Source organism: Rhinoderma darwinii, chromosome 6 (assembly GCF_050947455.1).
Source record: "Rhinoderma darwinii isolate aRhiDar2 chromosome 6, aRhiDar2.hap1, whole genome shotgun sequence".
Taxonomy (NCBI): domain Eukaryota; kingdom Metazoa; phylum Chordata; class Amphibia; order Anura; family Rhinodermatidae; genus Rhinoderma; species Rhinoderma darwinii.
The window spans coordinates 48,435,789-48,579,967 of record NC_134692.1 but is presented as its reverse complement, the minus strand read 5'-3'; the positions used below and the strand labels follow the sequence as shown (position 1 = coordinate 48,579,967).

Here is a 144,179-nt window from a genome sequence, read left to right as displayed (position 1 = left end):
GGCTTGTCAACGCCCGTCACTGTCCAAGGTGCTGAAAGAGCTAAATCTTTCAGCACCCTCGACAGTGAATGCCGAACACAACAGCGAAAAACCTGTAAAAAAAAAAGATAAAGTTCCTACTTACCGAGAACTTCCCGGCCGTTGCCTTGGTGACGCGTCCTTGGTGACGCGTCCTTGGTGACGCGCCTCTCTTGACATCGGGCCCCACCTCCCTGGATGACGCAGCAGTCCAAGTGACCGCTGCAGCCTGTGATTGGCTGCAGCCTGTGCTTGGCTGGAGCTGTCACTTGAACTGAAGTGTCATCCCGGGAGGTCGGACTGCAGGAAGGAGACAGGAGTAATCGGTAAGTTAGAACTTCGTTTTTTTTTTACAGGTTAATGTATTTTGGGATCGCAAGTCACTGTCCATGGTGCTGAAACAGTTTAACTCTTTCAGCACCATGGACAGTGACTATCTCCTGACGTCGCGTACCGATAATTTTTTTGCCGGGATCGGCCAAAACGAGTTTGGCCGAACCCGGTGAAGTTCGGTACGCTTGTCCGGCTTCGCTCATCGCAAAGACACTCCGTTTGGATGTTCGGAAACAGAAAAGCACTTGGTGCTTTTCGGTTTTCATTCATCCTTTTCACTGCTGTTGCGCGAATCACGCTCGTCCCACGGAAGTGCTTCCGTGTGGTGCGCGTGATTTTCACGCACCCATTGACTTCAATGGGTGCGTGATGCGCGAAATACGCAGAGTTATTGAACCTGTCGCGCATTTTGCGCAGCAGACAAACGCTGCGCAAAAAGCACGGACTGTCTGTACTGCCCCATAGACTTGTATTGGTCCATGCGTGCCGCGTGAAAACCACGCGGCCCGCACGGACCGAATACACGCTCGTGTGAATCCCCCCTAAGGCCGGATTCACACGAGCGTGTGCGTTTTTGCGCGCGCAAAAGGCACTAAACAGCTCCGTGAGTCATCCCCGTATGATGCGTGGCTGCGTGAGTTTTGCGCAGCCGCCATCATTATGACACTGTATGTTTGTAAGTAGAAAAGCACCTGGTGCTTTTCGGTTTTCATTCATACTTTGTACTGCTGTTGCGCGAATCACGCCCGTCCCACGGAAGTGCTTCAGTGTGGTGCGCGTGATTTTCACGCACCCATTGACTTCAATGGGTGCGTGATGCGCGAAAAACGCACAAATATAGGACATGTCGTGAGTTTTACGCAGCGGACTCACGCTGCACAAAAATCACTGACTGTCTTCACGGCCCCATAGACTAACATAGGTCCGCGCGAGGCGCGTGAAAATCACGCCCGTTGCATGGACGTATTTTACGTTCGTCTGAATAAGCCCTAAGGACTATCTCAGAATCCCATAATATGCTGAAACTGGTTGAAAAGCAGTTGGCACCATCACTCTTTCTTTGCACATTGTCAAAGGGGGAAGCCCAATTTATTCATTTTAAGGGTATGTTCACACAGCTTATTTTCGGTAATTTTTTGGGCCGTAAACGGCCAAAAAAGTCGGCGGCAGAATGTCTCCAAACATCTGCCCATTGATTTCAATGGGAAAAATGTCTTTCTGTTCCGAAGGGGCGTTGTTTTTTCCGCGGCTGTTTTGAAAAAGTGCATGTCACTTTTTGAGCCTATTTTGGAACCGTTTTTCATTGACTCTAGAAAAACAGCTCCAAAAACAGCAGTAAAAAAATGCAGCAAAAACGCAAGTTTGCTTAAAAAACTTCTGAAAATGCCCCCATCCATGGGGACTGTTGAGCAAGGTGGCTGGGCATAGGAGCAAGCAGGGGTCTGGTGGTGATGGGGAGGGGAAGGGGGGCCCAAGCTGAATTCTTGCACCAGGGCCCATGAGCCTTTAGCTACGCCCCTGCTGCTATTTATTGTGGATTTTACCTCCCATTGAATTTAATGGGGAAAACCCGCAACAAATTAGCAGCGTTTACGCAAATACAATTGACATGCTGCAGAATAAAATTCTGCCCCGCAGGTCAATTTCTGAGCGTTTTTTCCGCTCAGTATTTACGCAGTGTGTGGATGAGACTTGTTTTACTGTATTATATATAATACAGGTATTATAATACAGGTATACGCCGTATTTACACAATGTGTGAACTGACTCTAAGGCCTTATTCACACAAACGTGTCAGTTTTGCGCGCGCAAAAAACGCTGCGTTTTGCATGTGCAAAAGTTCAGTGTGGCATCTGTATATGGTGCGTGGCTGCGTGATTTTCGCACAGTCGGTATCATTATGACACTCTGTTTTTATGTTTACGAAACAGTAAAGAAGGAGGGGCTTTTGTGTTTCCCTTCACTTCTTTAACAACTGGAGCGCGAATCACGTGCGTCACCCGGAAGTGCTTCCGTGTGCCGTGCGCGATTTGCACGCACCCATTGACTTCAATGGGTGCGTGCTGGGCGAAACTTGGGCAAGTATAGGACATGTCGTGAGCTTTACGCAGCGGACATACGCTGCATGAAAATCACGATTTGTCAGAACGGCCCCTTTGACTTACATAAGTCCGTGCGACGCGCGTGATTTCCACGCGCGTAGCACGGACGTAATACACGTTCATGTGAATAAGGCCTAAAGGTGTAGTTTGCCAAATGGAGTCACTTTTTGGTAGTTTCCACTGTACTGGTACCTTAGGGGCTTTGCAAGAGCGACATGGTGCAGAAAAACGAATTCAGCAAAATTTGTGGTCCAAAAGACAAATGGCGCTCCTTCCCTTCTGAGCCCTTATGTGTATTCATACAGTAGTTTATTACCACATATGAGGTATTTCCGTACTCTGGAGAAGTTGCTTTATAAATGTTGGGGTGCTTTTTCTCCTTTATTTGATGAGAAAATTAAACATTTTAAGCTAAAGCTACGTCTTAGTGGGAAAAAAATTAACTTTTTCATTTTCTCTGACCAATTCTAATAAAATTTGTGGAACAACTATGGGGTCAAAATGCTCACTATACCCCTAGAGTAATTTTTTGTGGGGTGTAGTTTCCAAAATGGGGTATTTTTTTGAGGCATTTCCTTTGTTTTGGCATCACAAGACCACTTCTAACCTGACATGGTGCCTAAAATATAATCTAATAAAACGAAGGCCCCAAAATCCAGTAGGTGCTCCTTTGATTCTGAGGCCTGTGTTTCAGTCCATTAGCAAACTAGGGCAACATCTAGGATATCTCTAAAAACGTCAGAATCTGGGCAATAAATATTGAGTTGCGTTTCTCTGGTAAATTTCACCTCCACTTTGCTTCAATTCCTGTGAAGAAACTTTCTAAATGCTGTTTTGAATACTATGAGGGGTGCAGTTTTTAAAATGGGGGGATTTATGGGGGTTTCCCAAAATATAGACTCCGAGCTACTTCAGAACTGAACCGGAAACTATAAATATAGCCTTTTGAAATTTTTCTTGATAATGTGAGAAATTGCCGCGGGGCGGCCGTTGAAACAGCGGCCGTCCCTTGGACCTATGTAATTCAATGCGGCCGTTCACACAGCCGTTGTTTCAACAGACCGTGTGAAGGGTCCGTGGGAAAATAGGACATGTCCTATCTTTTCATGCATCATGCATCCCTCCATAGACTCTCAACTACGGTGGATGCGTGACATCGCGTCCCGCAGCGCTGAGCACGGATGCACCTCGGACGTGAAAAACTGCAGTTTTTCACGTCCGAGATGCGCAGCGTTCATGTGAATCAGGCCGTAGCCTTGTAACGTCCTAGAAAAATAACATGATGTTCAAAAAATGATGCCAACATAAAGTAGACATGGGAAATGTTAACTAGTAACTATTTTGTGTGGTATTACTAATCTGTCTGACAAGCAGATGCATTCAAATTTCTCTCAAAATGTTGGTGTTTTTCAAAAATAACCAATGAATTTAGCGACAAAAATTTAGCCCTATCATAAAGTACAATTTGTTACGGGAAAACAATCGCAGAATCGCTTGGCTAGGTGAAAGCATACCAAAATTACTACCACATAAAGGGACACATCAGATTTTAAAAATGGGGCTCTGTCATTTAGTCCAAAAGTGGCTGCGATGGGAAGGGGTTAAAGGAATCCAGGGAATTTGGAGGCAAGATTGAAGACAGAGCTTGGGGGGAGGGGGTCGCAACAGCAGCATGTGTAGCATAGTGTGCAAAAATATATGCCTGCATCCCTCACTCCTTTATATAGGCCGCAACTTAAACATCTTCAACCTAATGTACTTGAATCTCATGTCACTAGCAGATCCGAGATAGAAACCCACAGCCATCTCAGAGACAACAATGATCTCAAACCCACAATGATATAATAAAGGCCCATTTACACAGGCCAATAGTCGGAAATGGGGGCGTTCTTAATAACGTTCGTTCGGACAATTATCGGCCGGCGTAAACAGGGCAGCGATCATCCAACAAACGAGCAAAGGCTCTTTTGTTAACAGATCACATTGTTTATGCAGCCTATAAAATCATCGACAATGATGATACGGACTGAACTGATAGGGACTGAACGGTAGCATTAACGGTTGTTTGTCCCCTATGCAGTCTAGCATCGGTTCGTGTAAAAGGGCATGTTAACGAGCGCCGATCGACTTGTTATATTGTTAAACAGCGCTGGTTTTGGGTAGAAATCTGCCCATATAAACCTACTTTTAGAGTAGAGACACACAGGGCTGATACACTGCGTAAAAGTTCACAGCGTATTGGTCCTGGAGACTGCAGGGAACTTCGCCCAAAAAAAACGCACCGAATTGTGGTGCAGTTTTTCATATAAAATGTCCGCGGTGGAAAGACTGCAGGAAAAAAAAAGTTTATACTTATCACCCGGATGTTGTCATGGTGATGCATCCATCTGTTCTGAGCGCAGCCCGGCCTCCTGGGATGACGCTGTAGTCTATGTGACGGCTTCAGCATTTGATTGGCTGCAGGAGTCACATGGGAAGAAATGTCATCCCAGGAGGTCGAACTGCGCTCAGAACAGAGGATCAAGTTGCTATGACTACGGCCAGGGATAAGTATACGTTTTTTTCTGTTTTGTTTTTTATTTGGAATTTGCGACGGAATAGTTGTGTTTCCACCACAAAAGTCGCAACACATGGCTCTTTGTTGCGGGTTTCATATTGAATTAAATTGGGAAAACCTGCAACAGAAGAGCAGCAAATCCGCAGCATAAATTTACATGCTGCAAAATAAGAAACCGCACGACAATTTATGAATCCTTTTCTGTTGCGTGTGGATGAGATTAATTCATAGTATGTTTAAAATAGTATGACTGCTTACTGAATAATTCCCTATGCATTGCAAATGTTTTGATCATGAATTTCGTCGTATGTTACAGATTTATCTCACGTGTAACAATTTCAGAAGACCTTGTGACGAGAAGAATCAATGTCAGGAATCAAGAACATGGTGGATTTATTATCAATGCCAGAATTTAAAGAGGCATGTTGGCCAATAATGATGATATGGGAGCGGATTAACCATGCATATACATCAGATTCTCCCCCAATGAATTGGGGGCTTCAGAAAGGGGACTCTGGCTTTCATTACTGGATTTTTAGTTCCCATATTGAAAGTTATTGTGTGGTCTGGGACACTGATCGTTCTTACTGGAAGGTGAAAACTCCATTTGGACCATGTTTATTTTTTATTGGACCTCTGTTTATTGAAACATCTGGGGAAGGACTACAAGTATCACCGACACTTTCAGTCGCTGTATCAGATACAGATGCATTAATGCCTGCTTCACCTGTAAAGGTGAAGGAAAAAATGCACAAGATTGCTCATTTTGTTGCAGGATAATAATATAGCAATAAAAAATGTTACAGTGGTTTTTACAGAGTTTTAAGTGGTGGTTTTCATTGGAACAGTCCAACAATCAAGATTTGTAGCAGGATATTTACAATGACATGTTACTTGGGCTTAGAAGTAATGAAAAGACGTACTGACAACTGCAAGTCGCTTTAATAGGACAAATTCCATTAGTAAAGGGGCGTGGTCTCCCGAAACGTTGTGGCAAGGTGAGGAGGCAAAAGAAGAAGAGTTCTCGGCTTTGAACATTGAAATAAGAAAAAGGAAAAATAAAAAAGGAATTTGTCTGATTGAAGCGACTTGCTGTTGTGAGTACGTCTTTTCATTACTTCTAAGCCCAAGTAAGGTGTCATTGTTGTGCATATCCTGCTACAAATCTGATTGTTGGACTGTGTATATGATAGGAGCGCAGTGAGGCTCCTGGTTGCAGGTATACGTGTAAAAATTATCCACAGCTACTTCCACAAATCCTTTTACATGGTCGTCATTTACAGTCATTTTGTACATGCTTTTTTGAAGCCCTACAGAGAAATCTATGGGAAAAAACCCAGAAAAAATACCACACCCAGAGCATGCTGCATTTGGAAAACATGTCATTAACCACAAAAATGCAACAAAAACGCCACAAGCAGTTTGCGTAGTGCTTTTAATATTTTCCTATAGACTTTAATATGCCTATTTACATCGGGAAAGAGTTTTTAAAAATGGCGCCCGCTCAGAAGCCTATTGGGCGCCCTAGCAGCTGGGTCTCTGCTGTGTTGCACAGCAGGGACCCAGCGGCAATGCTTGCCATCAGAATAATTTCTGATCGCAAGCATTTAACCCCTCAGAAGCCGATGTCAGATGTGACCACCGGCATCTGAGGGGTTTTTACTGCCCCATTCACTTCGGGGCCAGTCACCGGTGCGGTTAGCGTATGTGCACACGACCTATTTTCAGACGTAATGGAGGCATTTTACGCCTTGAATTACGCCTGAAAAGACGGTTCCATTACACCTGCAAACATCTGCCTATTGCCTGCAATGGGTTTTACGATGTTCTGTTCCCACTAGCCTTTATTTTACGCGTCGCTGTCAAAATACGGCGCGTAAAATGACGGCTCGTCAAAAGAAGGGCAGGACACTTCTTGGGACGTTTTTGGAGCCGTTTTTTCATAGACTCTATTGAAAACAGCTCCAAAAACGGCAGCGAAAAACGCGAGTTGCTCAAAAAAGTCTGAAAATCAGGAGCTGTTTTCCCATGAAAACAGCTCCGCATTTTCAGACGTATTTTGTTAATAGTGTGAACATACCCTTAGATTGCGGGAGCCGCCAGTGTATTCCTACAGCAGCTGGGAGCCTTGTGAACGCTCCCCGGCCTGCTATAGGAAGATTGCTATTGAAACCTGCCTGTGGCACCTGCCTTAATAGCAATGCACTGACTTTGCCATAGACTGCAATATTGTGATATTGCAGTCTATGGCATAAGCGATCTAATGATCGCAGGTTCAAGCCCCCTAGGGAGGTTAAAAAACAGTAATATAAAAAGTTTTTAAAAATATATAAAAAATTAAATCAGCCCTAGATCACATATAAAAATAAACATACTAGGTATTTCCGCATATGAAAATGCCCGAACTATAAAAATCTAAAAATATTTTTCCAATACGGTGAATGCCGTACCAGGAAATAGTTCAAAATGTCCGAATCGCAGGTTTTTTTGCCACTTCAACCCCCCCAAAAAATTTCATAAAAAGTGATTGAAATGCCAGAGATTCTCGAAAATGGTATTAATAAAAACTACATCTTTCCACATACAAAAAGACGCCTTGCATAGCTCTGTACACAGAAATATCAAAAAGTTTGTTTCTTTCAAACGTTTTCATTTTTTTTTTATAGGTACTAAAACATAACAAAAACTATATAAATTTGGTATCACCGTGATCGTACTGACCTGCAGAATAAAGATAATGTGTCATTTTCACAGTACAATGAACACCGTAAGGGTATGTGCACACACACTAATTACGTCCGTAATTGACGGACGTATTTCGGCCGCAAGTCCCGGACCGAACACAGTGCAGGGAGCCGGGCTCCTAGCATCATACTTATGTACGATGCTAGGAGTCCCTGCCTCTCCATGGAACTACTGTCCCGTACTGAAAACATGATTACAGTACGGGACAGTTGTCCTGCAGCGAGGCAAGGACTCCTAGCATCGTACATAACTATGATGCTAGGAGTCCGGCTTCCTGCAGTGTGTTCGGTCCGGTACTTGCGGCCGAAACACGTCCGTCAATTACGGACGTAATTAGTGTGTGTGCACATACCCTAAAAACGAAACCCATAAGAAAATGGTGGAACTGCTGTTTTTTTCCAATTCCACCCCATTCTGAATTTTTTTCCAGCTTCCCAGTACATCACACATAATATTAATCAGTGTCTTATAGTCTAGAGGGATATGTATAGGACTGTATTCTTTTGGATAAATGTAATGTCAACATTCATACAGTGTACCTAATGTGGCTTGCCCTGGGGGGACTTTACCCATGATGATGTTTTCCGCATGTGAGATGAATATGCATGTACAGCAAGTATTGGGTTTACATCAGTTTCAGTTCTCCCTGGGGTGTATGTACGCTTTAGTACCGTTTGCACCATCGTTCTGAAGTTCGTTTTTTAACGAGCACTGTAAATTCCATCTAACTAGTGAGCTATTATCTTCCTTTAATTTAATCTGATTTACAACAGAGGCGATGGGGTGTTGGGATCTTTTTTGTTGAGATACACTTGCACCATGGTATTAGATCTCTGCAATAAGTAAACATCCGCTTTGAGGTCTCCAAGGTAACCGGGGACGCTGTAGCGTCCAAGCTAAATCTGATTGGCAGGTAGAAAGGAGGCTCGGCGCTAATCCTGCAATGTCATGATTGACGTGCCTACTGTGGGTTGGCGCCGGGCCGATGCTACGCCATCAGAGTGGGTGGGCTTTGGCCTGTCAAAAGACCGGAACTTCGCCGGCGCGTGTGCGGCCAATGCATTAGAGTCGTACACGCGCCGGGAGGTTGAACCAGCACACAATTGTGCTAACCGGCAGAAACAGCAAAAAATAAATGTATTTAAAGATACGATAATCCCTGATGACGTGTCACTTTCACCTGTGGCACTGAAACACTTTGGATTGTCTTAGTCAGCGAGGGGTGTCAGTACAATATATCATAAGGGGAGAGGTTTGTTTGGTGGTGGAACAATATCACCACACCATTATACCTCTCTCCATTACTGACCGCTTGTCTGAGCCTGTTGTACTGTATTTAGGGCTAGGAGAGCTCATTTTAATGAATTACCCATTAAACAATTATTTTAATCGTTCTAATCCAAGCAATTTTGAAAATTAACAGAACGTAAGATTTATATCTTTGCGCTCAGTTTATAATATTAATCAGTACCATCAGAAAGTATAATTTGTCCCGTATAAATCAAGCTCTAGTTATGACTTTTTGAGGACAGGGAGGAAAAAACAAAAGCATAAAAACGAAAAAAGCGTCTGGTCCTGAAAGGGTTAATGTAACATCTGTCTTCACAAAAAAATGCACTGCTAAAACGCCATTAAAAACACAATGACCCGCTGTGTGTGAAAACCAGCCTAAGGTCGGGTTCCCACGGGTCGGAAACGCTGTGTAAGAACTGTGCAGCGCATCCAACCTGGAACCCGCAGCACCTTCTGTCCAAAAAAACGCACCACATTGTGGTGCGTTTTTTCAAAGAGAATTTCCGCTGCGTAAAAAAGTGCTCATACTTACCCCCTCCCTCATGTCTGTGAGTAGTCCGGCCTCCTGGGATGACATTGCAGGCCATGTGATGTTGCAGCCTGTGATTGGCTGCAGCAGTCACATGGGATGCAACGTCATCCCAGGAGGCCGGACTACTGGAAGAAGAGAGACTTCTGGGTATGTTTTTTTTCCCCCGGAGTTGCGATTTTTGCGGCATAATCGCTGCAAATCCGCTGCAAGGTCGCAACACTTGTCTTTCTGTTGCGGGTTTTGCATCCACATTGAATTCAATGGGGAAAACTCACATTAGAAAATCAACGAAAACACCCTGTGGCACCTTTGACACCCTTTTCCCCATAGGTGGTGGTCACAGTGCCTCCATAATACAGAACAGTAGAAACTCTGAGTGTCGTCATAGAGACTCAATGCACATAGTTTTGCTGTGTGCATGAGGCCTACAACACACAGAAAATTTGTAGTTGCAATGCGGCTTCTATTATTCCTTATGAGAAAAAGTTGCAGGCGACCAAGCAACTATCACAGAATTTCCAATGTGTGAGGTTGCATGCAGTTGAGTCATGTAGTCGGAATCTCAGGCCTAGATGTCAATATGGGACAATGTGGCCTGCATCTCCAAACAGGGCCAGCCTTACATTAGATGTTGCCCTGTGAGGTTGCGTCTATTGGTGCCCCCTCCCCATATGGCTTTTTATCATACAGTGTACAAATAACCATACCAAACAGTGCCTAATTATAAGTACCAAACTGGCAGTGCAGCGACCACCACCAAACTCTGCAAAAATAATAAACTGTACAGTGCCTGAGTAGCATTGACACACAATGCCTAAGTAAAAACTACTATACAGTTCTCAAATAATCCCAACATACAGTCACCAAATAGAAGCTCCATGTGTAATTTAATAACCGTGCTATACAATTATTACGATTTCTGATAATCATTAATGCCCATTAGGTGCCCCCTTCAGCAGGGATCACTGATAGGCCCTGTGCGCATCCCTAAGGCCGGCCATTCCTTCATATACATTAATAACGTAGGCTCACTGACTGAATACACAATTACAGATGCAATGTAGGGTAAACAAGTGTGCTCAATCGTATTCAGTATGGTATTTATTTTGAGGATCCTGAGTTGGGTACTCCACCTACCAGGGGTCTAAGGACAGGTATGTTTGTTGCGCAGAGGACGCTGCTGCAATATTTTTTTATGAGCCATTTTTAGGTGTCCAAGTGCTTCAATGATCGTGATAGTACCCTCAGTTAGTTACTTATTACACCTGCTCCACAACCATAACTTTTTTTCACATGGGAGCCATGCAGCTTCTGAAAAGCATGTTCTGCCATGATCTTCCTATAAATAAGAACGCTAGGGATTAGTGGGGAAAGGTACAGGGGACAATTTAATAATGGGTTGTCCATTTGACAACTATTGTATGGTGAGGGCCAGGGATGGTGTACAGCCCTTGTAGGTGTCATAGAAGAGATGGAATGGAGACCAGGAACTCGGGGCAACAAACAGTTTACTAAGCCAGTGTTAACAAAACACCTGGCACAGCAGGCAAATGAACACTTCTCAATATGAGAGGCACAGTATTTTATAAGTAGGCTAGCGGCTCACACTTTCGTTGGAGAGAGTCAAGGACACTCCTCCCTGTTACAGAGAATGTCTGGTAAATTCAGGCACACTAGGCTGCAACTGAATGTACTTGCTGCACTGCTCCACTGTCTCACGTGGGGAGGCTTCTGCCCGCCACCCGCCGACTACAGCTCACAAGACACCACGCACAGGGAGGCTCCTGCCCATCACCTGCAATCAGCACCGGGACCCACAGATTACAGTTCACAGCAGCTCCACCATTCGCACTGCGCACTCCTCGCAGCAGCTCTCTCTAGTCAAGTTCCTCCTGCTCCATCTGAAAACTAAACACTATGGAACAACAGCAGTTTTTATACAAGAGGTGCAGCTCCATGGCTTAAAGGGAACCTGTCACCAGCATTTTAGCTATAAAGCCAGCAATACCTGGTGAAAGTTGGTGAAAAATCATTGTCATCTAAGCTATAAATATGTTCTAAGTAAGCTCTGTAGCTTTAGTATTCCGTTTTTCAGTGGTCCCACGCCGTATGCAAATGAGCAGAAAAGAGTCAAATCTTCATCTGAAAAGAGTCAGATTTTCATTCCTCCAGCGTCTCAGAGTGGACTCCACCTCCTTCTTTTTGATGGACAGCTCCTTAGCTAGTTAGGGCCGGACAGGTTGCAACGGTGGGCGGGGTTAAGAAGCTGCATCCCAGAGGGAAAAATAATTACCATAAAAGGCGGGAAAAGTTTAAACGACGATATTTACCGACAGAGGAGGACTTCAGGAAAGAAGAGAACAGGAACGAACTCTGGACAGCTGCGGCCATTGAGGGGTCAGGCGAGTTTAACAGGTAAGATGTTGATGACAGGATCCCTTTAAGGACGCGGCGTAACAACACTGCAGCATCCTGGTGCAGCATAATTTAACAAAGATGGCGTCCTGGCAATGTATTCTGGCACCAAAGAATTTAGGCCCTTTTCACACGGCAGGGATGGTCGTCGCATGACAGACTTATTTTCACGGCTGCAGTAAAAATAAATCACCCCAAATAGGGCTATTCAAACAGCCGTTTATTCGACGGCCCGTTTTACCGGACCTTCAAAACATGGAACAAGCCCATTTGTGGGCCGTTCTCATGACCACATGGCTCAAAAACAACTCTATGGGTCCGAGTAAAACACGACCGTCACTTGGATGTGATTTGAGTGATGGCCGTGTTTTCTGCTGCTCACTCTCTCCTCCTCCTCACATGTGCATGTGAAGAGAAGGAGATTTTTTGCCAGTAGCGTTGGACATTGAAGAATTGCAGGGATTGGTAAGGGGGGCTTTGTGGCACTATATACACACATGCTCCTAGAGGGAGTCCCTATCTAGAAGCGGAATCCCCCCAGAGTGTTGCCGACACTCTGGCCAAGGATTCCGCTCTAGGATAAGCACCTGACGTCACTATCCAGATATGGACAGTGACATCAGGTGCTCCTCTTGAAGTTGAATCCCCGGCCAGAGCGTTGCTGACCGGGAGTTCCTACAGGGGGCTGTGTAACACTATATACAGGGGTCACTGTGGCACTATCTACAGAGAGAATCAACATCTGCGATTACTGCCTGAATTGCAGAGAAATCAGCCAAAGCTTCAGTACATGGTTCAATGGTTGGGACTCTTGGGAGGACATGATAGCAAGTAAAAAATAGCAGAGAAAAAGCCAGAAACCAATGCAAAGTACCTGAGGGATTAGACAAAGCTCTCTATGCTCTGAAAGCAAGAAAAAATGGTGATTGGGTGATCATGTGACCTTCCTGTGTGTGTTTTTAGTGGGTTGGAACAAAAAAAATTGACAAATGAAATTCATACGTTTTTAAAACAGACTGACTCGTTTTGCATCCGTTTTCACTATCGGCTGTTACATACGGAAAAACGGCCCGGAACAGAAATTAAATGGACGAAAAATGGGCAAGAAAAACGGACTAAAATGACCAATACCAGGACCCTGTCGTGGGAATAGAGCCTTAGACAATTATCCGCTGCTCCCACTATAAATGAAGGCAACATTGCGGTGCATTACACATAGCACAAAATAAGTAAAACAAGCCAGACAGGCCACTTTTTCCTGTAAAACCGCCAACTAGGGGATGAAAAGATGGAAACAGCTCAAAAATCACAGAACTTAAAGGCACAGGGCATAAATAAACTAACCATATTCTGGCATATAAACAAATATATACAATAGCATTAAAGTCCCCTTTTGGAGTTGGGAATTCTCTCTAAGAGTATGTTCACACGTTGTATTTTCAGGCGTATTTCAGAAATACGCCTGAAAAAATGGTAGCTGAATGCCTACAAACATTTGCCCATTGAATTCAATGGGAAAAACATTTTGCTCAGACAGGGCGTTTTTTTACGCCAACGTTTTAAAAAACAGCACGTAAAAAAACGCCCCATAATAAGGAAATAGCGTGTCACTTCTTGAGCCGTTTTTCAATAGAGAAACAGCTCCAAAAACAACTTAAAAAAACGCCTGGAAAAACGTTTTCAGCTTCAAAAATGGCAGAAAATCCGAGATTGGTTTCTCTGAAAACAGCTCCATAATTTTCAGCCGTTTTTTGACTTGGCGTGTGAACATACCCTAAGGCCCCATGCTCAGGACCTTGCAGTATTTATGTTCAGTAAATACTGCACGGACGGTCCGCGTAGCATCATCCGCATTTGCTCACTGTGCTCACAGTAAGGGCAGATTCAGACGAATGTTGCGTTTTTGCGCGCGCAAACAACGCAGCGTTTTGCGCGCGCAAAAAACATTTGATAGCTGCGTGTGTCATCCGTGTATGATGCGCGGCTGCGTGATTTTCGCGCAGCCGCCATCATAGAGATGAGGCTAGTCGACGCCCGTCACTGTCCAAGGTGCTGAAAGAGCTAACTGATCGGCAGTAACTCTTTCAGCACCCTCGACAGTGAATGCCGAACACAATATACAGCAACCTGTTAAAAAAAAAAGAAAAAGTTCGTACTTACCGAGAACTTCCCGGCCGTTGCCTTGGTGACGCGTCCTTGGTGACGCGCCTCTCTTGACATCGGGCCCCACCTCCCTGGATGACGCGGCAGTCCATGTGACCGCTGCAGCCTGTGCTTGGCCTGTGATTGGCTGGAGCTGTCACTTGGACTGAATTGTCATCCCGGGAGGTCAGACTGGAGGAAGAAGCCGGGAGTTATCGGTAAGTCAGAACTTCGTTTTTTTTTTACAGGTTCATGTTTATTGGGATCGGTAGTCACTGTCCATGGTGCTGAAACAGTTTAACTCTTTCAGCACCCTGGACAGTGACTATCTCCTGACGTCGAGTACCGGAATTTTTTTTGCTAGTTCGGCCGAACCCGGTGAAGTTCGGTTCGATTGTCCGGGTTCGCTCATCTCAAAGACACTCCATTTGGATGTTTGGAAACAGAAAAGCACGTGGTGCTTTTCTGGTTACATTCATCCTTTTGACAGCTGGTGCGCTGTTTCAGTCGGTTCGCACGGAAGTGCTTCCGTGCGACCTGCGTGGTTTTCACGCACCCATTGACTTCAATGGGTGCGTGATGCGCGAAATACGCGGAGATATTGAACATGTCGCGCTTTTTGCGCAGCTGACAAACGCTGCGGCAAAAGCACGGACTGTCTGTACTGCCCCATAGACTTGTATTGGTCTGTGCGTGGCGCGTGAAAACCACGCGGCCCGCACGGACCGAATACACGAATCCCCCCTAAGGGCACGTCCAGACGTGGCGGAATTGCTGTGGAATTCCGCTGCGGACAGTCCGCAGTGGAATTCTCCAGCGGACGTTTTTTACAGTTGTTTCAATACATTTTTAGGCAAGTTAGTTCAGACGTTGCGGAAAACTCCGCTGCGGACCATAGACTGCGGTGCTGAATCTTCCCTCCACAGCATGCACTGTCTGTTGCGGAGAAGAAGCGGAATTTCACTGCGGATTTCAGCCTTTGCAATGCAAAAACTGAAATCTGTGGCAAGTCCGCTGTATTTTCTGCAACGTCTGAATTACCTGTCAAATATTGGTGCAGATTTGTTGCGTAATTGCCCCAAATCTGCACCAACATTTGCAGCGGAAAAACTCTGCCACGTCTGAACGTGCCCTAATAAGTATAGGAGCACGGTCGGTAAATGTGAAAAATAAGACTTGTCCTATTTCTTGTGGCTCATTTCTACAGCCTGGACACACACCCGTAAATACGGGAAAGTGTCTGTGGCCGATAGAAATGAATGTGTCAGTATTTTATCCGCAATTATGGATCCGTAATTGTGGATAAAAACTACGGTCGTGTGCATGGGGCCTAAGGCCTTGTTCACATAATGTAGATTTGCTGCAGATTATGCATGCATTTTTCAAGCCAAAACCAGAATTTAATCCAGGAGAGGAGACTTTTTGAGGCCTTCCTTTATCTATTTCTTCTGTTTAGGTTCTGTTCCTGGTTTTGTCTTAAAAAAATACGTGCAAAATCTGCAGCAAATCTGTACTGTGTGACTTGTTCAACCTAAGGGCGGATTCAGATGAACGTGTTTTGCGTCTGTGCTGGCCGTGTGGTTTTCACGCAGCTCGCGCGGACCTAGAGAAGTCTATGGGGCAGTGCAGACAATCCGTGAGTCTTGCGCAGCTTTAGTCTGCTGCGTAAAACTCGCGACATGTTCTATGTGTTGGCGTTTTTCGCGCATCACGCACCCATTTAAGTCAATGGGTGCGTGAAAATCACGAATGCCCCACGGAAGCACTTCCGTGTGACATGCGTGATTCACGCAACAACATTAAAAGAATGAATGTAAACAGAAAAGCACCACGTGCTTTTCTGTTTACAAACATCCAAACGGAGTGTCATAAAGATGGCGGCTGCGCGAAAAGTACGCAGTCGCGCATACATATGAACAGGGCACACGGAGCTGTCAAGTGCCTTTTGCGCACGCAAAACGCTGCGGTTTTTGCGTGCGCAAAAACGTCACGTTTGTCTGAATCAGCCCTAAGGCTGGGTTCACACACACTATTTACGGACGTAATTCGGGCGTTTTAACCCCGAATTACGTCAGAAAATGCGGCTCAAAAGCGTCGGCAAACATCTGCTCACTCATTAGAATGGGTCTTACGATGTTCTGTGCCGACGGTTATTTTTTTTACGCGCCGCTGTCAAAAGGCGGCGCGTAAAAAATGCCCGCGTCAAAGAAGTGCATGTCACTTCTTCAGACGTAAATGGAGCCGTTTTCCATGGACTACATGGAAAAACAGCTACAATTACGTCCGTAATGGACGCAACGAAAAGCGCCTGCACATGCCATTACGGCTGAAATTACGGAGCTGTTTTCTCCTGAAAACAGCCCCGCAATTTCAGTCGTAACGGAGGCTGCCATGTGAACATACCCTAAGGGTATGTTCACACGGACTATTTTCAGCCGCAGAACGTCTCCAAACATCTGCCCATTGATTGCAAAAATTGAAAAACGCTAGTTAATTAAAAAACGGCTGAAAATCAGGAGTCGTTCTCAAAACGGCCACGTAAAAAAACGCCCCGTCGGAACAGAACGCCGTTTTTCCCATTGAAATCAATGGGCAGATGTTTAGAGGCGTTCTGCCTCTGATTTCTCGGCCGTTTTTCGTTTAAGCAGTGTGAGCATACCCTAACAGCTCTTGCACGCGACCACGTTCGGGCTATGAAAAGGGGTCCGCGTGTAAATTCAGGATGCTGTAAATGCAGTAATTTCAGGATGCACTCCATCACCTTCACAGCTGTTGTACACGACCGCGATCAGGCTGTGATTTCACGAGTGTCGGCTGGATTTCCCGGCCCCACCACAGTACAGGTGAACGGGACTCCTGGCATCATAGACATTTATGATGTTAGGAGTCCTTGCCTCCCCACAAACAGCTGTTCTGTACTGAACAAAATGATACAGTACAGCAGTTCCGTGGGGATATATTGCATGTGATGTAGTATGGAATTTTTGCTTTAATTGCAATCACATGCAATTTTCCCCTATCAGATCCTCTTGAAATTGAAATGTAACCATGATTTTTTTTATGCGATATTACATTTCAATCATGATACATAAAAAAAATTTAACCTCCAAAGTAAATGCTCCCCTAAATCCCCCAAAATGTCAACCTTATGTTATTTTACAGTGCGTTCTATCCAAACTTTGCAAGGACTTTATTGCGCATTTGATTATCATGGAGCACTGGCCATATTAAGAGCAGACTTTTCTATATATTTACCCTATTCTTGACGAAGGTGACTGCCTTTAATCATTGGCCCAGCAACTCCCATTTATAATGGGTGGTTCCAATTAAATAGGTTTCTCCAAGCATTTATTTCAGTGTGAAGGCTGAGGTCATAGATAGAGGTAAGTGTCCATTTGTGCAATAGATTAGTGTATTGAACAAAGTATTGGTGATGTGCTACATTGGTACACAACGTTTTATAAAAATGTGCAGAGGAGTTCACAATGCAAGTATTAGCAGTACTGCAATGTATTTATTTTAGTGTGTATTTATTGGTGCTTGTAGTAAGTGTCTCCATTGTATCTGGCTTTGTGGATAGGGGATATTAATATTGTCATACAGCAGCATCACATCCAATGCCTTGCAGAATCAATATGGCTGCGATTAATGAGGGGGTGAATTTACAAGGCAAAATGTGCCAGAATTCTCTTTCAAATGGCACCAAAGAGTAGAGTTCATAGTATGCGCAAAAGGTATTTTGTGTGTTAGACCCCCCCCCCCCCTTTCTTCTTCTTTTTTTCTTAAATGCTAACACCATAGAAGCTTGTTACATATGGCTTTGTTTTAAAGGCACGTGCAAAGTATTGAAATTTTTTGTCAACCGTGTGGTGAAAAAGGGAAAGGTTAGGCTGGTTCAATACTGCATTTAGCAATGTTTTATTTTGGTGTTGAACTTGTACGCATGTACAAAAAAACTCAACTTGAAAAAAAGACTGCTAAAAACCCGTTAAAAAAAGGCTGGGTTCACACGACTTATTTTCAGACGTAAACGAGGCGTATTATGCCTAGTTTTACGTCTGAAAATAGGGCTACAATACGTCGGCAAACATCTGCCCATTCATTTGAATGGGTTTGCCGACGACCTGTCATTTACGCGTCGTCGTTTGACAGCTGTCAAACGACAACGCGTAAAAATACAGCCTCGTCAAAAGAAGTGCAGGACACTTCTTTCAGACGTAATTTGAGCCGTTCTTCATTGAAGAGCAGCTCAAAATTTACGGCTGTCAGAGAAGCCTCGCAAAATGCGAGGAGGAGCATTTACCTGTGAAACGAGGCAGCCGTTTTCTCCTGAAAACAGTCTGTCATTTCAGACGTAAAAGCCTCTCACCGTGTGCACATGCCCAAAGGCTTCAAACGTGTGTTTTTTGGTTCTTTTACATGCATTATAAAACTCTGTGTAAAGAGAGCCTAAAATGCCTAGCAAGCTGTGCCAGAATTATTCTAGCACATTTTATGCCCCACTGTATCTCCACTTCAGTAAATTAAATCCAACAAACCGCAATGTAAAAAGAAAAAATTCTGCAATCCTTACTTGTACCAGTCCTGAAAAATGTTGCTTGCATAACACAGAAAAACCTATAGCTATTAGGGTATGTTCTCAAGGGTCGGATAAGTTGCAGATTTTCCGCAACAGATTTACATGCAGAAAATCTGCAGCGTTCACAGTAGCAGAAAAGTGAATGAGATCATAACCTCACCCCCCCCCCCCACGCTGTGGCTAAAATCTTCATATTAGTTTAGACGTTCAGCCACAGTTCGACTCTAATCTGCAGCATGTGAATCTATGCTGCACATTCTGAGTGAAAATTGCGCAGGCTTGGAAAGGTTTTTGAAGTGTGTGTGGGAATTTGAGCCCATTCGGTAAAAAGGTCATTTGTGATGTTGGATGAGAAGGTCTGGTTCGTAAGGGTATGTTCACACGGCTTATTTTTTAAAATCGGAAGCAGAGCACCTCCAAACATCTGCCCATTGATTTCAATAGGAAAAACAGCGTTCTGTGCCGACGGGCCATTGTTTTACGTGTCCGTTTTGAAAAATGAGTGCATGTCACTTCTTGAGCCGTTTTTCATTGACTCTATAGAAAAACAGCTCGAAAAACGCGATTTTGCTTAAAAAAAAGTCTGAAAATCAGGAGTTGGTTTCCCTTGAAAACCTCCATATTTTCAGACGTTTTTTTAAGTAAGCGTGTGAACATACCCTAAGGCCTTATTCAAACGAACGTTTATGTCCGTGCTATGCGTGTGGAAATCACGCGCGTCGCACGGACTTATGTAAGTCAATGGGGCCGTTCTGACAGGTCGTGATTTTCACGCAGCGTATGTCCGCTGCGTAAAACTCATGACATGTCCTATACTTGCCCGTGTTTTGCGCAACACGCACCGATTGAAGTCAATGGGTGCGTGCAAATCGCGCACGGAACACGGAAGCACTTCCGGGTGACGCACGTGATTCACACTACAGTTGGTAAAGAAGTGAAGGGAAATATAAAAGCCCCGCCTTCTTTACTGTGTCGTAACATCGAAACAGTGTCATAATGATTCCGGCTGTGTGTGTTTATGCACCTGTTTTCAATGGCTGTGCCTGAAAAACCTGAACTTAATAATTAGGAGGGCTGTCCACATACTTTTGGCCATATAGTGTAGCTCATAGATCATTGTGAATTTAAACAAGTGTTCTCATTCACTGACGGCAAGCAGATAGTTTAACATGCTGTGGATTAGAAATCTGCACCACGGGTCAATTTACGAGCATTATCTCTATGAATTTTTTTCCCACAGCGTGTGGATGCTACTGTGATACGTTACGGAAAATCTGCAGCAAATCGATTACGTGTAAACATAGCCTAAAACTCAATCCCGCTGTAGTAAAATGAGAACTTTATTCTACATAAACAATCTCTGCGTTAACCTGTTCCTGCACCATGACGTAATAGCTCGTCGTGGTGCAGGGGGTGATGTATGGAGCAGGCTGTCAGCTGTGTATTAAAGACGACACCCGGGACTATCGGCCAGGGACAGCGATCGCGCTGTTCCTGGGCGTTCAACCCCTTAAATGCTGCGATCAATCACGATCGCAGCTTTTAAGACGTTAGAAAGAGGGGGCGCCCCCTCCTACAGCTCATTGGGCTTAACAGGAGCCTGTAAAAATGACTATATACTGCAATACATTAGTATTGCAGAGTATTGTCCCCTAGATGGACTAATAACGTGTTAAAGAAAAAGGCGGGTTAAGTTATTTTTCCTTTTTTTTCTCTCCCTTTAAAGTAAGGTAAAAAAGAAACAAAATTGGTATCGCATGTCCGTAACGGTGGACGTAATAAAAAATGTAAATGGCAGAATCGCTGTTTTTTTGGGTCCCTTCATATCCTGCAAAAAAAATAAAATAAAGTCTCATGTAGCCCAAAATGGTACCAATAGAAACTACTACTCGCCCCGCAAAATCTAGGCCCACATACCGCTCATTTGACTTAGAGAGAGTCCACCATCCAGCAGCACCAGTCAAGGTTATGGGTGGGTGCGCGCCCTGGGAGCTCGATCACCGCTCCAAAACACTTCTAGTCGTCCAAGAATAGGCAGCGCTCCAAGTCACAGTGAAAAAAAAAATGGCTTTTTATTAGCCCTTGTGCAATGTTTCGGCGCTACGTGTGGAGCCTTCTTCAAGCATATGAAACAGTGATTATATATGGGGATCAGGCAAATGATCCCATTAACAAGTGATTAGCATAAACAATAAAAAAATGACAATAATAGTCATTATACTTTAAAAAAAATATATGTATAAAACATAGTGATCAATACAAATAGTAATCCCTATGAACATTAATATCGCTAGATGTATAGAGAACATAGGTGCTAATTAGTGAACATGATATTAAACACTCACATGTGTGGATCCATAGTACCACATGGTATTGTTTTTAAAGAGGCTCTGTCACCAGATTTTGCAACCCCTATCTGCTATTGCAGCAGATCGGCGCTGCAATGTAGATTAAAGTAACGTTTTTATTTTTAAAAAACGAGCATTTTTGGCCAAGTTATGACCATTTTCGTATTTATGCAAATGAGGCTTGCAAAAGTACAACTGGGCGTGTTGAAAAGTAAAAGTACAACTGGGCGTGTATTATGTGCGTACATCTGGGCGTGTTTACTACTTTTACTAGCTGGGCGCTCTGATGAGAAGTATCATCCACTTCTCTTCAGAACGCCCAGCTTCTGGCAGTGCAGATCTGTGACGTCACTCACAGGTCCTGCATCGTGTCGGCACCAGAGGCTACAGATGATTCTGCAGCAGCATCAGCATTTGCAGGTAAGTAGCTACATGGACTTACCTGCAAACGCCGATGCTGCTGCAGAATCATCTGTAGCCTCTGGTGCCGATGTGTCCTCGCTCGTCTGACACGATGCAGGACCTGTGAGTGACGACACAGCGTGATCTCTGGAGAACACGGCTGTGTCTGCACTGCCAGAAGCTGGGCGTTCTGAAGAGAAGTGGATGATACTTCTATACACAACGCCCAGCTAGTAAAAGTAGTAAACACGCCCCGATGTACGCACATAATACACGCCCAGTTGTACTTTTCAACACGCCCAGTTGTACTTTTGCAAGCCTCATTTGCATAAATACGAAAATGGCCAAAAATGCTCGTTTTTTAAAAATAAAAACGTTACTGTAATCTACATTGCAGCGCCTATCTGCTGCAATAGGAGATAGGGGTTGCAAAATCTGGTGACAGAGCCTCTTTAATTATTATACATTGTTTACACATGTGAGTGGCTCGGCTACCGGACTAGATGGCTGTGTGAGAGTGTAGCTCCGCACTGCACAAGCGACTTCCACCGCATTGTACCTCTGTACTCACCTGAAACTCACCCTACCAGGTAGCGATCACCTCCTGGGATGCCCAGGAGAAAGAAATCCGTCGCTAGATGACGCCGTACAGCGCCCCACCTGTAGATGACGCCGTACAGCGCCCCACCTGTAGATGACGCCGTACGGACTTCGGGGGACTTTTGGTATTACGAACGCCAGACACAGCACTATGATGGTCGTTTTAACATACTTTACCAACTAATCTGATTGTATTGCTGATCGTTGATTAGTGATTGGTCCTGCAGTTCCATCCCCTGACACATCTGTATACTCTTTTTGATTATGTTCTAATCATGCATTTGTTGTATTATGTGGATATATGTATTTATATTTATTATATTCGTATTTGTCACTTCCACTTTATATATCAATTTTAGCTTTCTCTAATACCTTAATTTTAGGTTTTTTTTTCACTGTATTTGCTCTTCACAATGTAATATTTATTATACTGAGGCTGATGATGCTAATTGAGTACACATTATATAAACCATTATTAGCCGGTGTATCACTAAGCTTGAGAAAGGTCCTATTGCAGGACTGAAACGTTGCACGGTCTGACGTTGACTGAATAAAACAACATTTTATTTTACCGCCTATATGAGTGCTGCAAGGTCTTCCTTTGAATACTCTATTTAGTCCAAGGATCAGGACTACTTGCTGGGCACCCTGAGGGTATGTTCAAAAACGTCTGAAAATACGGAGCTGTTTTCAAGGGAAAAGAGCTCCTGATTTTCAGACGTTTCTTAAGCCACTTGCAATTTTTGCTGCCGTTTTTGTACGCGACCCTTTTTCAAGACGCCCACGTAAAAAAACGGTCCGTCGGAAAAGAGCGTCGTTTTCCCCATTGAAATGAATGGGCAGATGTTTGGAGGTGTTCTGCTTACGATTTTTCGGGAGTTTACGGCCCGAAAAACGGCCGAAAATAGGCCGTGTGAACATACCCTGACAATTATTTTCCTTTTGTGAGTGCTGCTGCTCCTTTTTTATATTTTTCTTTATAATATATCACTCCAAACGAAATGTCAGCCGCACAGCATCCATCGTATGTTGGTGCAAACCCGCCCAGGTCAAGGCCAAAAGACCCAATACAAATAAATCCAAAAATCCGGCAGCCCTCCAAGGTATAAGCAAAATAGGGATGGTGCTTTATCGATCCATAAAAAAACACGACGTTTCAGCTCAACACAGTAGCCTTTAAGAAAGGCTCCTGTATTGAGCTGAAACGTTGTGGTTTTTTATGGACCAATAAAGCACTACCACTATTTTGCCTATACCTCGGAGTGCTGCCTGATTTTTGGATATATATATATATATATATATATATATATATATATATATTATAATCCGGTTCGGTTTTCCAATGTATTATATAGTGGCGTGAAAAACTACAACTCGTCCCGCCAAAAAAGCAAACCCTTATATGGCTTTATCGGCGACAAAATAAAAGTTATGGTTTTTGGAATGTGGGGAGGAAAAAATTAACTAAAATCCAAGAAATGGATACGAAGCAAATGGGTTAATAATCCTGGTCAGCGTATCCCACACACAAAATCGATAGTCTACAACATATACAAGCCACACAGACTGTCTCCTAAACTGGCAGTGGTCTCTAGCACCCTCTATTGGTAATTGTTACAATTTTCCTAATGTAATAGAGCTGACTGGGGGAGATATATCCTTTTCATACGTCAGTCTTAATAACAACTGGAGTAAGACTTGACATTCATTTAAAAGGCGACCACCATAAATGTGTCGCATCTCTTGGTTGGCAATACGGTAGAATTTTGATGTAATGGTCGCAGGGAGTCTGACGGCACATGGCCAAATCCTCATACAATAAAAAAATAAATAATATATTACCCTTACCACTTCGCTTTTACCCTTATGCTCTCACAGCAGGCTGCACCTTATCCAAGTATTGGCACCAAGCAGAGTCAGGGCATTATGTGCGACACAGCACTCAACGTCCTGAGCAGGGGCGTAGCTAAAGGCTCATGGGCCCCGATGCAAGAATTCTTACTGGGCCCCCCCCCCCCCCGCAAACTTCTCATGGCCGACGGTCCGCAGCTTTCAGCTGCATCGCTGGGTCTCCTAAGTGACCCAACAATGCAGCACTAGCAGCCGGGGCGTCACTAAGGCTGGGTTCACACACCCTATTTACGGACGTAATTCGGCCGTTTTAGCATTGAATTACGTCCGAAAATGCGGCTCAAAAGCGTTGGCAAACATTTGCCCATTCATTTGAATGGGTCTTACGATGTTCTGTGCCGACGGTCATTTTTTTTTTACGCGCCGCTGTCAAAAGGCGGCGCGTAAAAAAAGACGCCCGCGTCAAAGAAGTGCCTGTCACTTCTTCAGACGTAAATGGAGCCGTTTTCCATGGACTCCATAGAAAAACAGCTCCAATTCCGTCCGTAATGGACGCAGCGAAAGACGCCTGCACATGCTATTACGGCTGAAATTACGGTGCGGTTTTCCCCTGAAAACAGCACCGTGATTTCAGCAGTAACAGACGCTGCCGTGTGAACATACCCTCAGGGCTTAAAATGTCAGGGAAATAGCCCCAATACATATGTGTCCGCCCAAAAAAAAGTGTGTATATGAGACAGCATAGCATATCTATAGCACTACGACCCTATAAACTATGGATAGGATTAGATACAGTGGCTCAGCAGACAGTATCACACATGATCGGATTAGATATAGGGCCCAGCAGACAGTATCACACATGATCGGATTAGATACACAGCTCAGCAGACAGTATCACACAGACAGTATCACACAAGATACGATTAGATACAGGGCCCAGCAGACAGTATCACACAAGATACGATTAGATACAGGGCCCAGCAGACAGTATCACACATGATTGGATTAGATACAGGGCCCAGCTCGCTGACATTGCGGCTCCAGCGCTGGACCCAGGATAGGTAAGAATAATAATTTTGCTTCTTTATGTGTTACTGATTATTTTTGTGTGTTTGTGTTTTTTTTACAGGTTCGGTTGTTGGACTTCGGATTCGAGGAGTTCAATGACGGCGTTTTTTTATTCTCAATAAAATGGTTAATGAGGGTTGTGTTTTTTATTTCAATAAAATATTTTTTCTATGTGCTTGTACTTTTTAAACTTTATTATCATCGCCTTAGTAATGGCCGCTGGCTGATTGACAACCTCCATTACTAAGGCGGGGCTTAATGTTAGCCGGTGCAGAGGCCAACACTAACCCCCATTATTACCCCGGTACCCACCGCCACCAGGGATACTGGGAAGAGCCGGCTACGAACCAGTACCCGACCATCTGTAGTGACGGGCAGGCACCGGGGTGGCCGCAGGCTGGTAGTATTAGGCTGGGGAAGGCCAAAAACAGTGGCCCTTCCCACCCTTGGGTCCCCCCCATTTTTCATAACCAGCCAGATACAATAAAGCAGCAGCAGCCTAGCATTACCAGGGTGGGAAGGGCCACTGTTTTTGGCCTTTCCCCTCCTGATAATACCAGCCTGCGGCCACCCCAGTGGCTGACCATCACTACAGATGGTCAGGTACTGGATCGTACCCGGCTCTTCCCAGCACCCCTGGTGGCGGTGGGTACCGGGGTAATAAAGGGGGTTAGTGTTAGCCTCTGCATCGGCTAACACTAAGCCCCGCCTTAGCAATGGACGCTGTCAATCAGCTGGTGGCCATTACTAAGGCGGTAGTAATATAGTTTAAAAAAAACACAAAGACATAGAAAAAATATTTTATTGAAATAAAAAAAACACCACACAGCCCTCATTAACCATTTTATTGATAATAAAAAAAAAGCTGTCATCGAAGTAGTCCTGGAATCCGCCGTAGTCCAACGACCGAACCTGTAAGAAAACACACAAAAAATGATTAGTAACACGTTTGTTAGGCTTAGATACAGGGCCCATGTGTAATACTGTCTGTGGGACCCTGTATCTAAGCCTACCACAACGTAGGCTTAGATACAGGGTCCAGCAGACAGTAATCTTATACAGTATAAGATTACTGTGTGCTGGGGCCCTGTATCTAAACCTACAGTGTGGTAGGCTTAGATACAGGGCCCAGCAGACAGTATCACACATGGGCCATGTATCTAAGCCTACCATGTGATTGGCTTAGATACAGGGCCCAGCAGACAGGATCACACAATCTGTGATCCTGTCTCATGGGCCCCCTAAGCCTGATACATCGTAGGCTTAGGGGTTGTGCAGTCCCTAAACATTGATGGCCTATCCTCAGGATAGACCATCAATAGCTGATGTGTCTCCCGGGACCCGCCAATCAGCTGTTTTGAAGGGGCCGCAGCACTCGTACGAGAGCTGCTTCCCCTTCATTTCACTACTCGCCCACACTGTGAATTGCCGACATGCAGGGGCGTAGCTAGAGGCTCATGGGCCCCGATGCAAAAATTCTTACTGGGCCCCCCCCCCCCGCAAACTTCTCATGGCCGACGGTCCGCTTTCAGCTGCATCGCTGGGTCTCCTAAGTGACCCAACAATGCAGCACTAGCAGCCGGGGCGTCACTAAGGCGGGGTTCACACACACTATTTACGGACGTAATTCGGGCGTTTTAGCATTGAATTACGTCCGAAAATGCGGCTCAAAAGCGTCGGCAAACATCTGCCCATTCATTTGAATGGGTCTTACGATGTTCTGTGCCGACGGTCATTTTTTTTTACGCGCCGCTGTCAAAAGGCGGCGCGTAAAAAAGTGCCTGTCACTTCTTCAGACGTAAATGGAGCCGTTTTCCATGGAAAACCAGCTTCAATTACTTCCGTAATGGACGCAGCGAAAGACGCCTGCACATGCCATTACGGCTGAAATTACGGTGCTGTTTTCTCCTGAAAACAGCTCCGTAATCTCAGCCGTAACAGACGCTGCCGTGTGAACATACCCTCAGGGCTTAAAATGGCCCCAATACATATGTGTCCGCCCCCAAAAAAAGTGTGTATAGGAGACAGCATAGCATATCTATAGCACTACGACCCTATAAACTATGGATAGGATTAGATACAGTGGCTCAGCAGACAGTATCACACATGATAGGATTAGATACAGTGGCTCAGCAGACAGTACCACACATGATAGGATTAGATACACAGCTCAGCAGACAGTATCACACATGATAGGATTAGATACAGTGGCTCAGCAGACAGTACCACACATGATAGGATTAGATATAGTGGCTCAGCAGACAGTACCACACATAATAGGATTAGATACAGTGGCTCAGCAGACAGTATCACACATGATAGGATTAGATACAGTGGCTCGGCAGACAGTACCACACATGATAGGATTAGATACAGTGGCTCAGCAGACAGTATCACACATGATCGGATTAGATATAGGGCCCAGCAGACAGTATCATACATGATTGGATTAGATACACAGCTCAGCAGACTGTATCACACATGATAGGATTAGATACAGGGCCCAGCTCGCTGACATTGCGTCTCCAGCGCTGGACCCAGGATAGGTAAGAATAATAATTTTGCTTCTTTATGTGTTACTGATTATTTTTGTGTGTGTGTGTTTTTTTTACAGGTTCGGTTGTTGGACTTCGGATACGAGGACTTCAATGATGGCGTTTTTTTTATTCTCAATAAAATGGTTAATGAGGGTTGTTTTTTTATTTCAATAAAATATTTTTTCTATGTCCTTGTATCTTTTTAAACTTTATTATCCCCGCCTTAGTAATGGCCGCTGGCTGATTGACAACCTCCATTACTAAGGCGGGGCTTAATGTTAGCCGATGCAGAGGCCAACACTAACACCCATTATTACCCCGGTACCCACCGCCACCAGGAGTACTGGGAAGAGCCGGGTACAAACCAGTACCCGACCATCTGTAGTGACGGGCAGGCACCGGGGTGGCAGCAGGCTGGTAGTATTAGGCTGGGGAAGGCCAAAAACAGTGGCCCCTACCACCCTGGTAATGCTGCCTGCTGCTGCTGTGTTGTATCTGGCTGGTTATGAAAATTGGGGGGGACCTGACATCGTTCTTTCCAATTATTTTTTCTTTTTTTAAATGACGTGGGGTCCCCCTCATTTTCATAACCAGCCAGATACAATAAAGCAGCAGCAGGCAGCATTACCAGGATGGGAAGGGCCACTGTTTTTGGCATTTCCCCTCCTGATAATACCAGCCTGCGGCCACCCCAGTGGCCGACCATCACTACAGATGGTCAGGTACTAGATCGTACCCGGCTCTTCCCAGCACCCCTGGTGGCGGTGGGTACCGGGGTAATAAAGGGGGTTAGTGTTAGCCTCTGCATCCGCTAACACTAAGCCCCGCCTTAGCAATGGACGCTGTTAATCAGCCGGCGGCCATTACTAAGGCGGTAGTAATATAGTTTAAAAAAAAAAACACAGACATAGAAAAAATATTTTATTGAAATAAGAAAAAACCCACACAACCCTCATTAACTATTTTATTGACAATAAAAAAAAAGCTGTCATCGAAGTAGTCCTGGAATCCGACGTAATCCAACAACGGAACCTGTAAGAAAATGCACAAAAAATGATTAGTAACACATGTGTTAGGGTATGTGCACACACACTAATTACGTCCGTAATTGACGGAAGTATTTCGGCCGCAAGTACCGTACCGAACACAGTGCAGGGAGCCGGGCTCCTAGCATCATAGTTATGTACGACGCTAGGAGTCCCTGCCTCGCTGCCGGACAACTGTCCCGTACTGAAAACATGATTACAGTACGGGACAGTTGTCCTGCAGCGAGGCAGGGACTCCTAGCATCGTACATAACTATAATGCTAGGAGCCCGGCTCCCTGCACTGAGTTCGGTACGGTACTTGCGGCCGAAATACGTCCGTCAATTACGGACGTAATTAGTGTCTGTGCACATACCCTAAGGCTTAGATACAGGGCCCATGTGTGATACTGTCTGTGGGACCCTGTATCTAAGCCTACCACAAGGTAGGCTTAGATACAGGGTCCAGCAGACAGTAATCTTATACAGTATAAGATTACTGTGTGCTGGGGCCCTGTATCTAAACCTACAGTGTGGTAGGCTTAGATACAGGGCCCAGCAGACAGGATCACGCATGGGCCATGTATCTAAGCCTACCATGTGATTGGCTTAGATACAGGGCCCAGCAGACAGGATCACACAATCTGTGATCCTGTCTCATGGGCCCCCTAAGCCTGCTACATCGTAGGCTTAGGGGTTGTGCAGTCCCTAAACATTGATGGCCTATCCACAGGATAGGCCATCAATAGCTGATGTGTCGCCCGGGACCCGCCAATCAGCTGTTTAAGGGGCCGCAGCACTCGTACGAGAGCTGCTTCCCCTTCATTTCACTACTCGCCCACACTGTGAATCGCCGACACCGATTCACAGTGTGACCGGAATGAAGGGGAGCAGCTCTCGTACGAGTGCTGCGGCCCCTTCAAAACAGCTGATTGGCGGGTCCCGGGAGTCAGACCCCGCCAGTCAGGGCTTACCTTACCTTCCTCTTCGGCCGCGGCGGGAGTTCTGTAGTCTCGATGCTGTGCGCGGCGGCATAGCGCTGTGACGTCATGCGCTGCGCACAGCGCTTGACGTCAGGACCTCCGCTGCGATCCGGAACCAGGAAGGTAAGTAAAGTATGTTACTATAGTAACAGGGGCCCGCGGCCCGAGTTACTATAGTAACTTTCTATTGATGTGGTGCGGGGGGCCGTGGGCCCCCCTGGCTTCGGGGCCCGGTCGCAATTGCGACCGCTGCGACCCCTATAGCTACGCCAGTGCCGACATGGATTCACAGTGTGACCGGAATGAAGTGACAGGAATGAAAGGGAGCAGCTCTCGTACGAGTGCTGCAGCCCCTTCAAAACAGCTGATTGGTGGGTCCCGGGAGTCGGACCCCGCCAGTCAGGGCTAACCTTACCTTACTCTTCGGCCGCGGCGGGAGTTCTGTCGTCCCGATGCTGTGCGCGGCGCATAGCACTGTGACGTCATGCGCTGCTCACAGCGCTTGACGTCAGGACCTCCGCTGCGATCCGGAACCAGGAAGGTAAGTAAAGTCTGTTACTATAGTAACAGGGGCCCGCGGCCCGAGTTACTATAGTAACTTTTTAATGATGTGGTGCGGGGGGCTGTGGGCCCCCCTGGCTTCGGGGCCCGGTCGCAATTGCGACCGCTGCGACCCCTATAGCTACGCCAGTGGTCCTGAGTGCTGCATCACATTCAAAGTCCTGACGCTAACAGACCTAACCTTTTTATCTGCATTATGGCGGGAAAACGAAGGTGCCAATTATAGATCATTCGCAATTCATGTGGCCGGAGATGAAAAAGTAGATGCAGCTTGATTTGAGTACGCATAAAAAAAAAGTGGTGGTTCCTAACTAATACCGCTATACAGTAATAAAATAATACTTATTGATTTATAAATGTGTGCTGATACGTTTCATAGCCCTGGTGCTAAAGTAATTCCACTTTATAAATCAAGAAAAGGATCTAAAAAGATATCCAAACATTTGAAAATGGCAATTGGTTCGCTTCAAACTTTGTATTTGCAGAAACCATCATTTTCCACTTCTTGCTTAGTCCTGTAGTTTAGGGGCTTGTCCACACGTAACGGAATTGCTGCAGAAAATTTCTGAAACATTTCCATAAAACTAGCAGACATTCCGTTGAGGAAAAACCGCACCGTTTCCTGTGGTTTTTACTGCAGGAAATGGTGCGGTTTTTGCAGCGTTTTTTTTTTTTTTTTCAATGATGGCAGATGGTGACATCTCTCCTGAAAAACGCAGCAATTCAGTTCACTTACCGCAGCAGGAATGGATATACTGCGGTATGAAAAATACGCACCGCAGGTGAATTTCTGCTCGGAAATTTTATGCAGCGTGTGGATGACATTTGTTAAATCTCACCCACTTTGCTGCTACTGTATTCTGCTGCGTATTTTCCAAACGCAACTCCAGATGGAAAATATGCAGCAATTCCGTTACGTGTGGACAAGACCTAAGAAAGATTGCAGACAGATCTGCTGGAAAATGTGCCAGAAAGGTAATCCCACCAGCATCTTCCACTGAAATATACAGGAGTCTCTGAAACAAAGTTGTATGGCTGCTGCTTCGGTATGCAAAATGAGGAAATGCTTGAACAAACATGGCTGCATGGTAGGGTTGGAAGGGTCTGTTAAAAAATAGGACATTTTTTTTTTTTCTGCGCTTCATGCATGGCTCCATAGACTCTAGTTTATGGGGGATGCGTGATAATGCAGCATGCATGCACCTCAGTCGTGAAAAATGGCAGTTTTTCACGTCCGAGGTTTCATACGCTCGTGTGAATCTAGCCTTCGAAGGATCCTTTGACAATGAGAAAATCACAAAGGGTCCCTCCGCTGATATCCTTCGCTGTCATCTGTGGGGAAACCTGGCAGCAAGGCCCTGTTTCCACAGTGTTTGTTTTTTTTTGTTTTTTTTTCTTTCAGCGTCCATAAACGCCACAAATCTTCCTCCAATGATTTTTCAATGAGAGGTAGAGGCGTTTATTTCAGATTCATAATTGTGGCTAAAATACTGACGCATCAATTTCCATCGACCACGGACACCTTCCCGACCTGTCGTCCTATTTTTCTCATTTATGGACCGTGCTCCTAGACTTATTACTCTGATCACGGTGCGCAATTGCAGATGACACCCTGTGGCCCGTCAGTGCAGTATTTACTGACCGTAAATACTGCATCGACGTGTGCGTGGGGCCTAAGTTGTCTTACTTTAGACCAATTTTTTGGGATAGATGTAAACCACGTTCATTTTGCGAAGGTGCAATAAGTGTCTAAAACACATAATCTGTCGTTGGGCATGTACGCCAGTTATTTGGGAGGAAATTGAGCTACAATTCTGGCACATTTAGCATAGTAAATCTCCGCCATTGCTGGTTGAGAGAATACCTTCATAAGACTGTGTCGTATGGAGGCAGCATCTGTAATATGGAGCCATAGGGACTCTGCGTGCCTCTGCAAGACTCTGTACAAACGTTTCTGCCATATGCATGAGGCCTTTTATTACCAAGATGTTCCTCTATTATTAGGAATGTGTAAAGCCAGTCTTGGATATACCAGGTCAACCTTGGTTATTAAAGGCTATGTACACCATCGAAAGGCTTCCCCCCTTTTTTTTTTTAATTAATAACAAAGGTCTGTCAGTCTGATTTCAGCCACTTTAGTTTTTATTAAAAATTCTCTTTACTTTTTGAGATACAGCTGCTCTGTATTCTCTATACAGAGCAGCTGTATAGTTCGCTCAAGCCTCATGCATACGACCGTAGCCATGTGCACGGCCGTGATTTCAGGGTTGGCCGTCCACGGAGTGACAGCCACGAGATGCCCCCGCAAATCGCAGGCTGTGCGCATGGCCATGGACATTATTTTCAATGAGCCCAGAACACTGCCGTAATAAGGCTTGCCCGTTCTTTCTGTGGTCCGGGCTCCGGGGCCATGCACGGACCATGAAAACCACGGTCGTGTGCATGGCCCCATAGGAATGAATGGGGCGGCAATTCTCCCGTGGATTTTCGGGGGAATTGCGGCCGCAAAAGCACGCTCGTGTGCATGGGGCCTTAGACCTGAATCCGTCAGTCCCGCGGACCTGACAGGTACAGTTTCAGCGGGTCCTGTGTGTCTCTGATACGCAGGATCCACCTGTAATCTATCATTTCTGAATATATAACTTAGATGTGTTAGATTACAGGTAGATCCTGCATGTCCAACATGTAGGACCCGCTTTCACTGAAAGTCAGTCCCGCGGACCTGGTGGGATCAGGATTTAGCGCACGATACAGCTGCTCTGTATAGAAAATATCTCATAGTAAAAATAATTTTTAATAACTAAAAGTCGCACCAATCGCATTGATCTTTTTATTAAAAAAAGCCTTTCAAAGGTTTACATAGTCTTTAATCTGCACGTATTCATGAATGCAAATTGCGTTCATCTTTTAAAGAGGCTCTGTCACCGGTTTAATACTTGCCTATCTCCTACCTAATCTAATAAATGCTTTGATGCTGATAACTACTGTGTTGTTTTTTTTTGGAAATTTTTTATTATTGACAAAGTTCTGATCATTTTTAGATTTATGCAAATTTTTTCTAAATGCCCAACTGGGCTTTTTTTTTTTTTTTTCCTTTAACAAAGTGGGTGTTGTAAAGAAAAGTGTATGACGCTGACTAATCAGCGTCATACACTTCTCTTCATTCATGCCCAGCTTTATTCACAGCACAGCTATATCTCGCGAGATCCTGCTGTGACGTGCCTTCCTCCTGCTGTTCCTTCACTGGAGCGGCGGGAGAATGACTGGACATCATCTCCAGCTATGCCAGGACAGCTGCTGAGAACGATAAGCGTATGTTCACACGCCCTATTTACGGATTTAATTCAGTGGTTTTTCGCCTGGAATTACGGCCGAAAAAACGGCTCCAAACCATCGGCAAACATCTGCCCATTGAATTCAATCGGTCTTACGATGTTCTGTGCAGACAAGCTTCTTTTTGTTTTTACGCGCCGCTGTCAAGACTGCGCGTAAAAAGACGGCCGCCTCAAAGAACTGCATGTCACTTCTTGGGACGTAATTGGAACCGTTTTTCATTGACTCCATTGAAAAACAGCTCCAATTACGTCCGTAATGGACGCTGTGAAAAACGCGTGCACTTGCAAAAACGGCTGAAATTCAGGAGCTGTTTTTGCCTGAAAACAGCTCCGTAATTTCAGACGTATTTTACGTTTGCGTGTGAACATACCCTTATCGTCCTGGCACGGCTGGAGACTGTCTGGTCATTCTCCCGTCGCTCCGGTGAAGGAACTGTGGGAGGAAGGCACGTCACAGTGTGATCTGGCAAGATCACGCTGTGCTGTGAATAAAGCTGGGCATGAATGAAGAAAAGTGTTTTGACGCTAATTGATTTAAAAAAACAAAACAAAACACAGTAGTTATCTACATCAAAGCGTTTATTAGATTCGGTAGGAGATGGGTATTCGGCTTAACAAAATACGTCTGAAAATACGGAGCTGTTTTCAGGCGAAAACAGCTCCTGATTTTCAGACGTTTTTATAGCAACTCGCGTTTTCGCGACGTATTTTACGGACGTTATTTGAGCTTTTTTTCAATGGAGTCAATGAAAAACTGCTCCAAAAACGTCCCAAGAAGTGACATGCACTTCTTTTTCGCGGGCGTCTTTTTATGCGCCGTATTTTGACAGCGACGCATAAAATTACACCTCGTGGGAACAGAACATCGTAAAACCCATTGAAAGCAATGGGCAGATGTTTGTAGGCGTAATGGAGCCGTTTTTTTCAGGCGTAGTTCGAGGCATAAAACGCCCGAATTACGTCTGAAAACAGTGCGTGTGAACATACCCTTAAGCTGGTGACAGAGCCTCTCTTTAATGCATATAGTATGTAGATCGTATGTATATAGACTTCTTTTTTTTAAATCTGTCTCGAGTAAATGCACTGAATAAGGACATGCTAGACATGTCACCTGACAGTGATCACGCACACTCAAATCAGTGCAAATAAATGTTGGAACAACAACACTCAGATGTTGGATGAAGAAATTTGGCTGCAGGTTTTTTGATAAGTTGTACAGTACACTCTCTGATGTTCAAGGTCACAAACGTGTAAAGGATCATGCTTACTTTTTTCTTTTAAAGTATGCACGACTATTTTAGTAACTCAATGGAATTGAATTTATTTCAAATATGTTTTTATTTGAGTTTTCACAATGTATGTGCATAGATACAAACAAAGCGCAAGGGTAAATTCACACAGAGTTTTTTAACGCGGAAACCCGGTCGGAAAACGCACTAAAAAACGGCCATAAATGCCTCCCATTGATTTCAAAACCTGAAAAACCGTCTTGCGGGAAAAAGAAGCAACATGCCCTGTCTTCGGGCGTTTACATCTCTAACCTCCCATTGACAACAATGGGAGGCAGAGAAAGCATATTTCACAGCGTTTTTTTGCCCGTGAGCAAAAAACGCAGCAAAAACGGCGTGCAGGCAGAGCAAAATCTGCCTCAAAATTCCAAACTGACTTTTTCTGCCTGCAAAAAAAAAACTCTGTGTGAACATACCCCAAGACATCATCTCACAGAAATGACAATAAATATCATATTATAAATAGTTCTTACTTAGGCTTCGTTCATATCTGCGTGTGGGTTCGGTCGGCCCTTTCCGTCAGGGGAACCCATGAACGGAAACCAAACTGCACCGTTTGCATGATCATTGATTTCAATGGTGACATATCCGTTGCAAATGGTTTCCGTTTGTCACCGTTCTGTAAGGTTTCCGTTGTTTTGACTGAATCCATAGTGTAGTCGACTAGCGCTCTGTTCCAGGACTCTGAGGAAGCCCCTGACATCACTGCCCATATATGTCAGGAGCAGAGCTGGAGTCCCAGGCAGAGTGCTAGTAGCGCTCTACCTGGGACTCCGGTTAGCGGTGCCCCTGACATCCCGCTCACCTCTCCCAGTCTGCATGCTTCCAGGTGCCAAGACCTCGCTGCTTTACTCGTTTTTTATTTTTTTAGCTACTGGTCTTTATGCATTTAGACAAGGAAGCAGCACAGACGCGGAAAACTACAGCTCCCAGAAGAACTTGTGGGAGGAAAATAATTATTCAAAGTGCAGCAAACTTTATTTGAGAATGTGGAATGCCTTTTCTCAGACAGCTGAGAAGAGAAAGGGAAGCTGGATTGTTAAAATTTGCACGTGGAGTAAACTCGCAAATTTCTGTTAAGTTTAAACCTAGCGCTATTATTATAGTAATGTAACGTAGTATTGTTATAGTAGTTCAAATAACTAGTTAAATAACAATAATTTTGTATTGTATCAAATTTTAAAGTAATGCGGCTCGTCAACTTCACATTTTTTCTGCGGCCAATTTAGTTTTGAGACCCCTGATTCACACGAGCGTGTGCATTTTGCGCCTGCAAAAAACGTGGCGTTTTGCACGCGCAAAAGGCACTTAACAGCTCCGTGTGTTAGCCCCGTATGATGCGCGGCTGCGTGATTTTCGTGCAGCCGCCATCATTATGACACTCCGTTTGGATGTTTGTAAACCGAAGAGCACCTGGTGCTTTTCTGTTTTCATTCATAGTTTTACAGCTGTTGCGCGAATTGTGCTTCCGTGTGGCATGCGTGATTTTCACGCACCCATTGACTTCAATGGGTGCATGATGCACGAAATACGCACAAAGAACGGACATGTCGTGAGTTGTTTGCAGCGTAAAGTCCGCTGCGTAAAAATCACGCAACTGTCTGCACGGACGTATATCCCGTTCGTCTGAATAAGTCCTAAATAAGAGGGGACGGTGTAGCCGTGTTGGCCAAACGTACTATAAAACATGACAAGATGGGTCAGACACTCAAGGAAGAAAGGTGAGTGTTGTGGTGTTCTTAGAAAATATGTTCTGGAATTGACTGGGGAAATAAAAGTATTTACTAAAATAGACAAGTCGGGAGAAGTGACAGGTCGTCTTTAAAAGGTAAAACTAGTAAGTAGAAAGAACAGCCTTTGTGTAGAGGCAGGAGGGACAAATACACAGGGACATTATACAAAAGCAGGACTTCATAGCCACTATAGTATGATGTATAATGTAGATTTTGTGGCAAAAATTTTCTCAGTTATGTTTTATTTGCTGCTCCGACAAACTAGAAGACATGGCTAAATTCACACTACGGCCTGTGTAGAACTCTTTGCTTTGGCTACCTAGAATTGTTTTTTCTATATTTTTATATATATATATTTTGTACTGTCTTTTTTTGTTTTTTTTGTACTTGTGTATATCCAAATGATTAAACCATTTAAAAGTAAGGACTTTTATAGGCTCGCCCATATTCTACCATTTCTAAATGCAGGGCTCAGGTCCAATCCGTAGCCCAGCCTAGACTTCAGCTTGTGAGTACTGCTATATTCCAGCTGCATTCTTGGGGTATGTTCACACGCGTAACAAAAAACGGCTGAAAATACGAAGCTGTTTTCAAGGGAAAACAGCCTTTGATTTTAAGCCGTTTTCTACGGCCGTTTTTGGAGCTGTTTTTCTATTGAGTCAATGAAAAAAACGGCTCAAGAAGTGACATGCACTTCTTTTTACGAGGCATTTTTTTGTGGCCGTTTTTAAAAAACGGGCGCGTGGGAAAGGAACGCTGTTTTTCCATTGAAATAAATCGGCAGATATTTGTAGGCGTTCAGCCTCTGCATTTTTAGCCGTTTTTCACAGCGTTTAAGGCCCGAAAAAAGGCTGAAAATAGGCCGTGTGAACATAACCTTAGGGTAAGAACATACACGGTGTGATCAGGGCGGATACGCTATGTCAAGCTCCACAGCATATCCGCCCTGGACAGCGCAGGGAATGCCGTCCGAAAAACCGTACCACATTGGTGCTGGGGAAAAAAAAAAAAAGTTTTATACTTACCCCCTCCCTCAATTCTGTGCATAGTCCGGCCTCCTAAGATAATGCTTCAGCGGTCACATGGGATGAAACGTCATCCCAGGAGGCTGGACTGGAGAAGAAGCTCCCTGCTTCTGGGTAAGTATAATTGTAATTTTTTTCTCTTACTTGAAATTTTTGCGGTGGAATCGCTGCAATTCCGCCGCAAATGTCGCAACACACACTGCTTTGTTGCAGGTTTAAGCACGCGATTGAATTCAATGGGGAAAACCCACAACACAAGATCAGCGATTCCACAGCATAAATTGACATTCTGCAGCAGAAAAAACGCACCACAGGTCAGTTTATGACCGTTTTATTCGGCGACGCTTTTCCGCTGTGTTGGGATCAGATTTGTTGAAATCTCAACCACCCTGCTGCTACTGTACTACGCCGCGGATTTTACGCAATTAAATCCGTTGCGGAAAATCCGCAGTGTTTACGCTGTGTGTGTTCCTGCCCTTAGGCCTTATTTACACGAACGCTGCTCATCTCTGACGTGAAAAACTGCAATTTTTCACGTCCGAGGTGCATCCGTGCTCAGCGCTACGGTACGCGATGTCCCACATCCCCCATAGTTGAGTCTATGGAGTGATGCGTGAAAAGAACGGACGTGTCCTATTTTCGCACGGACCCTTCACACGGTCCGTTGAAACAACGGCTGTGTGAACGGCCACATTGAATTACATAGGTCCGTGGGACGGACGCTGTTTTAACGGCCGTCCCACGGACGTTTAACACATTCGTTTAAATAAGGCCTTAGACTGAAGAAGGGGGAAGCTCACTAGCCTGGGACCGGGTCAGATAACCGTTTAACAAATATGCAACAATCAACTTGGTTTGAAAACCTGTATTTCTATCCTTACAACGAAATAATTTTCATATTGTAATTGTGTGATTATTTCCTTGCAGAGTGAAAGAAACTAATGAAAATACTTTCTAAAGAGAAGAGAAGAATGAGGAATGTGACTTGTTGACTACAAATATTCCCAATAATTGTCAATGATTTAAAGCACGGCTTCCTGAAAATCTAATCCTTGCATTAAAAGGCAGTGTGTTTTCACAAAAAATATTTCTAAGCTTGCTAGGTAAGCAGTTCTGCCTTATTCACACGCGCGTATTTCACGTCCGTGTTACACGCGTTAAAACAACGGACATCACACGGATCTATGCAATTCAATGGGACCATTCAGACATTCAGTGTTTTTCACGCGGCGTGTGTCTGTTGTGTGAAACTCACTGCATGTCCTATACTTGTGCGATTTTTGCGCATCACGCACTCATTGAAGTCAATGGGTGCGTGAAAATCACGGACAGCAAACGGACGCACATCCGTGTGCTGTCTGTGATTCACGCAACTGTTGCTAAAGAAATGATGAGAAATAGAAAAACACCTCCTCCAGTTTATTTTTCTGACATAAAAAACGCGTGACATACGCGCGTAAAAAACGCAGACACTCACTGTACACGGATGTCACACGAAACTGCAACGCAAGAAAAACGCAGCGTTTTTTTTACTCATGCAAAATGGACACGTTCGTGTGAATAAGGCCTTAGTCCTCAAAGTATCGAACAATTTTCATTTGGATCTTATGACTAAGGGTAAGGCCACACGGTGCAGTCACGGCGCGTTTATGTTGCGTTTTTAAACTGCAGCAAGTCCTTTTTCAATAGAAGTCAATGGTGAAATGTTTGTTATGGACAGACTGCTGCTATTATATTACAATGTGTTTTTTGTGCAGTTAACTGCATCCTCATAATGTCTGACCTCATGCAGTTAATGACCGCGCTGCCAATGTTGTTGCTGAACTACTTGCGTTTTTGCTAACAGTTCTGCAATGCATTGTAATGACCAATATACAGGAAGCTCCTAACAAATTTCAACACACTTCATAGACATAAGTTTATTATGGACACTAGAAAAAAATACCCTACTTTTACGGACTGGTCATGAATTTAACGACCACCGGTAAATCTACTTTACTACCCTTCCCATTATTTACAGGAGAGCCTGGTAACATAACCTTATATATGTATATTATGCCACGTGTACTCATTTTAATACATTTTGCTTTGAATCTCCCCATTGACTGAAAAGTTTCTCCAACTTCGTATGTTTTTGTTATATGAAGGTGAGTAAACAATGCTTTGATATATCACGTTGAATACTCACTAGTTGAAAAATAATTTTACTATGAACTGTCTCTTTTTGTTGCAGGTTTATTTCACCTAGAACAGTCTTCAAAAAGAGAAAGAATCATGTCTTTAGAGAATAATCAGATGGATTTAACCTATAAACAGTCATTTGATGAGGCTTGTTGGCCGACAATGATGATATGGGAGAGAATAAACCATGCATATACATCTGATTCTCCCCCAAAGGACTGGGGGCTTCAAAAAGGGGACTATGGCTTTCAATGCTGGAGTCTTCATTCTCACGATGAAAGTTATACTGTGGCCTGGGACGCTGATCGTTCTTACTGGAAGGTGGAAACTCCATTTGGATTATGGTTCTACTTTATTGGACCGCTTTTTATTGACCAATCAAAGACAGGCTTGTCGGTACCTCCATTTTTTACTGTCATTAAATCAGATACAGATGTCTTAAAGCCTGCCCAAGAGTTAAAGGTGGCAGAACAAATTAGAAAAATTGTCAGTTTTGTTACTAAATGAGGGGCCTAAAAATCATTCAGAATAAGCATCTGTTTATGGACTGGTATAGAAATATATATAACCTAAATCTAAAATTCAGGAAGTGGTTAGTTAAATGTAAAAAATAAAACTCGAGATATTTAATGGAACTTTTCATCCATTTTATAAAAAAAAAATTCAGCTAATTAATCTTTTATTTTTTTTCCCCATCTTGGTCAACAAGGAGCCACTCCTAGAGGAGCAGAATGTTGCTCCTTTTATGAGTCAGGCCTGATCCACACGTTGCGGAATTGCCGCGTTTTTTTTCTGGCCGGAGTTTCGGACGGAAAAAACGCAGCAGAATAAAGTAGCGGCATAGTGGATGAGATTTAACAAATGTCATCTACACGCTGCGTAAAAATTCAGAGCAGAAATTGACCTGCGTTGCGTATTTTTTGGACAGCAACGTGTGCATTCCTGCTGCGGCAAGTGGCCAGAATTGCTGTTTTTCAGAGCACGTCACATCTTCTAACGTGAAAAACGCAGCAAAATGCGCACCATGTTCTGCCATAAAAAACCACAGGAAATGGTGCATTTTTGCCGCAGCGGAATGTCTGCGTTTTTCAACTGAATTGCTGCAGAAATTTTCTGCAGCAATTCGGTTGTGTGTGGACAAGCCCTTATTCATGCCAAACTGAATATGGACCTCTATGTTCAGCGCATCAATAGGGCCCCATTTACCTGACATTTATTTCAAACAGAAGCAGCTAGGAATTTTTTTAAAAATGGGACCCTATGGACGACCTATGCATATACAGTAGCATACGTTGGAGATATACATTGGGAAATACTCCCAACATATACCTACGATGAAATGCTCTGATGTGAACAGAAGATTACAATGGAGATGCAGTTTTGGTAATGTAATGAGTTAGTCAAGTAAGAGTGTATAGGAACAGGTTTTGTTAAGAGATATATATATTTTTTTTACTATTCTATAGCTACTGTTTAATCCTAATCTTATCTTGTGTTGTCGTTTTTTTTTCTTTTTGTTTTTTTTTTTTAACTATCTGGATCTTGCTGTTTAGATATAATTTGCTAGGTCATTGCTAAATGTGCATAAAGTATGTGCCTTGCTGATATACTGGAGTATGTTGGCATGTGTCATTTTTCAGAAGGGTTTTTAAATTTCAAGAAAATGCCATATCTGAACTTGCCCTTCGTTACTTTAAATTTTAAAAAAAATAATGATTTAATTATTAATACTGATCTTATTTAACTTGTACTTTATATAATGATATACGGTTTATGTACTTTTGTACCATTTTTTTTTCCAGCTGTTTGACAAATAATAAACATAGTTGATGTTCACCTTTTTGTTTTTTTACATTGTCCTCAAATAGCAGAGAACCCGTAATGCAAATTCATGTCCGCTTTCTGCACGGTTGAACTTGGAATGGGGTGATTGTGTGTACAAGCTACTTAAACAAATATCTATTTCCAAAATTCAAATGTACGTTCACCTTTGAACATTTGGTGAACCTTCACTATTCGTGTTTCACATATGTTATGCATCCTACATTTGCTCTTTTTTATGAACGATAATGAATAGCGCAAGGAAGCCTGCATCAAGATTTCCAACTGGCTTACGAACATTATCAGGAGGCGCAAGATTTATTTATTTTTTTTGTTTTATTAGTCAGCAAATGTCAGCTTGTACATATCCTTTTTGTAATGTATTTTTGATGGCTGTTAAAACAAAAAACAACTTGGGAGTTTTTTTTTTTTCTTTTTACAAGCTTTAACTTGGAGCAAATATAGCCTTAAAAGTTTAATGATATATGACCTTTTGCAACTAAGATATCAGGAACAATGCTTATTATACCTCTATATTGGAATAAATACTGTGTTCAAAAAAATCCTTTTTATAGTAATGGGGTATGTTCACACGGGCTATTTCAGCCATTTTTAGGGCCATAAACGCCCCCCGAAAAAAGGCTAAAAATGCAGGGGCTGAATGCCTCCAAACATTTGCCCATTGATTTCAATGGGAAAAGTTTTTTTTTACACGGCCGTTTTTAAAAACTGCCACGTTAAACGCCTCGTAAAAAGAAGTGCATATCACTTCTTGAGTCGTTTTTGGAGCAGTTTTTCATTAACTCAATAGAAAAACAGCTCCAAAAAATGGCCGTAAAATGGTAGTACAAATGGTGCCATTGAAAAGTAAAGCTCTTAATGCAAAAAAAAAAAAAAACAAGCTGGCTGTCACGATCTGTGGGTATAGCAGCTGGCCAAACAGGGTACAAAGTCATTGTCTATTGTTCGGATAAATGTAGCTGTGGCAATTCAGACGGTAGTGATGGTTTAGGCTCTGATGGAACTCTGGCAGCGGGCAGACAACCGGTGCGGAGAAACACAGCGGGTGTAGTAGGCGACACAACACGACTCGAACTCAGTATAGCACAGGAACCTGGTAGTGCGGGAAACAGGATACTGGAACTGGAAAACACTCAAGGAAGCATTTGCAAAGACAGACACGGGTAGATACATACATGCTCAGGTAATGCAGGGAGGGGCAGAGCTCTTCTTAGGCCGGATTCACACGAGCGTGTGCTTTTTGCTCCGTGTGTCCTCACCATATGATGCGTGGCTGCGTGATTTTCATGCAGCCACCATCATTATGACACTCTGTTTGTATGTTTGTAAACAGAAAAGCACGTGGTGTTTTTCTGTTTCCATTCATAGTTTGACAGCTGTTGCGCGAATCACGCGCATCCCACGGAAGTGCTTCCGTGTGGTGCGCGTGATTTTCACGCACCCATTGACTTCAATGGATGCGTGATGCGCGAAATACGCACAAAGAACGGACATGTCGTGAGTTTTACGCAGTGTACTCACGCTGCATAAAAATCACGGACTGTCTGCACGGCCCCATAGACTAACCGGTCCGTGCGAGGCGCGTGAAAATCACGCACGTTGCACGGACGTATATCACGTTCGTCTAAATAAGCCCTTATAGTCCAGGGTGATCCGGGAGCAATCAGCTCAATCTCACACATGTGTGCACTCTGGCTCTTTAACCCTTTCACGCCGCAGACATTTTTCGGATTTTCACTTTTGTTTTTTTCCTCCCCACCTTCCAAAAGCCATAACTCATTTTTATTTTTTCATCAATATTGACGTATGAAGGCTTGTGTTTTTTGCGGGACGAGTTGTAGATTTTCACAGCATCGTTTTTTTTTTTGTACCATATAATGTAGTGGCAAACGAGAAAAAAATAAATATGTGGCGTGGAATAGGAAAAAAACAGCCATTCCTCAACCTTTTGGGTGGTTTTGCTTTTACGGCGTTCACCGTACGGTAAAGATGGCATGTTCACATTATTCTGCGGGTCAATACAATTACATTGATATTAAATTTATTTAGTTTTCTTTATGTTTTACTACTTTTACAAGGAAAAAACTGATCGTTAAAAATAAAATTTTAGTTTTGTCGCCACATTCTGAGAGCTGTAACGTTTTTATTTTTCTGTCGATTTAGCCGTATGAGGGCTTACTTTTTGCGGGGCGAGCTGCAGTTTATATTAGTACCATTTTGGGGTACGTGAGACTTTTTGATCACTTTTTATTTCATTTTTTGTGGGAGAAGAAGGGACCAAAAAACAGCAATTCTGATGTTTTTATTTTTTCCGGCGTTCGCCGTGCGGACTAAATAATGATATATTGTAATAGTTCAGACTTTTACGGACGTGTCAATACCAGTTATGTTAGCTTTTGAATTTTTTTACATTGTGCTTGAGTGAATGTCTGTTTTTTTTTGTTTTGGTTTTTTTTTGAGCTTTTAACTTTTTTTTATTTGTTAAAAAAACAACTTTATTTTACGTTTTTTTTACTGTTCCCCCAGGGGACTTTAACCAGCGATCGTTAAATCACTTGCACGATATACTGCAATACTAATGTATTGCAGTATATCGCGTTTCTGACAGTCTCCTATGACGCCCTGCCAGAGGCAGAGCTTCGTAGGAGTACAAAGATGGCGGACCTGGGGGACTTCATCAGGCCCCCAGGCAGCTGTGCCAACCAACAATTTGCCGGGGGGGGGGGGGAACGCCCCCCTGTTTTTAGTAATTTAAATGGCGCGATCGATATTGAAAGCGGCATTTAATGGGTTAAACAAGCGGGATCCCGCTCGTTACCTGGTGGTGTCGGCTGTAACACACAGCCGACACACTCGCTCTATGGAGCGGTTTCAGCCCGTGAGTCCGCTCCATATTCCCCCACCTGGCGTGTGCCGTATATATACCGCGGATATCGGGAAGGGGTTAAGGCTGGACTGAGATCACGAGCACACCCTAGTGATCACTGCAGATCAGGATGGCCGCATGTGAAGACATCTCTGGAGAGAAGGCCGTTGACAGAATGGGAGGAGTTCGTGGTCAGCGACCACGGCCGTTACACTGGCAGTCAGCTATATGGGCAGATAAGTTATGACTTTTGGAATGCGGCAATGGGGGAAAAAAAAAGTTTGAGCCTTCAATTTTGTCTGGAATTTGAAAAAAAAACAATACTTACCCGTTTAGTCCCACCGCGCTGAAGCTCCAGTGAAGCTCCAGTGATTCGAGCTGATGTTAGTTGACGTTCTGCAGTACATGCATGTGGCCGCTGAAGCCAATGTCTGGCCTCGGCCATCTTGCGCTGTACATGCCAGCATTACCACTGAGGCCAGTGAGTGACCGTAACAGTCACGGGCATGAAAAGCATATCAGAGCGGAAGGGAAGTCAACAAAGCATATATATATATATATATATATATATATATATATACACACACACAGTGAAGGAAATAAGTATTTGATCCCTTGCTGATTTTGTAAGTTTGCCCACTGTCAAAGACATGAACAGTCTAGAATTTTTAGGCTAGGTCAATTTTACCAGTGAGAGATAGATTATATATTTAAAAAAAAAAACAGAAAATCACATTGTCAAAATTATATATATTTATTTGCATTGTGCACAGAGAAATAAGTATTTGATCCCTTTGGCAAACAAGACTTAATACTTGGTGGCAAAACCCTTGTTGGCAAGCACAGCAGTCAGACGTGTTTTGTAGTTGATGATGAGGTTTGCACACATGTTAGATGGAATTTTGGCCCACTCCTCTTTGCAGATCATCTGTAAATCATTAAGATTTCGAGGCTGTCGCTTGGCAACTCGGATCTTCAGCTCCCTCCATAAGTTTTCGATGGGATTAAGGTCTGGAGACTCGCTAGGCCACTCCATGACCTTAATGTGCTTCTTTTTGAGCCACTCCTTTGTTGCCTTGGCTGTATGTTTCGGGTCATTTTTTATGTCCTGGTGGAGGGAAGGAGGTTGTCACTCAGGATTTGACGGTACATGGCTCCATCCATTCTCCCATTGATGCGGTGAAGTAGTCCTGTGCCCTTAGCAGAGAAACACCCCCAAAACATAATGTTTCCACCTCCATGCTTGACAGTGGGGACGGTGTACTTTGGGTCATAGGCAGCATTTCTCTTCCTCCAAACACGGCGAGTTGAGTTAATGCCAAAGAGCTCAATTTTAGTCTCATCTGACCACAGCACCTTCTCTCAATCACTCTCAGAATCATCCAGATGTTCATTTGCAAACTTCAGACAGGCCTGTACATGTGCCTTCTTGAGCAGGGGGACCTTGCGGGCACTGCAGGATTTTAATCCATTACGACGTAATGTGTTGCCAATAGTTTTCTTGGTGACTGTGGTCCCAGCTGCCTTGAGATCATTAACAAGTTCCCCCCGTTTAGTTTTCGGCTGAGCTCTCACCTTCCTCAGGATCAAGGATACCCCACGAGGTGAGATTTTGCATGGAGCCCCAGATCGATGTCGATTGACAGTCATTTTGTATGTCTTCCATTTTCTTACTATTGCACCAACCGTTGTCTCCTTCTCACCCAGCGTCTTAATTATGGTTTTGTAGCCCATTCCAGCCTTGTGCAGGTCTATGATCTTGTCCCCGACATCCTTAGAAAGCTCTTTGGTCTTGCCCATGTTGTAGAGGTTAGAGTCAGACTGATTAATTGAGTCTGTGGACAGGAGTCTTTTATACAGGTGACCATGTAAGACAGCTGTCTTTAATGCAGGCACCAAGTTTATTTGGAGCGTGTAACTGGTCTGGAGGAGGCTGAACTCTTAATGGTTGGTAGGGGATCAAATACTTATTTCTCTGTGCACAATGCAAATAAATATATATAATTTTGACTATGTGATTTTCAGTTTTTTTTTTAATATAATCTATCTCTCACTGGTAAAATTAACCTAGCCTATAAATTCTAGACTGTTCATGTCTTTGACAGTGGGCAAACTTACAAAATCAGCAAGGGATCAAATACTTATTTCCTTCACTGTATATTTATGAAAGAAAATACATTAACTCCCTGATAACCCCTTTAGGGTACGAACACACAGCGTAAGCACTGCGGATTTCCGCAACAGATTCATTGCAGAAAATCTGCAGCATATTACAGTAGCAGCAGTGTGGGTGGGATTTCAACCATTCTCGTCCCTACAGAGCTGAAAAAAACGCACATAAATTGACCTGCGGTGCGAATTCCTCAATCGCAGCATGTCAATTTAATGCTGCGGAATTCAATGGGGTGCTTAAACCCGCAACAAAGTGGTGTGTGTTACGGCGGAATCACAGCGATTCCACCGTGAAAGTCACAAGTAATCAAAATAAAGTTATACTTACCCAGATTTCCCTGCTTCTCCAGTCCGGCCTCCTGGGATGACGTTTTATCTCGTGACTGCTGCAGCCAATCACAGGCTGCAGAGGTCACATAGCCTGCAGCATCATCCCAGGAGGCCTGACTGCGCACAAAGAAGAGGGAGGCTGTAAGTATAAATCTAGTTTATTTTTTTTATTTTTCCGCTGCTCCTTTACGCAGTGGAAATTCCGCAGGAAGAAACCACCGCAATGTGGACTATGGAATAGTAGAAACGTGTTTTGGCCCCTTATTTCCAGTACTTTACAGATACAAGAGAAGTTAAAAACGAATTTCCAGCTTTGTGCAAACAAGCCACAATGCTATATGGTGGGAGGTCGCACAGCTGAAAAATACTGATGAGAATCCATTTACACGCGTATCACCCATGTGGTGGGTGGCTGATTAGTATTACAATTGCACACAGATAAGGTTTCTTTAAGGCTGGGTTCACACAACCTATTTTCAGACGTAATGGAGGCGTTTTACGCCTCGAATTGCGTCTGAAAAAACGGCTCCAATACGTCGGCAAACATCTGCCCATTATTTTCAATGGGCTTTACGATGTACTGTGCCGACGACCTGTCATTTTGTGCGTCGCTGTCAAAAGACGGCGCGTAAAATTGCAGCCTCGTAAAAAAAGAAGTGCAGGACACTTCTTGGGATGTAATTGGAGCCGTTTTTCATTGACTCCAATGAAGAACCGCTCCAAATTATGGCCGTAAAGACGCCCCACAAAACGTGAGTACATGCAATTACGTCTGAAATTCAGGAGCTGTTTTCTCCTGAAAATCGCTCCGTAATTTCAGACGTAATTGCAGTTATCGTGTGCACATACCGTAAGGCTTCCATTATCTCCAGCGAAGAGTAATGCTGCTGCTACACCATACAGAGACATTTTACACAATTGTATGCTTCCAACTTTGTGGCAACAGTTTTGGGAAGTACCTTTGCTCTTCCAGCATGACTGTGCCCCTGTGCAATGAGTGAGGTTCACAAAGACCTGGTTTGATGAATTTGTGTGGAGGAACCTGACCTTAACCCCGTCTAACACCTTTGGGATGAACAAGAACGGAGATCGTGAGCCAGACCAAGCGTCGGACTGGCTCCGGTGGGCCCAGGCAGCGAGCTGCTTTGTTTCGGCAGCGGAGCATTGTCTCCCTGTCCCGCTGCTTACTCTTGTAGGAAGGTCCGGCGTTAGGGCCCCCTGCCAACTATAGCAGCCATAGCGGCTGCTACGGCGCCCGCAGCATGAGGATAACCAAGCCGCCTGGCACATAAATGTCATGTGCCGGGCAACACAGGCCCCCTCATGCCCGGTGGCGTCGCTAGCACAGGAGGGGACCTGGTTCTAGCGATTGCCACATTCACTTGTATCTGCATCCTCAGGATGCAGATACAATTGAATTGTATAGGCTGCAGGCCATGTTAGGCCTGCAGCCTATAAGCCGCTGGGGCGGAGTCCCTGCGCAGGCAGGCGTGATGTCATTGCATCACACTGGCCTACACCATCTGAGACGCTGGAGTGCTCCGTCCGTCGTGGGAACGGGGCTAGGTAAAAATACAATTATTTATTTTTTGTTGGGGGGGACGACACGCTATCTACTGAGGGGGCTGTGCAGAGGCGATTTGTAGTTTGGAGAAGGCGTCCGGGCAATCTGGGCCGGATGAAGAAGAAAAGGAAAAGTGAGCAACTCCAATCTGAGAAGACGTCACTGGTGAGTCACTGGATTTCACTGTATTGTATTAAAGGAGTTTTCCCACCTTAGACGTTTATGGCTTATCCACAGGAAATGACAAAAATGTCTGATATGTAGGGACACAATTTAACATAATTCAGAAAATATTTAAAGTGGTTTTCCCACAAACAACACTTGTGATCTATCCTGTGGATAGGTAATAGGTTTTTGATCGCTGGGGGCCCCACCGCTGGGACCCTAACTGATCAGTGTAATGGATGTCCCATGTCCCCTGTTTTAATTGAGCGATCAGCTATTTCCATTAGTCCCAAATAGTTGAATGCAACAGCAGTGCACATGCCCAACCGCTGCTCCATTCAAATGAGGTATTTTTTCATGTCATGATCGTGAGGTCCCAGCAATCAGACACTTATCACCTAATCTGTGGATAGGTGATAAGTATTGTTCTTTGGAAAAACCCTTTACACCTCTTGCACACAACTGAGTTCGGGCCGTGAAAAATGGTACGAGTGCCGGCTAGATTTCCCGGCCCGACAACTGTACAGGTGAGTGGCACTCCTGGCATCATAGACATTTTATGATGCTAGGTGTCCCTGCGTTCCCACGAAACTGCTGTTCTGTACTGAACAAAACTATACAGTACGGAACAGCAGTTCCACGGGAAGGCAGGAACTCCTAGCATCATCAAATGTCTATGATGCCAGGACTCCCGTTACCGTGGTCGGGTCGGGAACTCCAGACGACACTCGGACCATTTTTCACAACCTGATCTCGGACGTGTGCAAGAGCACTTAGTTATCTAAATATAAATGTATTCAATATACAGTCCCAGAATAAACAGATAATTTTGCTGGAGAACATTTACCCAGACATTTGCCATTTAGAAAAACGGCCATCCATGTATTACATGATGGGTTGGGAATGGGGAACCTGCCCCATGACATGTATATGTACAGAAGTTGTCCAATGGGACAATGCCTTTTTAATAGAATACTGAAGAAATAAAAATATTGTGAGTTAATGTTAAATAAACAAGTGGCATCTTCAAGAGTAAACCATGGATGCTCCGCTTCTAGCTATTCAGATGTAAAATACTGAATCATATCATAGACCCATATATTTTTTTTAATGCTGCACTGACTATATTCCTAGCATGCAGCATCTTGAAGAAGTTTGGATATGTGAAGAGCCCTATTGAATAACACTGGCTCCATATTTGGGACCTAATCCATATAGGAAGAATATGAATTGCATACACTTATGAATAATGCCTAAGTATAATAATTATACATTGTACTATGAACATATATTGTTCCACCATAACATTAAAACCACTGTCAGGTGGTGAATAACATTGATTATGTCATTACAATGACTGTACAATATACCATAATAATATAACAAATCTATAAATATACCAATATATGAACCAGTGAATAAAGACTTCAGCCCATGCACAAGACAATAGTTTTTATCCACAATTACGGATCTGTAATTGCAGATAAAATACTGATGCATTCATTTCTATCAGCTACGGCCAGCTTCTCGTATATTTGTGTGTGTCCGGGTTGTAGAAATGAGCCGCAAAAATAGGACATAGGACCCATTTTTCGCATTTATGGACCGTGCTCCTATACTTACTACTGTGAGCATGGTCCACAAATGCGGCTGACACTCCGCAGCCCATCCGTGCATTATTTACTGACCGTAAATACTGAACGGTAGTGTGCAGTATTACACATTGGGAATGTAGAAACATGCCATGTGACAATTTTTATTTAATACATTTGTATTATCTGATCTTTGTAAGATCTTAGTTTACAATTATTTTGGAAATCTAGTAATATAACTTTATTATATTCCTGAAGATGTACAATACAAAGTGAATAATCTCTTAGTGGAAAAGTGATGTTATGTACAATGTTGCAATAAATTGAACATGTGCCTATCAGTATAAAATCTGCAAGGGCTATTAGATTTGGACTATGACTTGGAAAACAATAGATATCCAATGAATAAACAGCAAGTCAGCATCCAAAACCACATCACATGGTGCATTGGGCGGGGTGCAGGTAATTTTCCAGATTTTAAGCAACCAATCAGATTGGAATTCTTTTGAAGTTTAGTTTCCACCTTACTCTAAACGGCTTCAACAGCAAATGCTAATTCAATTCCAATGTACCTTTTATATTTGTGAAAACCTACGATAGCCCAAAATCCAAGTTGTTGGATAAATACAATATGTGACCCTATACGTATTTGACCAACTCAGAAAAGATTCTCCTGGTCAGCATTTAGGCCAAGGGACTCGATAACTGTGAGGAGACTTCAAAATATGATCAGCAGATGATAACCCTCATCAGATACCAGGCATCATCTGGATGCATAGCAATAGTAATTATTCTGGAAATTTCAAAAAGATTATTTAAAAACAATGGCTTATTTTGTAGCCTTTGTATTGCACAGTAAGGGCAGATTCACACGAACGTTGCGTTTTTGCGCGCGCAAACAACGCAGCGTTTTGCGAGCGCAAAAACCATTTGACAGCTGCGTGTGTCATGCGTGTCTGATGCGCGGCTGCGTGATTTTCGCGCAGCCGGCATCATAGAGATGAGGCTTGTCAACGCCCGTCACTGTCCAAGGTGCTGAAAGAGCTAAATCTTTCAGCACCCTCAACAGTGAATGCCGAACACAACAGCGAAAAACCTGTAAAAAAAAAAGATAAAGTTCCTACTTACCGAGAACTTCCCGGCCGTTGCCTTGGTGACGCGTCCTTGGTGACGCGTCCTTGGTGACGCGCCTCTCTTGACATCGGGCCCCACCTCCCTGGATGACGCAGCAGTCCAAGTGACCGCTGCAGCCTGTGATTGGCTGCAGCCTGTGATTGGCTGGAGCTGTCACTTGAACTGAAGTGTCATCCCGGGAGGTCGGACTGCAGGAAGGAGACAGGAGTAATCGGTAAGTTAGAACTTCGGTTTTTTTTACAGGTTAATGTATTTTGGGATCGCAAGTCACTGTCCATGGTGCTGAAACAGTTTAACTCTTTCAGCACCATGGACAGTGACTATCTCCTGACGTCGCGTACCGATAATTTTTTTGCCGGGATCGGCCAAAACGAGTTTGGCCGAACCCGGTGAAGTTCGGTACGCTTGTCCGGCTTCGCTCATCGCAAAGACACTCCGTTTGGATGTTCGGAAACAGAAAAGCACGTGGTGCTTTTCGGTTTTCATTCATCCTTTTCACTGCTGTTGCGCGAATCACGCTCGTCCCACGGAAGTGCTTCCGTGTGGTGCGCGTGATTTTCACGCACCCATTGACTTCAATGGGTGCGTGATGCGCGAAATACGCAGAGTTATTGAACCTGTCGCGCTTTTTGCGCTGCAGACAAACGCTGCACAAAAAGCACGGACTGTCTGTACTGCCCCATAGACTTGTATTGGTCCATGCGTGCCGCGTGAAAACCACGCGGCCCGCACGGACCGAATACACGCTCGTGTGAATCCCCCCTAAGGTCAACTCATCATTGAGTTGTGGATTTCTGATACAGAGCTACAACACTATATAAATGCAAAATCAATTATATATACCCAGTCATTGCCATTATAGTTTATGGAACAATTGATGAGTGTTAGTTTTACTGATGATAGATACATATGAGAAAGATAGATAGATGTGTTTTTTACGGTCTTTCTTGAAACCTCCAAAACTACAGTTTGTTCCAAAACTTTTTGCCATGTGTTGTAAAAGTCATGGGTTTGGGGCCAACTGTTGTCATGTGACAGAAGGGTCAATGTTGAGCATTGCTGAATTCAAATGAATGGATTGGAAGAACTTCCCCCTACATTTATGGTTGAAAGTAGATTTACCCTTCAGTCACACTCCACATCAAACATTTGTGGGAAATTATCAGAAAAAACGCCTCCTTCGTGCACCATGACTTGGTTCTGATCGGTACATGCAGCAATTTTACAGCTTAATGTTCTTGCCGTCCCATTTCCAACTCACCTTTTTTTTTAATTTTTCCATTTACATTTCCACTGATCTATTTTGAGAGATCCCTTTTCAAATCTTCCTTTACCAGGAGTCCTGCTGGCTGTTTTCTTTAATGAGTCTCAGTCCTAATTTGCTTTGTCTTGAGCATTATATGGATATGCATTTTTATTTCTGATGTCATGAATGTCCAAGCATAACTAATATTCTGTATATATATTATTTAGAGTTATCACAAGTACAATCATTTAACCATTTTCATGTAGATTCCGCTGATCGGGTAAAGTCTAGGCATATATCTCATATCTCAAACAGGGTCACACTGAACGACCCACGTATTAAAAAAATATTAGTGTCCCGTAACATGGCCTATGCAGTCCAGCATAGAAGTTCACAGTGGGGCACTTGCTGTTTGGTATCGTTGCTTTTGCTTGGTTACTTCTCTAACCCCTTAATCCTTATTGATGATGTGACCGGTTGTAAAACAGTTTGTCATGGAATTAAAAATGGACACGCACTGTATAGCTGGAAGGTGGGTTCTCTGATGGAATCAAGGTATCTCAGTCCAACAGTGACCCCAAACATTTACCTACATTAACAACCTGTGACATATATTATAAGTTATGGGTTAGCCTGCAGATGTCTTTATCTTGACTTTTAACGCATTAAATACACAGTGGCAAGAAACTTTAACGTGACTTTTTTAATGGCTTTTGTTGTGTGATATCACGCTGCAGCGAGTTATCAGAGTCAAGATACATTTGGCTACATCTGTACAACGGCATACCTCTGCCATTTGCATTACTATATTGAGCCTTCTACAGTATCTCCTATTTTTGGCCACGGTTTTAGTTTACCCTATGGGATCCTCCTGGTCCTTCACTTGTATTTAGTAGGAATATTTAAATGGTCTTAATAAATAAGGAGATAGAATTTAAATAAGTGAGACGATCTTCTCCCACAATAAAGCAAAATCTAGAATGCATTAAGTTATTTAAAGGGATTCTCTCGCAGTGCGGCCTCCATTTAATTCTTCTGCAAGATACATTTCACAATGGCAGCCTCTTTAACGCATTACACTTCCTGGATATATAATTACTTAAAGGGGTTGTGCCGTAAAACACATGTATTCCCTATTCACACGATAGGGGATACATGTGTGATCGCTGGGGGTCCGACCGCTGGGACCCCCAGCAATAAGAAGAACGGGGGACCGAAAGTCACTAAGAGCCCTACATGAGAAGCTTGGACTTCCGGGTTCTGTGTCTGGCTTATGTGTTCGGCAATTCCCTAGAAATGAAGGAGATTCTTCTGCGCATGCGTGGCCGGCCCTCCTTTCATTTCTATGGAGCTGCCGAACACATAAGGTGGACCCCGAACCCGGATGTCCAAGCTTCTCATGTAGCGCTCTGGGTGACTTTCGGTCCCCCATTCTCCTTATCGCTGGGGGTCCCACGTATATCCCCTATCCTGTGGAAAGGGGATACATTTGTTTTATGGCACAACCCCTTTAACATATTATAATAATATATTTAATATTTTCTACAGGGTAGGAACTTTTTTCATCTAGCTGAAATTTGCCCATGGTTCTGTCATGTGAGGTGATAAGCCTCATGATCAGCAACCTCAGTAAGGATTGCAAAATGTGGCAGTTTCCAAATTCTTTAGCTTTTATTTATTCCCTTTCATGAAGCTTTACTGTGGACAGTCTCCAAATCATCACCCATTATGCCCCCTCCGCAATCTACACACCCTCCATATAAACCAGTAGCAAACCAGGATTTATTAAGGTTACAACATCTATTTGTCACAGTTCTGCATACACAATTATAAAGAACATACAAAAATATTGCAACTTATACAAAACCCCAGACTGCTGTTTAAATAACCTTATTTTCTCTTCCCTTTAATGCTATTCGCAATATGTACCAATGTGATATAAGTTTGTCCTTAGTTCACTTGTAATATAGGAAAGAAAATATTGACTAAATAGTCAGGGGCGTAACTAGGAAACACTGGGCCCCATAGCAAACTTTTGACTGGACCCCCCTCTCCAGAGTGCCACACACAGCCTGCTCTTGTAGATAGTGCCCCCTTTAAATAGTGCCATACAGCCCTCTCCTGTAGACAGTGCTATACAGACCCGCCTGTAGACAATGCTATACTGTGTCCTCTGTAGACAGGGCTATACAGCCTCCCCATACAGGGCTATACAGCCCTCCCGGTAGACAGTGCTATACTTTCAAGTATCTCAAAGTAGGACAATTGATGCGGCGCACAGTGGAATTTTTTTTTCTTTTAAGCCAAACCTCTAATCCCACCGAATCCCCGCCCATACACACCCGGTTCAGCCCACACTGTATCATGCTCCCATAGTGCCCCCCCCCCACACAGTATAACGCCCCCATAGCTGTCACCATGCAGTATAATGCCCCCAAACCGTATAATGCCCACACAGATGCCCCATACAGTATAATGCCCACACAGATGTCCCATAAAATATAATGCCCATACAGTATAATGCCCACACAGATGCCCCATACAGTATAATGCCCACACAGATGCCCCATACAGTATAATGCCCACACAGATGCCCCATACAGTATAATGCCCATGTACATGCCCATACAGTACAATGCCCACACAAATGCCCCCATGCAGTACAATGCCCAAACAGATTCCCCCATACAGCATAATGCCCCATACCTGCCCCCACAGTATAATTCCCCCATTGCTGCCCCCACACACAGTATAATGCCCTCCATAGCTGCTCCCACACAGTATAATCCTCCCATAGCAGCCCCACAATATAATGCCCCACGCAGTATAATGTCCCCCATAGCTGCCCACACAGTATAATGCCCCCCCATAACTGCCCCCACAGCATATTGCCCAACACAGTATAATGCCCCCTCATAGCTGCCCCACAATATAATGCCCCCCATAACTGTTCCCACAGTATAATGACCCCATAGCTGCCCCCACAGTATAATGCCCCAAGTGTATAATGCCCCCATGGCTGCCCCCTACAGTATTTTGTCGCCCATAGCTGCCCCCACAATACAATGCCCCCCATAGCTTCCCCCACAATATAATGCCCTCCATAGCTGCCCCATAGTATAATGCCATCCATAGTTGTCCCCACAGTATAATGCCCCCATACAATATAACGCCCCCATAGCTGCCCCCACAGTATAATGCCGCCCATATAGTATAATGTCCCTCATACAGTATAATGCTCCTGTAGCTGCCATCATATCAGCCCCCCTTCCCTACTTAGTCTAATGCCCCATAGTGCCTAATAGAAAAATAATAACATGACTACTTACCTCTCCCACGACGGGTGGAGGATCCTTCTCCTCCGGTGTGTTGTTAATGACTTGGCGCAGACAGGTGCGATGACGTCACTACATCGCACCTGCCTGCGCCGAGCTTCTCACGGCCCAGTGAATGCTGGAGCTCCTTGCTCCAGCATTCAGGAAGCAGGACCAGCGCGGTCATCGCTGTGTGGCTACAGGGGCCCTGTGGGCCCACCAAGCTTAGGGGACTGGTCGCAATTGAGACCATTGCGATGCCTAGAGCTACGCCACTGTTACAGTAGAGTACAGTACAGTAGACCACCTAATCGCGAATAATAAGGGAACATAGCCCCCAACAAGAAATAATATGCAAAAATATATGCAAAAGTAGAAAATCTTTATTAGATACAATATACAATGACATAATATGCAATAAAAGGATGGACCATACAAGGAGATAAAGACAGTAAGGTCAGATGTAAAAGACCAGTGACCTACAGAGAAAAACAACCGTCAGTGGCCGGAAACCACTCAAATAACCCACAAAATTGGATAAATAGTGCGCAATGAATAAATATGCCCACATATAGAAATAGTAGCGCTAACTAAATGTAATAAATAATGAATGGTATAAGATGTCCTAGATAATAGATACAAATAGACCAAAGTCCAGATGAAATATAGATGATGAATCAAAAATTACAGGTTATAGAGCCACAAAGGTAAACTGAAATGATGGACAAGAAAAAATACACAATATGAAGGTTAGCACATACCCTGAGACATAGTGGGGAGTGGGACCGGCAACCTCAGGAACTGGATGAAAAAAAGCACCTCGACGCGCATTTCGTCCTACAGACCGGCTTCGTCAGGAGGCTACATACAATAAAACTCCAGGGGTTTATATAGAAATATAAATGGTTGCTCTCACCTGTGATGAGCGCAAATCGGCGCTCGACAATCCTGCCGAGAGACACACGCATCACAGGGAGCGCCGCACGTCAAGGCGCAGCATGATAATCTCAAACATGAGTCACCATGACAACACCGACGCTGAGCGGCACTCCCGGATGCGGGTCCCACAGCGCATGCGCGACCAAGCGTCTGTGCACAGACCACAGCCAAGACAACAAGAATAAAAAGAAAGAAATGTATATGAAAGCTAATAGGTGGGACTGATAGGAAATGAGGAAAATATGAGTGGGATAACAGTACATAAGGAATAAATAAATAATAAACAAAATACATATATATACCCAATAGATAGATATCACAGAAAAATAATGTGTACACAACACTAAATAAAAAAGTACAGTACAGTAGCCTATGGCAGAGCAGGGAGATCCCTCCCTGCTCTGTCATAGTGTTCAATAACATCTGCTTCCGAAGGACGCAGACACTATTGAATGTGGCGGCACTACCGCTGTAGCAGCCATGGCGGCTGCTATCGGAGCTTCCGGGCATGGGGGGGGCCGTGACAGCTGGTGGCACGGGCCCCCTCATGCCGCGGGCCACATAGCAGCCGCTATGGCTACAGTGCTAGTTACGCTACTGTGAATAGTGCATTGCTCTTATTACGAAAATGGCAGACTAGACACCTCTGCATGCGACATAACATGTGAAAAAAGAAAGCCAGAAATTGTAAAGCCATGTTCACACAGTAGCTTTCATGCAGTTTATGTATTTTTATGCCTTAGTCAGTTTAAGGACAGAGAAAGAAAAATTTGGGAATTCAAGCTGATGATAACATTCCAGTCCTTGACACAGGACTCAATCTAACACCTGGATTTATGAGCCATTACATGGACACACGTCACCCCCCCCCCCCCCATCAGACTGGCTCCAGATCCCTTAGCTCCAAGTCATCACTCCTATAACCTCAGTTTTATTTCCCCGGCTTATCTTAATGATGTATCACATAATGTACAAATTATCTTTGTGTAACGTCTTAAATGTTGTGCTTTTTTCATTCATTTGTAAACTTGCCTGACGAAGGAGCCTGTGTGCTCTGAAAGCTGGCATATATAATTTTTGGTTTTTGGTTGGCCAATAAAGGTATCATACTTATAATACATTAGTGTTTAAAACGTACTTTTAAAATAAAAGTATTTAACGTTGCATATGCCTTAGTCAGAAATGGATCTTAAATAGCAGATAAGGGGATAAGTATAAAGGAAGCATTAAACCTTTTAGGGCTCATTCAGACAAGCGTATAACTCGTCCGTGTGATGGCTGTTAATACAACGGCCGTCACACGGACACATGTATTCAATGGGGCTGTTCACACGGCCATTGTTTCAACGGAGCGCCCGAAGGGTCCATGGAAATAATCCTTCCATAGACTCTAGTCTATGATGGATTCGTGATAACACGTCCCGCACGGGTGCACCTTTTGCGCTGAAATGTCAAGGAGGAATTCTTGGTTCTTTTCCTGTGAATAAACGTCTGCTCATGAATAATTTGCAAATCACTGGGGTCTGGCAAAGGGATAGTTAGGAAACACTTCAGTGCATGCAAAAAATTAAATGGGAACAAGTCCAACTCTCCTTTTCCTCCTTTGAAGTTCTCCACTTACTTTGAACTTTGCATGTGCTATTTTTCTGGTGTTTGTTCCATGGCTCAGAGTGCCAGCCTCTTGTGTCCAGTGGTCTAGTGCCAAAGTCCTTCATTTATATCCCTGCTTTATGGACCATGGCAAGACATCCCAGTTAGTGGTATCCAATGATTTAGTCTCCAGTCCCTGGTATCAAATTGTATAGTTTCCTAGTCTCTAACATCCAGTGGTCCAAGTCTCTGGTGCCCAGTGGCTTAGTGGCCATTTATTTCTAAAAATAAATAAATATGCTTTTTGATGTATTCCCAACATGGTGTCATGTGAAACCCAATAGTACAGGGATTCTATACTTTTGATAAATTGTACTATTGTACTATCAAATCTATTTGACAACTTGGATTGTTTTTATGTGTTTTGATTGAATGTAGGTTTTGTCTCAAACTCTGACTGTTTATCGATATGACTGAATATCAAGTTCTAACCACAACCTGACTACTGATCTGTAGGGATTCAGCCTGCACCAACTACTGCTATAATCCACTATAACTTGCCTCATAATTTGGTATATTTTTTCAATTCATGGCTCCTCATCACTAATAGGGGGCTACTGACACTTAATGAATATTTCTACCCCAAAAGAAAATTCAGTTTGAGGTCTAAATTATGACCACCCTTTTACCCAATACCCAATACCGCTAAGGCCACTTGCACATCATGTTTGGGAGGTCTGCTCTCCCTTATGTTTTTTTGATCAAAAAGAGGATGACATCATGGCTGATGCAAATATTAGAAGTTTTCTAATATTTCCTCAGGTAATGTTTCTTATCTTCCTTGTTCTGCTATCTGCTCCTCCTTTTCTTTCTGTATGAGAGGAATGATTAGATGGAGTTTACTACCTCTAAAAAAAGTGTCATCTCATTGGCTTTACCAAATGTGCTGATTATAAGATTGGTGATCTACTTAAGAATCTCTAAGAGTAAAAATCATTGATACTACTACATCATGGGATCATGGGAATCAGAAATTACAAGAACTGTTAGTATGTTCACACGGCCTATTTTCAGCCATTTTTCGGGCCATAAACGTCCCAAAAAACGGCGGAAAAATCTGAAGCAGAACGCCTACAAACATCTGCCCATTGATTTCAATGGGAAATATACGGTGTTCTGTTTGGACAACGCATTTTTTATGCCTCATTTTCAAAAAACAGCACGTAAAAAGTGCATGTCATTTCTTGAGCCCTTTTTGGAGCCGTTTTTCATTGACTCAATAGAAAAACAGCTCCAAAAACAGCGGTAAAAAACGCTGCGAAACACACTAGTTTGATTAAAAAACGGCCGAAAATCAGGGGCTGTTTTCCCTTGAAAACAGCTCCTTATTTTCAGCCGTATTTTGTTCAGCGTGTGAACATAGCCTTAGACGAATTACGCTTTTCTATGTATGGCAATGTATTGTAAAACCATAGCATATGTGTAATGTTGGGGTAGGTAGACAGACAGGTGAGCCCTAATCTACCCGCCACCCATTCCCTGCCTACTTGCACGGCCCGTCCTAGGCAACGGCGTACAACTGGGCGACGGTCCCTACGCTCAATATGTGCACGACAGACAAACAGACAAGGGTACACAGAAGCTAAGGGCAATGGGGCAGTTGCCCACGGCAACACCGTTAGCAACAAGAGTAGTGAACGAGCCGAGTCAAACCAGGAGTGTACGTGGTGCCAAACGCAGAGCAGGAGAGTAGTCAGTAAAGCCAGGGTCAATATGAGGCAGAGCTCAATGGTAATAGCAGGAACAGCAGAGCCAGGAAACAAGAGAATCACAGGCAAAGGACAAGCAGCAAATGAATGTATAAGTAGACCAAGGGCAGGAGATAGGACCGTCTGGCCAGGCTGTGATAGGTTCGCCCACACCTCAGCCTACCAAGCTAGGCACAGATGCAGGCTGATTAACCACGGGCGTCGACACAGAAGCTGTGTCTAGCAAATCCTTTACAATATGTTCACACATATCCAGGAGATCAGTATACGGTCAGAATGCTGAAATTTAGAACTTCATTCTAAAAGGGGAAACCAGCAGAAACTATAATGACAACAAGTCCAAAATAGGTTTAACGTTATTTTATGGTAAATGTTGGCATTTTGATTAACCATTTAGTGAAATATTACAGTTTAGTGAGTCTTTTCGTTGCAAGGTCGCATGAAAGTTTTTTGCACATCTCAATATTCTGAAAAAAGTGATTCATATCAGTTTAATGTTCCACATACATCGTATGTGCTGAGTGCAGCAATAATCATAGCTTCTGATAAACGAAGCGGTGCAAAAAAGTTAGGGAGATTTCCAAGCTACACTCTTTAGAGACAAAAATGGAGAGCAATGCTGCGGGGTCAAACCGTAGAGGAGTGCGGCTTGACTGGGGTAGAAATAAGTAGGTTCAATAAGCAGCTTAGGTTAGATATATTTAATTGGGCTGCAGTATTATTTGTGCCCAGCAAGTGGGGATTGTGCACTGCCTGGGTGGGGTTATAAAAGGAGGAGCTAGGGGGGAAGGTGCCTCAGTTAGCGCCAGAAGAGAGAAGTTCCCGCCCACCCGCCCTGCAGTTGTAAGGAGTTTTAGTTTTGTCATAGCGGCTTTTTTGTTAGGACAGGGGAGAAGGGGTCCTTGGAGGCAGAAAATGTATGATCAGGTGCACGAAAATGGGCCGTGCATCTGAATTTCTGGTGAAATACAAGGAATGGAGTTCCTGGGAGGGGGAAGGAGTCCCCAGGAATAGCTGGATAAGTTGTATTCGGTGCCCTTAGGCTAGGTTTGGACAGCTATGGGTAAGGAGTTTTACCTCACTTGGAAAGTGGGGGTCAAAATGGAGACTGCCTCTAAGGATCGTTCTTCCCCATAAAGTTGAGAAGATAGAATAGGGTAAAATGTTCTATGATGGTTTGAATATTTGCATAATAATGTATGCATTTTATATATATATTGTATTATTATGTCAATTTTATATGTTATTTATGAGAATATTTGTTTTAATAAATATGGCTGCTATGGCCTTTTACCATAATGGTAGTCGAGTTTTATTTACAAATGGGAATGGTGGGGCCATGGTAGAGCCGAATGTCAATCTTCTGTCCTTAAAGTCATGAATTGGTACAGTACATGTCCACTTTTATCTAAATCCTAAACTATGTTGTTTTCATTTTGCACATAGGTCATATAATTATTACCAACTCCATAAGAACTGTTTTTAACTACAGGTGATTGGCTCCAAATCAGCTTGAAATTGTATTTTCCTTAGCTGGACAATTACCATTAATGGGGCCTATTAGGGCTTGTCCACACGTAAAGGATTTGCTGCATATTTTCCGTTGAATTGCTGCGTTTTTTAGTAGAGATATCACCATCTCCCAGCATTGAAAAAAACTTAGCAAAGTCGGCACCATTTTCTGCACTAAAATCCGATGGAATTTTTGGTAGTTTCTGCAGAATTACTGCAGAAATTTTCTGCAGCAATTCGGTTGCGTGTGGACAAGCCCTAACTGTGTCAGGATCTGGGTCCGTTAGAGGATCCACTAGAACACTGATGGGTTAGGGGCTGTTCACATTTGCCTTGGAGGCTCCGTTAAGGGCTTCCGTCACACATTTGCAGACAAAATAGCGCAGCATGCATGCTGTGCTATTATGTCTAGCAAAATGACTGAAACCAAGACGGAGACCTGACGAAACCCATTAGAGCCAATGGGTTCGGTCGGGCGCCGTTAGTCTTCGTTTTGCAATGGATCCCGAGCTTCTGGTATTCTCACTGTTCTGCTCCTATGATAGAGCAGAACAGCAGAACCCGAAAGCAGATGTGAACGAGCCCTTAATTTTGAGGAGAGGTCTTGGAGACCTGACTGTGAGGTTTTAATAAGAGGCATTGAAAAGTGAGCAAAAGTTGAAGGGCAGAACGCAGGTCACGGGCAGGATGTAGGCAAGAGATGTAGGTGGGTGAGTTATTGTGAGTAGCTTTGTGGGTGAGAATCAAAACTTTAAACTATATTCTGAGTTAAATAAACACCCATTACAGTAATTGACCAAGCAAATTTATTTATCCAAGTTTTGGATTGAAGCTCAACCTTGCTGCTGCATTTAGGATCGACTGTAGAGAATCCAGTTTAGTTAAAGGTATTATCGGGTTTCAGCAAATTAATGTTATTTTTTCTTTTTCTTTTTTCAAACAGCTTTTTATTGATTTTCCAAATAAAAAGAAACAAATGTACAACAAAACGTTTGACAGTACAATGAAACAGTCAGAAATGGCAATATAATATTTTGCAAACCATACAGAATAATATGATATGAATCCATGACCAAATTTGCCTATTCAATTTAACAAAACCCCCCTCCACCCGCCCCATGACATCCAGATAATGCAATATCAAGGTTATAGAAAAAACACGAACGTATTTTTTTCCTCCCGTAAATACTGGCGTAAATACGGGTCCTTGGTTACACGTATTCGACCCATATTGCACCAGTATTTACGGATCCGTGCCTGTAAATACGGGTCCGGTCTCACCCGTATTCCACCCGTATTTACGGGCACGTTTTACGCTGCTAAATTGCACTGCACTTATCGGCAGCCCTTTTCTCTATCCGTGCAGGATAGAGAGAAGGGACAGCCCTTTCCGCAGTAAAAGAAATTCAGCCGTTGTCTTGGTGACGCATCCGTCTTTCGAAATCAAGCCCGACCTGGATGATGCGGCAGGCCATGAGACCGCTGCAGCCTGTGATTGGCTGCAGTTGTCACATGGGCTGAAACGTCATCCCAGGAGGCCGGACTGGAGGAAGAAGCAGGGAGTTCTGGGTAAGTATGAACGTCTTTTTTTTTTTTTTAACATGTTGATCTATATTGTGATCAGTAGTTTCTGTCCAGGGTGCTGAAAGAGTTACTGCCGATCGTTTAACTCTTTCAGCACCCCGGACAGTGACTATTTACTGACGTCGCCTAGCAACGCTCCCGTAATTACGGGTGCACACACGTAGTCACCCGTAATTACGGGAGCCCCATAGACTTCTATGGGCCTGCCCGTGCCGTAATTACGGCCTGAAATAGGACATGTTCTATATTTTTCAACGGCACGGGCACCTTCCCGTAAGCATACGGGGAGGTACCCGTGGTCAATAGAACTCCATGGGCCCGTAAAAACGTGTCCCGTAATTACGACCCGTAATTACGGGCGTTTTTACGTTTGTGTACATGGGGCCTTACAGTGTGTGTATTAGAGCTATGTCTTCTAACGATCACAGCATGAGTCCAGTGGGCGGTCCTACTCAGTAATTATTATTTATCTTTTTATGCACACTCATACAAGGAATGATGTTATTCATGAATGAGACAGTTCACTGGACTCACAACCCCGAGAATCTCCATATCTTTACTAATCACACAACTAAACCACTAATTTATGACCTTATCCTCTTTTGCCTTGACTATACGAATCAGTCTTGTGTATAATTGGGTATTGGTACAGTATAGACATCTTGAAAACCAAACTTGTTGATAGTACTCTCAACTGGGAAAGTGTGAAAAGAATATAGTAGGGTGTCCAGCTCTAAACCGTGAGGAAGCTCTAAACCGTGAAAGGAATTGGAAACTTCAAAATAAACTGTGAAACTATATTCTCTATGAGGGTGTATGGATGTCCTAGACTGGTTCCCCTACTGGGGACCTCCCTCTGGTAGACAGAGTGAAGAGCCATTGGAAATAGCAGCTCTCAGTCTGGATGACGTGATGGGTCAATACGTTGAATGGTCCTCTATTTATTTTAATATGTGCCATGTAATACTGTATTCATTGGGGCAGATTTACTTTTAGTGTTGCACCAAAATTCTGGCCTAAGTTGCACCTTCTTACCTGCCCAAATAATTTTAGACAAATTTACCAATGAAATGCACCAAAACAAACAAATGTTTGCGACTCGTCTGACAAGGGGCATGGCTTAGCTGGAAAGGGTAGTGGCTTAAGATGAGACAGATTGGACTAAAAAAAGCCAACCAAGTAGTGGTATAAAGGTGTGCCAAATATATCAACTGGCATGAGCCACTGTGATCAATTTGGTGCATCTAGTCTTATTCTAAGCTGTCTGAACTTAAGACACTTTTAGTAAATCTCCCCATTGTGTGGCAACTTCTCTCGCCATTGACAGTTGATCACTGGGGTGTCAGTAGTTGGATCCACTGTGATCGGCTGATTGCTTGGGTGAGTTGCTTTTAAAAAGGGTGTTTCCAGTTGTGACAGAAATGTAGGATTTGATAAGAGATTTGTAGCAAATGAAGTTAGCAGGAGAGTGAGACTTTTCTGTTAATGTTGAAGTTGATTTGGTGTGCCAAGGCTGCCTATTACAATGGCTGGATAGGCAATACATCCATAGTTAAGGTCACATGTGAGTGACTGGTTATCCGCTCTGCTGCATTCAAAATGGTATATAAAAAAGAATACATGTTATTAAACACCTGTGATGTATTGTATGCCAATTGCATGTAGATTACGGTACATCCTGTCGGAAAATATTGGAGGAAAAGCTAGTGCAGATAGGATGATATTAGTGAGAAGTTAGTGATCTTAAAGGGGAAAACAATAGTTGGCCAGATTAGAAATCAAAATACTGTAAACAAACTTTGTGTTCTTGAACTAGGGGAGCCTCAACAAACCAGATATGTGTCCTTTCTGCCACATTATAGTGGCTTGAGAGACCTAGAAGTTCTCCTAGTTGTCAATAAAAAAAACAATGCAATAGGAACAGTGTCATGATATTATAAAATGCATCTGTTTTTGCAACATCAGTAATTTTTTTTGTTTTTTTATTAAAGATTTTAGAGAGTATCATAGCAATCATAGAAGTAAGTCAGATGGAACGGTAATAACAAGCCAAGATGGAAAAAAGGGGTATGGCAGTAACATTTCTCAGTGGTGAGGATAAATTTCTCGGCGGTCCAAACCGTAGAATGTTACATCTTTGGTGGAACGTCTAAATAAGGCCTTATGCGCACAGCAGAACATCGTACACGAAGACTGTAGAGGGGCCCGCAAACTCCTTGAGGCTCCGTAATCCTGTACCATAGGCCGCTGTATGGGCCCCATATTACGACTGTGTACAATTGTATAGAGCTGTAATAGTATAGGTAGAATGAACCTGGTTACTCAATTTTTCCAGACAAAATAAATGTTTCTCCCATTCTATATTTATTTATTTTTTCTAGTTCAATTTTTAACCATGTAATGAAACACAATTCAGACTTTTGAACAGATAGGTCAACCAAGTCTAGTGACCAATACATTTTACATTTAGGACATCTGGACAGCATTAACAACATACACTGTTAGCTTTAGTTTATTTGACTTTCATGTTACAGGGGCTGTTTTGGGACAGTTTTTCTGTTTTCTATTGATTCTCAGTGCCGGCAGAGTATAGCATTGCTGATAAAAGAAAAGCAGAGGTCTTATAAAGTAATGTGTGTTTGAACATGACTCCAAGAGATAATGTTTAATCAGTGTTGCAACCTAGTCACACAGACATCTAAAAATCAAGGTATATCTTCAGTGCAAAAGAGGGCGGGGCCATGAGGAGGCGGAGCTTGGCTTCAATTTATTAAATGCCCGCATAAGAGCTAATATCAGCAAATGTGACCCTGGTTGCAGCCTCTTTCCTACAAGCCGCTTTGCAGTCTAAACATCTCCCTCTACTTGCTCTGGGAGGGCTGAACTGCTCTACAAGGCCCTAAAAATGACTCGGATTTTGTCTGTTTTTAAGGCGGCCAGGGCAGGGGTTCTCAATGCTACTGCCCAGCGTCACTGCGGCTTTACAAAACTTGGTCTCCGGTTCATGAGTGTTAAGGTACCAATATTTTACTTTATGTTGACTGATTGTTAATTTCCTTTTTAGCTTTATTAGGTGTTATATTTCTTAACCATATTAAAGGTATGTTCATGTAGACCTAAACGTAGTAACTGAAATACTGTCGATTATTTGCCAGACAGACAATTTAGGACACAGTGCTCAATGTGGAAAATAGTTCCCAGTGCTAGTTTTATTCAATCTTCTGTTATTTCTTATGTTCATCATTTTTCATTTTTTTTCACTAATGATATTGAACAGAGGACTATAAGGCCTCATGCACACGACCGTATTGATTTTGCGGTCCGCAAAACTATGGTTCTGTTGTGGTCTATCGGACCGCAAAAAAATGTTTGTTATGCATCCGCGTGTCATCTGGACTCACGGATCCACAACAATTCACCAGTATTTGTGAATCCGCAAATCTGGACCGTAAAATGACTTGGCCTGAATTTTTGCGGTCTGAATTTCGGCTCCTGCACCGTCTATGTAAATCATGGTCGAGTGCACGTGGCCATAAAGAAGAATAGGTCTGAAATTTATCTGCAAAAATGCGGATAAATTGCGGCCGCAAAATACGGTTGTGTACATGAGTCTTTGGAGAATTTAATTCCTTGGTCTTGGGAACTACATAGTATAGTTTAGAAAAAAAAAATGAAGAGACATCCACCTAGTCTAATCTATCATCACTAGAATGGTCTATGTACCATTTTTATAGGGACCACAATGAAAGGAAATTTTTCAATGGGAAGGCTATTTTATCTCTTGTGCTTGACAGCTTACAAATGAAGGAACGTGCTAGGGGCACTCGTGTACATACAAGTATAAAAAAAAACCAACATTCTACTATTTAAAGATGGGCAAACCATTCTAATTTGGGCAGCCTGGTATAATTGGTATAACTAAGTCTCCATGTGATTGTTCTCTAAATCTTACTGTTATTAAATATACATTACTGTTATTAAATACTGCTATTACATTATACATGATTAACTATAGACCCGTGCAACTATTACACCTTGTTTTATATCTGGAAAATCTAATTTTTCAAATACATGCCCATAATGAAATTATGCTATTATTATCTATTTTTCACAAGGCCCATACATTAGAGAACTGTTCGATTTTTAAATTGGGTATTTTTGCTATGTTCATTTTAAATCTATCTATCTATCTATCTATCTATCTATCTATCTATCTATCTATCTATCTATCTATCTATCTATCTATCTATCTATCTATCTATCATCTATCTATCTATCTATCTATCTATCTATCTATCTATCTATCTATCTATCTATCTATCTATCTATCTATCTATCTATCTATCTATCTATCTATCATCTATCTATCTATATCTCATAAAGTAAAGTCCGATATGTGAAAGATATAGGCTGAATATCCAAAACCATTCATCACCATGGCCCTACTGTTGAGGTCAAATTGAGATCTGATCAAATTTGCTTAGCACAGCAGTCCTGCAGAAGAAAAGGTCAATTCAGAGGATGGCATATTGATTCACGTAGGGAGAAAGTGGACTATACAGGTCAAAAGTTTCCACTGTGCTGACTGTAGATAATGAAATGTATACTTTCTGCTATGTTTACCTATTTGTATTTGGATTTTTTTTATTTGAAAAAATAATCTCTCAATATTCATATAAATGATAGCATGTAAAATTACTACTGTTCCGCACTCATACAAGAGCCCAGCTCAATAGATTATCAAGTCCGCAACCGTATTGGTGTACAGATGGACTATCTACCTCAAATTCACTGCACTGGACATTTCCTTTATTACTCTCTCAGATTTTCTCTTCTGCCACTATTATCACGGAACTTATCTTGGACGAAGTTTTGTAATTATTATTTACTGAACACCGATAAATCTTCATGTAACCATTATTGAGACTCTGCAGAAAACTGACCAAGCAAATCTAAATAAATATCTATTATACATATTCAATATTTCAAGTTTTTATAATTAAGGTTTTAGTTACAGAATTTACTTTCATAGGCCTCATGCCCACTTCAGTTTTTTTCGTCAGGGTGCTATCCATTTTTTTTAACAGATCGCACCCTGACAAATTAATTTCAATGGGGCCATGCACACTTCCATTGTTTTAACTGAACTGTGCGGCCGTTCTGTCAAAAATAGGACTGGTCCTTCTCCTGCCCGTTTTTGATGGAACAGTCTCTGCCTTTTCATTGATTTGGTCCTTGAAACAACGGACTGCACACGGAAGCCATCCATGTGCGGTCCTTGTTTCACGGATCCAGGCAGACAAGAAATGGACAGAGGCAGCACTTCCAAAAAGGCAACAGCAATTTATTCACCCGTGCAACGTTTTAGTCCATCAGGACTTTTTTCAAGCATTGAAACTTGTTTCACGGATCCGTCATTAGCGGCCGTACAGTGGCCGACGGATGTGTGCATGAGGCCTTAGTCATGTTGTATGAGTTTGGTATTTCCATTGTTGATAGAAAGGGCTTATGTAAATGGCTGTATTATGGAACTGTGTTGTATGGATCTTGGAAACAGCACCCATATTCTATAGCCTGCTATAGGTCTCTACTGTACCACTGCATGGCTCCGATTTTATGTGGAGGCATACAGAGTTCATTTTTTCAGAATTCACACAGAATTTATAAGAAATAAAATCATGGCATGCTCCCTCACATGTACAGTATAACTGAAGCATATGGTGCTGTAGGGACAATGTGCTCGGTGCACATGGGGGGGGGGGGGGGGGGTTCCTAGTACATGGAAACTTCTCTTTGAGCTGTTTATGAAGAGCTAATAATAAATAATAATAATAATGAAAGAAAATCGTTATTCCGCCACTAGAAGGAGCTCACTGCATATTGTTTTATTAGTGAGATCAATGGGAGCTGTATAATTTTCTGTGTAGTGAGCACCCCTAGTGGTGGCTTCAGGCAGAATTTCATGTAATACTATGTCAGTGTGAAGGGAAAATTAGAATTTCATCCTCTTAAAGAATTTCAGATGAAATAGAATTAAACTCTAGGTACACTAAACTACCTCCATTAATCCCTTCCCCATTTTGCTGTCTCCGTGATTAGCAACAACTGGCCTTGGAAACCCCTCTTTAACCCCTTTATTATGAATGACACATATATCCATCACAGGTGAGTGCTGGTTACCACTCTGTGACAGATATATCTATTACTGGGATCTTGTGGGTACTTCCCAGTGTACCCATAAAATTGCAGCAGAAGTGCAGCTGTATTAAACGACAACTTCAATCGCGGCAGTTAACCCCTTAGATGCCGCAACATTTTAGGTGTCTGAGAGTGAGAGAGGGCCCTTTCTCTAAGGCTATTCGCGCACGAAGACTCGATCACGAGTTCAATAGGCTGTTATGGCAGCTGGGGCATAACAAAGGCCCCCAGGTCTAGTATTGCCCTTGACGTGTGCCGCCCTACAGCCTTGATGTGTGCATGAGCCATGAGGATCATTTACATAGCTAAATGTACCTGAATATCATTCAGGTGTGGTGTAACATATGTGCCACCTCTGCAGCTGCATAGCGGCCCAGCGAGTAAGGGGCCCATTGCCACCTTAAAAGCAGTAGCCAGCAGCTTCCCATTTTCAATAAGATTGCATGTAAGGGAATTTGCTAATAAATTTCATAGCTCCTAATTAGTGACTTATTGTGAGAGAGACATACAATTGGGGTGCTCTATGATGAGCTGTTGAAGACCAAGGGTTCTATATATTGCTTGGGCACTGAGGTCCCCTGCTATCTATGTTTGCCCCTGATATCATACACCAAATTATACTGAAAAAAAATGGCATGTAGGATCTTAGTTATGAAGAGAGATTAAAAGAATTAAAACGATTTAGCCTTGAAAAGAGACGACTAAGGGGGGACATGATTAATTTATATAAATATATTACTGGCACATACAAAAAATATGGTGAAATTCTGTTCCATGTAAAACCCCCTAAAAAAACAAGGGGGCACTCCCTCCGTCTGGAGAAAATAAGATTCAACCTGCAGAGGCGACAAGCCTTCTTTACTGTGAGAACTGTGAATTTATGGAATAGTCACCGCAGGAGCCGTCACAGCAGGGACAGTAGATGAATTTACAAAAGGCTTAGATAATGTCTTAGAACAAAATAATATCAGCGCTTATGTCAATGTATTGAAAACTTGCTTCAAGTCTGATTGCCACTTGGATTTAGGAGGGAAATTTTTCTTTTTCAGGGAAGATTAGTTGGTGAATTTCGAATAATTTTTATATTTAGTTATGTATATATTTATTTTTAACATTCCCCTGGATCAACAGTTCTATAGTTCACCCATAACTCTTCCCTTGGTTGAACTTGATGGACATATGTCAATTTTCAACCGTACTGTGTAACTATGTATATATAAATTCACTGCAAATGCATTAACAATGACCATGTAATGTCTGTGTAATTCAGGAACTTAACATTTTTTATTCAGGCACAGACTGCTAATTTAGTGCTAGAAGATGGGACTAAAATCAGAGGCTACTCCTTTGGGCACCCAGCATCAGTAGCCGGAGAAGTCATCTTTAATACTGGACTGGGCGGGTGAGTTGGATTTCTTGGTCACAATGCGTCATAACTGAAGGTCCTCACTATATTATGAAAAGTAGGTCTATCAGGAGTACTGAGGCTTTTGGGGTACCCTACATTGACCCAATAATAGTTTTAAGCCCCTTTTGTCTATATTGCCAGTCATGGCATACTCCGTGGTCTATTTGTCTCATGTACAAAATATGCTGCAGACATCTAAAAATTAAATATATAATTTTTAGTACATAGAATTCTTTTATCACATGAAGAATTATATTTATCACAGATTTTTTTTAGAATGTTTTAAAGGGGTATCCATTTTTTTTTTTTTTTTTTATTATAGATAAAGATATAAATGCTTATGTGTAAAAATAACAAACTGGCACTCACCTGAACCACCACCGATCCCGTGCCGATGGCTCCATGGTCCTCTTCCAGTCTGTTTACTTGACCTAAGCTATAACGTTCGTATTCATCATGCGACGAATTGGCTGCTTTATTACTGTCGAATAAGGGTATGTGCACACACACTAATTACGTCCGTAATTGACGGACGTATTTCGGCCGCAAGTACCGGACCGAACACAGTGCAGGGAGCCGGGCTCCTAGCATCATACTTATGTACGATGCTAGGAGTCCCTGCCTCGCTGCAGGACAACTGTCCCGTACTGTAATCATGTTTTCAGTACGGGACAGTAGTTCCACGGAGAGGCAGGGACTCCTAGCATCGTACATAAGTATGATGCTAGGAGCCCAGCTCCTTGCACTGTGTTCGGTCCGGTACTTGCGGCCGAAATACGTCCGTCAATTACGGACGTAATTAGTGTGTGTGCACATACCCTAAGACACATCATAGCTGCGACCAAGTAAACAAATAGCGACTGGGCATCATGGGACCATCAGTTCAGTAGCGGTGAGTATGTGACAGATTTGACTAGTCTGACAATGACTAATTATGCCAATAATCACAAAATGATGAGGTCCATCAGATACAAAAATTATCTGACCTACGAGAAATGTTTAATTGTGATTAGATCGGAAATCTCGGGTATAGGGGAGAGCAGGACTTTATGTTGCCACAATAGGAACTTTTGTTATATATAAAAAAAAATGGGAAGTTTATATTTGCTAAACTCTGAAATTATTAGATTTTTACCAGAAAAAGAAATCCCAAAAATGTCAATCTATAGTAATTAGGAAGCAACCAATAAATCAATATATCTGTAACTAATAACATAAATGTATCATCTTATTACAGTGATAATTCCTGCTCCCATTCATTTCACAAATGTAGTGTTTTTTATTTTTTTAAACTATTAAACTTTTTACACTTTTACTCCAATATGTTGCCGTTTGGGTAACAGCAACATGATATTAAACAGTAAAAACGGTTGTATGAGATTAAAGAAAACCGTCTGTTTCCAGTAAACAGTGCCACTCTTGTCCAGGGGCTGTGTTTGGTATTGCAGCTCAGCCCCATTCACTTATAATAAAAATCCTCAAGAACAATGAATCACAAATACAATAAAAGCAATTACATGCACATATGTTGCAGAACTGAATTTTTCAAGTTAAGATAACTTGTAGATAATTCATAATTGAGTATATCATTTGTGCCAAATGACATACTCAGTTCTGCTACAGCTTTACTACATCTTTAACAGCAATGACGTTGTTTGATTTAAAGGTACTCACTATACTATGTTGTCTTGTACCTTCAGATATGTAGAAGCTGTGACAGACCCAAGCTACCGTGGACAAATTCTTACCCTCACTAACCCAATCATAGGAAATGGCGGAGCACCGGACACCAAAGCACTGGATTCCTATGGCCTTATGAAATATATCGAGTCAGAGAACATTCAGGTGAGTGCACTTATCCTCTTTGCTTTACCTTTCTCCCATATTCACTTCACCCCTGTGAACCTGTTCTCTTTTTCTTGGTATTGGCACTGTGCCTAGAATAACACTATTACATGTCAGTGAGGGTATCAGCCTGCCGCTTGTCTGATAATCACTCATCATCTGCATGCCTCCTGCTCACATGGACACTTAGTGTAACATTTAAGGATAATTGGGCAGATTTACTGATTCTGATTTACTGATTTACTGATTTAGACAGCGTAATGTTACAGGAGGCAGTCAAAAAAAGTGCCAAATTTATCAAAGTGGTGCATGATGTATGATAAATTTGGCGCATCTAGCTAGACACTTTTTTTTCCTTATACCACCTCTTGGTTGCTGTTATTTACGCCAGTTTTTTGTGCTAAAATTTTGATACAGTTTTGGCACATAATGTCACATTTTAAGTCACACCCATTTTTTTTAGCACGCAACCCCATTCCCTTGACCATGTAAAAAAAAAAGTGTCCAAAACAGTTAATAAATGTGGCGCACCGCATGCACACCAGAATTCTGGCTCAATTTGTGTAGTAAATGTGCCCCAAATCATCTAGTCCTATTATTAAGATCATGGAAGTCTTCTAGACAATAAACAATCATATCTTTGTCTTGTAGGTGTCTGGTCTACTGGTCTTGGACTACAGTCATGAATATAATCACTGGGGGGCAGTCAAGTCCCTCTCGGAGTGGCTTCATGAAGAGAAGGTTTGTATCTAACGCTTACTGGTTATATTTGGTTCACCAATAGGAAACGACAAAATGTGCTGTGAAAAGGAGATGAATGAGCCGCTGGGGTTGTGTTGACCATACACCGAAGATTAACCAAGTAGCCAATACATTATCGACAGTGCAAGTAAAAAAACAGGAGAAATTTGTGTAAAAGAAAATAATTTCAACAAATGGTCATTTCCCATAGATATGGTGACCTGACATAATAATCTTTCTCATAAAGACATTTTGTGCTACACAGGATCCCGTCACCAGAGACCGCGCACAGTTAGGGTATGTTCACACGGCCAAATTTCAGACGTATACGAGGCGTATTATGCCTCGTTTTACATCTGAAAATAGGGCGGCAATACGTACTGTGCAGACGACCTGTTATTTACGCATCGTCGTTTGACAGCTGTCAAACGACGACGCGTAAAAATACAGCCTCGTCAAAAGAAGTGCAGGACACTTCTTTTGACGTTTTTGGAGCTGTTTTCTCATAGACTCCAATGAAAACAGCTCCAAAAACGGACGTAAAAAACGCCGCGAAAACGGCGCGAAAAAATGCGAGTTGGTAAAAAAACGTCTGAAAAGCAGGGTCTGTTTTCCCTTGAAAACAGCTCTGGATTTTCAGACGTTTTTGTTGACTACGTGTGAACATACCCTTATTGAGACCGTTATGACATTGCTGACCGTAATCCCGATACTGAATCCATTGGAGCTTCAGAACTTATGGCCAATTATTTTCTGACTAGCTCAACCAAAGCCCAATATCTGTTTTATATGGTTATTATATATAACTATTTCTGCATCAGCAATTAAATGTGGAGTTGGTTCAGTATAAGCAATAAGAAGTGTATGGGGGTCATACTGTTTGTTCGTATGGGGTCATACTGTTTGTTCGTATGGGGTCATACTGTTTGTTCGTATGGGGTCATACTGTTTATTCGTATGGGGTCATACTGTTTGTTCGTATGCCTCTGATTTCCTGCGATTCCTTGTGAATCTGACAGAGAAAAAAAATCATGGCGTTCTCCATTAGTCCACGTGATATGGGGCTATTCTCTCCTAGAATTAATATCTCCAAAATACAGCTCTATATGATGGCACACAGAGTCCTATGGCTCCGTAGTACAGAGATGTACCGTACTGTGTGCGCCACCGTACAAACGCTCTGCCGCATGCATGACGCCTAAGATGGACTGAGTTTGAAGAGTCAGTTCTAAAAATAAGCAAATCAATCTGATAAGATGACACAGTGATCATAAATCATGCAGGCTGTGTTCACATCTCGTTTTCTCCATCAATCGGAGGTATACATCAGGAGAATTCCCCAACGTTTATCTCTGGCAGAAGGTTGCAACGAATTCCACTGTATATTCAAATAATGAAATGTGAACAGACTTACTGCTTTGTTTTAAAGAAAAAAACTGGGATTGGAACCAAAAACAGGCGAGTAAGTCGACTATGTTCACACGGCAAACCAAAAATGGCCGCAAAATACGGAGCTGTTTTCAAGCGAAAACAGCCCCTGAATTTCAGCCATTTTTTAAGCGATTAGTGTTTTTCGCTACGTTTTTTAGGGCTGTTTTTGTAGCTCTTTTTCTATTGAATCAATGAAAAACGGCTCCAAAAACGGCTCAAGAAGTGACATGCACTTCTTTTTACTAGGCTTTTTTTACGCGGTCGTTTTTAAAAACGGCCACGTAAAAAGCGCCCAGTGGAATGGAACGCAGTTTTTCCCATTGAAATCAATGGGCAGATGTTTGGAGGCGTTCAGCCCCCGCAGTTTTAGCCATTTTTCAGGGCGTTTACGGCCCGAAAAAGGGCTGAAAATAGCCTGTGTGAACATACCCTAATGCTGGATTCACATGAGCATGTTCGGTCCGTAAAGGACGGAACATATTTCGGCCGCAAGTCCCGGACCGAACACACTGCAGGGAGCCGGGCTCCTAGCATCATAGTTATGTACGACGCTAGGAGTCCCTGCCTCGCTGCAGGACAACTGTCTCGTACTGTAATCATGTTTTCAGTACGGGACAGTAGTTCCACGGAGAGGCAGGGACTCCTAGCCTCGTACACTTTCAAACAGTTGTAATGCGGCACATTTTAGAATACGTATAACAGCAGCAATACCCGGACTTCTTGCTGAGCAACCTTAACGTAATTTACAACAGTATGGGGTTCTATGGTGATCTGAGTTACGTTCAGCTTAACCCCAGGTGTTGTGACCGAAGTACAGACACTGAAATGCAATCGTATTACGGCATTTTTAAAAGTGGCCTCATTCTTTAAGTTATTTATTTTTTTGTCTTTAGCATCTACTCTTGGTTTTGGGTTAATATGCACAGCTTCAATTTACTCTACTCTGCCTTTTTGCATCTCGTTGTTTGGAATGCACAAATTTTTTTTTTCATTATACACTAGAAAATATTTATTTTGTAAAGTATTCTCGTAAATGTCCCTGATGACCCTGATTTATTTCTTTCGTTCATTAAATGACCTTATTTCCATCTAGAAATCAGAAACATAACCCAACAAGCTTCACAAATCAGTCTGTTGGGATATCTTGGGCAATACTATCCTTTCTCATAGATGTAAATGAGCAACTTTCAAGCTCAAATGAGAACTAAACAAGAAATAGCATTAATCATCCAGAAATGAACGAAATAGCTTTGTATTGAGAGGAGCCATTTGTTTGTGCAATATCGCCATCTACTGGACATCCTTTACAAGTGCTGCATGATTTTTAATAATAACAACCATACTGCACATATCTTATACTAGTATATTGTCCATACATTTATAGAAAATAGATTATTTTTTCATAAAGTCAAAAAAGTTAATGTATATAAGAACTATACATTTTTCTGTTAACTATAATTTTGAAATAAAAAAAATAACTGTCACAGACAACAGCACTGTGTTTTATTCTATGCTATTTCTCCCACACATGTCCCTTTTTACATATTACAGCTCTGCTAAAATTAGGAATCTAAATATTTTATATAGCCATCTGTTCATTTTTTTGTGGTAGTCTTTTGTTGCTGTGTTGCTGTGCCTGTGGGGTGACATGGTTCAGTGCCAAGTTGGCTTAGACTGGCAGCATGGGTGCTGTTGGTTTTCTGGGTTGCTCCCTCTGCAGGTGCTGTGTTGCAGCGGCATTGGTTGCCATGGGATACTACACTTAGTAGCCTAGGGACTCACTTAAAAGCGGTCGCCGTGAAGTTGGAAGTGGCTTATACAGTTTGATCAAAATGTTTACTAAGAACCTCATGTTCGTACATATTATTTTGCTGAGCCGCAATAGATCAAGTTATAGCCAGTGGATGTGCGGTCCAGGTTTTCTTTTCTCCCATGTGGATAAATATTTTTTTTAGATGTTTCGTTTTTCTGTGTGGCAGTGCAATGGTTAAAACATAATAGCCGTTTTTATACAAAGAAGACTTCTTTGTGATTAAAATGTAAATGGCTATGACATGTGAGGGACATTATACAGTGAATATCATACGTGCTATTGTATGGCATGACATCATTTCTCTACTCATCAGGTTCCTGCACTTTGTGGAATTGATACCAGAATGTTGGCAAAAAAGATTCGAGACAAGGTAAGTTAAAGGAGTTGTCTTCTTTGAACTATCATTTTTTTTGTGGACAGGTCCCATAATGATAAGCTGATCACAAGGTATCCTGCTGCAAGAACCCTATATTACTATAATCTGCTCGGAAACTAGGCAATAAATGTTCAATTTCTCTGGGCCCAACTTGACATTACACAGAACCCATTGAACTCATTGGCTGACCATGAAATTCACAGATCTGACCAAATGGGGGACCCCCTTTATTAACCCAGAATTCCCTTAAAGGCCAAAATGGGTTTTCTAAACCATATTACTTTCTAAGCAGTGCGGATAGACACATTATTATTGGATGTATAAGGAATATTCTTCTCTGGGAACAGAGGAGGAGTATATGTGTATAAAGGTTACTGACTGCAGGGGTGGCACAGGGCACAATTTGATTTATTCTTCTGTTTGTGCTGCAAAGAAAGCCAATAAGTTGGGACGGTCCATCATCCCTTTAAATCTCAAAAATAGGGGGGGGGGGTCCTTAAAGGGGTTTTCCCATCAGAGACATTTAGGACATATCCACAGGATATGTCATAGATGTGAGTCACTCTTTAACAGAAGTATTAGTGGCATATACTTTACGACAGATCAATGATCTAAATCAGGAGTCAGTAACTGTCGGCACTCCAACTCGAAACTACAACTCCCAGCATGCCGACAGACTTTATTATTCCAGCCAAAGGCAGCCAGGACATGCTGGGAATAGTTGTTTTACAACAACTGGAGTTCCGAAAGTTGTTGACCCCTGATCCAGATTATGAAAAATAGAATGTCTCATTATACATTGTTCTAAAAAAAGAAATAAAGACTCAAATGAAATGTTAATTGTAAGAGCTATATACTATATACAGACATTTATATCCTGTGTTAACAATGAGCTATCCACACTGTCACCCTAGAATACCAAATATATAACTGAATTATTTCTTTATTCAGGGCACTGTACTGGGCAAAATTGAATTTGAGGGGCAGCCTGTGGAGTTTGTTGATCCTAACAAGAGAAATTTAATTGCAGAAGTATCAACTAAGGTGAGAAAATGTAACTTCACTTCTTCCACAATCATTTTTACTCACTAAACACTAGAACTAAAAACACTACAAATCTGTATCAGCATCATAAAGTACATAGAAAGAAGGCCTGAATTTGTCGCCTAAATCGCTTGCATTATAACTCACTAAATCCACTATGACATCACAATGAGTTGTGGCAAATGACAAACCCTCATTTGATACATTGACAATCTCAGCACTGCTCCTTCTATCTCAATAAATGTCAAATGGTAAACTCAGTTTTGTAAAAAGTTAACAACACTAGTGCTGAAACCAGTATGACCATCTCATCCTCATCGCTGCTCAGGAAGCGGCTGTTGGTTAAGCCATCGCCTCTCCTCTTCCTCCTCCTCAGAATTTTAAAACTGATGATGTCACTAACAGGGTGCAATAAAAGTGCTCATCCGGTTTAGCAATTTGTAAATGAGTCAATTCGACAGCCAATTTACAATTATGTACCCAGAATACTAAATAACAGAAAAAAATCCAAAAAAGAATAAGGCCCCATGCACACCAACTTATTTTTGCGCCCACAATTCATTTCAATGGGCCCATGCACATGACCATGGTTTCCACGGTCCGTGCATAGCCCAGGATCCTGGACCGCAAAAAGATAGGACATGGAGGTGTAGTGCTCCTATTCTGAGGAAAGGCCATCAATGTTTAGGAATGGACAACCCCATTTAATAGTTAACTCTATATGTGCGTATGTCCTCATGAAAAAGTGCTCAATTGCTCTTACGTTTACGATCCTCTAATATATTCCCCGATGATCTTGCTAATACTTATTTATTACGTAGGATTTTTTTGAAGGCTGTCCCTCCAATTATCTCTATGTTACAATCCCCCTACTAAAAGCGCCATGTCATGTAATTTAATGCTCTATTAGAGAGTTTAGCTGTCAGAATAAGTTAAGACGCGTTTCGGGATGATCTGGGACACAACAGGAGGAATATTTCATAACTCCAATTTGAAGGCTTTAAATCCATCTCGTGAAATAAAGTAGACAATAATGAAATTTACCAATGCCAATAATTAGTGAACACCGTAATCTGCTTCAGTGATAAACAGCCGCTTAATACCAACCAGCGTGAGGTACATTTCTTTTCAGCAAGAGACAAAAATTGATTTCTCAACATCTGCTTCTGCCTCTTTCATTAACGCTCTGTTCACACCAATCAAATAGTCTCTGAATGTTTTTGTTGATGAGCTCTGGAGTAGGAGCTTGTTAGATGTTTCCAGCGGATATTGTATGTAGCAGAGCCAAATTTAATAAATGATGTTGAGCCATTAAGTATTGAAGAAAATAAATCTGTCATATATCTTGTTAAGCACTTTAGATGCATGTTTTTTATTCACAATTCCCAGCCAATTATTAATGAGCAAAAATAAAAAATACAAACAGAAAATTTCCATATTAGAAGCTCCAAGTGACAATGATAGCGCGCTGGTGTAGTCCCGTTCCACAGTGCCGCCAATTGTGCTGTGTGCCTGCTATATAAATCTGACCCAGGAGTTAGTGATATACTTTTTAGGGGTTTTCTTATCTGGAAAAGCCCTTTCCATTTGTTCTGTTAGGGCATAATGATGTAACACAGGTGGGTCCATCACCGATGAAAAGTGGGGTTCCTGCTCTAGAGGGTTTAGCAGAATCCATTTTTCTGTCAGTGGCCACTTCTGGGGATATGTGTTGCCCCCCGCAGCTTATTCTTTTAATATAAGCTGACAACTGCGGATTTCAGCTCCTGGACCCACAGCCATCAACTAATGACAAGCGGTTCTACATTTAAAAACGAGGTGTCCTGATTCGACAGCTCCTTTAACGCCAATTGCCAGTCAAGTGGTTCTGACTTTGGTGCCAAGTTTTAGTAAAGCTATGACATCTCTGTTACAATGATACAATATCTGCAGTTGCCAATAGCTATTTAAATGCTGCATCACTATTGACCGCAGCATTTAATAGTTAAACGAGCGGGATCGCGCTTGAGCGCGATCCCGCTCATTACTGTGAAGTGACGGCTGTAACACACAGCCGACACCCGCATCGTATGGGGCGGATTCACTCCGCGAGCCCGTTTCATACTTCCCCTACCCGGCTATGACGTAACCACACGTTAAATGTCAAGAAGGGGTTAAACATTTTTACCTGTATAAGAACAATAATTTATCTAAACCTCACATTTAGGCTTTCTGTCGGAAGTATACGTCAGGAAGACTCTGAATATACAGTATACCTCCGACGAAATATATTCCACTGTATGGCGTATACTGCGATACGTCTCATTGGGTATTGGCCCTGGGAAAACTCCTGAAGTCACTGTCCATATATGAACAGTGATGTTAGGAGCTCCCAAATGCATACGTTTAGCATATACTTGTGATGGATGTCATACAGTGGTACCCGTCACCCATAGGCTCCCATTTTAAAAACCGTATACCGTGTGGTATACTTTTTTTGTGGGATCCCTGAGAATGGAATAATGTAGTCTACTACGTTATCCCCCTCCACAATAAAGTAAACCGACGTATACCAGCTCGACGGAGTCCGAAAGGACACTCTTTTGGTCTCCGTCGGGATAATGGAGCCTCATGAACATGTTAATCGTGTAGATCAGGAGTTTTTCAGACGTACACAATAAACTTGTCGTGATGTGAATTGGGCCTAGGCCATAAGAAGTGTTCACTACTGTGTTGCAGAAAATTTTAAGGAATTTACCTTAATTCATTAATGCAATTCTTTGTCTTATACTTGGCCTCTTGTACTATATCTAATTTTATATTTCTGGATTTCTTCTGTGATTTTTTTAGCCATGCTTATGTCTTATAGCACATAGTCCATTGTGATTGCTGCAGGACACCACACACTGCATGAAGTCTGAAGGCAATAAAAAATTCTGCCTTTCATACACCTCTATAGGAAGCCCTGTAAATTTCAGCCATGGATGCAGAATTAGTTATTGATGATAATCACATTATTTTGTGTCTGTTCTTCTACAATTAAGTTCTTGCAGCATTTCCCACCACTCTGCTATCTAGAGGGAGCTTTAGCATTGTTCATGCTGATCTTCCTGGTTCATAGATGGAATGCAGAAGTGGCAGTGACTGAACATTGGCATTACACAGGAAGAACAGCAGAGGGATTTATCAGGGGCTGCATTTCTGCCTAACAATGCTTGATATACCTACATTTGGCGACAACCATTATGGATCACTGTAATGTTAGATATCTATCTATATACAGTATTTCCTAGAAGGTCATTAACAGGAAAAGTGGAACATATAATTTTTTTGCAAAGTACACTGACATCTGTCCAAAAAGTATTTTATTTTTTTGTACATTTTTTAAATTAGTGTTTTATTCTCTTTAACCATGTAATTAAGGCGCTTTCATTTAGAAAAATGGTTTCTCATCCTGATAAGTTCTAGACGACATCTTTGTAAGCATGGAAAGAGATACCCATGCCTGTTTGCTAACCCATAACATTTAAGACAATTTACAGACCGCAGTAAAACAGATATAGCTAATTTCAGTATTCATGTTAAGCAGATGCACCTGGAAGCTTTGTTTTAGATTGTGAACGCATACAAGAAATCTGAAGAAAAAGAAAAGCAACAAAAAATGAGACAGGGATTATTTTACAGTGTAATTATATTTTTAATTTTAGGAGGTGAAGGTTTATGGCAAAGGGAATCCTGTTAAAATTGTGGCAGTGGACTGTGGCGTGAAACACAACATTATCCGTCAGCTGGTAAAGGTAAGATGCCTCTTCTCCTCTACTCGGTGTAAAAGCCTCAATGACATCCCGTCACTTTCAATATTATTGAGATAGACTAGAGAGGGGGCTCCAATTTACCCTATCCATATTTTATTGTATGTGATGTGAACATTTGCTAAGCTTCTTATTCCCAGCCCTTGCGTAAAGCCACTCTTGTCTTCGAGAAGTTCCTTGCTCTCCTGTCCTACCATGGAGGGGTGGTGGCATTCAGTTGCATCGCATGGGTATTTCGATTTTTTTCTATGAGTTCTGTACTTCTTTTACAGAAGCTCCTGTTTCATCATTTACACTTTTATTTTTGATTGTATCACCAGAGATCAATGCAAAAATGGCATCTACTAATCCGTATGTAGAAAAAAAGCTGGTTGGCTTGAAGAACATGTTGTCATCTACAGAACTTTATTAAAGTTCACTAAATTGGCCTGATCCAAAAGCAATTCCCATTCCAATATTTGTGAAATTAACAGATGCGGATTTCTTCACTATACTTAACAATTACCATTTAGGCTGGGTTCACACGACCTATTTACAGACGTAAACGAGGCGTATTATGCCTCGTTTTACTTCTGAAAATTGGGCTCCAATACGTCGGCAAACATCTGCCCATTCATTTGAATGGGTTTGCCGATGTACTGTGCAGATGACCTGTCAGCTGTCAAACGACGACGCGGAAAATGACTGCCTCGGCAAAGAAGTGCAGGACACTTCTTTCAGACGTAATTTGAGCCGTTCTTCATTGAAGTCAATAAAGATCAGCTCAAGATTTACGAGCGTCAAAGACGCCTCGCAAAATGCGAGGAGGAGCAATTACGGCTGAAACGAGGCAGCTGTTTTCTCCTGAAAACAGTCTGTCATTTCAGCCGTAAAAGCCAGCTAGCGTGTGCACATACCCTTAGAAATAAAATGACTTGGGTGGGATGGGAATGGGGTATGTGCCATAATTCTGTGTATACGCTTATTTTTGATGTATGTCTTGTAATACTACTTGAAAAATAAGGAAACGTCACTAAGAAAAAGAAAAAAAAAAAAGATTTAACATGACTTGTTATTCTAGATGTAAATTTTATTTTCTTAAATCAGAGAGGAGCAGAGGTTAACCTGGTCCCCTGGAATCATGACTTCACGAAAATGGAATATGATGGTCTCTTGGTAACAAGTGGACCTGGAAACCCAGAATTGGCTCAGCCTCTAGTACAAAATCTGAGAAAGGTTAGTGATTATTTTACATAGTTCGCAAATGCTCTAAAAACAAACCTATTTTATAACTTATGTGTAATAAATAGCTGATTGTTTTCTCCGTGTCCAGGTATTCAAAAGTGACCGGACTGAACCAATGTTTGGTATCTGTATGGGGAATGAGATTGCAGCTTTGGCAGCTGGTGCCAAGACATACAGGTTGCCAATGGCTAACAGGTATGAAAGTATGTTAACAATAAAAAATGAAATAAGTCCTTATACCCACCAAAAATGGAATAATTTCCACAATCTGGTGTTACAAAGAAGCTATACCAAATACATGTATTTAACATAGTACATATAGTACATATACAATTTCTCTGTGGGTTTCCTCTGAGTACTCCGGTTTGTATATATGCATACTTATTAAATCAATATGCAAATTTTATATGTACTTTATTTTTACCTTTGCAGAGGGCAGAACCAGCCTGTTATGAACACAATGAATGGACAGGCCTTCATCACCGCTCAGAATCATGCCTACGGAGTAGATAGTAACTCTTTACCTGCCGGATGGAAACCACTCTTTGTAAACATAAATGATCAGAGTAATGAGGTGAGCAATATTTCCAATCCTATTATGTTTATCAGTTAGAATCTATAGGGATTACTACAACTATATATCATGTTACAGGGCATCATGCATGAGACCAAGCCAATCTTCACTGCCCAATTCCACCCAGAGGCCAATCCTGGACCTGTTGACACAGAGGTATAGTAAATGATTTATATGAATGAATTATATATGCACTGTATATATTGACACTTTGGTTCCTAATATATAATAAATATTTAAACTCATCCCGTTTTCACTCCCTTTGGATTTCAGTTCCTGTTTGATGTGTTCCTGTCAATGATAAAGAAGGGTAAAGGCACCACCCTGGCATCTGTAATGCCCAAACCTGCTTTAGAATCTAAGAGAATTGAGGTAAGGGAAAAAAAAAAATCGCTTTGTCAAGATCACTACCAGAAATAACAAGTATGAGTAAAGTCATTACATGCCTGAATTATCTTTAATTTTTTTTTTTTTAGAAATTATGAATTGGACATCATTACTAGAAATTATATTTCAATCTATTCTAAAAGAAAGGCTTCTCAATTAACTGTAGTGCCATAGTGTGAGCATTAAAACACTTTCTAATGTCATGCTGTTTATTTTACATTTTCTGATTTGTAGGTATCTAAAGTCCTCATCTTGGGTTCTGGAGGTCTCTCCATTGGACAAGCAGGAGAATTTGATTATTCTGGATCTCAGGCTGTCAAAGCTATGAAAGTGAGTGAAATATTTTATTTTCCAGTATAGACAGAATTGTCACAAATCTTAAGAAAGAGTAGCTGTAGTTTCAAATAACTTTTGAGATGTCAGCAATCCTTGTGAGGCTGAAGACGACATCGGATGTCTATTCGAGCCAAGGAGCGCCAAACGCAGCCGAAGGCACAGGGCGCTCAGCTGAGTGCATCCGCATATTCATTTCAGCATCAGTGGGCGTCTCGGCACAGATCAAACCTTCTGATATGTCTCTATAAAGCAATCAAAAGTGTTTTGAAACTACAGTTACTCTTTAATATCCATTTAGATAATTTTACATTTTCCAATAAAGAACTGTGAAGAAGCAGCTGCTCTCTTAAAATATAAAATATTTGCATGGCATTATTTCTATCACAAATTCCAAAAGCAAAATGTTGGAGACATGCAAATCACATTTTTAGCTGTTTTTTTTCAATTCACATACAGCTGTTTCATACTTGATAGGCCATATTAGTGCATGATGTTTAAATCATGGCTGATGAGGGCCAAAAAGCTTGAAACAGCCTTGTGCAAGTTGAAATAAATTGCTCTATACTTAAATGCATTGCTGTACTTCATAGTGCAGTGGTTCACAATGTGAATATTCCATGTTAGAAATGTCATATCATTAGAATTCATTAGAAACATAAAGATGTGTTGATCCACACTGCCCTCTTTATGGGACTAGGGTAACACCACTGCTTTAAAAGGTTGTAAATTGTGCTTTTGAGCTAGATTTCTTATAATAATTATTTCTGATGTGATCTATAGGAAGAAAATGTGAAAACAGTCCTCATGAACCCCAACATCGCCTCTGTCCAGACTAATGAGGTGGGCATCAAGCAGGCTGACACAGTCTACTTTCTACCTATCACGCCACAATTTGTCACTGAAGTTATTAAATCAGAGAGACCAGATGGCATCATCCTGGGAATGGGTGGACAGACCGCCCTGAACTGCGGTGAGTATAATATGTTAAGATTTGTCCGCGTTTTCTTTTTCTACTTAGCATTTTATGAGGCTATGCAACATTGAGGCATGTTACTTGGATATCTAATAAAAAAGCAAAAATAATTGATTAAATGATGTCAACGTGAAGACTAAGTTACAGTCACAGAATAATTATTCTTAAAAATTTCATAATTTCTTTAGAAAATATCTGTTGCCTTTCAGTTTTCATCTTAATTAATTAAAGAGCAATTCATAGTTCCTTGTCGTACATCATTTACAATGGTTTCTGCTCATGTTTTAAAAACTCGTTCACATCGGGCGAATCCCGGCAACACCTCGGTAAAAAGAAATTATTAGTATAAATCTGCCTGACTGACATTTTATACAACAATTATTTATAATGGTGAAAATATTACCCAATATGAAATATTATTAGACAAGTCATGTTAAGAGATAAAACCATGGAATGGCTTTTCAGGGAGGACATATTATAAAAAGAGAAAAAATCATTTAGGATTTATATGCTATAGTTTCTGAATTCATCTGGTCGAAGTCAGATTTTTTTTATGTTCATAGTTTTCTTGGGCTTAACTGATGCCCATAAAACCATAAAAAGTCACCAGGGACTAAGCTACAAACATGACAGCTATTGGCCTAAAACAGCAGATATATGAACAGATATTCCATATTATTTTGCTCCTATAACAGGTGTTGAGCTCTTCAAACGTGGCGTACTAAAGGAGTATGGAGTTCGAGTATTGGGGACTTCAGTGGAATCCATCATGTTTACAGAAGACAGGCAGCTTTTCTCTGACAAACTAAATGAGATTAATGAACCCATCGCTCCAAGCTTTGCTGTAGAATCGGTAAGATCGCTTCAATCTGTTAGAGGATTAGTATAAGATATTAACAGAAAAAAATACAGTAAATGTCAAGAATTTAACTCTATGGCTATGTAAAGTATGGAACGGCATTTGGAGCTTTGTCATTAATCAGCCAATTAATTAGTCCAGAATTAATTGGCTGATAATGCCGTTCTCTAATATAGGCATATAGGTCCATCAACTGTTAACCTATGCATTGCAATATAGTAAAGGTGATAAAATATAATAGTTTTAGAAATGTGCTTTAACTGGCGACATCCAAAGGTAAGTTTAGTCCACTGAAAAGCATTCATTCTTTGCAAAACTGTTCTATATATATATATATATATATATATATATATATATATATATAAATATCCGCATCACGTGGATCAGAGCCATCAATGTCCGATTGGTGGGGGTCTGACTGCTGTGACCCAGCGATCACGAGAACAAAGTGGCAGCAGCGCCACTCTTTTCAGAGCCGTCATTGTCGACCCATTATACTTGATGGCCAACCATTCGGCCTCTGAAATGGGGTTGACAGAAGCAGCACACCCCAACCAATTTTGATATGTCATCAATATCTGTAGTAAAGGCCCTTTTACATGTGTCAATGATAGGGTGAACGAGTGCTCATACGAACGCCTGTTTGCGATCATTTACCTGTGCAAACTTGGCAAAGATCAGTCGATGAATGGAGAAACGCTCGTTCATCGGCTGATCACATCTTTTATGGGGCCAAAACAATTGTCGCTAGTCGACAGCACATCTCCCAGTGTAAACAGAGAGATGTACTGCCGAATAAATGGGGACGAACGATATTAGTAACTATCGTTTGTCTCTATACTAAACACTCTTTTTCTCCGTTTAGATGGAGCAAACGTGTCCCAATCGACAAGTTGTATTGTCGATCGGCGCATGTTTTAAAGTGGTAAATATCGGCTCGTGTAAAACCACTTTAAGACAACCCTTCTAACGACAAAAGTAATATATAATATGGTTGTAAACATTTCCGCTCCAACATTTTAGAAAAAATTTCACTAGGATACAGCAAATATTTTATTCCCTTATTATTTTTATGAATACTGTTGGAGGATTGCACACAGTATTGAATGATATTTCTTACTTGCACTTGCATATGCTTTGTCATAGTTTGGGACAGAGCCAGACATCAATCAGCCAGGGAAATCTGCTTTCCAAGATATTGACCTCCATAGAGAGCAGATGTCTGCCAGAAATGAAGTAGTGAAACCGGCTGAAAAATTGAACTGGCCCTTTAAATGTCTGATGCATGTCGTCCTACTGGAGAGCAGAATTTCTTGGAAAATTAATGTCTGGTTCTTCCCTAAAAAACAATGGGGAAGAGACAGCAATAGCTACTAGACTGGAGTGACAGAACAATATTAATATGTAAATTGATGGAGATTATATAAAATTTTAGCAACCCTATTCCACCATTTTTTTTAAATTGTATGTATTTACTAAATTTTACCAATGTTCAAAAAAAATAACAAAAAAATACCAATGTTAAAAAAATAACAAAAAAATAAATGTGTGCTTTCAGGTGAAAGATGCTCTGGATGCAGCTGACAAAATTGCCTACCCTGTTATGATTCGATCTGCTTATGCTTTAGGTGGTCTGGGGTCAGGTCTTTGTCCCAACAAGGAAACACTCATAGACTTGGCAACAAAGGTAAGAAAGTGGGCTATTCAATGCAAGGAAAATTAGCTGGAGAGTGTTCCATTAAAATCTATGAAAGCTACAGAATATCCTGAGCACTTAGTGGACTGACTTAATGGACCAGTGCACCGGCGCGGACTGCAGATGTTTAAAGACAAATCATAGTGGAAAGAAAAGATTGGAATAGAATAGGATAAAGCATTTTTAGAAGCACACAACCAGACGCCCTTAAAAAAATTCAAGGGGAATGTAGAAAGTTTGACAACACAAAAAAATAAAGAAATGGTTTATTGTAAGTTTATTGGAAGCAAATATGTGACATCAGATGATGTTTTTCATTCACAGATTGCAACTAATTGAGCCGTAGATCATACCAAAAATTATTGATGGTAGGAGGACAGAGCATTCTTATATAAAGTACAAATAGATAGACTTAGGACAATGGCGATGTTTTATAGCAGATTTCTTTTTAACTTTATGGGCCATTAAAAGGGTAAAGAGATTTGGGTTATTGTTGAGTGATGGTCAAGTGTTTTGTTATTATCATTATTCATTGTATCCTCAATTGTTTTTCTATCCAAGGCTTTAGCAATGACAAACCAGATTTTGGTAGAACGTTCAGTTGTGGGTTGGAAGGAGATTGAGTATGAGGTGGTAAGAGATGCGGCAGATAACTGTGTCACCGTCTGCAACATGGAAAATGTCGACGCTATGGGAGTCCACACAGGTAACACCTATTTTTCAGAGGGGAATTATACTGAAAAAGTGGTTTATTAAGTCAAAAGGATATTGTAGCAAAAAAAAAAGTATGATCCAGCACTTCGTGAAGAAATCTCAGGACTTTATTTTATAAACATTAAAAATTCACCCAGCACATAAAGACAAAGGACCAGTACTGCGTTCTTAGTCATAGCCTGGGTCAGGCCGAGGTCCGTGCACTGGATCACTGAAGATGCTGGACACCGGTGAGCTGGAATTTTTTTTCATTTTACTAAAAGGATATTGTACATGACTTTTAATAATAAAAATAAATAAAGCACATTTCTGATTGGCTCATCTGCTTCATGACTTGCCGAGAGCAAAACTGTTTTGTCAAACCTCGCAAGTCATTGGATTTCACCCCGGTTAGCTCTTCTCTAGTAATAGCTGTTCAAAACTAACATATATTTTATTGTATTCTCAATTATGTCCTATAATTTTTCTTAGATTCAGGCTGATATTTCACGATGTCATTGTATTTGAGCAAGAGTACAGGAAGAAATATGTCAATTCACACTTATAGTGTCAGCTAAACACTATATAACATTAAATTGAGTACTGAAAAAATAAAAAATCTATCGGCTATTATTGTCTTATACAGCATAACACCATTTAAAGGTGTTATCCCTTTTCCTAGCTTCAATTCTATCCTTTATAATGCAGCTGAGCCAACCAGAATACTAAATGAAGAATTGCCCGGATTTAAAGAGGCGAGAAATTCATGTACCCATTGCATATATTATATTGGAAAACCCCCTCATTCCTTTTAAATTATAGTTTTATTCCCCCAGAACTATTTAGGTGACACATTTTGAATAATTCCATTGCAAGTTTTAGGAAATATTTTTTGTGTTTGTTAAATTATGTCATTAACACAGAATTCCTTTTCTTTTTACTAAACAGGGGACTCAATTGTTGTAGCTCCTTGTCAGACTCTATCCAATGAAGAGTGTCAGATGTTGAGGGCCTGTTCTATCAAAGTTGTGAGACATTTGGGCATTGTCGGTGAATGCAATATCCAATTTGCTTTACATCCCACTTCACTGGAGTACGTCATTATTGAAGTCAATGCCCGACTCTCCCGTAGCTCTGCTTTAGCTTCTAAAGCCACTGGGTAAGAATTAATTAGAAAATAATCTATAAATGTAGTAAGAAATATGTTCTTTTAAACTATAAGGATGTTGAAACCTGCTCTTCACAGGTACCCGTTGGCCTTCATTGCTGCTAAAATTGCCTTGGGTATACCCCTTCCAGAGATTAGGAACGTTGTCTCTGGAAAAACCACAGCTTGCTTTGAGCCCAGTCTGGACTACATGGTGACTAAGATCCCCCGGTGGGATTTGGATCGTTTCCATGGTGCCTCAGGATTGATTGGCAGCTCTATGAAGAGTGTTGGAGAGGTTAGTATAATATATATCTTGGTTGTTTATTATTTCCAAGACCAAATTTGTTGTATCCATTCGAACATTTTTGTAAGAAAATAGATAGCCTTTTTTTCCATATCTTTCACATCTCATGGTGCCTCTTTTTAGGTTATGGCCATTGGTCGTACATTTGAAGAAAGTTTCCAGAAGGCACTACGAATGTGTCATCCATCAGTTGATGGCTTCACCTCAAATCTTCCTATGAACAAAGCGTGGACAGCAGATACCAACCTAAGGAAAGAGATGGCTGAGCCCACAAGCACCCGTATGTACAGCATGGCCAAGGTAATCAGAGAGATATAATGAAGGGAACTAAGAACTACTGACAAGAGATAATAGAACATTTGTGTGAAAGAACTGGTGTTAAGTTTGAAATGGAAAAAAATAACATTGATATATATATATGATTTATATTAGGCAATGGAAACAGGAATTCCTCTAGAAGAAATCCACAAACTTACAGATATTGACAAGTGGTTCCTGTACAAGATGCAAGGTATTCTGAACATGGAGAAGACCCTGAGAAACAGCAAGAGGTAGGATCAATGTAGTTCTGTCTGTGATAAAAGGAGATTTGTTTTTCCTAGACTTTAGCATTCTGTTTTTATAAAGACGCAGGATGAGAAACATACTGATAGTGTGGCCCATTTATTTCCATGAAAAAACATCTTTTTTTGTGTTTCATTTTGTGTCTATGCCCTAGGTTATATATATTTTTTTGTCAGTCTAGAACTCCAGATGAAACGAATAACAGATAGAAATGGACACCCCCTTTAATGTTTACTACCAAGTTATACGTACATTCAGTTATGCTCAAACTGTGTTTCTCTAAGTGGGGTTGGTAGTACCATAGGAGAGATATGTAGCTAAGTATTCTTTCACCTAGGGCAAAGATTTAGTGATTATCACCACTAGAAGACTGACTCCCTCTGCCATCTTTACATTGGCACTCCTTACATCAATAAGCACTCGGGCGACATGCCCTACAAACCTAACCCCCTCTCTACTAGCCAGGTCCCCTCCATAAGTTTCCACCATGGGCGAAGTAGACCGCTTATTTCTCACAGTGAGGCCTCATTTACACGAGCGTGTGCGTTTTGCGCACGCAAAAAACGCAGCATTTTGCCTGCGCAAAAGGCACTTGACAGCTCCGTGTGTCATCAGTGTATGATGCGCGGCTGCGTGATTTTCGCGCAGCCGCCATCATAGAGATGAGGCTAGGCGACGTCTGGAAATAGTCACTGTCTAGGGTGCTGAAAGAGTTAACTGATATGCAGTAACTGTTTCAGCACCCTCGACAGTGAATTCCGATCACAATATACAGCAACCTGTGAATAAAAAAAAGACGTTTATACTTACCAAGAACTTCCTGCTTCCTCCAGTCCGGTCTCCCGGCCGTTGCCTTGGTGACGCGTCCCTCTCTTGACATTCGGCCCCACCTCCCTGGATGACGCGGCAGCCCATGTGACCGCTGCAGCCTGTGATTGGCTGCAGGCTGTGCTTGGCTTGTGATTGGCTGCAGCAGTCACTTGGACTGAATTGTCATCCCGGGAGGTCAGACTGGAGGAAGAAGCAGGGAGTTCTCAGTAAGTAGGAACTTCTTTTTTTTTTACACGTTCATGTATATTGTGATCGGAAGTCACTGTCCAGGGTGCTGAACCAGTTTAACTCTTTCAGCACCCTGGACAGTGACTATCTCCTGACGTCGCGTACCGGAAATTTTTTTGCCGGGTTCGGTCATCTCTAAGACACTCCGTTTGGATGTTTGTAAACAGAAAAGCACGTGGTGCTTTTCTGTTTACATTCAGAGTTTGACAACTCTTGCGCGAATCACGCAGTTCGCACGGAAGTGCTTCCGTGCAACCTGCGTGGTTTTCACGCACCCATTGACTTCAATGGGTGCGTGATGCGCGAAAAACGCAGAAATTTAGAACATGTCATGAGTTTTTTTCAGCGCACTCACGCTGAGCAAAACTCACGGACTGTCTGCATGCCCCCATAGACTTGTATAGGTCCGTGCGACCCGCGTGAAAAGCACGCGCGTCGCACGGACGTATATCACGTTCGTGTAAATGAGGCCTGACACTTAATAATAAATGGGGTCGATTTTGCAACCGAGTTAAGAATAAGCACTGAATTTATCTAAAGTAACAATATAGCTAAGATATAATAACCTAAGAAAAACATAATATTCTTACGTATTTTGTGCATTTTAATTCAGAAGTGTTATTATTTGGTGACAGAACTCCTTAAATAAACGTAACTGCGTACAGCAGATTCTAGTAAGATATTTCCTTTTAAGCCCAACAGATTGTATGTTCATACTGGAAACAGATAACACATGACAAGACTATTTTCCTGAAAACAAGGCTAGAATATGTTAGAAGTAAGGCACAACTCCAACATGCTAATTCTGTTAAAATATGTTTTTCTTGTATTGGTTACTACAGAGAGTACAGTCCTAAATAAGCAGCTGCAGGAACAGGTGGCAGGGTCTTTAGAAATGGTGGTAGTAACAGAACCACCTCCACTGATTTACTGCAAAAGCACAAATAATTCACTTAACCTCATCAGCGCTTGGCAGGCAGGAAGATTAACACTGGCCAGTATGATAAAAACAAGATAAGCAGGCAGCACAGCAACAGAGCGGTGGAAGTTGTTGAATGCCCAGTATTATGGGTACCATTTTGCTTCATTTGGTTACATCAACATGAAAAGCTTTGAAATGTATTGTGTTATAGAAAAATGTCCTGTCTGCTTTCCAGAGATCAGATATAAACATCATGTTAAATAACCCGCGCTCATGTCCAATAAAATAATGTTGAAAGCGAGTGATTACAATTTTGCTGCAAGCTTTCTAGCTGTTATTGCAAATGTCTACCTAACACATAAAACATTCTGCTCATACTGCTGTATGTTACGATATGTCAATGGCTATGGCCAGGGCCGCCATCAGGGGGGTATTAGGGGTAGTGGTGTGAGGGGCCCGGCCAAAACTAATTGAAAGGGGGGCCCGGCAACTGCCTCGACATTCTTTTGGTAGGAAAAAACGGGCCCCTGCAATGGGGCCCGTTTTTTTCACCAAAAGAATGTCGTGAGCTGCTGCTGCTGCTGCTGCTGCTGCTGCGGGCCCCCTCCCCTCGTCATGGGGGGCGTCAAACCGTCCGCCCGCGCGCGCACCCGATCTCGCGCACAATGAAACTGCCGCGCGTGCGCACTCGCGAGCGCGCATCCACGAACGCCCGCACTGGAGACCGTCCGCGCGCGCACCCGCGATCGACCGCGCGCGCACCCGCAAACGAAGCGCGCGCAGCCGCGGACACACATGGACAAAACTTACCTGGAGCCTGGCTGGAGGTGAAGGACTGGACGTCTGGACCGAAGACCTCCCCTGGAAGACATCGCCGGAAGAGGACTGGAGTGGGAGCAGCTCTTCTGACACACAGTGAGTAAATTATCTCAAAGTGTTGTTTATGTATGGCCCTGTTTACACAGTATTTTGCAGGCAAAAAAAAATCTGCCTCAAAATTCCTTAAAGAATTTTGAGGCAGATTTTGACCTGCCCACACTATCTTGCCGCGTTTTTTTGCTGCGTTTTTTGCTCGCGGCGATTGAGGACAGCAGACAAAAAACGCAGCGAAAAATGCATTTTCTGCCTCCCATTGATTTAGATGGGAGGTCAGAGGCGGAACCGCGGCAAGAAAGGACGTGCTGCTTTTTCTTTTTTCCGCGACTGGCTCCCATTGATTTCAGATTAAATCAATGGGAGGCGGTTTTGGAAGTGGTTTGGTGCTGATTCTGACGCAGCGTCCGAGTCAATGTCAAGGCCCAAAAACTCTGTGAACTGGGCCTTATTGTTAGGGCTTATTCAGACGAACGTGTAATACGTCCGTGCAACGTGCGTGATTTTCACGCGCCTCGTACGGATCTATGTTACTCTATGGTGCCGTGCGGACTGTCAGTGATTTTCACACAGCGTGTGTCCGCTGCGTAAAACTCACGACATGTCCTATATTGGTGCATTGTTCGCGCATCACGCACCCATTGAAGTCAATGGGTGTGTGAAAATCACGCTCAGCACTTCCGCAGCCGTATAAACTATGAATGAAATTAGAAAAGCACCGCGTGCTACAAACATACAAACAGAGTGTCATAATGATGGCGGCTGCGCGAAAATCACGCAGCCGCGCATCATACGCTGCTGACACACGGAGCTGTTATGGACCTTTTGCATGCGCAAAATGCCACGTTTTTTGCGCGTGCAAAAAGCACACGCTTGTGTAAATCCGGCCTTAGGGTAGGAACACACTAGGCATGAACACTGCGGATTTTATGCAACACATTTTATTGTGGATAATCCGCAGCGTATCACAGTCGCAGCAGAGTGGATGAGATTTGAACAAATCTCATCCACACGCTGCAAAAATAATGGACCTGCAGTGTGACTTTGGCTTTTTAAGTCGCATGTCAATGTATTCTATGGAATCGCTGCTCCTCTGTTGCGGAAATGCTGCGATTCTGCCGCAAAAATCACACAAGAGAAGAAAAAAAAGGTACTTTTTTAAATTGATAAAGTTTAGACTTGCCCCGGCCGTAGTCCTGGTGACGCGATCCTCTATTCTTAGCGCAGCTCGGCCTCCTGTCATGACGTTTCATCCCATGTGACTGATGCAGCGGTCACATGGTCTACAGCGTCATCCCAGGAGGCGGGGCTACGTTCAGAAGAGAGAGATGCGTCACCAGGACTACGGCCAGGGCAAGTCTAAACTTTTTTTTCCCTGCAGGATTCCCGCAGCGGACACGCCTCACGAAACCTGCGCCACTATTTGGTGCGGTTTTGCTGGCAGAATTCCCTGCGGCTCCCGGGATAAGCTGTGTAGTTTTACTCAGCATATCCGCCTAGTGTGTCCCTTATGATGTCGCTCCTGGAGCTGCTGCCGCTCTCTAAATAGCCAGTTGGTCCAGTAGAATTTGGAATTATTTTTTTTTGTGAACCAGCTTAAAAAAATACAAAACTTTTGTGTTAAGGCCTGTTCACATCACCGTTCGCTTCCGCTCCGGGGTTCCTTCTGAGGTTTCTGTCGGGTGAACCCCGCAACGGAAAGTGAAAGTGACAGCACAGCTTCCGTTTCAGTCACCATTGATCTCAATGGTGACGGAAACATCGCTAATGGTTTCCGTTCGTCACCATTCCGGCTGGTTTTCGGACGGAATTAATAGCGCAGTCGACTGCGCTAATGGTGATGCAAACGGAAGCTGTGCTATCACTTTTACTTTACGTTGCGGGGTTCACCCGACAGAAACCTCAGAAGGAACCCCGGAGCGGAAGCGAACAGTGATGTGAACAGGCCCTAACACCAAAGTTTTGTATTTTTTTAAGCTGGTTCACAAAAAAAAATAATTCCAAATTCTACTGGACCAACTGCCTATTTAGAGACCGGCAGCAGCTCCAGGAGCGACATCATAAGGGACACACTAGGCGGATATGCTGAGTAAAACTACACAGCTTATCCCGGGAGCCGCAGGGAATTCCGCCAGCAAAACCGCACCAAATAGTGGCACAGGTTTGGTGAGGCGTGTCCGCTGCGGGAATCCTGCAGGGAAAAAAAAGTTTAGACTTACCCCGGCCGTAGTTTAAGTGACGCATCTCTCTCTTCTGAACGTAGCCCCGCCTCCTGGGATGACGCTGTAGACCATGTGACCGCTGCAGCAGTCACATGGGATGAAACGTCATGACAGGAGGCGGGGCTGCGCTAAGAATAGAGGATCGCGTCACCAGGACTACGGCCGGGGCAAGTCTAAACTTTATCAATTTAAAAAAGTGGCTTTTTTTTTTTTTCTCATTTGTGATTTTTGCGGCAGAACCGCAGCATTTCTGCAACAGAGGAGCAGCGATTCCACAGAATACATTGACATGCGACTTAAAAAGCCAAAAAGTCACACTGCAGGTCCATTATTTTTGCAGCGTGTGGATGAGATTTGTTCAAACCTCATCCACTCTGCTGCGACTGTGATACGCTGCGGATTATCCACAATAAAATGTGTTGCATAAAATCCGCAGTGTTCATGCCTAGTGTGTTCCTACCCTAAGGCCGGATTTACACAAGCGTGTGCTTTTTGCACGCGCAAAAACGTGGCGTTTTGCGCTTGCAAAAGGTCCATAACAGCTCCGTGTGTCAGCAGCGTATGATGCGCGGCTGTGTGATTTTCGCGCAGCCGCCATCATTATGACACTCTGTTTGTATGTTTGTAGCACGTGGTGCTTTTCTGTTTTCATTCATAGTTTATACGGCTGCGGAAGCGCTGGGCGTGATTTTCACGCACCCATTGACTTCAATGGGTGCGTGATGCGCGAACAATGCACAAATATCGGACATGTCGTGAGTTTTACGCAGCGGACTCGCGCTGCGTGAAAATCACTGACAGTCTGCACGGCACCATAGAGTAACATAGGTCTGTGCAAGGCGCGTGAAAATCACACACGTTTCACGGACATATTACACGTTCGTCTGAATAAGCCCTAACAATAAGGCCCAGTTCAACGTTTTTGGGCCTTGATATTGACTCGGACACTGCGTCAGAATCAGCACCAAAAAACTTCCAAAACCGCCTCCCATTGATTTAATCTGAAATCAATGGGAGCCAGTCGCGGAAAAAAGAAAAAGCAGCACATCCTTTCTTGCCGCGGTTCTGCCTCTGACCTGCCATCTAAATCAATGGGAGGCAGAAAATGCATTTTTCGCTGCGTTTTCTGTCTGCTGTCCTCAATCGCCGTGGGCAAAAAACGCGGCAAGATAGTGTGGGCAGGTCAAAATCTGCCTCAAAATTCGGTGCGCGCTTCCAGGCGGTCGCCGGTGCGCATGCGCGGGAGTTTGCGTGGTGCGCGTGATCGGTCGCACGGGCGGCGGTGTTTGACGGCCCCCATGCTACCCAGGGCCGCCATCAGGGGGGGTATTAGGGGTACTGATGTGAGAGGCCCGGCCAAACCTAATTGAAAGGGGGGCCCGCAGCTCATGACATTCTTTTGGTGAAAAAAACGGGGCCTGTTTTTTTTCTACCAAAGGCAAGTCGCGGCAGTTTGCCGGGCCCCCCTTTCAATTAGGTTTGGCCGGGCCTCTCACATCAGTACCCCTAATACCCCCCCTGATGGCGGCCCTGGGTACCATGATATAGTACTGGACGGAGTACCGTTAACAGGCGGTGCCACGGTAGGGGGGCCCAGAAAATGTAGCTGTAGGGGGCCCTGAAATTCCTGATGGCGGCCCTGGCTATGGCAACAGAAACACTAACACAACATAATTAAGTCATTCATATCATAAAGTTCTATAATACAGAACAAAGTTGCACTACGTGTGTGTTGGTTCCACAATGGGGTCTCATAATCGTATATTAGGAAATATATGGTGAGGCTCCTATATTGGCATCATGGACCTATAGCGAGGAATCTGGTAAACAGCCATAACCGGTATTTGAGCATGTCAACGCATATGTGCCCACATTTTTTCAGTTGTATTTGCACTATGAGTAAAGCAATGGCAACCTGCCTGCAATGTGAATGATACAAAGATCATAGATCTAGGCAATGAATACTCATATAATGTGCATAGTGAATTGTTTCAAACCCTGGGAAGGGGGTAGATAATTGGTCCAGCTAAAAAGCAGATTCAGCATTTGTGAGCTAGGGTTCAAACTGCAGGGTTAGCGTAAAGCTTCTGGGCCCCACTGCAAAATCGGTAACATGGCCCTCTACCTACCATGTATCATTAATAATACTGGTGTCTTCTTATGCGGCTGAACGACCTTTGGGCTGACTCAGGCACCAGGGCCCGGGTGCCACTGCTACCACTACACCCCGTTTTCAACAAATAGAGGCTTTTGAACTCCTTTTGCAGCCCAGCAATACAATAGTAGCTCACAAGGAGAGTATTGTGAGATGAGCAATTGCAGTTCATGTGGTTATAAAAAAATGCAAGGGTATAGTATAGTCCCAAAATTCTGTGCCATTATGCATTGCGGTGGCACATCAAATTAACCCCTTTGGGACGAAGCCATTTTTTGAATTTTTATTTTCGTTTTTCACTCCCCGCATTCCAAGAGCCATAACTTTTTTATCTTTCCCTCAATAGAGTGGTGTGAGGGCTTATTTTTTGCGGGAGGAGTTGTAGTTTATTTTTGTACCAATTATAGTTCAATATAATGTACTGGGAAGCTGAAAAAAAATTATTTGCGGGCTGAAGTTGGAAAAAACTGTGATTCCTCAATTGTTTTTTGGGTTTCGTTTTTACGGCTTCCACTGTGTGGTAAAAACGACAACTTATCTTTATTCTGTGCCTCAATACAATTACGTTGGTACCAAATTTATATAGATTTTTTTATATTTTACTACTTTTATTGATAATAAACTTTTTGTTAATAAAATTAAATGTTTTATGTCGCCACATTCTGGGAGACATAACTTTTTTACCGATTTTTTTGCGGGATAAGCTGTAGTATTTATCGGAACATTTTTTTGGTACGTAGAACTTTTTGATCACTTTTTATCAAATTTGTTTGAGAGCTAAGTCGACCAAAAAACAGCGATTTTTGCGTTTTCCATTCTTTATTTTTTACGGTGTTCACCATGACCGTTAAATAATGCTATATTGTAATAGTTCAGACTTTTACGGACGCAGATATACCAATTTTGTTAATTTTTTTTATTTTTACATTACTTTAGGGGGGAAATGGGAAAAGGGGTTTTTTGAACTTTTAATTTGTAAATTTTGTTTCACTACTAAAAACGTTTTTTCACTTTTTTTTACACACTTTATTCCCCATAGGGGAATGTATTGCAGTATTTAAGTCATTTTTAAAGGCTTCTGTTAAAGAGGCTCTGTCACCAGATTATAAATTCCCTATCTCCTACATAATCTGATCGGCGCTGTAGTGTAGATAACAACAGTGGTTTTTATTTTGAAAAACGATAATTTTTTAGCAAGTTATAAACTATTTTAGATTTATACTAATTAGTTTCTTAATAGACAACTCGACGTGTTTTAACTTTTTACCAAATGGGCGTTGTGAAGAGAAGTGTATGACGCTGACCAATCAGTGACCAATCAGCGTCATACACTTCTCATTGTTCCAGCCCATCTTTACAGCATGATTGTGCAGTGAAAGAAGCTGAGCTGGAACTATGAGAAGTGTATGACACTAATTGGTCACTGATTGGTCAGCGTCATACACTTCTCTGTACAACGCACAGTTGGTAAAAAGTAAAAACACGCCCAGTTGTCTATTAAGAAAGTAATTAGCATAAATGTAAAATTGCTCATAACTTGGTCAAAAATGATCGTTTTTCAAAAGAAAAAAACGCTGTTGTTATCTACATTACAGCCCCAATCAGATTATGTAGGAAATAGGGCAATTATAATCTGGTGACAGAGCCTCTTTAAGCCCTGCCGCAGAGTGAAGGCAGTCCTGGGGGCCTTCATTAGGCCAATGGGCTGCCATAACAACTGTCGTCACCCCCCGCAGCGAGATCACACTGCGTGGGGGGGGGGGGGGAATTAGCTGTCAGAGGGGGCTGCCCCCTCTTTTCAATGCCTCAGATGCTGTGGTCATGATTGACCGCAGCATTTGAGGGCTTAAACAGCCAGGAACAGCGCGATCGCTACTCCCGGCTGTTAGTCCCAGGTGTCCGCTGTACTGTAAAATACAGCCAACACCCACAGCACATGAAGCACGCCCAGCACGTGAGCGTGCTCCAAACATTACTCCCTGCACCCGTATGTAATAGCATGTCCGGGTGCGCAAAGGGCTTAAGCCTTGTTCACACAGCGCAGAATTTGCATGCATTTTTTAAAGCAAAACCAGAATTGGATCCAGGAGGGGAGACACTTTAAAGAGAACCTGTCACCAGCATTTCACCTATTGAACTTTACTCACCCCTTGCTGGCCGCACTGTCAAAAGTTCATTGCCGTTATTCCCTCTCCTAAACTCCTCCTCCGACCATAAGGAACGGTCTGCAAATATTTTGCACCTTTTATGGTAATAATTCAGCAGTCTCGTTCGTTCCTCTTCTTATACCCACCCACCGCCAAAAACTGGCCCGCCCCAAATGCTGAAATCTCGTCTGCGATAGCGTGCCTGCATCCGTCATGTATGGTCCGACACCCTTACCTGCGTTGTCTGGGCCTCAAATCTAGTTATGCTTTACAAAAATTGGAAAAGACCCTAGTAGTTGGCGGGTAAAAAACTCAAATATATAAAAAAATTGCCAAGGCAATAGGAACACGTTTTTTTCCCAACCACTTGCTAACTAATAGAATAGGATAGTACAATAAATGAAATACCTTTATTAAATTAGGGACAAACAACATGAACATTTAAAACTACAATGTGTACTGGCACATGCAATTTGCAGACATAAATATGTCTATAGAACATGAAAGATATAACCCAATGCAAAGTTGACACTGAGTATAACTACTAGCTATAGTCAATTATATGAAGGAACAGCTCCAGTTAACATTGTGCTAAAAGACTAGTATAGTCCCCCATATACTAGGCTATACTAGTCTTTTAGCACAATGTTAACTGGAGCTGATCCTTCATATAATTGACTATCGCTAGTAGTTCTACTAGTGTCAACTTTGCATTGGGTTATATCTCTCATGTTCTATAGACATATTTATGTTTGCAAATTGCATGTGCCAGTACACATTGTAGTTTTACATTTTCATGTTGTTTATCCCTAATTTAATAAAGGTATTTCATTTATTTTTCTATCAAATCTAGTTACTGCGCAATGCGCCGCTATAGTCTCGTGTTGTGCGCACGCACCAGAACAGGAAATCGATGCGCAACCGTGGTACTTTGTGTGTGCTGGGGGAAGGCGAGGAGCTTTCAATCAAAAGTAAGGAGGCGGGATTAACTCGGAAAAACTTGAGGAACGAAGATTTGACTCTTTTCAAACGAAGATATGACTCTTTTATGCTCATTAGTATACGGTGCGGGAATATAAAAAAATGGAATACCAAAGGTACAAAGATAATTATAGGTTACATAAAAATTTTTTTTTTTTTACACACTTCCACCAGGTATTGCTGGTTTAATAGGTGAAGTACTGGTGACAGGTTCCCTTTAAGGACTTCCTTTATATATTTATTCTGTTTAGGTTTCGTTCCTGGTTTTCGCTTTAAAAATACGTGCAAAATCTGCATCAAATCTGCACTGTGTGAACAAGGCTTAAAACTTCCCTTCACTACCTTGCAAGTAAAGGGAAAACTGCACTGTAGAATCCAGGGTTATACCCTTAATCACTGTAGTACATTGTCCTTTATTATATAAAGTCTGAAAAAAACAATAGGACAGCTTGCACATTGTTCTCTCTTTATATACCTCCAGCTCTGCATTTTTCCATTCTTCCTCCATTTAATGTGATGATAATTTGTTCATAAATCTGAGGGTGTCTTTTAGTGTCCATATAAAAAGCAGAATAATAGATAGCAGTAAATCGGAGCACCTGGCTGTACATTATCCTCAGCGTCTTGCTGATTCCCTTTGACCTTTTACAGTTTACGAGTTTTTGCTGAGCTTCCCTTGTTGCTTTTGCTATAATCAGGAGTCCCTGACTGATTGTTTCAGATTTTATCAAGCCACAAGGGGGCATTACAGACTCAGACAAAAGTAAAAAACGGAAAATTTGTGTTGAGAGATTGAAATAAAGCGTTGGACTTTATTTTGTTTATGGTAATCAACTACATGGTTGACTACAATTATTAAAAATATGTCTTTCTTCTGTACATGCAGTAGACATGACAATAGTTATTATATGGTGCAAATTATCTTCCATTACACACTTCAAAGGATCATTAGAGTGCCCTCTTCTATTTTACAGTTAGCTCTTTTATTATTATAATTTTTATAAAGACCATCCATAAACCATATGCCAGAAAGTGACAGTATCGCTGGAAGGCCTGAGAGGTTGCAAAACGTAAAAGTGTGTAGATATGGTCATGGTGGTGGGTTGTTGTTTGGACCCAACTCCAGAATCGGGAAGAAAAGTGAACGTAAATTGATGGTGCCAGAGAGAGAATATTTTTTTCATTTGCCCAAAAAATCACAGCAGTATCTAGAGTTTACATTAAATGACTCATAAAACATCCGATGAGCACCAGATCTGTGAGTGAAAATTGTATGTCAATGAGAAAGGTCCGAGGTGAATGGTCACACTACTTCAACCTTAGCACTCAGCTAAATAACCATGTGTTAGGCCTCATGCACACTTCCATCACCGTTTTATCTGCCGTTTTTGACGGATCCGTGTGTCCGTTTTTGTTTCCGTGTGCACTCAGTTTCCGTTCCGTGTTTCCGTTTTATACGGACGTTGTGCTTCCGTTTTGTCTTCCGTTTTCTGTTTAAAAACGGAAGGTAAACTTCATTTGAACTTGTCACATGTCCCAGGAAACACCCATAGAAAGGTTACAAGAAGTTTTTGGTGTTGTTTTCTGCAGCTTTCAGAGCATAGAGAACAGTTTGAGATGACTCTGCTTGGCTTGCTTTGGTTTTGTCTGGATTTTTTTTAGTGAAATGTGTGCATTTACGTACTTATTTTGTGACGCTGGGCACTAGTTTCCTCCTGCCATCTGTGCGTCAAAAGCTCATTGGCAAGTTCCTCCCACGCGGCGTCCTTTTTATAGTGGCCGTGGTAGCATTCTGCCCGCGTAGCCCACAGTCCTGGGTGATCATGCACCAATGTTATGAGTCTCTCCACATCCATCTTCAGGAATTAATGTGTACTGTAGTCTGAGTCTGTGAACTTTGGCTCACCCAGTAGTTGCTATGGCAACGGATCCGTCAAAAGCGGACGGCACACGGAAGCCTTCCGTGTGCCATCCGTTTTTTTTGACTGACCAATTGACTTCTATGTGCCACACGGCCACTGAATCCCTGACCAAAGTAGGACATGCTCTACTTTTGACGGAACGGAACAACGGATCCGTTTAAATAACTGAAGTGTGCTTGGGCCCATTGAAATGAATGGGTTCAGGGTGCTATCAGTGACAAAAACTGATAGCACCCTGAAGGAAAAGACTGAAGTGGGCATGAAGCCTTATGCCCAAGAAAATATCTGAATGCACATTATGGTAAACCTTTAGGTGGATGGGGTAGAACACCAAGAACAGAAACATGAGGTTACATTGGGCACAGGCTCGCCAAAAACATAGACAAGACCCTACACAGTCACCAGATCTTAAGCCAATAGAGAACATTTGAGATGTGTTGGAATGAGAGCTAAATACCAGGCATGTGCAACTTTTTCATCAAATATGATATAATATCATATAAAAATTTTCATGAGTCTGGTTTAATAAATGCAATGAAATCTTCAGGTTGATCTGGGGACAAAAGAGGATCCTACCCAATACTACCAATTAGTAAGAAGTTTCATAAACTGTCTTCAGAAGAGCAAGCACTCCGCTTACGTTAGAGTTAGTACTTCTGTAAGATTTCCTCCACTACCCTTTATCGGCAGTACCATGAGGTGTGACTTCAATCTTGGAGGAAAATAGTTCAGTTTTGTATTTGTGGATGTGTTGATGTTGCGTCATGACGGCTGATGGAGCGATTGAATAAAAGGAAATGGGCCGGCACCTCACTCACATATACTCTTGTATGAATGCTGCAACTTTCCCTTGGGAGCAGGGGGGTGGTGGATTGTATTAATGCACTAATTGTTTAAAAAAAAAAAGTTATTTAAAGGGGTTGTATGAGAATAAAAAAAAAAATTGCTGAATGCTTTTAACGCATGTGTAGATACAGAAGATTCTCCTGCCTGTACCTGCACCTGAATCTGCAGAAATTGTTCAGTGCCAGTGCAGAAGGGCATGGTGGCCAAATCACCTGACCATCACCATCTGTGAAATCTATGGACGAGATAATTGCGCTATCCTCTGTTTATCTGTCTACCAGCCGACACTGAAATGTAGCGCAGGGGTAAATGATGGGGGTATTTATAGTGGCTTGTGTCAGAACACAGGAACTTAGGGCGTTTTATAATTTTCAATAGAAAGTTCACTGCTGGTAAATCCCACGTAAAGTTTCTTACAAGGACACAAGGCATAGTACACCACTGGTGGAGCAGGTAATATGCCTTGTGATCTTATATAAATGTATGTGTTCCGTAAAAAATTAATTGGCTCATTCTATGTTAGGACAGGTGATACGTTTTCCGCAGGCTTAACAGCCCCACTTCTGTCCTTTGGACCCAAACCCCTTTCCAGGAGATATTGGAGGCAAATAACTGGACCTATATATCCCTCAAATCTTTAGTCCTTCTTGCTGTCATTGCTGAATAGGGATCCAAGATTTTTTCCAAGGTAGGATCTGTCAAAAGAATCTGCCAATGCTTCTGCATGCATTCCCTCATCTCCTACCATCCCGGAATGATATGAAGCAATGTATCTCACCTGGGTATTATTCCTACTGTGATGCATCGGTTGAATACCACACACAGTATGTACAGGAGCAGTGTTATTTCTGGAAGAATGCAGGCAGCCATGTCTTTCTAATCATATACTACTCTTTTAACTATGTTGCTTCAAATATATCACTATTATTTTAATTTCTACAAATATGAATGGGAGGGGAGTGATCTAACTATAGAGCATGGCAGCAGTAAATCAAATTGGCCACTGCTGACCCACAAATCCACCATCTGAATATAGGCGTGTGGCACAGCAGATAAGTCTTCAAGGGAGCCACATGGAATTCGATTCCCTGCTTTATTATTGCATTTCTCCAGTGCATAATCGGACTGTTTCCTATTACAGAATTGCTGTACATTAGGAAATTGTGCCTATGCAGTTTCCTAATATATTACTCTTTAGAGGCCTGGACAGCCCAAAATGCACTTTTAATATTTATAATGGTACATCTGGGGTAATATTCCCTGGAATAGGTTACCCTATAGCTTGGTGACATGATTGGTTTAAATGCATTCTAGTTCAGTCAGGAACATTTCATGGTTCTCCATCATCCAGACTGCATTATGGTAGATCATACAGTACAATCTCGGGCTTCTAAGCATCCTAAATGCGCTGTCTGCCTAAAATAACCCATTTTTAAATACCCTATTAAAGGGGTTATCCGGGATGTGAACATATTTTAGTCGGGGCTGGAAATGAAATAAATAAACCAAAAAAGCAATACTTACCTATCCTTGCCCCCGGTAATCCATTGCTGACGCTCTGGCAGCCCTCCTAGTGGTTGTTTAGATGCACATAGCATGTGACTGCTGCAGCCAATCAGAAGGCTCAGCGATCATGAGTTGTATTTCTGCCATTATGCCAGAAATACAATTCGTCACCACTGAGCCTGCTGAGCCCTCTGATTGGCTGCAGCAGTTACATGCTAAGTGCATGTAAACAACCACCGGGAGTACCGCCGGAGCTTCAGCACTGGATCACCGCAGACAAGGATAGGTAAGTATTGCTTTTTTTGTTTATTTATTATATTTTTAGCCCCTATTAATAAAGGTTCCCATTTTGCATAACCCCTTCAAGCAGCTCTGAATTACTACAGGGAGTCCTTTGTTCAGAGAAATCATCTATTAGCCAGAGAATACAATTTCTACAAAGTGTGTCTCCCGTCATGGAGATCGCGAGATGTCCATTCATTACACGGACTACCCATTGATTTCAATGTGCACTGTGTAATGCTTAATTTTCCCTGTGACGGTGCTGCAGGGAAATGAAACACTTGCTGTCCTGTTCCACTACAGTTTATCTCTGATTGCCAGGGGTCCCAGCAGTAGGACACTCTGTGATCAGGTTTTTGTTGGGGGACCCTTAAAATAAGCAAGAATTGTCCAAAGTAGACAACCCCTTTAATTATGTTTTAACTGTATTCCGGAGATATAAATGTTCTAGATTTAGTTAATACATTCCAGTAGCTTTTCAGACTTGCTTCTACGGACTGGAAGTATTTATTTATTTTTTTAAATAATAAACTATTAATTATATTGTACAAATCAGAACCACTATATCATGATAATGATCTTTATTTTTTTCATTGATTGAATTCCAATTTACATGCTTTAATTGAACCATAATTGTGTAATCTAAACCAAGTCCACACACGTTCTACAATATCAAAATTAGTTTCTTGTAGCTTGCAGAAATGAATCTGCATAAGACGTATAATTGATATGTTTCTGAGTATTTAAGGGCTGGGCAAAAAAATTTCCTTCGTGATGTTTGTTTAAAGCTGAAAAAAGTCTCAGTTGGACGTTGCCAGACTTACATTGTACCACGGCCTGCGTACCCTTTTTGGATGATTAGCCATGTCACAAATCCAGGCGATGAAAAGGACAAAGAGGCGTAAGGGACATTGAATTGTGTCTGGGTGATTGGGATGCGTCACGCATACGTCCAGTGCCTCTGTTCATTCCCTCTGCTCCTTTGACAGGTGAATACTTACTCATTAGGAGGAATTTTATTCATCCTCCTTTTATCATGTATTATTGAACACGGCATACAAGGAGTGCAGGAACTTTCAAAGAAGAGCCGGGTGAAATCTTAAGCAAACATCAAGCATGTTTGAAATAAATGAAAAAAAAAAAAAGAACCTGCCTTGCTTTATAAAATAGTGAAAATACCCCTTATATATAGTACATAATATTCAATGTAATAAGACAATATATACTTTATATTGAGCTTATGATTAATCTATAACTTGTTAAGGTTATTGTGCATGATATGGAATGTAGTCTGAAGATCTGGTTTATTTTTTTTACTTTAGTGAATCTGTATCAGAAGAGACATTGCGACGTGCCAAGCAAATTGGGTTCTCAGATCGGTTCATTGGGAAGTGTCTGGGGCTGACTGAAGCTCAAACCAGAGAGTTTAGACAGAAAAAGAATGTCAAGCCATGGGTCAAGCAGGTATGAACATTTTCCATAGCAAATCTGAAGTCTAGACTACTAAAGCATTGTTTGCCATTTCCTTGTATGCTATCTAAATATGCGCAGAAGGACAAAGATGGTTACACACGCACACGCACCCGCACACGCACCCGCACACACACATTTATGTTGTAGTTATGTGACTAACCTCTGCAGCATAACCTCTCCACCAATTAACCCTGGATAGGGAGCCAAAAGTTGTCAACTGGTACCAGCAGGAGCTCGCCGTCTTTGTTCATGTCTCTAATAAATGTGTATTTTGAGAACATTTTACACCCTCAATTTTAACTTTTTGGAAATGCAAAAATTTCAACACGTACTACAAAGTTCAGAGATAGTACAAACAAAACAGTAGAAAACAAATATCCACCAAAATTTACTACATTAAAATGTTTATACAAGCTGGCATCAAGCGTACCATGGCAGAACTATGGGCCATATGCCCTGAAGGACATTGAGGACATACTAAAAACAAAAAACAAATAACTTACATTTACAACCCCCGTGATGACAGATTACATTAACACAATATTTACACACTGGAATTGAATAGAAAAAATTGGATGTGGCCTGGAATTTCAATGATCTCCAAGCCTAAATTAAAATGCAAGGGAGGAAGATTTCAGCATAAAACAAGAACCATGACACTACGGTCATACTTTGAAGCTACTGGTTGTCACATCAGGAAAAACCGCTAAGATTTCTTATACATTATTTTTTAATCTCCCTGAACCTGTCAACACAGCTTCTTGACAGTAGTAAAACAGGACGCTTCAGAAACTCAACAATTAATCTGCAAGAACATTGCTGTCCCTTATTTTAAAAATATTAGCATTCCTAAAAAAATCTACAGGACATGGATTATAAAGAATCACATATCTTAAAGGGGTTGTACAGGATTAAAAATACATTGCTGCTTTCTTTCAAAAACAGTGCCACACCGGTCCATGGGCTGTGTCTAGTATTGCAGCTCAGCTTCATTAAAGTGAATGGAGTTAAGCTGCAAACGCCACAAATCATAGATATGTGTGCCACTGTTTTTGGAAGAAAGCAATTGGATTCTCATTCAGTGCCTCAATGAAATTCTGCTGTGATCTGCCCTTCAAATTTGAGAGGAGCGAACCAAAATGCAATGTTCAGAAGTTGTGTGATATGACTCCCCCCTCATGTACAAACCAGAGAAGTAATATCTCATTTAGTTGCTACTGTATAGGGGCATTTTCAGACATTTCAACTGAGGGGGTCACCAGAAGCTACGCCATAGGGAGGCAGATAGCAGAATGCATAATAGGCCGCTGCAAAAAATTTCAGAATTTCCGTGCCATCTAAAAGCGCTGATGACACTAGACTTCGATATCAGGACAAAATTATAAATGTGATGGGGTATATGTAGTAGTATTACCTGGTGCCCTCCAGTTGTGCCCCTCTGCCGTGGATCTGCCATATTAGGGTCCCATCTGTATTATCTCAAAATGGCCACACCGTTTCTTAGACTGAGTCTAAGACACTCCTTCTGCTCACAAATTGGACAGAAATGCTCACGTGAGCAGCTCTGGCGAATCCGAGAACAGTGCGAGTGTCTCAGACTTGAAGTCTAAGAAGCGCTTCAGCCATTTTAGGACCGCACAGAGGGGACACTGAAATGGCGGATCCACGGCAGAGTGATACAACTGAAGGGGAACCAGGTGATACTACTCCATATACCCTATCACATTTAAAATGTTCTCCCGGGATCGGAGGGTCGCTAAGTGAATCCCCTGTCTTCTCCACCCTCCAAGGTTGACACACCACTATGTAGCATAAATGTAACACTATATCATGAGGTCACACCTGCCACGTCAACATCAGATGTAAATACAGACGTTTAAAGCGCCATTCTAGATTTTTTTCCTTTTAGAAGAAAGGAAAAAAAATATATATTTTTTTTTTTCGTTTTTCAGCATGACATTTAATAAATTGTATAAATTGTTACAAAGGTGAATGTAAGAAAAAAAAAATCTGCCTGCTGATTTGAACCAATCAGATGTCTGAACAAAAGCATGAATGGAGAATTCTGATTTGCTTGGATAATATTACTATTAAAATATGGGTATTTTTATATCATATGACAGATTAACCTGCTTTTTGTCAGGCAATTTCATTTTCCATTTTCATCATTCCTTATTTCACCCACAAAGCAATTTCTACGCTGCTCTTTGAGAGCTCCCATTGAAACGGTGGCGTTCCGCTGAAGTGGCAATTAAACAGTATATAAAAACCTGTAATCACGAAACATCAGGAGCTGACCTGGTTTAAACGTGCAGCATCTGGCTCTAAAAAACTAGCCTCGCAGCCATCTCCCGAGGTGCTAACATTGTTTTATGGGCTAATACTTTATTTTAAGTGTCCCATCATTACCAAAGTAATTCTGCATTCACGGCAAGTGCCTCTATTTTAATGAAGTTGCTTGGTATGCGCTGTTGTAACACGGATGCATTTGTACGCTTGATCCTGTCATTTGCCATGAGGTAATATAATCCTGGTTTGAGCTAATTTATGCAGCACTCTTTCATTGCTGGATGGTTAGCCACAGACAATTTGGTGTAGTCTAAGGCCCATCTTAGTGCTTATACTATATAACTTATAGGTATTTTATGCATTTGAATTGTGCCATGACTAGTAATATTTATAAGGTTTATTATAATGGGACATTATTATTATTATTATTATTAATAATCGGCTGTTATTTATATAGTACCAACACATTTCACACCTAGTCTTTTCAGAAGTGACTATTATAGAAAGTGGCTATTATATAACTGGACTGCATGAACATATAAATTACAGCCCATAATGTTATATAAACTCCAAAGTGTTTCTATTACCATCATTGTGAACTTTCTGTAATATTATTCTGTCTACAATATAGTATATTTCTCTAATAAATGCATTTTATGCCATCCTAATCATGGCATTGCTTAAATATTCATAGCAATATAGAATTTGTGTTTTAAAGCTTTGTAGAATGTAAAAAGGACACCAAAACAACTTTTGCATAAATGTCATATAAAGTGTTGTAGCAATTTTGTATTCAGTAGGGTTAAACTGGGTTTTACACAGGGTGTCGGTGCGCCATATGTCTGGGGGGTAACTGAGTTAGCGCATCATACAAACGAGTGGTCCAAATGTTGCGTCCATAATACGGGCCCAAAAAAAAAAATCACCTTTCTTACGCTTGTGAAGTGAAAATGGCCTAAATCCTGCTCTTTTCTTAACATCTCTATGGTGTTTTTGTCCCGATTTTTGTCATGTCCCATTTGTTATACATGACATTCTCTAATTTCAAATTCTTTAATGGATACAAGGCAAATCTTTTTTATTTTCTGCTTATTTTGTTTAGTAGGATAATAAGTCATAGACTTTTACAGCAAAATAGTTTTAGACCAGGCTCACAAAGGGCAGTTTTTGCTAAGTTCATTCAATTTTTTTTAAAAAAGGATAGGCATAATTATTTTCTTTTCAACCTTTCAGGAGCTAAATTTTTTTGGCTAAAAAAATGCTTAAAAACTACATCAACATGTCCTGTGTGAGCCTGGCCATAATGCATTTTTGGGATACATTCGTTGTCATTCTTAATGTCCTTGTATGAACCCAATCTTATACAATATAAGAGAGTCCAATCTTGCAGTCTTACTTAAAACTGAATCTCCATTTTTATATCACAGATTGATACATTGGCTGCTGAGTATCCTGCAATAACAAACTACCTCTACCTCACCTACAATGGACAGGTACTATCTGGGGCTATCAGAATCGGATTATCAATTAATTAGATTATTTAAGATTTACTCTGATGTAAATTGTGTAGTAGACTTGTAATATGCTTGGTCTACAAAAATAAAAATACTTACTAATGGTTAAGGCATAAAAACCTGTTCAAGGGCTAGACATTGACCACTCAGGCAATATTTTGTACACTGCTCTTATACTGCCAATGTATATCAATTTAACACATCTGTAATTGTTTAATTTTACCTATTCTCATATTCAACCAAATAGGCTGTAGCCCTAGTTGCCCTAACATGCAGGTGCAAGGTTTGAAGCCCTCTAATCTACACTCCTCAACATTGAAATTGCAATACCAAGAAGGGTAAGCCGTAAAGTTATGCAAATCGAGGAAGAAACAGGTGTCGCTAAGATCTGCAAATGATCAAGTTTTCAAGCCCCTAGCTTCAATATGTGGCATGTGGGGGGCATAAAAGCCAGATTGAAAGCAAAGTTTTTTAGCCACATAAAACCTAAAAAAATCAGATCAAGCGGTGTGAGATGATTGTGCGATGCCTCTGTTCGTCGACGGGTCAGTTATCGCCACTCGTCGCAAACTGAGAGGGACAGTTTCTTTGAACTGAGACCTTGGTTTGTAACTCTGGCAGATCGCTATGCACCTAGGCCAGGCCAAGATGTCCGCACTTTCAACATTGCGTGTCCTGGAGGTTGGGAGAACAAAAACGAACGGGAATGACAGCAAGAGGTGCGCGTAGGCGAACCTCTGCATGGACGGATTGTCTGATTGGAAGAATGGAGCGTAGTGATCCAATCTGTACTGCAAGTGAAATTGCATGTCACATCCTATGTCTAGGGTGGCAACCAGTGTTGACACAAACCATCATAAGGCGTTTGCATGACATTGGGCTACAAACAAGACGTCCACCTACAGGAGTTCCAGTTACCACACGCCACCGCTTTCAAAGGCTATCATAGTACACAGCAAGACGACAATGAAGACTAGAATGGAGGTCTATCCTCTTCAGCGATGAGTCCCACATTTGTCTCGGACACAATAATAGCCGGAGGTTGGTCTGGAGACCATGTGGGCAACGCCATGAAGAGGCCTCCACAAGGGAGCATCACACCTGTCCTACTCTCGAGATTATGGTGTAGGGTGGTATAATGTATGGTAGTCAAACCCCTCTATTAATTTCAGGTACACTAACAGCTCAGCACTACATTGATTTGGTCGTGGAACCAGTGGTATGGCCATTTCTTCAAAGTGTCCCAGAAGCCGTTTTTTAACAGGACAACACCAGGCCGCATGTTGCTCGTGCTACTGTAAACAGCCAGCATGTCCCAAACATGTTACGATGGCCTACAGGGTCTCTGGACTTGTCTTGTCTGGGACATTATGGGTCTACAATTGCAAAGGGAGCTGCTAGCAGCCAATCTTGATGATTTCGCACCCAAGTGAATTCAGCGTGACATAACATTTCTCAGACAACCATTAATAACCTCATTGATAGCATGCCAAGGCGTTTAAGTGCATGTATTTGTGCGCGTGGCGCTCATACTCGATACTGAATAAATCAAGATGTTTGGAAGATTTTGTTTCCATTTTTTTATGATTTGCATATCATTAACATGTCAATCGATCCTTTACTTTCCACAATTCCAGAACTTTGCCTTCTTGTGTTACAATTTTAATGTTGAGGAGTGTAACTTTCTTTTATAATGGCTTGATGGAGATATAGAAGGTCTCTAGAATTTTGTATAAAAAAAATTCCTGTTCCTGCATCCCACAAGAATAATGGTCCCACTCATGGGTATTCATTACACTTTTGGGTTTACCATTTATAAATGTAATACAACCATAAGGTTTGATGAGACATTTCCTAAGAGCTGTACCAAGTACCCTTCGATATTGCTTTTTATGATTTATATATCTTTGCTATGGTTAATGCTTCACTCTTTTATTTTCCAGGAGCATGATATAAAGTTTGATGACCATGGAATGATGGTTCTAGGCTGTGGCCCATATCATATAGGTACTGCCGTCCTCTTATGTCTATAATAAACAGTTAATAAAAAAATGTAGATAAAATGGACTGTAAATGAGGATAACAGCAGTTCAAGATGTGTAAGATAACACTATTACAGACAATACATTTTGGAATAGATTCTACGCTTAGAATTAGAAACTCATCAGACAATTTATTTTATGCCCAAATTTTTCTACTTTTTGCTAAATACTTGAGCAGTACCAAAATACATCATGTATAATATGTTCACCATCATAACAAGTCAAACTGCACAAATGTTGTAAATCACTAAGCATGAAAATGTTTTGGTAAGTCCCTGATACATAATAATTTGCAAAGCAAAAAAATAGATTAGGTGGTACTTTGTATAAGTAGAGAGGTATATAAAACCATGTTTAAATAAATTTGAAGTCAAATATCATATAATGAAAGACTTACATCGGTTGTCCACTGTTTATCATCGATGCGGGTCCGGGTGTCGGACCCCCACACATCATGTACTGATGACATATCCATTGGATAGATCATAAGTTGTCCGGTAGTGGGCAACCCCTTTAAAGATATTGTCCCATCTGGACTACCATTTCTCTTAATGAGGATCATTTGATCGCTGTGGGTCTGCTAGTTGAAGCCCCTGGCAGTTATCACTTGGGAAAGCAGTGGGTGTAATATTAAATAGTGCCCATTAAAAAAGGGTTGCACTTAGTCCTTCAGAGCAGAGCCACTCTTTCCAGTGGTTCTCTGCTCTCGCTAATATTAGGGGGACCGAGTAGGACACTTTCCTCTATCACCTCCAAATCTCCTTATGGGACAATGCAATCTGTGATACTTTTGATGTTTGAAATATGCCCTTATAGAATTAGAATAGAAAGTACCATTTTAAATGATTGCAACTTTTATCTTGAAGTCAAAGAAACACCAAGAGATATTTTTAACTGGAGAACTGCAGTGAGGCATAGGATTCTAAACTGCTCAGATAAAAGATGTCCATTACCTATTGAGATGGGATCTGGACCTGTCCAGTCCTAAATTGAATACCTACCTCCAATTTTATGGAGTTTGGATTTCCTGTAGACTTCTATAATGCAGAGTCAAGCACTATCTACAGTATATTGTTTCCTATTTCTGTTTGACTGTTTGTAAGAACATTTCATAAAAAGAGAGTTTAAGGTAGACACTTTATTATAATACTTATTCATTATGTAGAGTTCTCCTGCTAACCTGACTTGACTTGTTGTATAATTAATTGTTATTACCAGATTTGCTGCTTGGAATATTTAAAAAATCAAAAAGGATGTACAAAATTACACCACCAATTCTGTATTACTGCTTCTTGTTATTGTGGTCATTAATCATGTTTTCGTAGCCACCTTTTGCAGTAAAACAGGCTCTGAAACCACAGACAAAATTACTTATTTTCTTGGTCCTAAAAAAGTCATTCCAACAAGTATATGATAGAAATCTGAACCTTCCCCTATTACAAAATATTGTCCTGACATGAAAACAATGATAGTTAGGAGTCCTAGTATATCCTACAATATAAAAGAAATGTATTGCCGAATCAACTTCTTTCAAGATAATCAGATGTGTGAACAATTGGCTCCATAGTAGGACAAACTGCTAGCAATGTGTAAAAGCAGATGACAGTGCTCAACTCTTTTGATTTTCACAAGACTATCTTAACCATTAAATAAAGAAATGGGTAGGGTTTGCCAATAGGAGAAGGCCTTTCTGAATATGGATGTGTTGGGGTGGATTGATATGTGATTTAGGAAAATTAGCGATGGGACTTTCCTATTCTTTTTTGCATTTTATAAAAACAGGTAGTGTGAATTACGGTATTTTGAAATCAGTTATAAAGAACCACTTCAGTAGGATATCTGAACAGTAACAAATTATTATTATCATTCATTATATATATTGTAATTCATCCATTGAAAAAGTACTACACTTAAAGGGGTTGTCCAGAGAAACCAAACTCCTGCTTATTAACCTTATAAATACATATCATCTTACCAATAGTGATGAATTTCGACTTTTGTCCAGTTTTGCCAAATTAAACCCTGGTCATGTGATCCCCGAAGCTCAGTAGTTTCAACCTACCTGATGACGCGCCGATACAGCAACACGTGACCTCTACTGGCTTCCTACTGCTGTTGGTGTCAGCACCTCATCAAACATGTAAACTAAAAGGGCCGGCTCAGGAAAGGAACAGTCACAATTCCAGCCCATTTTGGTCACATGTTCTAATTTCTGTCTCTCTCCACAAGAGAGAAGTCTATCTCTATACTTCCCAGTCAAATAGTTTTCTTAACGCAGGCAGGGCTTTCCATTGAGAATAGTAATAGTATCAGAGACGTTTTGGCTGGGCTGGTAGAAAATGCAGGAGTACTTGATTTTATTCAGGGAAGTCTCTTTGGAGAGGACTTACAGAGCTCAGGTGTGGGCGGACTGGGTGCAAACCTATTGGTCATTCAGTAAAAATGGGGGGATTAGGCTATAGAAACCAGAGAAAGGCATGACGGGATATGTAGTTCCAAAGCGCCCAAGTCCCGCCTTCAAACAGGAAGTGAAGGAGCATATAAGTCGCAAAATTCGGGGTAAGTTTCTGCTCTTAAAATGTGTTTATTAGCTAGCAAAGGAAGTTTTAACACTAGGGAAGCATTTCAGATGTGTTTGGGGATTTTATTTTTTTGTTTGTGGCCGTCGGACAACCCCCTTTAAGCTTCTAAAAATCCAGCCATAAACTAAAATGACTATTTTATTTCAGATTAGACAGTTACTAGACAAAGTGCTGCCTAACAACAAGCAATTGCCTGCTTTTCTAAAGGATATTCTGATCCCTATAACAGTTAGATTAATAATAAGTTGAGGGGCAGAGGTTGGAGTTACACCCAGGACCCAAATGCCTGATGGATCCCATTATTATAGCATGATGATTGGTACAACCTGGTGCCGTTTTAAATTGGGGCCCAGGAGCTACCAGTTCTATCTCTGTTGAGAAGGGGAAGTGGATAGGCTGATCTGAAGACATACCCTTTTTTTAAATCTACAAGTGAAAATGGGCAACACCAACTCGTTTCTATGCTCTTCTGGGCTTTAAGCTGAGAAAGTTTGGGAAATCAATTTGTGACATAAAAGCATTATGGTCTACAACAACATGTCACTGGTACATATCACATTAGTAAACTGTACTCTCATGAATGCTATTTCACATAATAAAATATCTGCTTCCCTAGATGTAGGTTCAAAAGAAATACATTAGAATGCAAAAGATTATAAGGTTTCGAGGCGAAAAATAAATGTCAATAACTTTTAATAAGTGAGATAGCTCTCCTACTAGACTAATCCGTGCTTGCTGACAAAAGAGTTTTAACCTTACAGATTCATGAACCGCTTTCCTTCTTGGGTTCTTTTTCCCATTTATACAGATAATTGTCTAGGGCTCCTTAACCTTTCATGAGACACATTTTCAGCACTGGTGAGATACAGTTATGAACAGACAATGAATAGACATCTGGCTAAACACGGCATCTCTGCATGCACAGGTGGTGGAAGCATTTGTGCAGGTTAACCCTTTCAGTTACGACAAATAGAACACTGTTTTTTCATGCCAGGAAGCATATATTCCTTATTGATTTATGGCGAGACATTTACATGTTTAAATTCTTCTTAATATCCATATTTGATCAGTCAGTGGTGTAGATTGAAGCTTTTGGCTCCTTGGAGCAATGAAGTGCTCACTAGTATAGTGATAGTCATCTCTAGGGTAATCGCATCATAACCATTTACAGCATGGCACCATTAAAGGAGCCTAAGAGTCACCTAGGAGTAGAGGTCCACTCAATTGCAGCCTCAGAAATCCTTTCTACAATTCCATTTTGACAGTTAATGCCTATAAATGCTACAGGACATTTAGGAAAGTTGACATCACTAATTTTAGTGTTTTATTATTTCTGGGAATATTTATTTATTCTACCTTTCTCTGTTTTATAGGCAGTAGTGTCGAGTTTGATTGGTGTGCAGTATCCAGCATCCGTACACTACGCCAACTTGGCAAGAAGACCGTGGTGGTGAACTGCAACCCTGAGACTGTCAGCACAGATTTTGATGAATGTGACAAACTTTACTTTGAGGAGCTGTCACTGGAAAGAATTTTGGATGTATTCCAAAATGAGGTGAGTGACCCAAGTTTCGTTATGATGTCAATTCATGAGAGTTTTGGTAACATGAAAATGTAATGATATGAAGTTATGGTATTCAGGTGTCTTGTTTTATATTTAGAGATCAGTGTTAAAAAAAAGTACACACATATAAATTAGCAGATTAAATGATATACATGCCGACATAATGGCAGTCATAGTTCCTGGAAATCATGCATACAAATTATTAACACAGAGTGCATAACATGAAAAATACAAGGTTTCATTTCCATGCCTATATATTTACACATATATTTAAAGGCTATGTAAACCTTTGCACACTTTTTAAAAACATAAAACAACGTATTATGGTATTTAATTTTTTTTGTTGCTTTTTGAGATATACCTTCTATCCTGAATACATAGAAGCTGTATCTTGTGCTCAAAGTCGAATCCGTCAGGTCAGCAGGACTGACAGCTTCGGTGACAGTGGGTCCTGCGTATCTCTGACCTGACGGATTCGGCTTTGAGCACAAGATACAGCTTCTATGTATCCAAAATACATAGAAGCTGTATCTCAAAAAGTAATTTTTTTAACATAAAAAAACAATGAAAAAGTTGTTCATAATACCATTATACATTGTTTTATTTAAAAAAAAAAAGTAAGTGTGCAAAGGTTTACATAGCCTTTAAGTTCTAATTATTTTTCCAAAATGTAATATTTATAACTCTTATAGTCAGAATTCTAATGAAGTCAGAATTGTGAGACATTAAGGTGTAATTATAAAATCAAGAGATCATAATTATGTGGGGAAAAAACAATATTTTGAGAAAAATTATAATTATGAGAAAATAGTCTTTAGTCATAATTATTATTTTAACCTATAATACATAGGGTTTTTTTTTTAATGAGTCTTAAACTTAAAAATAAAGAACTTTCAGCGAGCTGAATTTAACAACTGTTCCAGTTGTGCACCATGATAACTTACTGAGCTAAGATAACATAACTACCTGTAAAGTTATGGAAAACCAGTGATAATACGCCAGACTGTTAAGATTAGTGGCAAACTCAAATCTGATACACTAACAAAGATATTAACTTTATTTTAATTATCTCCTACAGAAAATTATTATTAGACTCTATGCACACTACGTTTTGGCCCCACGTTCATCGTGTACAGCACATCGGGAAAACTTCCGATGGTACACACTAAACATTTGCATAGGGCTCCCTTAGCCTGACGGAGGTCAAAAGAGTCTCCTTTTGGCCTCCGTCGGGTCGGTATATGTGAGTATTCCTTTGTTTTTGTAGGTTGGAATAGCATAGTAAACTACGCTATTCCATCGGGAGGGATCCTGCAAAAAAAGTATGCTTTTTTTTTTACATATGAACTTATAGGTGACGTATCCCACTGCGTGGCATATGTCACAGGCATATTTTAACATATAAGCATGCGATTTGCTATAGCCTTTCATCAAGTACACGTTAAATGGATACCAATATAGATTATGGGTGATGAATGCATTTAACAGATGCCTAATGGTGGCATCCATCACCCATAGATTACAACAGTGTACGTTTAACGTATACGTCATGAGTTTATGACGTATACTTTTAATGTATATCATTACACTCTACCCTACCTTTGACGTATACATCAGGAGATTTTCCCAGCGTACACATTAAATGTAGGCCAAAAATGTGATGTGCACAGAGCCTAATTTATTTTTCTTTTATCTTATTGTTGCTTTATAAAGCAGCAGGAGACAAGTGTGCTGACCTTATACAAGCAGTGACCTGGTGTCTGGAGAATTTAGGCGGAATAAGACACAAATGAGAACTTGAAAACAAACGAAGGAGCATGGTATCCCAGAAGTACCGGTGGATAAAGATCGGGAAATAATATTAAAATTACTATGGTGTCAAATGCTCCCCTTTCTGAAATAAGTTCTCTTTTCAAAATTTATGCAAAAATCTAAACTACAGCACTGTAAACAATTATATATATATATATATATATATATATATATATATATATATATATATATATATATATATATATATATATAAATAATGGAAATAATGGCAACTTCTGAACTAGGATTGCATGGAAATAGTTATATATTATATATTTAATAAAAAACATAACATGAGGTTCTGACACGTGTTTATTCCATCTATTACTAGCAATGTGATGGCTGCATCATCTCAGTTGGAGGGCAGATCCCCAACAATTTGGCAGTGCCATTACACAAGAATGGAGTGAAGATCATGGGCACCAGCCCACTGCAGATTGATAGGGCTGAAGACCGTTCCATATTTTCTGCAATCCTGGATGAGCTTCAGATTGCCCAAGCACCATGGAAAGCAGTGAACTCTCTGGTAAAACCAATAATTTTAATATAAACTAGTGATTCATTACATATCAAGCTTTATGGTGCTGATACCTCAGTATGATGTTAAGTTTGTATTATTCATAATTCAACTTATTATCTTTCCTTGATAGGATGATGCTCTACAGTTTACAAAGACTGTTGGCTACCCATGCTTACTACGTCCTTCCTATGTGCTGAGGTAATACTGAAGTAGCCAAATACTATGAAGCTTCCCTGCCATCGTAATAGGCTTTCTTTAATTCTTTCCTTGTACTTCTAGTGGTTCAGCAATGAATGTGGTACATGGAGATGAAGAACTGAAGAATTTCCTAGCTGAAGCCACACGCGTGTCACAGGTAAAATCATCTTTTATAGTCAGTTAATTCTAAGAGTTCTTGCACAAAATCACATAATGACCCAGTACAACCTTTGAGTTGTACAGGTCCGTAATATGACCATAGAGATCTGTAGGTCCCTTACTGTGCCTCCATATGGCTCCGAGTACCTACGTCTTTTTTTCTGTTGGATTCCATGTCGATAGAAAAAAATATTGTGACATGCTCCGTTGGATGTTAATTTTAGGATTGCTTCTAGAGAAGAATATTTTCATATTAAGACGCTCTACGAAGTCTGCATGTATTAAAAAGATACATAGGATTAAAATGATTGTCCATTTTATTTTTTGTTAGCATGCTCAAAGCAGGAGGAATTGGGCTAATGGCATTTATTTTTATTACCATTGAGACTAGAATTGTACTGGAGGTTGAGTAAAATCGCATACCTTGCGGGCGCACTTGAGAGGTGCACTAGTATACAATATATATATATATATATATATATATATATATATATATATATATGTGTATATTTATATATATATATATATATATATATATATATATATATGTGTGTGTGTATATATACATGTGTGTATATATTTATATATATGTGTATATGTATATATATGTATACATATATATATATATATATACATACACAGTATATACATACATACATACATACATACTTAGTTGCAGGACCATAGGAATGTTTTAACCATATTATAAAGGAAAGTAATACTAGAAAGTACATATTGAATTACCTAGAATGTATAAATGATCTGTATTAGTATATTTACAACTTAAACTGTATAATTCATAATCAACTGGCAGCAAATTGTTCACAAATTGCCAGCTCGTATGGTAATGTTCCTTGTCTTCATATTACTCCTCATTTTGGCATGAGTAGGGGGTTTTATGTATCTAAAGAACATCCTGTGAAGTTTTAACTGAAAAGATTAAAGTGTCTTTAAACACTCTCAAGGTGGTTAGAAAGAAGAAAGGTATTTTTTAAAAAACAGGTTTGATCTGAGAGACCTATAGTTAGTTATGCAAGCTCTCAGCTACGGGAGATTGACAACATCAACTAATAGAAGATCTGAGAAAGGCAATGGCAGCTTTCCCAAGGAACGTCTGGGTGCTTTTACAGCCATATGGGCCATTAAAAAGTGTTTTTAACAAGTGTTAGAATTTCTAAAACTTCACATCCAGGCTCTGGATATTTTCTACTTCAAGCTGAAGATTTGACTTTATTTGAATATTATATTTACAGGCGCACCCAGTAGTGATCACCAAGTTCATTGAAGGAGCACGAGAAGTAGAGATGGATGCTGTTGCAAAAGGAGGCCGTGTAAGTAGTTATGCTTATCCGTTGGTAGGTATAGAAAAAAAAAATCCAATTGGAGAGGACCATGGGCATGTGCGGCCACCTCTCATATATATAGCTAAACTACAAATAGGGGATAAGGTGAGGTCCAGGTCTGAGAGGTGGGATAGGGGCTCCACCAACCTTAATCTTACCGTGATTATGTTATTAATTGCTATCAAACCCACTCTGACTCTTAATATGCCCCTTATATTTTTTGCAACAATGTATATAATTCAAATTAAGTTGACTTACTATCATTTACATTTCATAAACACAAATATTGAGATTCCTGACAAAGTTTTCCTTGTGCCTCTTTAATAAATGATCTAATATTCTCTTCTGCGTCAGAAAAAAATCTTCAACCTGTAGATTGTACCATTTTGCAATATATCAGCTGATACACGATAATATTCTTCTTGTAGCCAAAAGTTCTCTAATTTCAGCTCACTGACTCCAAGCCAGGAATCTTATCTTGATGGTTATCCAAATGCTTCATGTTCAGTTTTGTAATTACATGGCTTCTTACAGTTCTGAAAGCCTGATTAGGGAAAGTATACTGAGAGACAACATGCGGCTTCTGGATTGCCAGTTGGACAACCATGCACAAGGGGGTAATTAATGAACCAGAAACTCAGATTTTATTATGTAATATTTTCATTTGTATAGGTCATTTGTCATGCTATTTCAGAGCATGTGGAGGATGCTGGAGTTCACTCAGGAGATGCCACCCTTATGATTCCCACACAGACAATCAGCCAGGGGGCAATTGAGAAGGTGAGGTGACATTTATTGTCTGTCGATAGAAACATAAAAAAATGACAGCGTCAAAGCAAACTAAAATATGTGCTGATATTTAGATATTCAAGAATTCAATTGTGCATCTGCCAATGACCAGAAACCACTGTATTACGTAGTGTGGCTTCGCTTATTCACCTGGCATCCGGGTTGGAAAAGCCCTCTTGGTGCCCATGGCAGGCATTTTAGAATGCATCCCACCACCCTTAGTCCCTTGAAGTTCAACATGATATTTATTGGCTGGACAATTATTATTTTATATAGGCAATGTAAAACTGCACAATACACCCCTCCCCCACTACAAGCACTACAACAGTAGCAAAGAAAAGCGTAGATAGCTGGAGTGATTATCATATGTATCAAACCCTTCTCTCACGCAAGGGATTGAAATAGGGTGCAGGGGGAAAAAAAGCATCAAGTCTTCAGGAGTATTTTAGCATAGATAGATTCTTACAATCTCATAGATTGTAAGCTCTTGTGAGCAGGGTCCTCACTCCTCTTATATAAATTGTGAATTAGTTTTGTTACTATGTAATGTCTGATATTGTCTGTTCATTTTCTCTCTGAATTGTAAAGTGCTGCGAAATATGTTGGCGTTATATAAATAAAGATTATTCTTTTTATTATTATTGTTATTATTATTAGCATAACCAACACCAGAAGGGGGAGCTTTTTGGATTTATCTTTTGTAGTGCCTTCCCCTTTATGTGCACATTGCATGTCCACACTATAATTTAGTAAAATTGTGACTTGTCAGTACTGTAAGTTACCAGGTCGCGCAGGATCAGATTAGTAAACCTGATACTTTAAAATCCATGATTATTGCAAAGGTGTATCTAATAGATTATATATGTATATTACAATAATATAAATTATGCAAATTGTACACATTTCTTTAATGTTAATCTCGAAGGCTTTATCTTTCCATGTTAACGCATTAACTGAGCAACCTAACCAGCTCTTCCCTTTTAAATTCTTTATTTAGCCTTTCTTATAACAGTGAAAGCATAGATAGGAGGGGGAGGGAAGGGAAAATGTAAAGGAAATATGGGTTTGGAATTACACAAATATACATATACAAAATGTACTATTTGTAACTAGTTGTAACTTCTATGTCTATATCGTATATGAGTTAACGTCATTTGTCCTAACTTTGATATAGAACTAGGTTTACATTATTGTACAGAAAATAAGTATCAAGGACACTGTTAAAAATTAAAGCAAAAAAAAAACAAAAACGGGGGGGAAGGGTGGCCACTAGAAACCCACCAGAAACCCACCCTCACTACATTATTAACGCGAAGGCACCTAGGTAGGCGGATCCGGGCAGGAGAGCTCTCCGTCAGGTCCCTCGGAGGAGATTCCTATAAGAATCTGAGCATTGAAACTCTATCCACTTGTACCAGGTTTTATAGTACCTATTATACCCGCCTTTTATCGAAGAGGTCAGATTTTCCATCACCATTATGTCATTAATTCTAACAATCCATTGGGATAAAGTTGGAGATATATTTTTCTTCCACAATGGTGGAATACAGTGACATGCCGCCGTTATAAGAAAGCAAAGTAGTGAACATTTATATGCTTTGATTGGAACATCACAGAAACGGAGGATGAACAATGCCGGATCCAAAGGAATATTTGTTCCCATTACCTTATTAATCACACGGCCTATCCCCTCCCAAAAAGAGCTTAACTTTGGACAAGACCAGAAGATATGTAGATCCGTGCCCTCCCCCCATTACATCTCCAACAGTTGGAGGGTATCTCTGGGAAAATAGAGTGTAGCTGGGAGGGAAATCTGTACCATCTGGTCAGCAGTTTGTAATTAGTTTCCTGATATCGGGAACAGATAGAGGTCTTATGTGCCAATGTAAGAATATGAGTCTGTTGTATAGAAGACAGAGAATGCCCTAAATCTGCTTCCCATTTAAGTAAATAGGATGGAGGCGGTTGATCTGGAGGATTCTGAAGAAGCGTATAAACCGTGGACAGAGTATGTCTTAATGGTCCCAGGCCCATACAGAGGGTCTCGAATGGTGTGTCTGTATCTCTGAACAGAGAGCTTGGATTTAAAGAGACACAGAAATGATGAAGTTGAAGTGATCTCCAAGCTCAATTTCCCACATTGATTATTTCTCTTTCGTGCACCTTCACGTTATGGTCAGCAGAAGACTGTGTGATAATATTCTGCTTTTCTTTTAACAACCACAGTTTATTTAACTTCCCCAACCACGTAGAGTGATGGCAGAAATAATGACATTTAAATTATATACTGGGGAAGCCAACAGATGTATACTGACTTTAACAGATGTTCTAGACTTTACCCATGACAGAACTACTTGGCACTTGTAAATTAACCTTTTAAAATGTAAGATGCATAAAATTCTGCCAATATAAATTATAGTTACCATCAGAAATTATGATAATCTAAAATCTAGTCAGATTATTCTGATACTAAATCTCGATATATAGCAATGTTCTCTCGACATATATTTAGAGTAAATTTTATATATCAACAACAACATTACAGTGTAAGTCTTTTTAAATCCTAGGTGCAGCTTCAAATAGGAATAGATTCTATATAAAAGGCTAAGCAATTTTGCAAATACATTATATGGACAAAAGTATTAGGACACTCCTCATTGTTTCATTCAGTCCCATTGCCACAGTTATATAAAATCAGGCTTTAAGCCATGCGGTCTGCCTGTACAAACACTTGTGAAAGAATGTGTCATTCTAAAGAGGTCACTGAATTTGATCATGGTACTGTAATAAGATGCCACCGTTGCAACAAGTCAGTTCCTTAAAATGTCTTCCCTCTATGAGTGGTAGTTACAAAGTGGCGTCGCCGAGTGTTGAGGCGCATAGTGCATAAAAGTACCAAAGCTCTGCTGACAATAACTTCAGAGTTCAAAACCACCTCTGGCAATAACATCAGCACAAATGCTGTGCGCCGGGATATTCATGGCATGGGTTTCCATGGCCGAGCAGCTGCATTAACGTTTCTGTAGGTGTAATGTGTAGGTGTCCCAATACTTTTGTCCATATAATGTATGTTGTTTCATTCATTCTGTACTGCTGCTGAGTTACAGGCTGTATTATTGATTTATTTCCTGTTGCTTATATAGCGCCAGTATATTAAATAGTGCTGTTGTCATCACACTCATCAGTCCCTGTCCCCTTTGACGCTCACAATCTATTTTTCCTATCTCGGACACACACACTTTTTAGGGCAATGTTCTCATGTTGCAGTCAAAATGTGTTTAGGTTTTGCCCCGCTTCGTGGCAAAAGACGCATTTTGATCGCGACTTGAGAACCCAGCCTAAGGCCAATTTAATAGGAGTCAAATAAACTATCAGTATGTTTTTGGAATGTGAGAGGAAGCCTATGCAGACATGGCTCTTTCTCATCCACATCTACATTCACGATTATGAAGGCTTCTAAGCTTTATCCTCCCAATGTTCCTGCTTTTTCAGTGTCTGTACTGAGCTTGCTCTGGTGTTTTTGCATTCTAGGTAGAGTGGTCTATACACTAGATACTGTACAGTAATCTGATAGAGGAAACTAACTATCCCAGAATGCCGTACAGTTAAAGGGTACCTCCAGATATAATGAATTGTATAGAAAAATGATTATAGTGCAGGAGTGTTCACAATAATCATTTTTCTAAATGACTTAAATGACCATTTCTGCTTCTAACTACAGCATGGCCTGGCCTTAGTCCATGTTGCCGGCTGCTCATTATTCTGCATTAGTAAACAGAGCGTCCTGCTCTCTCTCCTTGGCCCCGTATCCCTAAAGGCCACCAACACTGTAGAATGTAATGTGATCCTACAGCACTGGCGGCCGTTCTGGACACGGGAGCCATGGAGACAGCAGGACGTTATAAGCAGCCGGCAGCATGGCCTACCGCCAGTAATTGGTAACAGAAATGGTAATACAAGTCAGTTGGGAAAACGACTATTGTGTACACTCCAGCACTATATTTCTATATAATTTTAGTATAACTGAAGGTACTCTTTCCATTCTTTGCATTATAGGATATTTTCTACGATGATTGACATCAAACTTTTCACTGATTCCAGTACCAACAAGCAAAGATATAAGGGCACTTATATCTCTGCTTGTTGGTACTGGAATCAGTGAAAAGTTTGGTGTCAATCATCGTAGAAAATATCCTTGGTGCATTTGTTGTGGAATTCCACCACAGACAGGCTACAGTGGTAATCCGCAGCAGACTTTCCTTTCTTTGTTTTCTATAGATTTTTAGTTAAATTAGTACAGATGTTGGGGAAGACAACTACAGTATGTGGAAACTAGCTTGCGGTGCAGAATTTTAATTCTGCAGCATGCACCGTCTGTTGCGGAGAAGCAGCGGATTTTCACTGCGGATTTCAACCTTTACAATGCAAAGGCTGAAATCTGCAGCAAGTCCATTGAGAAATCCGCCACGTCTGGACAATCCCTCATATATGCAAATTTCGCTCCAGATTCGTTGCGTAATTGTCGCGCATTTGTGGCAAATTCCGCATTGGAAAATTTCCGCCATGTCTGAACGTGCCCTTAATTGCAGCTCTGATATATAGACTGATATAGAGACTGTAACTCAAGCTCATCACAAGACAGGTAGATGAAAGTATTTGCAAAGTTTTTTTTTAGCATTTTATCATATCTAATGTATATGACAGAAGTGATTAAAGATGGAGCTACGTGTTTGCATTATATCAAAATTGGCTTTCCAATAAGTATTGAATATGGTACTTGTACACTAATCCCTTTTCTGTATTTTGCAGGTAAAAATTGCAACCAAGAAAATTGCAAATGCTTTTGATATTTCTGGACCCTTCAATGTGCAGTTCCTTGTCAGAGGAAATGATGTTCTGGTGAGTACATGAAACCAGTGGCGGATTAAGTAGACCATGGGCCCTGGGCTGTTACCCAAACTTGGGCCCCCCTTCCTCACCGTAACTATTTTTAACACTACCTTTTTGGGCAAGCATTAACAGTGTTACGATTCCCCTTGTCACAGCGCGGTGTCCCTACATACTGACAGGATCACACTGTGCAGGGACACAACCTCCTGACAAGGGGAATTGTCTATCAGTCCTGGACCGCAGAAAGACTTTTTGTGAAATACAAGGATTTCCTATAATAAACATGTCAGGAGAGGTGACAGATTCTCTATAAATCTAGTGACTCACAGGTGACGACGTCTCAGATTCTAGTAGTTTTTTTCCTCTTTTCTTCTCCATCCGGTCCAGCACTCATGACGACTTCTCCCGGCCATGACTCATTTCTGCAGAATTTGCCACTTAGACGTCTCCTCACTTTTCCAACATTTCCACACCTATAAACGAAAATAAAGTTATCATGGTGCCACGTACTGTGCCCCTAAATATAATAGCACCAAACACTGCGCGCCTGAATATAATAATACCACACACTGTAAAACACCACATACACACAGCCCCCTGTAAATAGTGCCACACACAGCCCCTGTAGATATTACACACCCCCATAGATATCGCCATACACAGCCCCCTCTATATATCACACATCCCCCTCGTAGAGAGCGTTACACACAGCCCCCTATAGATCGTGCCATACAGCCCCCCTGTAGAGAGCGCCACACAGCCCTCCCCCTCTTGTAAATAGCACCAAAAAGCCCCCCCTATAAAGAGCGCCACACACATACCACGGTGGATAGCACTACACAGCCCCCCCTTGCCTCACAGCGCTCCCCCTTGTATATAGTGCCTCACAGCGCTCCCCCTTGTATATAGTGCCTCCCAGCGCTCCCCCTTGTATATAGTGCCTCACAGCGCTCCCCCTTGTATATAGTGCCTCACAGCGCTCCCCCTTGTATATAGTGCCACACAGCGCTCCCCCTTGTATATAGTGCCACAAGGTTATGTACACATTTAAAAACTTTATATTATAATTATATATATATATATATATATATATATATATATATAGTATGTGTGTGTATCAGTGTAATTGATTGATTTTATTAAAAAATATTTTTACTTTTTGAGATACGGCTGCTTTGTATCCTGTATCCGTCAGGTCAGCAGGACTGACGGGATCAGTGACACGCAGGATCCACCTCAAATCTATCACATCTAAGATTATAATTTAGCGCAGGGCCCGTTTCACTGATCCCGTCAGTCCTGCTGACCTGACGGATACAGGATACAAAGCAGCTGTATCTCAAAAAGTGAAAATATTTTTTAATAAAACGTAATTACAAAGTTGCACCAAACACACATTTTTATTAAAAAAAAATAAAACCGACGTGATTTTTGCGACGTTTTTTCCGTAGACAATGCAGGTTTCGTTTTTTATCGTTTTTATGCACACATTTTTTGCCATTTTAGAATTTTTATTCATAAAGTTTTAAAATAATAGTAAAAAAATAAGCTTTTTTACGTTTCAGCTATTTTTTTTTGGTAATAACATAGTTTTACCCTAAAATAGACCTTTTATTTGTGATCGTCATTGTCTACCGTAAATTTTTATATATTACATGTCTATATTAGGGTAATTGGGTCAGCGCTAGCGTTACAAAAATGATTGGCGGGGGGGGGGGGGAACGTTTTTTTTGGGGTGGGTATTTTATGTGTATTTATTATTTAATTTTTTTTTTGCACTTTACTATTTTTTATTACTATGTTCTGATCCTCAAAGGTCAAAAAAGACCTTTGGGGAACTTTATATCGACTTTTTCTTTGTTTTACACCATGTTTTTCCACTGTAACTGGAGCTGCACAGCAGCCCCAGTTACAGGGGAAATCAGCCCTCTCACAGTGACGATTGTCACTAATAGGGCTGTGCTGGGTCTAGTAAGACCCAGCAACAGTCTGCCACTAACGGCACCCGGCGATCATGTGACCTGTCACATGATCACCGGGAGGAATAGAGACAGCGCCGCTGCTGCTGTCTCTATTCCTGTACACAGCGTTCATTGAACGCTGTGTAAAAGAGATCAGAGAAGACAGAAGCAGCGAAAGCTGCTTCTATCCTCTCCTCAGGGTCCCCGGCAGTCACTGACAGCCGGAGACCCGACATTCAGCTGCCCGATCGCGCGGGCAGCAAGTTAAAACCCGAGCCGTAGAAAGTCTATGGCTCGGGTTTTAAGCACCCGTCCCTGACCGCTGGCCGTAAAAATACAGCCAGTGGTCGGGAACCAGTTGGGCAGGAGGATAAGCCTGTACTGACCTCAGCGCCGGCGACCGCCCGCCGGCTCTTCTCTTGCTGCTTTGGAGTAACAGAACAGCCGTCCGTCGCTGTTCTGTTACTCAATGGCGGCGGCCCGCACTGTCAGGGAGGCGTGTCCTACCCCTGGATCCCGGCGAATTCCCTGCTCCTCCCCATCTTCGGCCGTTAGCAGCGCTAGCGCGCTTAATAGATTTAGGAGATGATGTGCGTTTCGGGCTGCCATGGGCCCCCTGGGAGCCTCGGGCCCCGGGCGGCCGCCCGAAACGCCCATATGATAATCCGCCACTGCATGAAACCATGAGACATAGCATTCTAGCCCAACTTCTCAGCAAAGTAATATAGATACAGATACATATGAATACCCTGAAACAAACATCAGAACTTTAATTTAAACATATTTTGCATGCAAGAAAGAAAATGTTAAAGAGCACAAGTTGCTTGTTAAAATGATCTTGTCCTTGTGAGCCGCTGCACGAGCGAGTTGACTTATATAGATCTCAATGGAAGCAGGATCATCCATGCGGCAGCTCACATGTTCGGGCCTTAGGCAGATTTTTAAAAGAGTATAAATTACAAAGTGTTGGCACTTAATGTGCTGACACTTTGTGACTGGAACAATGGTATCCAAAAGTCACATCATCCATCTTAAATTGTAACTTTCCCCTTACAATCAACCATCTGACCAAATGTAATTGACCATTAAATACAGCTGAATGGCCACGGCGGAGCTTGACTGCAGCCATGTTTAATCTAATCCTCATTATATATGGAATCTAACCATGCGAAATTCACAAAGTCGCTAAAATGTTTATACAATTAAGGGATACCCTAGAAGAGAAAAGTGAAAAGCTGTTGACTGGGATTTAAGGTAATTCACCCCCATTCATTAATAATAGTGTATTTGGCACCAAAGATATTGGATAGGACAGTTGGAGAGAATTGCGCCTAATTTATTAAAAGCAACACAGATTTTAATAAATTTGTTACATTTGGAATAATCAGTTTGAATTTCTTTTTTACGCAGCTGCACATTTGTTTATAACTTAGTTGTGATCGATTACAGGTGGATCTGAACCTGTCAGGTCCGCGGGACTAACGAATTCAGTGTAAAACTAGCGATACAGCTGTTCTGTATAGAGAATACAGTACAGCTGTAACTCCAAAAGTAAAAAGATTTTTTTTAATAAAGACTAATTACAAAGTTACACTAAACGCACTGATCTATTTATTTAAAAAAAGAAATGCCCACAAAGGTGTCTATAGCCTTTAATGCAAAATCTGCAACAGGGCCCCCTACCTGTCTGGTGGTGATAGTGTCATGGTATGGATGTGTTTTGTGTCCAGAATCCAGACTTCCTGCTTTTATTAAAGGACCAATGAATTTTGCGATGTACCAGAATTTATATATCTGGTTATCAGGTCTACAACTGAATGGGTAAAGAGAATCAGAATTAAAGTTTTGGATTGACCTAGTCAAAGCTCTGACTTCAATTCAATAGAGATGATGCGAGAGGACCAGAAACTTCATGCAAACAAACCTATCAATGTGTCTGAATTAAAACTTAAAATAGTTCTGGAGAGAAGAGTCAGCTAATGTTCTTCAAGATGTGAAAGACTGGTATACATGGGCTTGTTTTCCATTATTGTGGTTTACCTAGCTATAATCTTTAACTGGGCAATTACATATTCACACAGGTGATATTGGGATTGAATAACTTTGTCGCTTATATACACAGTAATAATTAAAAAGCTGTTTTATAAATGTACTCATAAGTTTACTTCTGCCTGATATCATTATTTTTTTTAAAGAATAGGGAACATCTGTAAAGAAACAAATACTTTTTGCGGTACTGTTAATTTACAGACAAATCTGTCATTCTATGAGAAAATGTTGTTTTTTTTTTGCAGCTGAGGAAGGAAAATTCTGCACATCCACTTTCTGGGATGGTTCACTAAATGCATAGACCAATCTTCACTGATAGTCAGACATATTTCATTAAGAATAATTACAATACTCATTTTTCAAGTGCCAAACTAATTTAATAAGTCTAGATAGCCAAGTCATTTTAGGTTCTAAAACATTCACTAGTGAGTTCTGGAAGTCTTTTGGGATAATCTCAATTTACAAAGCAATCTAGTTCCATGTTGCTTCTTCCTCCTCTGTCTGCACATAGCTGTATGTGGGCTGCCTGCATAATACCATCTTCTCTGCGCTCCGTCACTACACTATTGATCTGTCAATCACCATTCTGTGAGGAACTTGACAAGGCATTGATAAGAAAAGAGCCCCTATCAGAGAGTATAATACAGTAATGGCAGGGTGCTGTCACAAAGGGAACGTGTCAACTGTCACTATGCGCTTTGGTGTAAGACACAGATCAGAATCCTATAGGCACTTGTTTGTTTACTGGAAAAGGTTCTGTCTAAAGTGATAGTGTATTAAAAACATATGTGTACACACACACACACACACACACACACGCACACACTCACGCACGCACGCGCACACACACATTTGTAGCTGGTATCCTCTGTGATCAGTTGTTTGTGGAGGTTGCTATTAACTGTTTATGTTTTCTGTGGTGGCGCTGCAGGGAAAATTATTTACTTAAAATACTCCCCAGGATAGCTGCAATCTAATCTAGAATTAAAATTACTAGTACTCTGTTCTGTTTTGTAGCTTCATTCACTTGTAGGCTGAAGACTCCATTAGTTTCGATATGGGGCAGAACAGGAAAAGACATGAATTTCAGAAGCCCTTTACTTCCTCCCTGCTGTTGTCACCCACAGGAGCATATAAAGATGGATATGTAAATTAACTTGAGGATCTTACCCAAACTTTCTATCTAACAAAATACTGTTATTACAGCAGTTTTCGGCACTCATTCAAACAGACAGTCTCTGGGGTGTGTGACCTAAAGAGTGTATCATTTAGTGATGTCTATTTAGTGTAATGTGAGCTAGCAGGTTTGTAGAAACAGTGACGATGATTGGGCTGCATGGCAGACAATAATATCAACTTAATTTTAGCAAACTAGGAAGGAGAGGTCTGCAGTATAAATGGCAATAAATGGAACGGCTTTACAAAGGTAAATAGGGATCTAAGAGCACTGTCAAGTTTTAATTTTTAACTGGGGATAGGCTATAAATGGCACCCATTCAAACCAATTATTTCATTGAACACTAGCATTCCTGCAGAGATCCAAGCTTCTCATAGCTCTCAATGTCCCTCCTCTTACTTTAAAAACTCAATATGGCATTTAACATTGTTTTGTATAAATAAGACGTTTGATTACAATCTGCTATTTATTCATTATCATGTTATTGTTTTATCCTTAAAATTCTTCATTGCCCATATTACCAAAATGTAAATTTCAATTGTTGCAATTTAAATCTACTGTTTTGAAATATTAATACTTAAACAATTCTATCTAGAGAACGTTATAACCTACAGATTAGTACTGCTAGTTGTAATTTAACATGTAGTAAAAATAGAAAATTATTTTCTCCTTAACATGACTGTTAACTTTATGATAGTGTGAGTTTGAAGGAGTAAATAAAGACTGGCAAGTGGTTAGCGTAGTAATAGTCAAATAGTTAGGAGATGAAAAAATAAAATAAGCTGAATTTGACATGGAGCAAGTTCTTTTTTGCTAAACACAAGACTACACCATTTGTGCATATTATGCTACATATCTAGCCATCTTTATCTTGACTTTGATAACTTGCTGCAGCGTAATCTCAAGCAACAAAAGCCATTGAAAAATCATTGAAAAAGTCAAGATAAAGTGTCTTGACACTGTGTATTTAATGCGTTAAAAGTGAAGAAAAAGATGGCTACATTTGTATGTATTCATATTATTTTATAGCTGGTAGTAGTAGTCACTACTACTCCAACTTCTTCTCCTTCTATTTTTGCTACTAAAAAATTTGTGTCTTATCTCTTGTTAACCATGTATAACAGAGACGGACAATAATTATGTTCCTACCAGTTTATTGACAATTTTTAGATAATTTTTTGGACTGGTCTACAACATAACACTCAGTATAGTGAATTTGATTTCAATAAAGCTTTTATTTCCGAAATGTCACTATAACATTTTAAAGAGAGTTCAATTTCAGAATTGTTAGTAGGTTCCATTAGCGGTCTGGAAAGGATAGAAAATTGCTGACTTTAATTCCTACTCCAGTAGTAAGAGGACACATTTTAAAGAGAAGTGTAAGCATTGAGCAAAAAAATTACAGCCTCAAATTGTTGTAGTAGCTTCCATGAAACACAAGTATCATTTTGTTGGAAATTGGTTAGATATTGTAGATGATAGCCATAAAGATTGTTGTGTATGGATCTCAAGAACAAATCATAGAATCATTTTACTCAGAACATGTTGACCCACCATGTTTCTGTTACAGTACACAGTACCCATTTGGATGGTCTCTTTCTTTTAGGTGATTGAATGCAACCTACGGGCCTCCCGCTCCTTCCCATTTGTGTCCAAAACTTTGGGGATTGACTTTATTGATGTAGCCACCAAAGTCATGATTGGAGAAAAAATTGATGAGGACCATCTCCCAACATTAGAGAGCCCCATCATCCCTGCAGATTATGTTGGCATCAAGGTGAGAATCACAGAGGGGTACATTCAAAAGGAAATATCATTTTCTAGTTTCATGCTAATAATCACTCTCTCTAAACAGGCACCAATGTTCTCCTGGCCACGCTTGAGGGGAGCTGATCCAGTTCTGCGCTGTGAGATGGCATCTACTGGTGAGGTAAATTTAATAAACATTTGCATAATTAAAGCTCTACATTGTTCTTGAAATATCTATGCAAAAGAGGTACAGTATGTATAAATTAAGATTTGAATAATCTCTTGTCCAAAAAGAGTTTCTGACCAATGCATTAAGGAATATTTACATTGTCATTGGAGGCTCTGTTTAGCGCCTCTGTCATCAGCTCTCTCACATTTGATGTGAAGAATAGCGCAGCATGTAGTGCTATTTTTTGTGTCAAAACAATGGAAACCTCAATGGAACTCCTGTAACATAATAAATCAATGGGGTTAGTCAGATGCCATTGTGGTTCGTCGCATGATGGATTTGCCAATGCATATGTGAACAAAGGATTACTGTAAGAAGCAAAAAGTAAAGTCTTAACAGGTCTAAACATTTACATAGTTTAGCAATAAAAAGAGACTGTACGGTCCTATTGAGTATTCATTTGGCCTGATTTTATTGCATTGGAAAAATTCAGACATGTAAAAGTTCAAAAGACAAAATAATTTGAGCAAATAAGCACTCAGAATGAACAGCACAAACTATGGAACGCTAAAGAACAGTAGAGCACTGGACTTCTATCACATATAATCCTAGTAAATAACTTTAAACTCAGATAAAGAGAGCAGTGTATATGAAATGAATGTGCAACTAAGGAATAGGTGATCCCAACATGGGATGTAAGAGAACCAGAGTCTTAAAAGATATAAAAGTGAAGTTTGATTCAAGAAATGTAAGGAGGCAGAGGATGTAGAACGAAATGAGAACAACCAAAACTGACATATAATTGGCCCTTAAGTGTACATAAAAAAATAAAGAAAGTTCTTTAAAAACTTCCTTTATTCTGTTTCAGACTCGAAGCATCTATATGCTCGACTTCTGTGTCAAAGTCACAATACATCCTGCTTGTGGTTCAGCTTTACCCCAGAAACTCGTCACCCGCAAAAATTCTATATATAAATATGTGTGTGTGTATGTATGTATATATATATATATATATATATATATATAGTACTGTGCAAAAGTTTTAGTCAGTTGTGGAAAAATGTTGCAAAGTAAGAATGCTTTCAAAGATAAAAGTGTTAATAGTCTTTTTTATCAATTAACAAAATACAAAGTGAATGAACAAAAGAGAAAACTAAATCAGATAAATATTTGGTGTTACCACTCTTTGCTTTCAAAATAGCATCAATTCTTCTAGGTACACTTGCACACAGTTTTTGAAGGAACTCGGCAGGGAGGTTGTTCCACGTCTTGGAGAACTAACCACAGATTTTATGTGGATGTAGGTTTCCTCAAATCCTTCTGCCTCTTCATGAAATCCCAGATAGACTCGATAATGTTGAGATCAGGACTCTGTGGGGGCCATATCATCACTTCCAGGGCTCCTCATTCTTCTTTATGCTGAAGATAGTACTTAATGACGTTCACTCTATGTTTGGGGTAGTTGTACTGCTGCAGAATATATTTGGAGCCAGTCAGATGCCTCCCCGATAGTATTGCATGATGGATAAGTATCTGCCTGTATTTCTCAGCATTGAAGACACCATTAATCCTGACCCAATCACCAACTCCGTTTGCTGAAATGCAGCCCCAAACTTACAATAAACCTCTACCATGCTTCACTGTTGCCTGCAGACACTCATTATTGTACCGCTCTCCAGCCCTTCGGCGAACATACTGTCTTCTGCTACAGCCAAACATTTAAAATTTGATTCATCTGTCCAGAGCACCTGCTGCCGTTTTTCTTCACCCCAGTTCCTTTGTTTTTGCGCATAGTTGAGTTTCTTTGCCTTATTTCCATGTCGAAAGTATGGATTTTTGGCCGCAATTGTTCCATGTAGACCACTTCTGGCAAGACATCTCAGTAGATGGGTTACCTGGGTCCCATTGGTTTCTGCCAGTTCTGAGCTGATAGCACTGCTGGACATCTTCCGATTTGGAAGGGAAGTAAGTATAATGTGTCTTTGAACTGCTGCACTAAGATTCCTTGGCGGATCACTACGTCTACAGTCCTCAAAGTTGCTCGATCCTTTGTGCTTTTTCAAAAGGGCTTGAACAGCACATCTTGAAACCCCAGTCTGCTTTGAAATCTTTTCCTGGGAGAGACCTTGCTGATGCAGTATAACTACCTTGTGTCCTGTTGCTGTGCTCAGTCTTGCCATGGTGGACCTTGTACAACCTTACATTTGTAGCAGAGTTTGGCTGTTCCTCACCAAGTTTTAAGCCTCTTACACAGCTGTTTCAACGTACACATGAAAATGATGATTATTATCACCTGTTTGGTATAATTGGTTCAGCACACACCTGACTAATCCTACAAAATCCATGACTTTGTTCAAATGGACCTAGAATAATTAATGCTGTTTTGAAGGCAAATAGTGGTCACACCAAATATTGATTTGATTTAGATTCCTCTTCTGCTCTTTCACTTTGTATTTTGTTAATTGATAAAAAAAACTATTAACACTATATATATATATATGTATATATATATATATATATATATATATATATATATATATATATATATACACACACACACACACACACACACACACACTTGCCACCCTTCACGCTAACATGTGGCTGTGGATATTAGTGTGGATGGTTATTTGGATATACACAAATTCCCAATGATAGGGAAGAACCATTAAAGCACAGAGCAGGAAGGGTTGTGATTTGGACATAGGAGTAAAAGTAAATCTCACTTTAAGTCAAGACGCTTTATAGTGGAAAGCACAATCTTGAATTGTATTTGCACAGATAATAAGTTGTGTTAGGCACGTTGTCCAACCTTGTATTATAAAGATAAAGCTCATTTTCATGAGGCAGATTATTTTTACTTCACCATTTCCAATGTGCACACATTGGTTCATAAACTGTATAGCGTTAATCTGATGATACATTGTTGGCAGTAATCATTGGCTTTGCTTAACCCTGGTCTATTGTACCCTATTAAGGTGGCTTGCTTTGGGCAAAACATCTACTCTGCCTTCCTGAAGGCCATGATCTCTACTGGTTTCAAACTGCCCCAAAAAGGAATTCTCATTGGAATCCAGGTCAGTATTACATAACTTTATGGCATTTTTCTGCAACATGGTGTAAGTAGAAACTAGCATTCTCCACTAATGATTTGTCCACAGTGGAAAATAAACATAAATCAGTTTAGACACGTGTAGCACCATTTTATGTAGATCTGTAGCAGGCTAGTGATGTACTTCATTTGCCATGTACCAACTTCATTTAGTTTAATTAAGTATACAATGATGACATTAGGCAACTGGTTATTGGTGCTGAGCATATAAGTGAGATATTTTTGAGGACTAAAAGACACACTGGAATATAGGACCCCCCCTATGTTCAGAAAACAAGAAAAAAATATTTCATATTAAATTAAATTGTAATGTTATTGTTTTTGTGGTCTAGGGTAGTAGAAGGGGTTTATATTTAATTCCCTGGTAGTCTAGGGTAAAAGAGGTGATTAATATCTGGTGGTCTAGGATATAAAAAGCAGTTAATATTTTGTTCCCTAGTGGTTTAGAAAATAAGAAAGCTTTTATACCTTGTGGTCTAGAGTACTAGTATATGAGGGGTTTAACATTTTGTTCCCTGGTGGTCTAGGGTAAAATATGAGGTTGACCTGGTGGTTTACTCACCTCTCCAGCTATGTGTACTGCAGTGTCATGTCTGGCTTTCCTGTCTGACTGGACGCTGAACGTGATTTGCTCATTGCATTCATCATCCGTTTCTACCCTGCACTGACCATACAGATGAGAGAGAGGACTGTGCGGCTGTGAAAAGCCGCATAGTTCCCTCAAGGATCAGGCAGAGCACCTTATGAGCACTTTGCTTGATAATTAAGCAAGTGTTCATGGCGGTCTGAGGCCTCTAGGACCCCATGACTGCAGATTATAGCACGCACACACGTTTAGCCAGATTTTTTGTTGCTATAAAGTGCATCTGAAAATTATAGATTAAAGGGGCATTCCGGTTACAACAAGTTACCCCCTATCCGTAGGGTAAGGGGTAACTTGTTGATCGGTGGATGTCCGACAGCTCAGACCCCCACCGTTTACGAGAACGGGGAGCCCGAAGCTGCCCGAAACCCAAGTTTGAACCGAGCCATTCTCTATGGCAGAGTTGCACTCGGTTATCTCCGGCGCTCCCATAGAGAATGAATGGAGCAGTAGTGCGCATGAGCGACCTGCCACTCGGTTCAAACTTGGGTTTTGGGCAACTTCGGGCTCCCCGTTCTCGTAAACGGTGGGGTTCTGAGCTGTTGGACACCCACCGATCAGCAAGTTACCCCTTACCCTACGAATAGAGGGTAACTTGTTGTAACCGGTATACCCCTTTAAGATTTTAACTGTAAGTTGAGGCTTCAGATATTTGGTCTGCTTGTTTGGAATACATAAAGTATCAAGACTATTCTTAAAGACATTAGGGCATATGGACATCATAGATGAGGAGTCTCGCACTCGGAACCCCCCTCTATGAAACAGCGAACACCTGCTGACAAAGAGTGGCTCTTGCTGTGGTAGATGTGGCAGATGTATAACATGGTCGTCTATTCATTTGAATGACTAGCAAGTACTAATAAATATGCCCTGCTGTGTGGTCGCTGCAGGGGAGCTGTATGGCCACATGCAGCTTCCCTCAGTGATAACAGTTGATCAGGGATTACAGAAGCCAAACCTGCAGCGATCAGCTGAATGATGGGCTGGTTTCTACTTACAAAGGGTTGTGTTCATGAGAAACTCCTTTTAGAAGAAAATAAAGAATAGGAGCAATACATACTTTGTGCCAAACTGTTGACATATACATTTAGCCTTTTTACGCTGTCTTTAGTTTTTTTTAAATGTCAAATTTATAAAAGGTATTTTTCGGGACATGTATAACAAAAATATATACATTAGATTATAATATTGCTGTATACACATTTTCTCCATATCATGTGTACTATATGTTGCATGATTTAGGCATAAGAAGAGGAATAAAACATGTTTTGCAGTCTCATTCTTTTGATTATTTATTTATTGTAGCATTCATTCCGTCCCCACTTCCTTGGCACTGCCCAGCAACTGAAAGAGGAGGGATTCAAGGTAGAACACTTTTTCCTTTTACTAGCTAAGAAAACAAGTATATTCCAAATATTTAATCTTTAATGCTTATGGTACAATGCTTTAATGTTTGAGTAAAGCTTGTTTTTCATATATAAATATTCAAATAACAAGACAGATAGAAATTATATACAGTAGATATGAGATACCCATATGTACTAATACAAGTCTTTTTTTATTGAGATACTTAGTTAACACATTTTCATTTAATTCTTGATATCCCAGATACCAGGAATCAACTAAACTTTAAATTTCATCCACTTTTTTCCCCATTAAACAGCTATATGCTACAGAGGCCACTGCCGATTGGCTGAATGCAAATGATGTTCCCGCTACAGCTGTTGCTTGGCCATCCCAGGAGGGACAGTCAAGCTCTCCCTCAATCACCAAGTATGTTCTAGACTCCAAAAAGTTGTGGCTTCTATATGAGAATATTTGTTTTGTCATAGTCATTGTTTAACTAGGCTAGAAAGCGCATTCCACTCTGGAGTTAGTTTAATTATCCACAGTATATCAGTATAATTTAGTACAGTGCAGTATCGTATTGTATCACATAGTATCTAATACAGTTTTTTCCAATGTACAATTGTATTTCAGTGATATATAACTTATCTATTTCTAACATGAATGCCAGTTCATAGTTCAATACTATAGAACCAGGGTGATCACGATGTGCATGGACATTTCTCTAGTTGGCACATTTGTAAATATAGCACTCTGTGGGCACTGCAGTATGATTGAAACTATTTTCTGAACATTGTTCTGTGGCTGGCACATTACAATATGGGCAGTTCAGTGTGGCAGACACAACAGCATGTCCCCCGAGTGTCCCTCTTTTGTCACTCTGACCCTATTTAAGTCTGAAATGTCCCTCTTTTTGACTTGGAAAATAGATTTGCGTTAATAAACTTACTATATTGCATTATTATATATCTTTCTGGTTTCTAATCATATACTAGACGCCAGCCTCTACATGTATTATTCCATTATTTGGTGGTATTTGGATATTAAAAATGATTTTTGTGCTAATATTTATATTAAAAATTATTCAACCATATAGAAATGCATGAAAAATCGATCTTTCACACAGTGAACCATAATTCCTCATGCGCCGGCCGGGTTCAGTCTGTGATCCGTGGAAAGATAATACATGTCCTATCTTTCTACGGATCGGAAAGAGAAAACAGACCCGATTCACCCGCTAAAGTGAGTGGGTCTGTGAAAACTACCGGGTGCCACTCGGATGCCGTGGAAAATGGCCCGTGAGGCACTCGGTCATGTGTAACGGCCATGTGTCCCTATTTGGCTGTCCAAAAAGTTGGGAGGTATGAAGAACCATATGGAACAGTTCAGAGGAATCATTTTGCCACTATCTTGGGATGAGAACAAATGATTGTCTCAAGGTTACAACTAGGGGGTTTCAAGGCAAGATCCACATAATAAGCGGTATGGTTTGGGTGGAGTTTACTTCTGAAATATTTGTTGTGGCACAATTTTCCATGCTTGCATAATTAAATTAATTATTGGGCCACCCAAACGGCACTCAGCCGGACATCCCTGTTACAGAAACTGTTTATGTGTAAACAAAAGTCTTTAGAAAAATGAATCGTATTGATCCATACATTGTGTTGTACATTGTTCTTATCCCCGCCAATGTTACTCTACCTTCAGTACAGATTCCTTATATGACTAACCGATTTTTTAAATACCTAAACAACCTGACACAAATTTTGAGAAGAAATGCATTCCTACATTGTAAAAAAAAAATCTGCAGTTAAGGCCTTGTTCACATCTGTGTTCGGCATATCGTTATTCTTTTCCATCAGAGGAGCAGAACAACGAAGATGCCGGAAGCACAGATACCATTGAACAACGGAGACAACTGGCAGCTGACGAAACCCATTGACTTTAATGGGTTCAGTCGGTTTTCCGTTAGGGTTCCTGTAGTTTTACTGGAAACAATAGTGCAGCATGCGGCGCTATTTTTTTCTGTTTTTTTTTGGCTGAATCTTCGACGGAGGCCCCTAACGGAGCCTCCAACGCAGATGTGAACAGGGCCTTACAGTAGTATATTCCAAGACTAGATTTCTCTTGGGTAGAGCATTATTTATATGCTTATGCTCAGAATTTGGACTCTTCTATGAGATATATGTTATATCTGTTGTAAGTGCATTAGTTACTTTAGAGACAATTTTAATTTTTTGTTGTATCTTTGTACAGGTTAATTAAAGACGGCAACATTGATATGGTAATTAACTTGCCAAACAGCAACACAAAGAATGTGAATGATAACTTTATGATCAGGAGAACTGCCGTGGACAGTGGAGTTACCTTACTCACCAACTTCCAGGTCAGTGACAGCTTCAGTATGAATGTAAAGCTGACCATACACATGCGATAGCTGTCGGCTAATCAATACAAGGAAACAATAGATAAAACACATTTAAATGGAAACTGTCCTACACTTGTTTTCTCTGACAAGAGGCAATGAGGGACAATTGGGCTATCTTAATATCTAGTGTGCTTGGCCAGCTTACAAAGGGCAATAACTGAGAAATGAACATCTACTTCAGGCAGTGATACTGGGCATAATGTCAGAAATCAATTCATGTTTCATAGATTACTTTAAATGAGAAAACTATCGCTGGCTTGAAAAATTGTTTGCAAGGATCTGATGATGATTTCCATCATATTTATCCTTCCAGCTGGCAGGGAGGAGTATACCTATGGCCCGGCAAGGAACGGCATTGTTGCCCAGTTCTGGAAAGAATTACTGAATTGAAAATGTTTATGTCACTAAAATGTATAACTTTCAGCACTTTTTGATTTGTTATGTGAAGGGTTATCTGGGGGGGGGGGGTCACCTGTAATTGGTGGGGTATGCATGTCTAGATGTGTGTGGCTCTCTTCATTAGGAAACAGCCGAGTCTGCTTGCTTGGCTGTTTCCATAACTCCCGTAGACTATAAGGCTAAGTTCACACTGTGGATTTTTGTTGCCTTTTTAAAATTACATTTTTTTGTTCTTGGTAGATAAACTCCCATGTCTCAATGGGGGTTTATCAAACAAAAAAAACACGCATGTCAAAAAGGCACATTTTAATCCCAGCCTAATGGAGAAAACCATTGTTGTGTAACCCACCCTCCTCTTCAGCTCTGTGTGGCCACTGCAGATCAATGGGCCCACACTCTTCCTATTCCCACCTATCAGACATCCTATGCCATAAATGTCTCTTGTCAGAATACCCCTTTAATATTGTGCTACAAACCACATCAGATAGGTGACCGGGTTTAAAATAGTTCCAAGCATCTTGGGTGGAATTTATGTTTTGGTGCAAAAATTACTTTTATAAAACCTCCTGGTAGGCAAAATCAGTCTTTCCAGCTGCTGCTGAACCACAAGTTTGATGGGGGGGTCTAATAATTCTTCGACAGCTACCTCTGATTAATATGCATTTGGTTTCAGTGCAAATGACATGACTATATTTCATCTGTAAAGTATTAACATTATATTATGGACTGCTATATAAAGATAAACTTGTGCAGTACATCACCCACTCCTTGTTCACATTCAATTTGAACACTTACTTCCCGAGACTTCGCTACCTCAACCATTCATTTCTTATGTTATGGGGACTGTGTAAAATGTTCTCTCACATACTTCAGTAAATGAACATTTAATCAATACAACTTACTGTACAGCTGACAGTTCAGATGCAGCGAATTAATGGGGGTTAGGTCAGTCTAATGGCACTTTCAGAATTCTGTCAAGACTACATAACTATAAATCATGATTTTTTTGGACCTAATAATGAGCTTTACATATATTTTCTAGGTGGTTAAAATGTTTGCTGAAGCTATGAAATATTCTGGAGACCTGGACACTAAGAGTCTTTTCCACTACAGACAATTTGGGGGTGCCAAGTCCGCATAAAGAACCTTAACTATTCTGAAGCAGCTTTCTCAACTGAAAGGACCATGTGACCGTATGAGGTCTTTTGTTGATCATTTGTTTACTTTCAATTGTATTTTACTTTGTCAGAAGAAGACAATAGTCACTTTAATTCTGTGAAATGTATGTTTATAGATTCCTTAGTATACAGCGTGAATTACAGTTACCCTTAATTTTTACATGCCAAAGTGTAATGTAAAAACATAAAACATACATATTTTAGGCCATCACATTATATATAAATCCCCACCCTAATTTTACCCTTTTCAAAGGTTTATTAAAATAGTTTGAAATTTCAAGAGGAAAGTCTACACAAAGAGTTCATAAATGGCCACATTTACACCACCCATAAAGCGCATACAGCCTCATTTAGAACACCATTTATTAGGCTGTATGGTATAACGACCACTTTACATATGATGTTCTCAGGAACAAAGTTTCCTAAATGTAATCAAAACCTACTGTCTTTGCGCTTAGGCACTTTGTCCAACCAATCGAAGTTTGAAAGGTGAAAATTTAAAATCAAACATTTCATTGGTTTGGCACTGTTGCCCCAACTTTGTCCATTGTGGAAACTCATTAATAAATATTCCTATTATGTAAATTCTAGAAATATTTGTGAAGCTATAGAAATTGATCTACAGAGGTTCTATAACATATAAGAAGATCAAGGAAAATATTAAATCCTAAGAAAATGCAAAGATGTTACTGTAAAGCTGTTTGCCCAAAACCATGACTGTCAGGAACTGATACTTAGTCTGGAGTCTGTAACATATATATTGCAAACAATAACAACGCCAACTGCTTCTCAGGTAAACAGGACCAACCCTGGATAATGTTTATATTAAACCCATATTTACAAGTATGCCCATTGTGAAGATGAGCCATTAAAATTTTGAAGACAAACTTTATAAATACGTCATTTACAAAAAACGGAAAATGATGGAGGATCGTAATAAGTAAATGTGAAGAAATAAAGCCACTGAGTCTTTTTCAACATTGTGTCATGTTTCTTTTTTTAGAGAAGTCTATCTATCTATCTATCTATCTATCTATCTATCTATCTATCTATCTATCTATCTATCTATCTATCTATCTATCTATCTATCTATCTATCTATCTATCTACCAAGCAGTAGTTCCCAAAGTTGGTGCACATAAATTAATTATTCTTCAGAGGTTGTTCAGTTAATCCATGAAATTACTGATTATATGGAT

At 41.2% G+C, this 144,179-nt stretch overlaps 1 protein-coding gene across 1 annotated transcript; it reads left to right on the top strand.

Moving 5' to 3' along the window:
- Positions 1–66,078: 66,078 nt before the first annotated feature.
- Positions 66,079–143,959, top strand: CPS1 (carbamoyl-phosphate synthase 1). The gene is made up of 38 exons (XM_075829651.1): positions 66,079–66,288; positions 70,763–70,872; positions 72,579–72,723; positions 73,375–73,464; positions 77,022–77,078; positions 78,036–78,128; positions 81,815–81,904; positions 83,006–83,134; positions 83,232–83,338; positions 83,576–83,717; positions 83,796–83,873; positions 83,991–84,089; positions 84,339–84,434; positions 85,221–85,410; positions 86,109–86,266; positions 87,831–87,959; positions 88,530–88,674; positions 89,610–89,820; positions 89,908–90,106; positions 90,239–90,415; positions 90,548–90,666; positions 106,917–107,058; positions 110,784–110,849; positions 112,814–112,877; positions 116,868–117,049; positions 119,202–119,396; positions 119,521–119,588; positions 119,670–119,745; positions 121,001–121,078; positions 121,763–121,870; positions 126,689–126,778; positions 133,563–133,733; positions 133,812–133,886; positions 136,853–136,951; positions 138,935–138,994; positions 139,293–139,402; positions 141,233–141,362; positions 142,846–143,959. The coding sequence occupies exons 1-38, from the start codon at positions 66,178–66,180 to the stop codon at positions 142,942–142,944; spliced, it is 4,488 nt and encodes a 1,495-aa protein (XP_075685766.1). The 5' UTR covers positions 66,079–66,177; the 3' UTR covers positions 142,945–143,959.
- The last annotated feature ends 220 nt before the right edge of the window (positions 143,960–144,179 follow it).

Bases quoted from the DNA above. Each gene is read 5' to 3' on its own strand.
- CPS1 (XM_075829651.1), top strand. From the start codon at position 66,178: ATGACTCGGATTTTGTCTGTTTTTAAGGCGGCCAGGGCAGGGGTTCTC. The intron at 83,718-83,795 runs GTGAGCAATATT...ATCATGTTACAG, and splicing joins TAAATGATCAGAGTAATGAG to GGCATCATGCATGAGACCAA. The intron at 141,363-142,845 runs GTCAGTGACAGC...TATATTTTCTAG, and splicing joins CCTTACTCACCAACTTCCAG to GTGGTTAAAATGTTTGCTGA.